Source organism: Siphateles boraxobius, unplaced genomic scaffold, assembly GCF_051911475.1.
Source record: "Siphateles boraxobius isolate OS27281-9 unplaced genomic scaffold, OSU_SipBor_1 5, whole genome shotgun sequence".
In the NCBI taxonomy this organism is placed as follows: Eukaryota; Metazoa; Chordata; class Actinopteri; order Cypriniformes; family Leuciscidae; genus Siphateles; species Siphateles boraxobius.
In genome coordinates this window covers 32079466-32223644 of record NW_027509141.1, presented here as the reverse complement: position 1 = coordinate 32223644, position 144179 = coordinate 32079466, and the positions used below count along the sequence as shown (strand labels likewise).

At 38.1% G+C, this 144179-nt stretch overlaps 9 protein-coding genes across 19 annotated transcripts in view; 2 read left to right on the top strand and 7 right to left on the bottom strand.

Moving 5' to 3' along the window:
• Positions 1-6972, bottom strand: part of LOC143711406 (inter-alpha-trypsin inhibitor heavy chain H3-like) — a 10639-nt gene extending 3667 nt beyond the window's left edge. Inside the window, exons 1-14 of the mRNA XM_077202851.1 lie at positions 6836-6972; positions 5949-6112; positions 5693-5797; positions 5448-5610; positions 5259-5369; positions 5029-5157; positions 4793-4909; positions 4349-4517; positions 4162-4272; positions 3684-3865; positions 3410-3589; positions 3051-3178; positions 2810-2982; positions 567-725 (exon numbers count right to left, since the gene is read on the bottom strand). Of these exons, the coding sequence (XP_077058966.1) occupies positions 567-725; positions 2810-2982; positions 3051-3178; positions 3410-3589; positions 3684-3865; positions 4162-4272; positions 4349-4517; positions 4793-4909; positions 5029-5157; positions 5259-5369; positions 5448-5610; positions 5693-5797; positions 5949-6112; positions 6836-6913 (1969 nt within the window). The 5' untranslated portion in view covers positions 6914-6972. The remainder of the gene's footprint in view (positions 1-566; positions 726-2809; positions 2983-3050; positions 3179-3409; positions 3590-3683; positions 3866-4161; positions 4273-4348; positions 4518-4792; positions 4910-5028; positions 5158-5258; positions 5370-5447; positions 5611-5692; positions 5798-5948; positions 6113-6835) is intronic.
• A 9988-nt stretch (positions 6973-16960) lies between these two features.
• Positions 16961-33756, bottom strand: LOC143711861 (inter-alpha-trypsin inhibitor heavy chain H3-like). Its single transcript, XM_077203948.1, has 21 exons — positions 33572-33756; positions 32681-32844; positions 32425-32529; positions 32181-32343; positions 31992-32102; positions 31762-31890; positions 31527-31643; positions 31086-31254; positions 30899-31009; positions 30426-30607; positions 30151-30330; positions 29792-29919; positions 29551-29723; positions 26883-27038; positions 23717-23839; positions 19371-19427; positions 19169-19282; positions 18887-19061; positions 18641-18789; positions 17380-17464; positions 16961-17297 (listed from the first exon to the last, which is right to left on the bottom strand). The coding sequence occupies exons 1-21, from the start codon at positions 33647-33649 to the stop codon at positions 17183-17185; spliced, it is 2784 nt and encodes a 927-aa protein (XP_077060063.1). The 5' UTR covers positions 33650-33756; the 3' UTR covers positions 16961-17182.
• Positions 33757-33881: 125 nt separating this feature from the next.
• Positions 33882-42772, bottom strand: itih3b.1 (inter-alpha-trypsin inhibitor heavy chain 3b, tandem duplicate 1). Its single transcript, XM_077203949.1, has 23 exons — positions 42676-42772; positions 42057-42220; positions 41742-41846; positions 41345-41507; positions 41142-41252; positions 40914-41042; positions 40677-40793; positions 40388-40556; positions 40022-40132; positions 39607-39788; positions 39260-39439; positions 38638-38765; positions 38322-38536; positions 38174-38212; positions 37367-37402; positions 37026-37070; positions 36901-36942; positions 36709-36795; positions 36499-36600; positions 36199-36376; positions 34707-34852; positions 34489-34567; positions 33882-34400 (listed from the first exon to the last, which is right to left on the bottom strand). Exons 1-23 carry the CDS (start codon positions 42748-42750, stop codon positions 34286-34288), a joined length of 2718 nt encoding a protein of 905 aa, XP_077060064.1. The 5' UTR covers positions 42751-42772; the 3' UTR covers positions 33882-34285.
• A 10178-nt stretch (positions 42773-52950) lies between these two features.
• On the bottom strand, positions 52951-78397 carry wnk2 (WNK lysine deficient protein kinase 2). Of its 7 annotated transcripts, none has more exons than XM_077203941.1 (30): positions 77935-78314; positions 72034-72704; positions 68981-69153; positions 68495-68715; positions 68214-68371; positions 67767-67855; positions 67186-67405; positions 66768-67050; positions 66016-66497; positions 63892-63996; positions 63729-63767; positions 63098-63265; positions 62473-62889; positions 61958-62179; positions 61822-61862; positions 61440-61599; positions 61243-61359; positions 60863-61033; positions 60699-60750; positions 60396-60602; positions 59076-59929; positions 58761-58818; positions 58582-58649; positions 57793-58376; positions 57444-57691; positions 57116-57328; positions 56061-56159; positions 55530-55574; positions 54540-54793; positions 52951-54298 (listed from the first exon to the last, which is right to left on the bottom strand). In XM_077203941.1, exons 2-30 carry the CDS (start codon positions 72643-72645, stop codon positions 53999-54001), a joined length of 6660 nt encoding a protein of 2219 aa, XP_077060056.1. In that variant the 5' UTR covers positions 72646-72704; positions 77935-78314; the 3' UTR covers positions 52951-53998. The 7 variants fall into 7 exon arrangements, with proteins under 7 accessions (XP_077060056.1, XP_077060057.1, XP_077060058.1 ...); XM_077203942.1 differs by having other exon boundaries at positions 56085-56159; positions 77935-78174; XM_077203943.1 differs by lacking the exon at positions 63729-63767 and having other exon boundaries at positions 77935-78397.
• A 4272-nt stretch (positions 78398-82669) lies between these two features.
• ninj1 (ninjurin 1) lies at positions 82670-94076 on the top strand. 2 transcript variants are annotated; one of them, XM_077203939.1, is made up of 4 exons: positions 82683-82836; positions 89693-89927; positions 91089-91263; positions 93739-94076. In XM_077203939.1, exons 1-3 carry the CDS (start codon positions 82780-82782, stop codon positions 91232-91234), a joined length of 438 nt encoding a protein of 145 aa, XP_077060054.1. In that variant the 5' UTR covers positions 82683-82779; the 3' UTR covers positions 91235-91263; positions 93739-94076. The 2 variants fall into 2 exon arrangements, with proteins under 2 accessions (XP_077060052.1, XP_077060054.1); XM_077203937.1 differs by lacking the exon at positions 93739-94076 and having other exon boundaries at positions 82670-82836; positions 91089-93657.
• On the bottom strand, positions 92795-96770 carry card19 (caspase recruitment domain family, member 19). Of its 2 annotated transcripts, XM_077203935.1 has the most exons (6): positions 96388-96770; positions 95070-95209; positions 94809-94965; positions 94063-94125; positions 93908-93973; positions 92795-93820 (listed from the first exon to the last, which is right to left on the bottom strand). In XM_077203935.1, the coding sequence occupies exons 1-6, from the start codon at positions 96392-96394 to the stop codon at positions 93714-93716; spliced, it is 540 nt and encodes a 179-aa protein (XP_077060050.1). In that variant the 5' UTR covers positions 96395-96770; the 3' UTR covers positions 92795-93713. The 2 variants fall into 2 exon arrangements, with proteins under 2 accessions (XP_077060050.1, XP_077060051.1); XM_077203936.1 differs by lacking the exon at positions 96388-96770 and having other exon boundaries at positions 95070-95216.
• A 32-nt stretch (positions 96771-96802) lies between these two features.
• bicd2b (BICD cargo adaptor 2b) lies at positions 96803-115236 on the bottom strand. Of its 2 annotated transcripts, XM_077203934.1 has the most exons (9): positions 114707-115236; positions 105436-105648; positions 105047-105199; positions 104381-104821; positions 103935-104264; positions 103193-103834; positions 102900-103051; positions 101267-101513; positions 96803-98381 (listed from the first exon to the last, which is right to left on the bottom strand). In XM_077203934.1, the coding sequence occupies exons 1-9, from the start codon at positions 114944-114946 to the stop codon at positions 98379-98381; spliced, it is 2421 nt and encodes an 806-aa protein (XP_077060049.1). In that variant the 5' UTR covers positions 114947-115236; the 3' UTR covers positions 96803-98378. The 2 variants fall into 2 exon arrangements, with proteins under 2 accessions (XP_077060049.1, XP_077060048.1); XM_077203933.1 differs by lacking the exon at positions 96803-98381 and having other exon boundaries at positions 100805-101513; positions 114707-114946.
• On the top strand, positions 114910-120683 carry LOC143711858 (uncharacterized). 2 transcript variants are annotated; one of them, XM_077203940.1, is made up of 10 exons: positions 114910-115040; positions 115170-115245; positions 116026-116115; positions 116196-116267; positions 118913-118981; positions 119127-119177; positions 119303-119365; positions 119962-120037; positions 120169-120216; positions 120305-120683. In XM_077203940.1, exons 4-9 carry the CDS (start codon positions 116231-116233, stop codon positions 120191-120193), a joined length of 321 nt encoding a protein of 106 aa, XP_077060055.1. In that variant the 5' UTR covers positions 114910-115040; positions 115170-115245; positions 116026-116115; positions 116196-116230; the 3' UTR covers positions 120194-120216; positions 120305-120683. The 2 variants fall into 2 exon arrangements, 1 of the variants encoding a protein (XP_077060055.1); XR_013194927.1 differs by lacking the exons at positions 116026-116115; positions 116196-116267 and having other exon boundaries at positions 115170-115240.
• Positions 120684-121564: 881 nt separating this feature from the next.
• On the bottom strand, positions 121565-137025 carry tkta (transketolase a). The gene is made up of 14 exons (XM_077203932.1): positions 136795-137025; positions 134850-134967; positions 133962-134075; positions 133625-133722; positions 132014-132205; positions 130692-130810; positions 129663-129859; positions 128870-129034; positions 127140-127296; positions 125761-125891; positions 125280-125363; positions 125078-125171; positions 124548-124670; positions 121565-123264 (listed from the first exon to the last, which is right to left on the bottom strand). The coding sequence occupies exons 1-14, from the start codon at positions 136899-136901 to the stop codon at positions 123077-123079; spliced, it is 1887 nt and encodes a 628-aa protein (XP_077060047.1). The 5' UTR covers positions 136902-137025; the 3' UTR covers positions 121565-123076.
• Between the last annotated feature and the right edge of the window lie 7154 nt (positions 137026-144179).

Sequence of the window (144179 nt, the reverse complement as noted above, 5' to 3'; positions counted from 1 at the left end):
TTCTGGGCGAGTTGGTGTCAACCGGGACGCACAAACGCGCAGTCAAGAGCAGAAGACCAACGGCCAAGGTCAGGATTTTTGTTAAATTATTACATTTCGTTTATTTTTCCTCAAACCCGATCGCCCCCAGAATACTTGGAATATACAACAAATGGGGTGAGATCATTTTATGATGCTTTTGCATCTTTTAAAAAAAGCTTGATGCTGGTTGCTATTCATTCCCATTATATGGATGAGTATAAGCAGGACTTTTTTTTTTAAATAATCCTTTTGTGGTCAATAAAAGAAAGGCAACATTAGAACAACATTAGGGTGAGAAAATAATGACTACATTTTTATTTTAGGGCGAACTATCCTTTTTTAAGAGACATTTCTGAATCGCACCTAATAGCTTTTTTTATTTATTTTAATTTCACTCTCTGCACTTTTTTTTATATGTATTTTGCTTTTAATAAAACAAATTTGTAGAAATTTTTTGTAAAAGCAAAGACAAAAGTAACCATTGATAAACACATTCTCGAGAAAGTATAGGAGTCTTTGTCAACTTTTAGGAAAAAAAGGCATACCATGATGAGGAGCAGGATGTGGACGAGGTCTACCGACCATCATGGGCAGACCGAGCCGACCATGCTTAAATGTCAGACGACGGTGACTGGGCGGACCGAGCACACCAGGCGGACCGAGCAGACCAGGCTGACTGAAATGGTACTGACTATATCCTGGTACTGAGATATAAAAGTGGGGAAAATATACATTTAAAGGCAGATGCTGTATATTGAATTTTGCATAAAATGAAAATTCACCCCATCTCTTTTCTAAATGCATGTTGTAAAACATTTGTTTATTGTGAATGATATTTTTATGTATACGTTTTTTGTTTTTGTTTTTACCTCATAGTTTTTAATCAAAATATCATAACTGGATCTTCTTGTGATAGCGACAGACTTCTTTCTGGTGACGTATGCATGACTTCAAGACTTTGTTCAAATAAAGTTTGTATAGATGGTAAAAAGGTGTTTCATCTCAAAATCTTATTTATTTTTTGATAAGCCATTTTACTCAGATGTGCATCACAATACAAAAGTTTCATGACAGAAAGATGACGGCGCACATTTCAGTCGCCGCTAAATCCTTCAGGCGATCGGTGAAACACCACCCCTGAGACGGGCAACCCGGAGATGGACGGAGCTGCTCTTCGCCCGGAGGAGAGCAGGGCGGAGAATCTTTTGAGCCAAATTTCTGTTCCGCCGCTGGCTGTGATACCCAAATTCTTAGTAAAAGAGCAGCTTTCTCTATCTCTGGGTCCCAGGAAGGTGCGGATGGAGTCTGTGATGCTTTACCTCGCCACTCTCATCCCTATCTCCTATCGCCAGCAGGCAGTGGTGTGCAGTTTGAGGATGCAATGCCTTCTCACGCACCCCTGTCGGGACCCTGTGCTCCACTACGCTGCACCACTGCGATACGTTGGTAGTCCCTCTGACCCCGCTTGTACGGTGTTTGGAAGACTGGATAGCACTTCCCAGCTCATGTCGCTGGCTCATTGGTCTACTCTATGCGATTCAGTTCGCCCGGCAGGCAGGAGCGTCTGGTGACCCTCAGTGGTGGACAAGGATGGTCCTGTCCTTCATGTGGATATTGCAGTCCTACTGGCAAAGGATACGATAGAGCCGGTCCCTCCAGCCGATATAAAGACAATCTTGGACCTGCATGTCTTCACATACTCCCATTCAAGAGGCTAACGCATAGTCGCATCTCTTAATGCATGTGTCCCCAAGATTGGTTTGCAGCGATCGACCTGAAGGACGCGTACTTTCATGTCTCGATTCTTCCAAAACACAGTTTCTACTCTTTGCGTTCAAGGAGCAGGTATGTGAGTACAAAATCCTTCCCTTTGGGCTGTCCCTGTCGCCTTGCGTCTTCACGAATATCAAAGAGGCGGCCCTTGCTCCTCTGAGGGAGCACTGTGTTCGCATTCTCAACTACCTCGATGACTGGCTCATCCTGGCCCACTCACAAGAGCAGTTGTGCGAACACAGGGACTTGGTGCTCAGGCCTTTGATCAACTGGGAAAAACGCAAAGTCTCCCCCATGCAGAGAATCTCGGACAAGTGTGTTCAGTCTGTGCTGAACTGCCTGAATTCATTCAAAGGCAGGATGGTGGTTCCACTGAAATAGTTTCAGTCGCTCATGGGTAATATGGCATCCGCAGCCGCAATCACGCCGCTCGGGGTTGCTTCATATAAGACCACTTCAGCACTGGCTAAATGGCAGAGTCTCGAGATGGGTATGGCAGCGCGGCACACATAGGGTGGCAATCACACTGGCCTGTCGCCAAACCTTTAGTACGTAGTCAGACCTTGCTTTTCTATGGGCAGGAGTTCCCCTAGAGCAAGAGTCCTGGCAGGGCCTCAACTGCAGTGGCACATCAATTGCCTCGAGTTGTTAACAGTGTATCTTGCCCTGCGCTGCATCAAATCGCGGCTAGAGGGTAAGCATGTGCTGGTCCGGACAAACAACACCGCGGCCTTTGTGTACATCAACCATCAGGTTGGTCAACCTCCCGTCGCATATCGCAACGCGCCTGCCATCTTCGCATCGCCGCACCTGAGATCGCTTTAACCTATTCACATCCCAGGCAAAATCAATCGTGCAGCCGACGAGCTCTCACGATAGCCCACGCTACCAGGAGAATGAAGACGCCACCCCCAGATGGTCCAGCTGATTTGAAGACATTTCAGAGCCACACTGGGAGACCCTAAACACTTTTATTTAAAAGGTTTGTAAGATACTAAAACGTCTCAGTTCTCACCTGGAGGTCTGGGTTCCTCTCCTCCCTCTTTGGGTTTGTCGGCAACTTCTACTTCATCATCCTGTGGCTTTGTGACGACCATAGAGGTGAGGGAGGTGACAAACTGGTATTTCAGGGACAATTTGAGAGCTTCTTTCTTTTCATCCTCTTTCTCTTGTCCTTTAAGAAGCACTCTGAGACAGAAATATGTCCTCAATGTCCAACATAAAATCCAGAATGTCGTATCACTCAATAAACTTACTGCCTTTCCAGAATTTGCTTCACCGTAAGGTAGGCCCACAGTCTCGGCATGAAATCTTCATTCTCAGCTGGGACATCACTGGGGTCTTTTGCCATTACAGTTTCCTGATACGTCACATTACTGCCTTTCTGCTCAGAAATAAAAATACTAGTGAACATTTTCATCAGGAACGCTGTCATTACCACTTTCATCAATAACTTTCTCTGAAAACAAAGTGACCATTATTCCAAACTCTTAAACATTTGATCATCAATTATCCAAATATCCAATATGATGACCTCGGTTGAAACTGCCGAGAAAAAACAGCCCACTCAATCCCTACCAATTTGATGAACTGTAAAGCACCATGATGATCTTACTGATACTGCAATCACTTCAGTGGTGAAACTCTCCACACTGTTGTCTGTGATTTGTCCCGATACCACAATCTCAGAGCCATTGAAGTACAGGCTAAAGCTGGTCTTGGTAAGGTTTGTCCCTCCTGTGTATTTAAGTTGAATATCAGTGAGGAGAGGGACGGCAACTTCGTCATAGAAGCCCTACAATACAAACCGAAAAAAGGATTTAAATGCATTCAAACACAGAACAGATAAGCACTGAGGATGAATTGACAGCTGATTCTCTGTCGTTCACCTGCAGCTGTAGATCAGCGTCCGAATCTTCATAAATCCTGCGAGCAACTCCACCATTTTCCAATGACATTTTTGTCAGGAAGTCAAAGTTAACATCATATCCAAAACCAAGACAATATAGGGGAAACTTTAGACCAATTGCCTCTTTCACATTGGCCATTATCATCTCTTTGTTAGTTTCACCTGTTAGAGAGGAAAATAAGTCAAAAAATAAGACTACCAACAATACAAGCTTGAAAATTAAGAAATTCTTTGAGTGATCAGAAAGCAATCGATGCATTGGACTGTTTCATATTTCTTATTCTTTTTTAACTTACTGACAAAGACAAGAATCAAATTGGTTATAATAATAATCTACTGGTCTACAAACGGCATTTTAATTAGGTCTTAAACCTTTTATAAACAGGTCTTCTAATTACACTGAGTGAACTAGTGCTAGGATAAAACACATTAGCTTGTGTTTGTCAGTGAATCTGTGCCTGAAGTGGGATCTCCATCAGTCAGCAGGATCAGGATGGAGGCGGTTCCTTCTCGTGGATGTCGATTGATCATGTCCACTCCTGCTAGAACTGCAGCGTTAATGTCTGTGGCTAAAGGAAGAACAAACGTAGTTGTGTCACATTGAGGTACAACTTTCTTACTCCCCATTTAGAGTTAGGAAATCACCTCCTCTATCTCTGATCTCCTTCACAAAAGATTTTGCAGTCTCCAGGTTTTCCTTGGTAGCTTTCAGGAGTTCATTCTTCCATGTGTCAACTTCACTGTCGAAAGTGATCAATCCAAAGTGGTCATCCTCATCAAGATCACTTAAAATCTTTAGCAGTGCCAAACGAGTCTAAAGAAAAACACTTCTGTCAGAACACCTGAAAGTTATTGTTTCTCCATTACGACTGCACTCTCATTTACCAGATATGTGCAGTTTTTTTTTTGTACTAATTTAAAGTAAGCAAATCCACAGTGATTTCAATGCATAAATCCCTGTTATTTTAACATATAAATGCACAATGCTGCAAGATCATAAAAAATCTCCTTGAAGGGTTTTGCCATAAATAATGTATTGCATGTTATATCCTTTTAATTGATTTGCCTGAACTTGACGTTAACATTTACCTGTTCCATTTTTCTTCCGTTCATAGAACCGCTCCGGTCAATGATAAAAACCACATTTTTGGGAATACGTGGAACATCAGAGGGTGCAAAGTAGTGGACAAAATAGCCATTTGATACCTTAGAGAAAACCAAAGTACATTCTGAATATCATTTTATGTTGTTTTAAATAGTCAGTCTCTCAAAATCTTTTGGCAAATTTATTTTACTGTCGTAAAGTACGTTATTGAAAAATGTACCATGACTTCTCCTACATGATTTGGCCTCTCGACATCGTATGTTATTAGCATGTCACCATTCAGTCCATTTTCTCCACAGCTTTTACACTTGGTCTGTTGATCTCGAGTGGGGTAGAAGGTCACCCATGCCTGAAATGATCAGTTTGGTTATCTGGTAACTTTGTTTGAAGTGTAGTAGCATAATGAGAACATTTAAGCTAAGTGTTTTACCCCTCATTTTAAGCTCTTACATCTTTGTCTGCTCTGGTGGTTTTGATGGCATCGGCCAGATCACCGGTGCTCAAATCTCCTTTCACCTCCAAGAAGGAAATTCCTGGTTTTTCTTGTATGTGAACATCCATCTAATGTGAGTAAAATAAATATGATCTTTCTATCCACCTTAATTGATGATCTATTTCCCTCTTTGTTTCTTCTCCTACCTTGAAGTCTGCCACCGGCTGCATTGGTTGGGCATTGATGAGTAGCTCATATTTGCCAAGGCGACGCTTTAGCAGTTCTTCGTAAGTCAACTCAAAAGTCACTTTACTGAGCGCAGCCACCGTCACTGAAGTTTTAAAGTCTTCTAAAGTCCTTCCAACAGATCTGAAATAGAAATGAATCCCATATTACTAAACATGCTATAAAAACACATTTCATGGACCTATTTATTTGCAATGTCCAGTACTTGATCAGTCCAGCACTTTCTCCTCGAGATACTGCTCGACTGTACTGTTGCTGAGCTTCCTGTTTTTCCTTCACAACACCATCATATATCTTCCCCTCTATGGTCCTATGGAGAAAATGACATCCTCTAAATATGTGTATCTCAGACATAAAAGAATTGATAAATCTAGCTGCATTAGCAGACATGACCTGAGACCAACATGCTGCTTCTTTACCACTTTATCTCTACTTATATATCACAACTCATGTTTCCCTACATTCTGAATTTGCTGATGAATGCATTCTTGGGTATCTTGACCTCAAACTGGATCTCTTGAGATTCATTCACAGTGTTCGCCACACGACTAGTGATGACAGTTGTGGCGTAGCGACTGGTGACTGTGGAGTTAATGTAGAAGCTGTATATATCCACCTTTTGTTTCTGTAGAGACATAAGCAGTACAATCAGACTGGATTATGCACATTTACTCCTCTTTTGATTGTTCAAATATTTACAGTTTGAAAATGGCATGGAGAAAGGGCCTTTGGACTACATCTCAGTGTAAACTATTGAGTAATAAATAGTTCTCTTTACTCAATTTAAATAATACACTGCTGTTCAAAAGTCAGTAAGGATTTTATTTTTGGAGGCTTTTATGCTCACCATGCATTTATTTGATCTAAAACACAACACACTAATATCAGTAATTTTGTGAAAGATATTTTCAATTTGAAATAAGTTTAATATCATATTACATTTTAAAATTAGCTAAACTTTCAGCATCATTACTATAGTGTTCAGTGTCAGATGATCCTTCAGAAATCATTCTAATATGCTGATTTTCTGCTTAAGAAACATTTGTTATTAGTGGTAAAAACAGCTAAATTTATTTTGTGGAAATACATTTCTTAAAGGATTTTTTGATGATGAAGTTTTAAACAACAGCTTTTATTTAAAATATAAATCTTTTGCAACATTACAAATGTCTAGAATGTCACTTTTTTTTATCAATTTAATGATAAAAGTATTGATTGACCTCAAATTTTTGAACATTGTATATTCAACATGTATGAAGTAAATCTAATTTGTCTGGACCTTCATCTCAAATACAAATAATTAATCTTTGACATATTTTTTTATCTTAAACTGAGCGTTAACCCTCACCTTCTTAACAGGTTGTGAACTGGCTGAGATGAGAAAGACGCCCAAGAGAATCAGTCTGAGAGCTGCTCGATCCATCATGACCTGTCTAGAAAACAGACCTCGAAACACACACTACCTTTAAACTCCTGTCCACATCATGCTATTGGCTATTATTGACCGGATGAAGAAACCTCCCCCTCTATTTGTAATCAGTGTAGCGACTGAGACTGATCAGACACAATTATTTGTTATATTTAACAAATAATCCATAATATCTCTCACCCAACAAGCAAACCATGGACTAGAGTTACCTGCAACTAACACTGGTTACAGCGTTTGTTTACAGGACACATGAAGACTGATAAGACTGTTTATGACCATAGGAATTTAGAGAGAGGTTTGACTGTCACTTAAAGGGGTGGTAAAACACGATTTCACTTTTCTAACTTTAGCTAGTGTGTAATGTTGCTGTTTGAGCATAAACAAAATCTGCAAAGTTACAGCGCTCAAAGTTCAAAGCAATTTCAATTTAGAATTTCAAATCAATATCTAAGGACTACAGCAAACAGTCAGCCGGCTTTCGACTACACGATAATACTCCGGGGTTGCTGACGTCAGCAACCCCAATCAACCCCTCCTCCGAGAATACAAAATAAGGTCGGCGAGGCCATTTTCTTTTTTGCGTGGGAGAAGAGTTATTGTGGTATAGGAGTGTTGTTGCCACCGCAATGTCGTCGAAACGCTGTTATTTTCATCAGTGCCCGGATTGAAGGTCCACTTTGATCAGCCTTCCTAGGGTCGCAGGAGTTAGGGATCAATGGTTAATTATTACCCAAATCTTGCTCTCTGTGCTGCACATTTTACAGTGGAAAGCTTTCACAATCTTGGCGAGTTCAATGCAGGATTCGCACAACGGCTTGGGCTGAAAGATGGACCAGTTCCAACTTTAGGAACAGAAGCTGTTGTTTACGGGCCACAATCTGTAAGTATGATTTATTTTTCGTCTATGTGTTTTCCTGTAATAGTTTGTATTGTTAATTATACGTTGTAGCAAGGAAGTAAACAAATGACAACGCTGTTTGGCTCTGCAAACCAGTTTGTTAAATGCTCACCTAACGTTACAAACTTTTTTTAAATCTCAACAGCAAACTTGGAATTAGAGTAAATTATTCTTTGATTAGAACTTTTATGTATTGTTGATCGCTTGTTTATCTACATGCATGCTAAACATGGTTCTGTGTTTGATTTGGCAGCCGATGTTTAGTGTTCGTTTTGGGTTAATAGTTCTGTCGACAGATATTTGGCTACCATCGTTCTAAAAATACAAAAGTAACCGTGCCATACAGTCAGTAACGATCACTATAGATCTGTAGTCTTTACTCAAAAAAATCCCTTTGAGGCCAGTAGTATAATTTGTTAGAACGATTATATGAAATTCTTGTTTCTGAAGCTTATTTTTTTGTAATACTATAATAATTAGTACAATTAAATAACAGCATATCTAAAAGGTAATGAGACAACAAAAAACAAACCTTTCTGAATCGTCGTTTAACAGCCGTTCTTGAACAGGGGCCGGTTTCAGAAAGGAGGTTAAGTGAAAACTCTGAGTAAGTTAACCCTGAAATTAGGCAAACTCTGGGTTTTCTGTTTCAGAATGGGAGGTCTGTCAAACCCGAGAAAGCAGAGTAAGTCAAGCCCGTTTCTGAAAGAGGGGTAACTTATACTCAGAGTCAGTTACCATGGTGACTTACTCTGTGAGTGTGAACCTAACCTGGTCGGGAGCAGGTTTTCTTAAATACACCCAAAGTTTTTCTTTTAGTAAATGCATTTTGATTTAATAATCTTTAGATATTTTGACTGGAAACAACAAGACAAAAATGCTAAGAAAGAAAAGCTATTTTTTGCAGTGCAGTACATTCATTCATTGCACATTTTCTATATATCATTGGAGAGAGCACATTAGTAAAGCTGCTGTATCAGAGCTGGAAGGATACTGTGCATCAATCTCTCATGCTCTTTCTGAGAGTTTTTGTGTTATTGGACACAAACTCATGAGATCCATCAAAGAGAAGTTTCACAGGATTGCAGGACAGTGGTGAAGAAACCGGTTTAAATGAGGATAATCTGATAAATGACATTCATTTGATAACATCTTGCTGTGACCTCTGAAAGTAACCTAATAATTAGATTTTCCTTTAGGATTTCCAATGTGGTCGGATGCATTGATGACATGCATATTCCCATCATCGCACCTTCCGAAAATGAAACAGATTCCTGTATGGAATGGAAGGATAGTCTGAGATATATGCTGTAACCACCACAGCTGTTGAATACACACAAATTATTCACAATTTGTTTGGTCATCTTTATTTCCTACAAATACAAAAGCAACAGTTATTCTTTCCTGTTGGATTTTAATATTCTTCCAGTATTGTGTGTCTCCTCTTCATCTATCAGTGACGGTGCAGGTCCAGCCTCTGTTGGCCCAGTAGAAGTCAAATGTTAATTTCATCAGCCTAATTTAAATGTAATGTAACAGGTTGGATTAGAGAACATTTAATTATGTGAAAAGAGCATTATACAATGTGGAAACAGCTGCTGCAAATTGAAATGGACTCTGAATTATATTTATTTAATATGTCAAATGTTTGTAAAGTCATGTAGCCTACAGCCATGAACCTTTTATGCTTAAAGATTTAACTGATTGAATTATAAATGTATTGTTCATTTTTAGTTGCTGAAACAGTTTTTTGTTTTTGTTTTGTTTTTTGTCTGTGGGATACCATGAAAATGAGTATTAGTTTAATAACTTACCTTTCTGTCAGTTTTCACCTGATAATATAACAGTGAATAAGAATTATACTGTGGACGTATTTTTGTCGTGCTGTTGCCATGGTGAATCGTAATTTAGCTCCATTGATCATGGCTTTTCATAGTCGTGGACCGTGGTGCGCGTGCTTAACTCAGAGTCAACCTACTCGGAGTTGATTGAACTATAGCTCATTTCAGCTGTTCTGAAACCGAAAACGTACTCGGTTACTAACGTAACCTCGGTTCTCTCTAGGGAGGGAACGCTATTGGGAAAACCTCTTTTCCATGAGATATTGAAGCTGTAAGACTGAAAAATCTGGAAGGACTTTAAGAGAGCGCCACTATCTGAGAAAACAGATGTGGCCAGTCCCTTGGAGCGTCCGCCAAACAAAACGAAGAGCTGCTCGGTCTGTCTGAAGACAGACGAGCGGAACACATAAGCTCTCAGTGCCCTGTCAGGGCAAAGGAGACCGCATCCTCCTCATCATCATGAATTGGGAGGGCGCACAAGGAAATAACCTGGGCCCTGAACGGTGTGTTGAGGGATTTGGGCATGTACCCCGTGCCTTGATTTGAGTATGACTTTTGAGTCATTAGGCCCAAACTCCATACATGATGCGCTTACTGAAAGGGCTTGTCAGTCCCCTATGCGCTTCACTGAGGCGAGAGCCATAAGAAACACTATTTTGAAAGACAGATGCTTCATGTCTGACAAATGGATTGGCTGGAATGGGGCACCTTTCATGGCTTCCAAAACCGTAGAAAGGTCCCACACCGGGACTGAAGGGGGTCTGGGAGGGTTCAGGGTTCCCCTGAGGAATCGCACGACTAGGTCCTTTTTCCCCAGTGACTGGCCAGACATAGGCTTTGTAAACGTTGCTATGGCCGCCACGTAGACTTTGAGCGTGGATGGGGTTCTGCCCTTATCCAGCAGCTCTTGAAGGAAGGAGAGTACTTCCGTGACCCCGCAGTCTAAGGGTGAAAAGCCCTGAGCTTGACACCAGGCAGAGAACACAGACCATTTCGAGGAATAGAGCCGTCTAGTAGTTGGGGCCCTCGCCTGCTTGGTCGTGTTTAACACTCCCTCCAGAAGGTTAGCGGGTACCCGTTGATGGCCCATGCATGTAGGGACCATAGTTCCGGCCAAGGATGCCAAATCGAGCCTTTGGCCTGAGAGAGGAGGTCTTTCCTCAACGGTATTGGCCACGGGGCAGTGCTGGTCAGCTGCATCAGGACTGGGAACCAAGTCTGGTTTGTCCAGAGCGGAGCCACAAGCAGCACTGGTCTGCGGGAGCAGCGACCATTCCCCTGCTGGGACATTGTTTCTGGACCGTCTGTCTGGTCCCAGATTCAGGGGACCAGGCACATGCGCCGCTCTCAGTAAAAGCAGGTTGTGCTGAGCCCAGACCACGAGGCGTTCCGTCAGCCTGTAAAGGTTTCGGGACATGATGCCGCCCTGGTGATTTATGTATGCCACCACTGACATGTTGTCCGACCGGACCAAGACGCGGTGACCCTTTATCTGGGGACAGAAGCGCCGTAGCATGTTGTCGACTGCCATCATTTCCAGACAGTTTATGTGTAAGAGCTTTTCCCGTTCTGACCACTGGCCAAAGAACGGTCTGCCTTCGAGCAGCGCTCCCCATCCCGAGGTGGAGGCGTCCGTGGACACCACCTTCACACTCGAGGGAGTCCCCAGAATCACACCTGACTGATACTAGTCGGTTACTTTCCAAGGTTCCAAAGCTGAGACGCATTTTAGATCGACCCTGAGGTTAAACCGACCAGCGGTCCATGCCCGGGGTGGAACTTGCGCTCTCAGCCACAGCTGCAGTAGGCGCATGCGAAGCAGACCCAGCTGGAGTACTGAAGCTGCTGAGGCCATGAGGCCCAGCTTTTTCTGAAACCTTTTGAGCTGGTGCCGCGGCGAAAGGATTTCGCGGCGCACTGAATGTCCAGTCCGCGCTCCGGCGACAGACGCGCTGTCATGAATAGCGAGTCCAGCACTGTTCCCAAGAAAAGAAATTTTCTGACTGGGAGACAGCGAACTCTTCACCCAATTGACTGTGAGACCCAGATTCTCGAGATGCTCGAGTAATGGGGTCCAGTGTTCTATGAGCTCTGAGTGTGATCGAGCTAGAATCAGCCAATCGTCCAAGTAGTTCAAAACTCGCATGCCCCGGAGTCTCAGGGGTGCGAGAGCCGCGTCCATGCACTTCAAAAATGTACGGGGTGCCAGGGACAGGCCGAACGGCGGGACTTTGTATTGGTATGTCTGGCCCTCGAAGGCGAATCTCAAGAATTGCCTGTGACGTGACGCTATTTGTATTTGGAAATAGGCGTCTTTCAGATCTATTGACATAAACCAGTCCTCCTGGCGAACTTGCACGAGGATTTTCCTGGTTGTAATCATTCTGAACTGGCGCTTTCGCGAGCGCTTTGTTCAGCTGTCACAGATCTAGAATGGGTTTGAGACCCCCGTCTTTTTTCGGTACCAGAAAATATCTGCTGTATAGCCCCACTTCGCTCTGAGCCTGAGATAAAGGTTCTATGGCCCCTTTGCTCAGTAGTTTCGCTATCTCGGCTCGAAGTAGATGAGATACTTCGTTTTTAACCGTCGTTTCGACTCGCGCCGTGCAACGGCGGGGACTTCGAGCGAACTGCAGCGAATAGCCTCTTTTTATAGTGTTCAGCACCCATTCTGATACCCCGGGAAGCTTCGCCCACGCATCTGCGTAAATAGCTAGAGGTAGAATGAAATCTGGACTCTGGCCGCGGCATAACGGCGGCCGGAGAGCTCCGGTGTGCTGAGAAATAAACACTGTGTTTGCAGTGTGCGAGGCGGGGGGCGCGCTGATCACAGCGGGCAGCCCGACCGCGCTCAGCTTCTCTATGACAGATTGTGGAGAGAGAGCGAGCGGGACAAACCCCGTGGGGTTGAGCGTGTCTGTGAGGGAATTTGGGCGCGGGACAGCGGGCACACTCACTGCACTGGGAACACCGTCGGCTTGTGCTGACTGAATTTGTGGGCACTGTGTCGTGGGCACATTCACTACCTTTTTTTTTTTTTTTTTGCACAATCGACATGAGTTGATTTTATTTGTGCTAGCCCTGAACTGTGGCGGGCTGTGTCTGTGTGTGGGAATGGGCACTGAGACGTGGGCATTTTTACAAAACTCATAACACCATCGGCTGTGGCTGGAATACCAGAAAATACACTATTTTTGGGATTTATCTGGGTCACCGTAAAAATGGCGTTTGTGTGCAGGCAAGTGGGCAGTGGTACTGGCTTGTTTACTGCGAAATACACTGGAACAGTCACATTGTTTGGAACTGAATGTGCGAGAAGTTTCGGTGGAGTCTGGCCGCGGCGAGACTTGAACACCGTGGGCCTTAGCTGACTGTATGTGTGTTGGTTTCGTTTTACAGAAAACGTGGCACATGCAGTGTGTAGTGTTTGTGGGCACTGAGTTGTGGGCACATTCACTACATTTAATGCACAATTGACATGAATCGATCTCATTTGTGCGAGCCCTGCACTGTGGCGGGCTGTGTTTGTGTGTAGAAATGAACACTGGGCTGTGGGCATTTTTATTACACTCATAACACCATCGGCTGTGGCCGGAATACCAGAAAATGCACGGGTTATATGATTTTTCTGGGTCGCCGTGGAAACGGCATTTGTGTGCAGGCAAGCGGGCCATGGTACCGGCTTGTTTACTGCAAAATACACTGGAACAGTCGCATTTTCTTGGAACTGAACGAGCGAAAAGTTTCGGTGTAAGTCTGGCCGTGGCGAGACTAAATTTTATCTGCTGCCAGAACTGGGATCGAACACGGGTCTCCCGAGCGAAGGCTTTGGGTTTCGCCACTAAGCCAAAGAGGGAAACAAAAAAAGCTTAAATTAGCTCGAGCAGATAAGAGAGCGTCATCACAGTTTTGTGTGTGTTGGCATTTGTTTGCAGGCGTGCGTGTTATACAACAGGCTCATTGGTGCAATATTGACATTTTCAGCCGCTCAAACTAAGAGGAACTGAGAAATGTTTGAGAAATGGAGATTGGTCCGGCCTCGGCGGAACTAAAACGCACTCTTTCCTCATTTCGCCGGTGACGCACGCCCACGGGGGGTGTCGAGCAGATAAGAGAGCGTCATCACAGTTTTGTGTGTGTCGCCGTTTGTTTGCAGGTGTGCGTGTTATACAACAGGCTCATTGCTGCAATATTGACATTTTCAGCCGCTCAAACTAAGAGGAGCTGAGAAATGTTTGAGAAATGGAGATTGGTCCGGCCTCGGCGGGACTAAAACACACTCTTTCCTCATTTCGCCGGTGACGCACGCCCACGAGGGGCGGGGTAGCTTTCTTATAACGTAAAGAAAGCTAGCCGCGGTTTTGATGCTGGCCCGTTTATTGAAGACTTGCGGGCAGAAGTGGGGAGGTCCACAGAGTTCACCCAATCCTCACTGTCCGACAGCAGGATAGAGCAGCTGGCCTTCTCTACAGAGGCAGCTATCTCGTCGTCATAATGGCGGAGGCGGCGGCACGACTCGATTGAAGCCGGTGAAGCTGGCGGGCGAACCGGCGAGCTTTCACGGGCTGGAGAAGGCTCGGGGACCCGCCAAGTACAGCGCTTTACGGCGCTGCACTACAGCGGGTGGGAGTGCAGACTCGGAGAAAAAATCACCATGGCAATAGCTCGCAATGATGGTAGCCGGCGTCGGCGAGCGCTGCATGATCCTAACCCAGGCGGGAAACGCAGAAGAAATGGCGGTCCCCGTCGCTGAATGCGGCTCGGCACGAGCCACAGGAACGAAGCATCTTAAAAAAGACGCTGCTCTTTTAGATAAAGAGAGAGAGAGAGTGTGAGTCGCAACGGCGAACACACACTCTCAGCAGAGTAAAAGTTTATTGATGCAGGAAAGCGTAGCAGGTACGGCGACTGAAGGCGGCAAGGTGAAGGCCAGCGGCTTCAGGTTCAAGGCCTCGTCCCGCAGAAGGCTTGTGTCAACGGCGCGGCTTCTCACTCTGGATCCAGCGATGCGTGAGCTTCACTGAAGAGATGAAAATCAGTTTGTATCAGCCCATCGAGCTATATTTATAGGATGAGGCCGCACCCTTTCTGGCGGGACGTGACGAAATGGGCGCAAAATGCCCCCATTGGATATGGTGTCACGCAGGGCCTCTCTCAATAGGCTGCTGCTGTTCCCGCAGGGCATCTGCATGCTGCCGCACAGCGTTTTACATTAATTCAAAATTAAGGATAATTTTTGGCTTCAATATCTCGTGGAAAAGAGGTTTTCCCCATAGCGTAAGATGTTACGCAGTACGAGAGATACTCTCGTAAGAGAACTCAGAGTTTCCCATCTCAGGGTAAGTCAACTCAGAGTTCAAGTTTTAATTCAGAGTTGGTTGAACCTCCTTATTGAAACAGGCCCCTAACATTCTCTGGGTCTGATTCGGGCTCAAGTTGGTATGGTTTTATTGACGCCGTCGTTTATAATACACCAAAGCACAAACTGGCTACCGGTAAAGGTACGGGGCGTGACGTTTCCGGAAAACGTGCACTAGTCGGTTGGCGAATCACAACACACTGGGCCAGCTAATCACCATGGCATGGCAATACTGAGCCCCGGAAGCCATCAGACCGTTTTTACAAGGAGGGACAGAGCAGTGTAGAATAAAGGAAAAATATATATGAAAAATAATGCAATTTTTTTTAAACGAAGCATGAACACGTTACAGTGCACCCCACAAACACAATCAAGCCTTTGAAAAAATGTGTTTTACCACCCCTTTAATTCTAATGGAAAAGGACAAATAAACCCTTTTAAACTATGTATTCTATATATAACAACTTAAGAAATGTATCAATATGTACTACATTTTTCCATCTCATGATTTTCCTTTTATAGGGTTTGTTCTATGTATTAATTCAAACTCTTTTGGATTAATGTTTCAGAATTGCATGGAACACAAAATAAACTAAAATGTGTAGCATGTTTGGTATCTAAGACTCAAATTTTCGTTCACAAACAGTTAATTTGCATCACATTTTGTTAACTCTTTGACACATTAGTATTAGAAGAATCTTGAAGGTTCTTCTCATAAAAATACCCAAACAAATTACATATGCAAAATCACAAGATCACCCGGTTCCCCCGATTCTGAGAAATTGTGATGTGAACATGATGCTGAGCTAGAAGTCTTCTAGGCCGTTTGTGCCAGGCCGTAGTCTTGTCTTTCTATCCACCAAAGATCCTCTGACTTCAACCGGTTCTCTCTCAAGAAAACATCAGCAAAGATCAACTGGAGCAAATTGCATCAGGACTGTTTTATTTTGAATATCAAACATAGTCTCATTATTTGATACATTAAGTATACCTAACCTACCCTTTAGGGTGTGTCAGATTTAAGAAACTGATTGTCACGGGTGTGGTACAGCCTGAAGGAGATGCTGAGTCAAAAGGCTCCAATTCAAACTCTTACTATTAACAAACAGGTACAGGCAGAGAGTACACACACAAAGTAACATTAAAGCAAGAACCAACCAGGCTAACTGAACAGAAGGAAACTAAATACAGATACAAATCAACAATAACGAGGTGAGCACAGGTGACACGGATGATGATGAAGATGAACAGGTGGGTAAATGAGGGAATGAGTTCAGGTGTGAGACACAAGGGATTCTGGGAAGTGTAGTGCAGATGAAGACTGTGACACTGATGGTTAGTTCAAGGCTTTTAATTTGCTGAATTTCAAACAATGCTTTCCTGTATTCTGCTTCAACTCACTATCCCTCGGTAAAGTGTGTGTGTGTGTGTGTGTGTGTGTGTGTGTGTGTGTGTGTGTGTGTGTGTGTGTGTGTGTGTGTGTGTGTGTGTGTGTGTGTGTGTGTGTGTGTGTGTGTGTGTGTGTTAGAGTAGTTTAAGTGTTTAGTAGTTAATAAAATATTGTTCGTGTCACATGTAAAGTTGTTTGTGCTCATTTACTGGAGTACCTAATCAAGCAAATTTTGGCTAAATGCTCCTAGTACTGCATAATAAGAAAGTTATTTCCCTTACCCCGGTAATTACAATTTCTTATAATAAATAAATTAATAAATACTGGGTGTTCACTGGACGAACAGTTTATTTGATTGTAGTATTCTGCTACATCAAGTTAATTCTATTACTGTAACTGTTCCAAATATTTATAATAAATTATAACAAGTTATGTTTTCTTATTTATACTTCCCTTGAGCTAATGTCCATCAGAGACTCTTCAACCCCTCAAAAGTCAATATTGAGCAATGTTTTTTAGAAAATAAATGATCTATATAACTTGTAAATACTTTACATTCTGTGTAAGTTTGTTGCTGTTTTTTATTTTACTATCAGACATGACCTCATAAGATACATTCTTAACAGAAAAAAATCACAATCACTACTTTGATTGAAAAGGCACCAATCAAAGGGTTGCTATACATACTATTTTAAGTGCTATTTCATCAGACAGACAGACAGAAGCAAGTGTTTTACATAGAAACATGTTTTGTCCCAGTTTATAATTTGCTTGAACTCTACAGCTGAGTGACAGTGAAATCAGAAATGTCTCCCGGCATCACAGCCTGGAACGGGACAAGCCAACATCTGATAACTGGAGTTGAAGGATGTGTGTAGTCTGTGACATCCTCCCTAAAGTTACATTCATAGATTAAAACGGATTTATAATAAAGGAAAATATCAGCTGTGTGTATGATCAGTTTTGATCACTTACAAGCTCGCCTTCACATCCTGGTCCATTATCTTTAGAGTTGGTGTTTGTGATCCTTGAACCTCCTCATATGAAGCCTCAGCTTTTCCTTCAATATATTCCACAGTTATTGAGATTTTATCCCATTTAATAATGCAAGATACAATTCAAAATGTACAATTTAATTGCACACCTAGGTAACAAAACAAAAATTTGTCTAAAGATGGTGTTGCTAACGTTCCTGTTCTGTTCTCTAAACATTCAGAACGTCCTTTTTTTATGTTCTGAAAACGTTCTTTTGTTTTCAATCATGACAACTCTCTGAATAGTTTTAGCATGTCCTTGAATATGGTAATGTTATTTGGTCTTGGCAGACAGGATCTGCTACACTGCTGCAGAGCAAGTATATGGACACAAGTATATGGACACAGGAATAATAGCTTGCCTCGTAGGCAGTTATAGCATTGTGAATTGCAGAATTTACTTGCACTAACGTAACTGGTAGTCCAGGCTGTTGTTGTGCGTTTTCTTCCATTGTATGACATCCAATCAGAGAGCCGAGCGTGAGCCTCTGCGTCATCGTTTCTAAAGTCCTCCGTTTTGACCAGTCTACGCTAAAACGCCCTCAGGAGATTCAAAACGCAAAACGGGGTCGGCAGCGTTTCTAAACTTCTCTGTTTTAGGTCTTCGTTTTTGCGCGTTTTAGTGTGGACGGGAGTTGCAAACGTAGCAAAAGGTCTGCGTTTCTAAACTAAAACTTAGTAGTGTGGATGGGGCCTTAGATATGCTCCGGCTGCATAAATAGACACATAAATCCAGTAGTAGATCTATGCAGCTGGAGCTGGGGGAGGCAGAGGTTTCAGAGGATCTTTGATAGTGCGCTACAGGACTAGCTTACAGCAAACAACAAACCAGACTATTCAAATGTTGAGCAAGCAATCTCATTGGCAGCAGGATCAGTAGAGGGAAATCAGCTTGTGCTCTGTGGAAATGATGTAATTGCTTGCAGATTGCATGTAAAGGACCAATCAGCCTATGACCTCTAGAGTTTCATGACTGAACTAAATATATAAATAACATTTTCATGGTAATGTTTTGAGAACATTAAATACCAGATAACTTTGAACAAACATTCCATTAATGTTACTGGAAGAACATGTTCATAACTTTGAGAAAGCCTTGCCAAAAACATTAGCTGAAATTCCGAGAAAGTTCCCTGTTAGCTGGGTCAATTGTTTAAAGTGTTAATACATGTTTAAATATTTAACCAGTAAAGTACTCTTACCTAAAATGCCCATCAAACTGACATCTTTTGGCTGTTGGCGAACAGCAGGCCACAGAAACACTTCACCATTTTTCTTGTGAAGAAGAATAACAACACTTATGTTTCCCATGGTAACGTTCATTTCATTGCACCGTAATATCAGGGACACGCTGTTGAAACAGAAAAATTATGAATAAATTCTACTTCACAGAAAGTAGCTATAACACAAATGTAGTAAAACACTTATATAGTTTGAGTAGTACATACCCCTCTGTATTGTGTTGAGTAGGTTCCTGGTCCCACAAAAACTCAACATGACTCTGGCCATCTTGGTATCTGATAGAGCTTGTGTTTATTGTCAGGTGATGGTTTGTTTTGTAATGAAAGGCAATTTTACTGAATCCCTGTCGTCTAGTCATGAATTGTCCATTTATAGACAACTCTAAGACACACAGAAAGTCACACAGTATGAGTAAATACAAAACATTCAATTAAAAAAAAGAAGACTTTCAAAAGGATGTGCATGAAGAGTAAATGTGTAATAGTTACCTGAAGCAGAATCCTGTAACAGTCTGAGTTTCTGAGGAACAGGAACCTCAAAACAAAGTGGCTTAGACTGACCAGCAGAAGGCAGCAGGAACCGATTCCTACCAACTCTTGGAACTAAGAGAAAACATAAGCAAATGCTGTATTAGAATCATTATAGAAAATTGTCCCACATAATAAGTACGTTTTAGAGATCTGAATGTACTTGACATAGTAGGGAGAACAGCGTCTGCACTCTCCCGTGGAATTGTGGGTATTTGACCTAAGCCCAAGAGAAGGTATAATTGATCAAATTAGATTTACTTGACACAAGGCAGAATCAAAGTTAGAGCATATTTATGCGTACCATATCTGGAGATCAGCATATCACTATCATCTAAAGTCAGTTTATCAGTAATTTATTGACCAAACCACTCAATAAATAATGAAAAAAGTTCAATGTACCAAAGCATTTTGAAGTAACTCAATAGAGAAATAATTAAATTAATTATTAATGTAATTAAGTATTATTAAAGTAATTAAAATGTACCGAATAATTTTTTCAAATATTTAGCAAATAATAAATAATATTTTTTTTAAAAACAATAAAAAAACAATTACACATTTCAAAATAATTACTTTCACAAAAAAATGCTACATTTGAATCATTTTCTTTTCATGATTAAAATGTATTTCCAAATGTTGCTTTTAATATTGAAGGGATAGTGAAACTAAAAATGAAGACATCATTTACTCACCCTGGTGTTGTTCTGATGCAGTATGCTGTTCTTTCTTTATGGACTACAAAATGAGTGTTTTTTTATAAAAAGTTCCTGCTTGCACTTGTCCATATATTGGCACTGAATAGCAACTAGAATAAATCTTTCTAATAAGATAAAAAAGTATGACAGAATGATCTCATGCTACATGTTGTATATTACAAGTGTTCTGGGGTATTCTATAGGCTTTGGTGAAAACAAAACAAAATTGTATTTAAGGGAAATCCTGACTTTGACCGTTAGTCTTCTTTGCTCGACTGTGTTTGTGAGACCATAAGCCCAGTGGCGCAGATAAGATTTTTTAACTGGGGGGGACCAAGCTGGCAGCAAATGATTTAAACTCAATTCGTTATTTTGCTTTCATTTGGGCTAATGATTTGCACTAAAAAGCCATTGGGGGATTCTTATTTGAAATCATGGATAAACAACAATGAACAAATGTAAACAAAGGCCTACTTGAGAAATTGCCTGCAGGCCAGGAGGACAACATTTTAAATCTTATAATGTCAGTTAACCCTCTATACCTCTATAGAATTTCACAACAATGTGAAATACAACATATTCCTGAGAATTAATGGCTAAAACTACTATTTCAAAAATGTCTAAGAATAACTCAAAATTTTAAATTTAAGTGTTAATTACAAGTTTGTTGCAATTTATAGATTAGAAATATCTTTCAAATGATGTATGACATATTAAGAAATGTTTTTCATAGCCCATAATTTAAGAATCTATATCCTCCGTTGCTCCAAACATGATTAGCTGCTATAAGCGGATGTCAAAAGTTTATGTAGGCCTTCATTTGTTGTTTGCATAAACCTAGCACCACACAAATTTACTTATTATAATTATTTTTATAGTGCCTTACACAACAGTGAACATACCTCAGTCAATTTATACAGTACAATGGGGTTAAATTTTAAGATAAAACATTATTTCCTGACGACGATAAATTGTTTGATTTATCCAACCATTCTTTTTGTGTTCATTCATTATTTGTCTCTGTCCACTCACCTAAATGCATAGTTATGATCTCCACATTTTGCTGTGTTTACTAAGTGCAAAAGCCTTCTTGCCATTATTCTCAGACTAGTTATTCCTCTTAACAAAACTAATCTGCCACATCTGGGAAAGTCAACAGGCATAGGATACTTACATTGTTTGTTTTATGAAAAAACGAGGTGATTGTTTTTTGTCTCTTCATTGCCTTTATGTGGCATTTATACAGTCGATTTTTTTCAGTTCAGCAAAATCACCGACTCTGCTCAGTCATAGATGGTATATGATCACTATGGTTACCGGTCCGCTCCTACAGGCACGATTGAGGCAGCTACCAGCTCTATGGCAAGCCATTTTAACATTTAACAGCTAGACTGGATATGTGTTGCAGATATCTGTAATCCAGTTTTGCCTAGTCAAAAAGAACATCTCAGATATCCGCAACTACATTCTTCCTATCCATAATTGTCATTTCAGATATCCACAAAGACATTCTTCCTAGGACAAATGACGTCACTTTTGCCATTCATTTGTATGGGGTTTATCATTACAGATATCTACAATTCAGTTGCAGATATCCACTATGTGAATTACAGATATCCGCAACTGAATTGTAGATATTTGTAATTCCATTTTGAGATATCTACAATTTGATTCTGACTAGTCATAACTCCAGTTCAAGATATCTTTAATTCACCTCAATTCAAGATATCTACATGTTCCTTTTCAGATATCTTGAATTAAGTTTTGACTAGGCAAAATTATGTTGTAGATATCTGTAACTGGAATTATGACTAGTCAAAATAACGTTGCAGATATCTCAAACTGGTGTTAGGGATAGTCATAATTTAATTGTAGATATCTATTATCAATTTATAGATATCTCTAAATGAATTTTGATTAGAGATATCAGAAATTTGAGATATCTGTAACTTTCATTCTGCCTAGTAAAAATGTAATTACAGATATCTTGAATTAGAGTTTTGACTAGCCGAAATGACGTTGCAGATATCTGTATGCAAATTAGACCTGCATCACATTTTAGGCGGGAGCAGAGCGTGTTGTTCAAATCATCAAATCACATAGCACCTGTTAACTGTTAACTTGTAATTAGCACTGATTAGCACATGGGAGCAGCCAAGGGGGCGGAGGAGTTTTTAATCGTCTTTTTAATGCTGTACTGTTTCAACCTGAAATCAAGACCTACAGGCTATCATGGCTTTTTACTGTGAAAAAAAAAACTAATCTGAACAAAGAACTGTTTTTTTCTCATCTAAGGAAGTTAATGTTATTGCACTTCCATGGCAAGAATAGCATGCATAAGCATCTTTATTAAAGTGAATTAGTGTGAATCTCTCTCGCATAAATCTTATGTTAACAATAACCTACGGTAATTTTAAGCATCATAAACATAGAAATGCATGGCAAACATTGCATGTTGCCAATATTTTTGAGAGACCCCCAAGCTAATACTAATGAATAGCCTACAATTTGTATCATGCTGGATAGGCTACATGGAAACATTTTCTGGTGGTTTTCTTCCGATTACAGCCAGCGCCATGACTGCTTCTTTCTTCTTCCATTCATAGAAATAAGGAAATTAACCTACTTCTTTTTTGATTATGGTGGGGAGAGGAAATTACATATTTATGGATATCTAAAATAGAGCAACGTCATGGAAAATAATTTGCACTAGTCATAATGACATTTGAGATATCTTTAACTTTCATTCTGCCTAGGCAAAACTGAATTACAGATATCTGCAATTGTCATTGAATGTCGTTTTTAATGACATCATTGCAGATATCTGTAATTCAATTTTGCCTATAGTCAAAACTGAATTACAGATATCTCTATCTGTCATTTCGACTAGTCACAATTACGTTACAGATATCTTGAATGACAATTCCAACTATCCAAAATGTAATTACGACTAGTCAGAAAGACGTTGTTGATATCTACAATGTTAATTCCGGATAGTCAAACTTAGCTTTTAAATGTTAAAACAGAGAGAGTTTAAACATCGGTGGCATGATGGCATTTTGTGTTTATTGACAACAGAACAGTGTGTAGTGACGTGTAGTGGCATTTTGTGTTTATTGACAACAGAACAGCGTTCTTGTCGTGACGAACAACAGATATATTCACCTAAAAAAAGAAGGTACATTAATTGTATTTAATGTTGCGTTTTTTATAAATCTAGATTTCTCACAACTTGGCTGTTTTTCGGGGCGATTGGGAGTCAAGTGGGGAGCTAATATAGTCGCACAAACGCGCAGAAGACCAACGGCCAAGGTCAGGATTTTCGTTAAATTATACATTACATTTCGTTTGTTTTTCATCAAACCGATCGTCCCCAGAATACTTGGAATATACAACAAATGGGGTGAGATCATTTTATGATGCTTTTGCATCTCTTTAAAAAAGCTTGATGCTGGTTGCTATTCATTGCCATTATATGGATGCGTGTAAGCAGGACTTTTTAAAAAAAAAATTATTTTTGGTCCATAAAAGAAAGAAGGCATTAGAACAACATTAGGGTGAGAAAATGATGACTTAATTTTTATTTCAGGGCGAACTATCCTTTTAAGATACTTCATTTCTGAATCGCTCCTAATGCCTTATTTTATTTATTTTAATTTCATTCTCTGCACTTTTTTATGTGGATTTTGCTTTTAATAAAGCAAATTTGCAGTAATATTTTGTAAAAGCAAAAATAAAATTAAGCATTGATAAACACATTCTCGAGAAAGTATAGGAGTCTTTGTAACTTTTAGGGAAAAAAAAGGCATACCATGGATCCCTGGATGAGCAGGAGGTGGACCAAGTCTCCTGGCCAGCATGGGCTGAGCCATGTCGGGCCCACCGGTCAGACGACGCTGGTTGTGACGGAAATGGTACTGACTATGTCCTGGTACTGGGATATAAAACAAGTGGGGAAAAAATACATTTAAATGCAGATGCAGTATATTGAATTTAGCATAAAATGAAAATTCACCCCCATCTCTTTTCTAGCATGTTGTTAAACTTATTGTGAATGATATTTTCATGTATACGTTTTTTTTTTCTTTACGTCATAGTTTTTAATCAAAATATCATAACTGGATCTTCCTGTGATAGCGACAGACTTCTCTCTGGTGACGTATGCATGACTTTAACACTTTGTTCAAATAAACTTTGTGTAGATGGTAGAAAGGTGTGTTTCATCTCAAAATCGTATTTATTTTTTGATAAGCTGCTTTACTCGGATGTGCATCACAATACAAAAGTTTCATCGCAGAAAGATGACGTCGTCCATCTCAGTCGCCGCTAAATCCTTCAGGCGATCGGTGAAACACCACCCCTGAGACGGGCAACCCGGAGATGGACGGAGCTGCTCTTCGCCCGGAGGAGAGCAGGGCGGAGAATCTTTTCAGCCCAATTTCTGTTCCGCCGCTGGCTGTGATACCCAAATTCTTAGTAAAAGAGCAGCTTTCTCTATCTCTGGGTCCCAGGAAGATGCGGATGGAGTGTGCAACACTTTACCTCACTACTCTCATCCCCATCCCATCGCCAGCAGGCAGTGGTGTGCAGTTTGAGGATGCAATGCCTTCTCACGTACCCCTGTCGGGACCCTGTGCTCCGCCACGCTGCACCACTGCGATACGTTGGTAGTCCCTCTGACCCAGCTTGTACGGTGTTTGGAAGACTGGATAGCACCTCCCAGCTCTTGTCGCTGGCTCATTGGTCTACTCTATGCGATTCAGTTCGCCCGGTGTTCAGGAGCGTCTGGTTCACCTCAGTGGCGGACAAGGATTGTCCTGTCCTGCATGTGGAGATTGCAGTCCTACTGGCGAAGGATACGATAGAGCCGGTCCCTCCAGCCGATATAAAGACAATCTCAGACCTGCATGCCTTCACATGCTACCATTCAAGATGCTAATGCAGAGTCGCATCTCTGAAAGCATTCGTCCCCAAGATTGGTTTGCAGCGATCGACCTGAAGGACGCGTACTTCCATGTCTCGATTCTCCCACAACACAGACCATTTCTACTCTTTACGTTCAAGGGACAGGTATGTCAGTACAAAATCCTCCCCTTTGGGCTGTCCCTGTCGCCTTGTGTCTTCACGAATATCAAAGATGCGGCCCTTGCTCCTCTGAGGGAGCACGGTGTTCGCATTCTCAACTACCTCGACGACTGGCTCATCCTGGCCCACTCACAAGAGCAGTTGTGCGAACACAGGGACTTGGTGCTCAGGCCTTTGATCAACTGGGAAAAGAGAAAACTCTCCCCCATGCAGAGAATCTCGGACAAGTGTGTTCAATGCATCTTATCACTTACATCTAAAAACAGGGGGTTTAGTCATTAAAAAGTCAGACTATTTATAATACAGCTTTTCATTCTCAAGTTCTTCAGTTTCAAGTCAGTTTATCAGTAATTTATTGACCAAAGCACTCAATAAGTAATGAAAAAAGTTCAATGTACCAAAGCATTTTGAAGTAACTCAATAGATAATTAAATTCATTATTAATGTAATTAAGTATTATTAAAGTAATTAAAATGTACCGAATAATTTTCTCAAATATTTAGCAAATAATAATAAATAATATTTTAAAAAAACAATTACACACTTCAAAATAATTACTTTCACAAAAAAATATGCTACATTAAAAATCATTTTCTTTTTATGATTAAAATGTATTTCCAAATGTTGCTTTTAAAATTGAAGGGATAGTAAAAATAAAAATGAAGACATCATTTACTCACCCTGGTGTTGTTCTGATGCAGTATGCTGTTCTTTCTTTATGGACTACAAAATGAATGTTTTTTATAAAAAGTTCCTGCTTGCACTTGTCCATATATTGGCACTGAATTGCAACCAGAATAAATCTTTCTAAATGAGATGCAAAAGTATGACAGAATGATCCCATGCTGCACATGTTGTATATTACAAGTGTTCTGGGGGTATTCGATAGGGTTTTGGTGAAAACGAAACAAAACTGTGTGAATTATTTAAGGGAAATCCTGACTTTGACCGTTGGTCTTCTGTGCTCGACTGTGTGTTTGTGAGACCATAAGCCCCGCAGTTCACTCCGACTCGCCAAGGAAAAGCATACAAGTTGTGAGAAATCATGATTCATAAAAAATGCAACAAACAGCTCAAACTGTATGACGTTGGTGCTTGCAAAACCAAGATTATGGGTTTGATTCCCAGGGAAAGCAAGAACTCATAAGAATGTAAATGTGTTCCTTGAAATGCAATGTAAGTTGCTTTGGATAAAAGCGTCTGCCAAATGCATAAGTAAATATTAATCTCAAAGAAAAAGGTACATTAATTGTATTTCATGTTGCGTTTTTTATTAATCTAGATTTCTCACAACTTTTTTCTGTTAGGGTTTGGTTAGTCGGTGTCAACTAGGATGCTAATAGAGTCGCACAAACGCGCAGTCAAGTGCAGAAGACCAACGGCCAAGGTCAGGATTTTCGTTAAATTATACCTACATTACATTTCGTTTGTTTTTCATCAAACCCGATCGCCCCCAGAATACTTAGAATATACAACAAATGGGGTGGAATCATTTTATGATGCGTTTGCATCTTTTAAAAAAAAGCTTGATGCTGGTTGCTATTCATTGCCATCATATGGATGAGTGTCAGCATGATTAAAAAAAAAAAAATCCTTTTGTGGTCCATAAAAGAAAGAAGGCATTAGAACAACATTAGGGTGAGAAAATAATGACTTCATTTTTATTTCAGGGCGAACTATCCTTTTAAGATACTTCATTTCTGAATCGCACCTAATGCCTTATTTTATTTATTTTCATTTCATTCTCTGCACTTTTTTATGTGGATTTTGCTTTTAATAAAGCAAATTTGCAGTAATTTTTTGTAAAAGCAAAAACAAAATTAACCATTGATAAACACATTCTCGAGAAAGTATAGGAGTCTTTGTAACTTTTAGAAAAATAAAATGCATACATTGGGCACTCTGGGAATAATCCGGCAGGATCCCTGGATGAGCAGGAGGTGGACCATATCCACTGACCATCATGGGCAGCATGGGACCGGGCACACCAGGCTGACCGCGCAGACCAGGCTGACTGGGACTGAAATGGTACTGACTATATCCTGGTACTGGGATATAAAACAAGTGGGAAAAATATACATTTAAAGGCAGTTTTCTTTTTACCTCATAGTTTTTAATCAAAATATAGATCTTCCTGTGATAGCGACAGACTTCTCTCTGGTGACGTATACATGACTTCAACACTTTGTTCAAATAAAGTTTGTGTAGATGGTAAAAAGGTGTGTTTCATCTCAAAATCGTATTTATTTTTTGATAAGCCATTTTACTCGGATGTGCATCACAATCCAAAGGTTCATCGCAGAAAGATGACGGCGCACATCTCAGTCGACGCTAAATCCTTCAGGCGATCGGTGAAACACCACCCCTGAGACGGGCAACCCGGAGATGGACGGAGCTGCTCTTCGCCCGGAGGAGACAAATTTCTGTTCTGCCGCTTTCTGTGATGCCCAAATTCTTAGTAAAAAAGCAGCTTTCTCTATCTCTGGGTCCCAGGAAGGTGTGGATGGAGTCTGTGACGCTTTACCTCGCCACTCTCATCCCAGTTTGAGGATGCAATGTCTTCTCACGCACCCCTGTCCGGGCCCTGTGCTCCACCACGCTGCACCACTGCGATACGTTGGTAGTCCCTCTGACCCCGCTTGTACGGTGTCTGGAAACCTGGATAGCACTTCCCAGCTCGTGTCGCTGGCTCATTGGTCTACTCTATGCGATTTAGTTCGCCCAGCGGTCAGGAGCGCCTGGTTCACCTCAGTGGTGGACAAGGATGGTCCTGTCCTGCATGTGGAGATTGCAGTCCTACTGGCGAAGGATACGATAGAGCCGGTGTTCTGCCGATTCATGCTACCCATCGAGATGTGCTACTTACTGGTTTTTCTAGTTTTTTTTAATTAATTAATAATTTTATAACTAATTTTTCTTCTGCTTACCACGCCCATAAATCTATGCATCCTTGCTGTGGAGACTTGTAGGAAACTTTGACAGGTCAAAGATTAATATTTGATGATAATTTTTACTTTTCACACCGTTTTAAAAATAAAAACAGTACAGTATACTGTACTCTTAACTTCGAATTTTATTATAATTGTATTTCATATAATAATGTCATTTTTACTTGTTATATCAAAAGTGATAATTGCTAGTTCATTTAAAAACATCAAAATATGCCTCCCATACACCTACCCTGATTTAAATGAAATAACGATGTCATAATATTGTGAGATTTACACAATTATGGAAACAATAGGGAATGAATCAACATTCTCTGTGATCGATTCGCGCTCGGGTAGCATTTTTTAGCTAAGGCAGCACAAATCGACAGACTCTACTATCGATTCGCGCTACGGTAGCATTTTTCGACAAGGCAGCACAAATCGTCAGAACACCGGTCCCTCCAGCCGATATAAAGACAATCTTGGACCTGCATGTCTTCACATACTCCCATTCAAGATGCAAACGCAGAGTCGCATCTCTGAAAGCATTCGTCCCCAAGATTGGTTTGCAGCGATCGACCTGAAGGACGCGTACTTCCATGTCTCGATTCTCCCACAACATAGACCATTTCTACTCTTTACTTTCAAGGGACAGGTATGTCAGTACAAAATCCTCCACTTTGGGCTGTCCCTGTCGCCTTGTGTCTTCACGAATATCAAAGATGCGGCCCTTGCTCCTCTGAGGAAGCACTGTGTTCGCATTCTCAACCACCTCGACAACTGGCTCATCCTGGCCCACTCACAAGAGCAGTTGTGCGAACACAAGGACTTGGTGCTCAGGCCTTTGATCAACTGGGAAAAGAGCAAACTCTCCCCCATGCAGAGAATCTCGGACAAGTGTGTTCAGTCTGTGCTGAACTGTCTGAATTCATTCAAAGGTAGGATGGCGGTTCCACTGAAATAGTTTCAGTCGCTCATGGGTCATATGGCATCCGCAATCATGCTGCTCGGGTTGCTTCATATAAGACCACTTCAGCACTGGCTAAATGGCAGAGTCTCGAGATGGGTATGGCAGCGCGGCACACATAGGGTGGCAATCACACTGGCCTGTCGCCATAACTTTAGTACGTAGTCAGACCTTGCTTTTCTATGGGCAGGAGTTCCCCTAGAGCAAGAGTCCTGGCAGGGCCTCAACTGCAGTGGCACATCAATTGCCTCGTGTTGTTGCAGTGTATCTTGCCCTGTGCTGCATCAAATCGCGGCTAGAGGTTAAGCATGTGCTGGTCCGGACATACAACACCGCGGCCTTTGTGTACATCAACCATCAGGTTGGTCAAACCTCCCGTCGCATATCGCAACTCGCCCGCCATTTCCTCCTCTAGAGTCAGAGGCACCTGAGATCGCTTTAACCTATTCACATCCCAGGCAAAATCAATCGTGCAGCCGACGAGCTCTCACGATAGCCCTCGCTACCAGGAGAATAAAGACGCCACCCCCAGATGGTCCAGCTGATTTGAAGACATTTCAGAGCCACACAGGTAGACCCTAGGTAGACTCTTTTGCTAAAGGTAAAATATTTACACACTTTATTTAAAAGGTTTGTAAGATACTAAAACGTCTCAGTTCTCACCTGGAGGTCTGTGTTCCTCTCCTCCCTCTTTGGGTTTGTCGGCAACTTCTACTTCATCTTCCTGTGGCTTTGTGACGACCATAGAGGTGAGGGAGGTGACAAACTGGTATTTCAGGGACAATTTGAGAGCTTCTTTCTTTTCATCCTCTTTCTCTTGTCCTTTAAGAAGCACTCTGAGACAGAAATATGTCCTCAATATCCAACATAAAATCCAGAATGTCATATCACTCAATAAACTTACTGCCTTTCCAGAATTTGCTTCACCGTTAGGTAGGCCCACAGTCTCGGCATGAAATCTTCATTCTCAGCTGGGACATCACTGGGGTCTTTTGCCATTACAGTTTCCCGATACGTCACATTACTGCCTTTCTGCTCAGAAATAAAAATACTAGTGAACATTTTCATCAGGAATGCTGTCATTACCACATTCATCAATAAATTTCTCTGAAAACAAAGTGACCATTATTCCAAACTCTTAAACAATTGATCATCAATTATCCAAATATCCAATGTAATGACCTCGGTTGAAACTGCAGAGAAAAAACAGCCCACTCAATCCCTACCAATATGATGAATTGTAAAGCACCATGATGATCTTACTGATACTGCAATGACTTCAGTGGTGAAACTCTCCACACTGTTGTCTGTGATTTGTCCCGATACCACAATCTCAGAGCCGTTGAAGTAGAGGCTAAAGCTGGTCTTGGTAAGGTTTGTCCCTCCTGTGTATTTAAGTTGAATATCAGTGAGGAGAGGGACGGCAACTTCTTCATAGAAGCCCTACAATACAAACCGAAATAAAGGATTTAAATCCATTCAAACACTGAACAGATAAGCACTGAGGATGAATTCACAGCTGATTCTCTGTCGTTCACCTGCAGCTGTAGATCAGCGTCCGAATCTTCATAAATCCTGCGAGCAACTCCACCATTTTCCAATGACATTTTTGTCAGGAAGTCGAAGTTAACATCATATCCAAAACCAAGACAATATAGGGGAAACTTTAAACCAATTGCCTCTTTCACATTGGCCATTATCATCTCTTTGTTAGTTTCACCTGTTAGAGAGGAAAATAAGTCGAAAAATAAGACTACAACAATACATGCTTGAAAATTTAGAAATTCTTTGAGTGATCAGAAAGCAATCGATGCATTGGACAATTTCATATTTCTTATTCTTTTCACTTACTGACAAAGACAAGAACCAAATTGGTTATGATAATAATCTACTGGTCCTAACGGCATTTAAATTAGTTCTTAAACCTTTTATAAACAGGTCTTCTAATTACACTGAGTGAACTAGTGCTAGGATAAAACACATTAGCTTGTGTTTGTCAGTGAATCTGTGCCTGAAGTGGGATCTCCATCAGTCAGCAGGATCAGGATGGAGGCGGTTCCTTCTCGTGGATGTCGATTGATCATGTCCACTCCTGCTAGAACTGCAGCGTTAATGTCTGTGGCTAAAGGAAGAACAAACATAGTTGTGTCACATTGAGGTACAACTTTCTTACTCCCCATTTAGAGTTAGGAAATCACCTCCTCTATCTCTGATCTCCTTCACAAAAGATTTTGCAGTCTCCAGGTTTTCCATGGTAGCTTTAAGGAGTTCATTCTTCCATGTTTTAACTTCTCTGTCGAAAGTGATCAATCCAAAGTGGTCATCCTCATCAAGATCACTTAAAATCTTTAGCAGTGCCAAACGAGTCTAAAGAAAAACACTTCTGTCAGAACACCTGAAAATTATTCTTTCTCCATTACGACTGCACTCTCATTTACCAGATATGTGCAGTTTTTTGTACTAATTTAAAGTAAGCAAATCCACAGTGATTTCAATGCATAAATCCCTGTTATTTTAACATATAAATGCACAATGCTGCAAGATCCTTAAAAAATCTCCTTCAAGGGTTTTCCCATAAAAAATGTATTGCATGTTATATCCTTTTAATTGATTTGCCTGAACTTGACGTTGACATTTACCTGTTCCATTTTTCTGCCGCTCATAGAACCGCTCCGGTCAATGATAAAAACCACATTTTTGGGAATACGTGGAACATCAGAGGGTGCAAAGTAGTGGACAAAATAGCCATTTGATACCTTAGAGAAAACAAAAGTACATTCTGAATATCATTTATGTTTTTTTAAATAGTCAGTCTTTGCAAATCTTTTGGGAAATTTATATAACTACCATTAAGTACGTTATTGAAAAATGTACCATGACTTCTCCTTCATGATTTGGTCTCTCGACATCATATGTTATTAGCATGTCACCATTCAGTCCATTTTCTCCACAGCTTTTACACTTGGTCTGTTGATCTCGAGTGGGGTAGAAGGTCACCCATGCCTGAAATGATCAGTTTGGTTATCTGGTAACTTTGTTTGAAGTGTAGTAGCATAATGAGAACATTTAAGCTAAGTGTTTTACCCCTCATTTTAAGCTCTTACATCTTTGTCTGCTCTGGTGGTTTTGATGGCATGGGCCAGATCACCGGTGCTCAAATCTCCTTTCACCTCCAAGAAGGAAATTCCTGGTTTTTCTTGTATGTGAACATCCATCTAATATGAGTAAAATAAATATGATCTTTCTATCCACCTTAATTGATGATCTATTTCCCTCTTTGTTTCTTCTCCTACCTTGAAGTCTGCCACCGGCTGCATTGGTTGGGCATTGATGAGTAGCTCATATTTGCCAAGGCGACGCTTTAGCAGTTCTTCGTAAGTCAACTCAAAAGTCACTTTACTGAGAGCAGCCACCGTCACTGAAGTTTTAAAGTCTTCTAAAGTCCTTCCAACAGATCTGAAATAGAAATGAATCCCAGCATATTACTAAACATACTATAAAAACACAATGGATCTATTTATTTGTAATGTCCAGTACTTGATCAGTCCAGCACTTTCTCCTCGAGATACTGCTCGACTGTACTGTTGCTGAGCTTCCTGTTTTTCCTTCACAACACCATCATATATCTTCCCCTCTATGGTCCTATGGATAAAATGACATCCTCTAAATATGTGTATCTCAGACATAAAATAATTGATAAATCTAGCTGCATTAGCAGAGATGACCTGAGACCAACATGCTGCTTCTTTACCACTTTATCTCTACTTATATATCACAACTCATGTTTCCCTACATTCTGAATTTGCTGATGAATGCATTCTTGGGTATCTTGACCTCAAACTGGATCTCTTGAGATTCATTCACAGTGTTCGCCACACGACTAGTGATGACAGTTGTGACGTAGCGACTGGTGACCGTGGAGTTAATGTAGAAGCTGTATATATCCACATTTTGTTTCTGTAGAGACATAAGCAGTACAATCAGACTGGATTATGCACATTTACTCCTCTTTTTTTTGCATGGGATTGTTCAAATATTTACAGTTTGAAAATGGCATGGAGAAAGGGCCTTTGGACTACATCTCAGTGTAAACTATTGAGTAATAAATAGTTCTCTTTACTCAATTTAAATAATACACTGCTGTTCAAAAGTCAGTAAGGATTTTATTTTTTTGAAAGAAGTCTTTTATGCTCACCAAGGCTGCATTTATTTGATCTAAAACAAGCAATTTTGTGAAAGATATTTTCACTTTAAAATAAGTTTTCCACATATTACATTTTAAAATGTAATTTAAATTAAAGCTGAACTTTCAGCATCATTATTCCAGTGTTCAGTGTCAGATGATCCTTCAGAAATCATTCTAATATGCTGATTTTCTGCTTAAGAAACATTTGTTATTAGTGGTAAAAACAGCTAAATTAATTTTGTGGAAATACATTTCTTAAAGGATTGTTTGATGTTTAAAACAAGAAGCTTTTATTTAAAATATAAATCTTTTGCAACATTACAAATGTCTAGAATGTCACTTTTTATCAATTTAATGATATAAGCATTGATTGACCTCAAATTTTTGAACATTGTATATTCAACATGTATGAAGTAAATCTAATTTTTCTGGACCTTCATCTCAAAAACAAAAAAATGAATCTTTAACATCTTTTTTATCTTAAGCGTTGACCCTCACCTTCTTAACAGGTTTTGAACTGGCTGAGATGAGAAAGACGCCCAAGAGAATCAGTCTGAGAGCTGCTCGATCCATCATGACCTGTCTAGAAAACAGACCTCGAAACACACACTACCTTTAAACTCCTGTCCACATCATGCTATTGGCTATTATTGACCGGATTCAGGAACCACCCCCTCTATTTGTAATCAGAGTCTCTTGAACCCCTCAAAAGTCAATATTGAGGCATGCTTTTAAAAAAATAGATTATCTATACAATTTGTAAAAACTTTACACTCTGTAGAATTTTGCTGCTGTGTTTTTATTTTATTATCAGAGACGACCTCAAAAAATACATACTTTAGGCCTGCAGAAATAATCACGATAAATACTTAGAAAGGCACCAATCAAAGGGTTGCTATGTATACAGTACATGCAATTTCTGCTTTTTCATTTTAATTGCTATTTCATCACAAGTTTTGCAGCTAAAGCACAATTGCATATTTGTGGGCGAAAAAAAATCATATTGATAAACATTCAAAGGCATAGCGCAACAAATATCGAAAATTAATGAAGTGGTGAGTAATTCCTGTACCTTAAAGCAGAGAGAAATGATGGCAAAGATGGCAATTACATCGCATTTTGTTCAACCATTTCCATTTAAATAAGAGGTAATATTATTCAGGTCAGCATGGTAACTCATAATATAAATTCTTAAGTAAATTTTTCTGGACTCTACAACTGAGTGACAGTGAAGTCAGAGAGCTCCCGCTGCGCAACAACCTGGAATGGTACGAGCCAACATCCAACAACAGGAGCAGAAGGAAGTCTGTAGTCCCTCACCATCACCCTGAAATTAACAAGATACATTTACTTGAAAATTCATATTCAAAATACAGGTTTATGGATTTTCAGCTGTATGTTTGTTTTTTGATTACCAAGATGTCTTCACTTCCTTGTCCTTTAACATTAAAGTTTGTGATCCTGGGATCTCCTCATATTTAATATAAGCTTCTCCTTTAAATATTATCCACAGACATTGTAATTATTTCCTTGTGTTGGTTTAATAACCACCATATCATCACTGACAGACCATTTTTAAGTAGAGATTAAGTGTCAATTCACAATGTAAATGATTGATTAGTGACACTCTTACCAAAAATTCCTTTCGAATCGACATCTTTTGGCTGCTGCCAAATGGCAGGCCACAGAAAAACGTCATCCTTTTTATGAACAAGAATGACAACACGTATGTTTCCCATGGTAACGTCCATTTCATTACTTCGTAGAATCAGAGACACGCTGTTGACACAGAGTAAAGGGCTGTTTGCACCAAGGACGATGACTATAACGTTAATGATAATGGTCAATTTTATATAATAAATCATTCTAATTCTATGAGAATAGAGAAGTCCACAACTATAATGATACCTGCACAGAGGAACGATAAATTTGCAATCAATTTCAGAAAGTTTGATTTTTTTTCCAACTGATGAACAATAAGAACATGCTAGGAACTAATAAATTGTACATTATCAGCAAGGCTGATTAGCTAGGACAGCTATCGGAGTTATCGGAAGTTGGAAATCAACTCCCTCTCAAATCGTATTTATACTGGAAGAGATCATTTTATGCTGCCATCACATGTTATCGGAATTATTGTAAATACGAGTTTCCTAAATCACCAGCTACATCACCTTGTATTGTCATTAAAGTAGTGCATTTTTACATATATGAATAATCATTTAACGCGGACTATGTTTTATATATGCAAGCTGACTATAGCGCAGTGAATGTTTATATGGTCAATGAATGGGATGCTAAATATCAGTTTGGCTTTAATAAGATTTTCCCAAAAAATAGGCAAGAATAAACCTGGTGTGCTCCATGATTCCTGTTCTTCCCTACAACATAGCGCTTGAATGCGACGAGCTCGTAATCATAACTTCAGATGTGGGAACTAGGAAATTTCTGATCGAATGTGAAAACAGCATTAATATTCGAGTTTCCGAAGTTGAGCGGGCCATACATTTTAAACATGGTGGCGGGGAGAACAATTGCTGCTGTGACTGGTATTCTATATTAACTTTTTCCGCAACAGATACATTGCCTTGTCTTGTCATTAAAGTAGTGCATATTTACATTTTGTATGATTTATACACTGTGAAAATAGTCTGTATTTGACCTAAATTCCAAAATCGTCAGCAAGCTATCTAGATGTGACATGGTGTGGTTTCCTCCATGATTCCCTTTTTTCCGACAACAAAGAACTTGAACACGAAGAGCTCGTAATGGTGACTTTAGAAGTGTGACGTGTTTGTTAGCACACAAAGGCAGCATTAAAAATGGTGGACGACAAAACTGCAGCGTGCTTATACAGAGTGATATCGTGCGTTGGTGTTGAAACTAAAATAGCAATCATTATAGTTAAAGTTCTTGGTGTGAATCATGGGCCTTAACTGATGAATACATTCTACCTCAATATCACAAAAACTGTGTTTAAAAAGAGCTATAAAATTAATACTTTGTAATAACAGTATGTAAATTCTCAGAATAACATTTGAACACAATATACGTTTTTATAGTTGTGTTAAAAAAGCTATTCTTGAAGATTTTTTTCAAAAAACTATACAGTTTAGGCATATTACTGTTCTCTCTCGTGGTGGGTAAGGTCTTGATCCCATGAAAACTTCACAGTGTCCTGTCCATCAAAGTAAGTAACCTCACTAGTGCTGAGCAGCAGACGGTGATTCGTTTTGTAATAAATTGCAATCTGACTGAAGCCTTTCCCTCCAAATGACTCAAGCTGCCCATTCATAGAAAACTCTGAAGAGTATAGACAAACATCACAATGAGATTTTGCTTAAATAGAGATGAAAAAAATAAAAATCAATGGAATAATATGGTTAATTTAACTAAACAGTACCATAACATGCTGGATATCTGACCTGATAGATCATTTTGTAGGAGTCTGACTTTCTGAGCAAGAGGAACATCGTAACAAATTGGCTTAGCATTACCAAAAGATTTCAAAATCCTAATGCTCTTCACTGAAGTACCAAAACAGAAGGAATTCAATTAGTGAAATGCATGTATGATGTCAGATGACAAGCAGATGCAATATACAAAATAAAAAATAATACATGAGACCCACGTACATGGAGGAGAGGTTGTCACAGGTTTCTGAGTTGTTCTTGGTAACCCTGCCATGGCTAAATACGGGGAGAAAGGCATGGAAATAAGATCTTGAAAGGAAATAAGGAAATATGATCAGGAAAAATCACTTGATATTGTAATAAAAAATATATTGCAAAATATCAGCATGGCAGGTTAATTGATTAAGGTTTTACCATCATCTTGGAAGTCATTCAAATCTGAAGTCATCAAAACGTCTAGAATCACAAACAGGTATAACAGCTATATTCATTCATTTAATGCTCATTTACATATTAGAACTCATACAGTTTTCTCATACTTATATCCCTTAGATAGTTTCTGGCTCTCAGTGGGCTATGGTTCCCTGTAATAAAAGTTAAGAGAATGAATTAAGAAAAGTCAAAGCTCTTAAACTAATGTTTCTTCTTGATACATACGAATTTATTTAAAAAGCCCCTTTAGATTTATTTTGCATTTTATTTTATTATTTGTTTGTTTTATTGTGATAGCTATGCTCAACCTAGTAAGGCTGAACAATTGCTGTTATATTCAGAGATGATATACCTTGTTTGTTTGTGTTGTGGAAGCAAATAAAACAAATTTAAGAGAAGTTGAGCTGGCATTTCAATGTCACACGAATAACAAGGGAAGATACAGTACGTTTTTGCCTTACTCTACTGACAGCCTGAAATGTATCTGCACTGAGGAAAAGACACATCAGACACTGCTTTCCAAATAATTGTAGCATAGCTTTACAAGTTACCAAGTATATTTTGTGTTGTTTTCCATAATATGGTCCTTTATTGCAATAGATGTACACAATCGTTTAAAAGGTTGGGGTCTGTAAGATTGTTTAATGTTTTTCTAAAAAGTATTTTGTGCTCATCAAAGCTGCATTTATTGGATCAAAAATACAGTAAAAACAGTAATATTGTGAAATAGTTATAAATAAAGTTTTCTGTTTTAATATATTTTAAAATGTAATTTATTCCTGTGATGCAAAGCTGAATTTTCAGCATCATTACTCCAGCCTTCAGTGTCACATGATCCTTCGGAAATCATTATGCTGATTTGCTGCTCAAGAAACATTTCTGATTATTATCTATGTTGGAAACAGCTTAATATAAAATATAAACTGCTTAATATTTTTGAGGAAACAATATGTTTTTTTTAAGATTCTTTGATGAATAGAAAGGTGATGAATAAAAAAGTGTCTTTACTGTCCCCTTTTCTCAATTTTATGTGACACTAAAGTTTTATAAAAAAAAAAAAGCCAGTGATAACTTGTGTGGCAAATGCATATTACTTAAAGTCACACTTTTCTCAAATTAAGTGATGCTCATATTTTTCTAGGTCTTTATACATTTTATGCTGTTTGTGTTATTTTTGGGTTTTTTTAAATAAGAAGACTGTTTTCATATGTGGGAAAAGGTTTGGAAATGTAGGACATAATACAAATCTGTGGACTTGAAGACATTGGGATTCTGGACATGGACTTCCGTTTTGCTGCGGTACACAGGAGAAACAATACTCATTAACAAAATATCATGGCGTGAAGATTTTTCTGATAAAACAAATACATGTCCAATAGCTCTTTTTCTTTATTTTATCTTACATTTCATAGGTCTTGAAGCTGCTACTATTTGGCCCTGATGCCTTGTATGCATATTTGGTTTCTCTCCCTCTTTGGGTTTGTGGGAAACCTGCATTTCCTCACCCTGGGGCTTGGTGACCACCATTGATGTAAGCGGTGTGACAAATTTGTACTGCAGAGAAAGCTCAAGGGCTTTTTTCTTTGTGTTGTCTTTTTCCAGGCCTTTTAGACGCACTCTGACATACAGAAAAATCCACAAATAAAGATTTAGTAATACTACGATTCATACATACAGAGATAGGCCACAGTAGAATCAGTGAGAAGAATGCATATTCACTCTTTCTCCAGTAGCTGCTTTACTGTAAGGAAGGCCCATAATCTTTTAATAAAGTTCTCATGTTCAGGTCCGTCAATGTTTAGGTCCTCTGTAGGTACACTGTTATGATATACCACCTTAGTATTTTTCTGGAACATAGAAAATAAAGGTCAGAAGCTTGAATTATGATGATCTAATGTGTTGACACAATGCACAAAAATGCCTGTCATTATTTACTCACCCTTAAGTCTTTCCAAACCTGTATTCTGATCTTTTTTCCATTGAACACAAAAGGCGAATTTTTCAAGAATATTCACATCATGATTATCAGTGAAAAACAGCCTAAATATTATAATCGTTTTCGAGTTGGAAAGACATGAGCGTGAGTAAAACATTATAGAATTTATGGACAAACTATTCCCTTTAAATGCTAGTCTGTAAGGCAGGAATGGGCAAAATTGGTCCTGGAGTGCCGCTATCCTGCAGAGTTTAGCTCCAACCCTGAAGAAAAAAAAACCTCACCTGCCTTCGTAATCCTGAAAACACTGATTAGCTTGTTCAGGAGTGATTGATTAGGGTTGGAGCTAAACTCTCCAGGAATGACGTTGCCCATCCCTGCTGCTAGTTGTAGTGGTTATCTTACCGATAAAGCAATGACCTCATTGGTGAGACTTTCCAAACTGTTATCAATGATATGACCAGCAACCACAATCTCAGAACCGTTGTAGTACTGGCTGAAAGTGGTTTGGGTTAAATTGGCAACCCCTTTGTAGCTAAGGTGGACATCAGTCAAGAGTGGAGTGGCCACTTCCTCGTAGAAGCCCTACCAGAATGAAATTATATAAATACAAGGATATACACAGAAACAATTTAAGTTAAGTGTATGTTTAGCACTGGCAACAGCAAATGGCATATTGGGAAATGACCCAAGCTGGACTCAAACCCAAGTCGCTATCCCCGAAAAAGTTCATTGTTTTGTCTATATCTGACCTGCAGTTGTAGATCGGCATCAGAATCCTCATAGATCCGGCGAGCAACACCGTTATTCTTCAATGACAACTTCTCCAAGAACTCAAAGCTGACATCAAACCCAAAACCCAAACTGTATAAAGGAAATTTTCCACGAATGGCCTTTTTCACATTTTCCTGAATCTTCACTGGGTTAGTCTCACCTTTTCACAAAAAAAGAATAGGGTTTTAGGCATGATGATGAAGAAAAGCTAACATCTTACTGATACATGCATACTCCAGAATGTTTTTGTGTACTGAATCATTGTAGGCATACATTACTTTTTTGTTTCAGAAAAGATTGTGCTGTGTTGGTGACTTCATACGCAATGAGGTATGTAACCCTAACCTATCAATATACAAGTGTGCATGCATGAGTGATTCAGTTATTTTGTGCCTGAAGTGGGATCTCCGTCAGTCAGCAGGATCAGGATGGAGGCGGATCCCTCTTGTGGGTCTGTGTTGATCATGTCCACAGCTTTTAGCACTGCAGCATTTATGTCTGTGGCTGAAAGGAAAGAAATGTTACAAATAAATGTCATTCAGTTAAACTAGGGTGGCCATCAGTCTAGGATGTCTAGGTGTAATATTTTTGATCAGTTTTAGTAAGTTTTAGTTTAGTTTTAATCTTTACACTCAAAGATTTAGCCATGCGACTACTGAGATCCTGTCATTTCATTTTGAGGGTATTTTTTTCTCATAATGACACCCATTTATTAATCTAAAATGCTTTTGTTCAGTTGGCTGATGGTGAACACTTTACATCCTCCACTCGTAATTCTCTTCACGAACGTCTTTGCTTCTTCCACATTTCCTTCAGTAGCTTTGAGAAGCTCAGGTTTCCAGGTTCGAATGTGATGGCTGAACGTGATCAATCCAAAGAGGTCATCCTCTTCAAGGTCACTCAAAATACTCAGCATTGCCAAACGAGTCTAAAACATAATGCATCCATTAGTAACCATTTATGGAACCATAACTATATGAAAAGGAATAATTTCTTAGAATTCAACAAGTAAAACATAAAAGTAGAAATGACTGAAAAAGAAATTCACCTGCTCTATTTTTTTGCCCAACATAGAGCCACTCCGGTCAATGATAAACACCACGTTTTTGGGAATGCGCTGAATATCTGTGGGTGCAAAGTAGTGGACAAAGTAGCCATTTGATGCCTGAAAAAGAGGACAGATGACAAGCCTGAGAGTGAGACTTATGTCAGTGTGAACACGTTCCGGTTGTGATCATGAACATGTGTCTCCATACCAGTTTAAATCCCTAAGTGCACAACATACCTTCAGATCTCCACTTTGTTTTAGTCTCTCAACATCATACATAATGATCAGGTTGCCATTCAGACCGTTTTTACTACAGTCAACACACTTTGTTTGCTGGTCAAGAGTGGGGTAGAACTTAACCCATGCCTAAGATTGCAAAACGGCAGACGTTTTCTCAACATATTTCATCATATAAACATTTTTAGGCAAGTTGCATTTTTAATCATTTCCATTTTTTTTCCTTACATCTTTGTCTGCTCTGATGGTTGTGACAGCATTGGTCAGATCTTTAGTGCTCAGACCACCTTTGACCTCCAAGAAGCAAATTCCTGGATTCTCATGGATGTGTACGTCAATCTAACCAAAATAATATTATTATGTAATATAACAAAAAATCCCATCATCAACAAATCTTCATAATAACAATCTTGATTTGTTTCTTCTCCTACCTTGAAGTCTGCCACCGGCTGCATTGGTTGGGCATTGATGAGTAGCTCATATTTGCCAAGGCGACGCTTTAGCAGTTCTTCGTAAGTCAACTCAAAAGTCACTTTACTGAGAGCAGCCACCGTCACTGAAGTTTTAAAGTCTTCTAAAGTCCTTCCAACAGCACTGATATAGAAATAGAATTAGAATGGAAAATATAGAAAATATTAATTAAAATAAATTGTATCGTTCTAAATTGAATTTTATTTAATGCTAAAGAAATTAATGATATCTTACATTTATATTTTAAATACATTTATGCATTTGTCAGATGTTTTCGAATCATGACCTTGGCATTGCTAGTGCCATGCTCTACCATTTGAGCTACAGGAATAATCTTCTTTTTAAAATACCAAGTACCTGACCAGTCCAGCACTTTCTCCTCGAGATACTGCTTCACTGTACTCCCGCTGAGCTTCCACTTTTTCCTTTACAACTCCATCATATGTCTTCCCCTCTATGGTCCTAATGCGAAAAGGACAGTAATCAGCAATTAAAATCAGGAACTGGGGTTATTAGATATATATATAACGGTATAGCTCAAATAAATGCACTAAATTGTTAATAGTTTGATTAGGTAAGTCTGGCTGTTCATATGTGAATAATATATAAGAGAAACTTTTATTATTGCTTGAACATTTTAATGCTTTGGATTTCTTTTGAGTATTTACTTACATTCTAAACTGGCTGATGAATGCATTCTTGGGTATCTTGACCTCAAAAAGGATCTCTTGAGATTCATTCAACAGGTTTGCCACACGGCTTGTGATGGCTGTGGTAGCATAGCGGCTGGTGATCGTAGAGTTAATGTGGAAGCTGTAAATATCTATATCTTGCTTCTGTATTAAAGTGAACAAGTATCAGTGCTCTTGTCCCAGGTTTTTTTATATTTTTGTTAATAGAACACAGCAAGAACACTCTCTTTCACAAAGAATGTCAAGTGTATTGGCATTAACCTTTCTCAGAAAACAAAACAACCCCAAACATACTCATCTGGACTTTCTCCTCAAACATGATCAGTTATTTACACTGTATTTTGAGCGTACCCTTGCGAAAGCGGTTCAATTCAATTCAATTCAATTGAGATATTGAATGTGGAATTAAAATTAAATTATCACCAAACTTTTTACACAGGTTTGTAATGTCCAAGGGTGTATTCATTTGGATCCTTTTTTTGCTTTATTCTCTCTCAAGTAACTATTTAGAGAATAACAGCTTGTAATGTCAAGAATTCAGAAAACTAAGAAATAATAAATTTCCCCCTAATACACTTGTTTGTAACCTGTTAATTTACCTTGTTTGTAGCAGCCAAGTTGACAAAGGTGAACAGAAAGCCAAACAAAGTTAGTCTGAGTGCAGCTTTGTCCATGGTGAACTGACAATAAATGCAAAAAGAACATCAAACAGACAACTTAATGAAGCCACTATTGGTTATCAATGGCAAGGCATAGACATTGCCCCTTTTAAAAATGCCCTTATATGGTAGAAACCAATATAGGTTCCTGGCTCAAATATGTAAAGCATAGGCCTACTAATAAGCAGCCCACTGAGAAATAAATATTAAATAGAGACAGAGTGATACAAATATATCTGTATTCCATGTTATATTTTATTCGAATTGTTTTTCATTATTATTAATATTAATCTTGAATATGTGTTATATGTTGTAAATTTGTAGGCTATAGCATTATTAATGCTTTGTTTGGCAATGTAAAGATAAACCAGCTGCCTTTGTGAATGAACAAAGTGAGGTCGATTTGAAGATAGGCCTAAGTGTTAAAAAACTGGTGCAACTGCACAAACGGAAAGATTATAACAAAGGGAGACTTTTATCCAATTTCTTTGCGACACTGGCTATTAACGGTCGCATGAAGAAAGAAAGGGCAATTATTATGTCTGACTTAAAAAAAAAAATCGTATTTATTTTTACTCAATTATTCCATAGTTTTTGTAGTGAATCACAGGCTGACACTTACATCATTTACAGATATTTGGTCGAAATATACTTAATTAAAAATGGATAGTAAGTGAGTTCAAAACTTACAATTACTTGTCTGTCTGTATGCCTTTAACAAGAAATAAATTCCTGCGATCCAGTAGACGTTTCTCACAGGAATGATCCTCGAGGATTCAGCACTCCGACGAAAGATAAAACGTGAGGTAAGATCTGCACACTCGGCACAGTGAAACTCCATCAGTGGCATACATAAAAGTACTGTAGTAGGCCTATGTATTAAAAATATAAGGTAAGTAATGAACATTAAGGTAGTCTACTGTAAGTAAAGGTAGATGTGCTCAGGGAGCACCATTTTGTATTTTAAAACCTTTGGAAAAAATCAAATGTAGGCTAATTTGTAGGCTACTTAAATACATTTAAGATGAGTTTGTTTGTATTTTCAAAATACATAAAATACTTTTTGCCAGTCAACCTCACATCAGGATACTGGTTTCGTACATCTACTAGATCAGACACCCCCCAAACCCCTCCCACATTCATGCATGTTTCAGATACCACATTCAATTTTTGCTGTGGTATCAAAACTGATATTGAGAATTGTAAAACCATGATATATATTGTTACTGTGAAGTAAAATTTTGGTCATATCACCCATCCATATTGTTGGATAGCAGAAAAGGTTCACAGTTTTACATACAGTATGAATTTTTTAATAGTGTTTACAAGTAATAGACTTCATTGTGACCTGGTCAGAAATAAGTATATAAATGGCTTCTATTTTGCACAAGTTTATTTCTAATTGCCAGCAAGGAAGGAAGGACGAAAGAATGAATGACAGACAGGGTTAGGTTATTATAGGTTACGAATTAAAAGTCAGTAGGCCTACATAGTTTCTTCATTTACTGTGACCTATACCTACACTGGAGGGCCTATTTTGCATGTATTTTGTGTATTTTCAAAATACTGTATTTGTATTTAAATTTTTTTTTTCACACAGTATTTTGTATTTATAAAAACATTTTTCCTCACAGTATTTTTATTTTAAATACATTTCCATGTATTTATGCATATCTCTGGATATGCTGTTGTTGTAGTCTAAAGTAGTTTCAAAAGTAACAATTTAAGCGTCATTGATTATGAAAAAAATAAATGAAAAAAATAAAGGAACCAGTTGCTGCAGATGCTGATTGTATGAATCTCCTGAATCTTCCAAGACAATGGTATGGCAAAGTTATACTGTAAAGTTCTGCGATACTTTTTGCCATGAAATGAATTGTTACGACGTCACATTGCCTATTATTTATTGGTTTGTTTGTACAAGGCTGACATTTTTGAAAATATGTAACAAAATGAAAATCCCATTTGAAATGAAGGGATAAAAAAACTGAAGATGAACATGGCTCAGATTTAAGATGTTTTTTCTATACTGTAGACTTTACAGAAAATAAACAAGCTATAAAGACTGATAGAAACATAAAAGGTCACTATCATACATTATAGCACCATTTACCATGACAAAATAACAATGACCTGCCTACACCTCTCAGGGCTCGCAAAATTTGAAAATCGCTGGTAGCCCTTCGGGCATGCACTCTTCAGATTTTGGTAGCCCGAAATGGATTTTACTAGCCCAAATAAAAAGACAATTTTTAATGTAGAAAATTGGTTAGGAGTCAAACATCAATCAAAAACTTTTTCAAAACACAAATATCAACAATTGGATATAAAATAATCAAATTAAAATCATCAATACAAATATGCATCTGGTTCTAACTGAACTGAAATTTGTGTGACCAGTATGGAAGATAAATCAGTCTGTGGCTCAGCCCCCAATGAGGTTATGACTAAAAAAGTTAACACTTTAGTTTTGTGTCTAATGCTCACTATTAACTAGTTTCATTAACATGCAGATGGCAGGGTTTTATAATTACTGAGGTCCCGGATGTGAGGTAGGCTAGTAAGGGGGGTTCGAGAAAATTTTTATTTCTCTGATCTACATATCCCAAAAAATTGGAATATTGAAATTGGTTTTTAAACAATAACTTTAAAAATATGTCATGCAGCTGATTATTTTCCTTATGTCAGTGAAGAAAGTAAACATAGGGTCAACTGATAGGTTGATTTATGAATAATTTTCTCAGAAGCGTTCATTTACTGAAAGCTACTAGGAAAGCTAGGTAGCCTAACTAAGTTTATTAAATTCATTCACAATATACACATTCATTATTGATCTTATTCCTAACACAGGGCCGTAGACAGAGCTTTATTATCAAAGAGGTCCTAAATTTAAGGTTGTCAGGGGGTTCAAATTTTTTATTTCTCTGATGTGTGCATTTCAAGACATTTGAAGGCCAACAAAGGATAAGAAATAGCTTTAAAACCATGTCAGTGGCAGTAGATTGTCAATACCTGCTCTCTCATCTCCATCACTTTCTTTTTCTCTCAGTCTCTTCCTTTTGCCCTGTCTCTTCCCCTCCGAAAAATGAACTTTTTTAATTTACTGAAGGCTACAAATTGTATTATATTAATTCTCAACATTCATTATTAATCTTGTACCCAACATGAGGCAAACGGCTTTATTAATGTTTCTTGTCACCTCATAATGACAGTAAACTAATTATTACTTTACATGAATCACGTAACATAAGCCTATTAGTTTGCCTGATTATTTTTGTCATTCGTTTAACATTTATGACCTAAAAAACTGTCAAATATGAAATGTTTAGTTTAGCTACTTACATCTTATCTCGCACTTGACCATATAAACTGAAGCGTCAGTCACTCAGCAGCTTCTGTGACATAAAGCCCGCCTATTTGATTGGTCATCTCAAATATTCTGACATTGACGAGCAGTGACAGACCAATGAAGCCTAACCCTAAGATGAACACACACACACACTCACACACACCCCTTTTTCTGACGTGCACTCTGCTGCTCGCCTCGCACTATTTCAGATAGCCGGTCGGGCAGATCGGTTATGCATTGTGGTAGCCCGACTTGAAAACACAATAGCCCCGGGACGTCCTGCCTCTGCTTAGTGCAAGATGAGATCTAACGTTACTTATATCTACTTCCAAATATATAACACCATTTGAAAAACTACAACCTGTTTCAATAATTTGTCGTACAAGTATAGAATAAGTGTATATGAGCAGATTTTGCCAGGTTTCAGTAGGCCTACTTCATCGTGTGACTTTCTACAGCACATTTTTAAGTTTAAGTATAGAGTTTGTTATATGATACATATAACTTGCCAGATCTTGTACAGATGTTTGTCTACTAGTAATGATTGAAATTACTCAAATTGAATTGTTAACAGTTAATAATTTAGGGTAGCCAAGGTCTTTTGCAAGGCATAAGTCAGTGTCTTCTCAAACACTCTAATCTAGAGAGGAAAATATTAGCATTATTAATAAAAAAAAGTGTAATTGAGATCAAAAAGATGGCATTATGCTATAAGATTGTGCAGTAACCACAAACGACTCCGCCAGCGGAGATCATTTAGCTCATCGTTTCATTCATTGTAAAATTAGATTCTTCGATTCAAAAGATCACTTGATGACATTACAGTATTGAAAACAGTTTTCCTCTCAACCAATATAATTGTTTTACTGTATCAGAAGATAAAGAAAACGACAAAAGAACAATATTCTCCAAATAATTAATGCAGACACCTTTGAAAAAAATTACACTCTTAAAGGTGCAGAGTGTGATTTTTAGCGACATCTAGCGGTTCGGCTGCGAGTTGCACTGAGGGCTCAGCCCACTGCTCACCCCTCCCTTTCGAAGAAGCTACGGTGTCTAACATGGGACAAACATATTGTCGTCTGAGACGGCAGAGAATAGCCTAGCCAGAGTAAGCCAAGAGTGTGTAACATTGTCACTGTTTCTGTACCACAGTCCATTATAAACCACACCATCGATAAAGTTTACAAAGCCATAGTCGGGTGTCTCCTCAAACATGATCAGTTATTTACACTGTATTTTGAGCGTACCCTTGCGAAAGCGGTTCAATTCAATTCAATTCAATTGAGATATTGAATGTGGAATTAAAATTAAATTATCACCAAACTTTTTACACAGGTTTGTAATGTCCAAGGGTGTATTCATTTGGATCCTTTTTTTGCTTTATTCTCTCTCAAGTAACTATTTAGAGAATAACAGCTTGTAATGTCAAGAATTCAGAAAACTAAGAAATAATAAATTTCCCCCTAATACACTTGTTTGTAACCTGTTAATTTACCTTGTTTGTAGCAGCCAAGTTGACAAAGGTGAACAGAAAGCCAAACAAAGTTAGTCTGAGTGCAGCTTTGTCCATGGTGAACTGACAATAAATGCAAAAAGAACATCAAACAGACAACTTAATGAAGCCACTATTGGTTATCAATGGCAAGGCATAGACATTGCCCCTTTTAAAAATGCCCTTATATGGTAGAAACCAATATAGGTTCCTGGCTCAAATATGTAAAGCATAGGCCTACTAATAAGCGGCCCACTGAGAAATAAATATTAAATAGAGACAGAGTGATACAAATATATCTGTATTCCATGTTATATTTTATTCGAATTGTTTTTCATTATTATTAATATTAATCTTGAATATGTGTTATATGTTGTAAATTTGTAGGCTATAGCATTATTAATGCTTTGTTTGGCAATGTAAAGATAAACCAGCTGCCTTTGTGAATGAACAAAGTGAGGTCGATTTGAAGATAGGCCTAAGTGTTAAAAAACTGGTGCAACTGCACAAACGGAAAGATTATAACAAAGGGAGACTTTTATCCAATTTCTTTGCGACACTGGCTATTAACGGTCGCATGAAGAAAGAAAGGGCAATTATTATGTCTGACTTAAAAAAAAATCGTATTTATTTTTACTCAATTATTCCATAGTTTTTGTAGTGAATCACAGGCTGACACTTATATCATTTACAGATATTTGGTCGAAATATACTTAATTAAAAATGGATAGTAAGTGAGTTCAAAACTTACAATTACTTGTCTGTCTGTATGCCTTTAACAAGAAATAAATTCCTGCGATCCAGTAGACGTTTCTCACAGGAATGATCCTCGAGGATTCAGCACTCCGACGAAAGATAAAACGTGAGGTAAGATCTGCACACTCGGCACAGTGAAACTCCATCAGTGGCATACATAAAAGTACTGTAGTAGGCCTATGTATGAAAAATATAAGGTAAGTAATGAACATTAAGGTAGTCTACTGTAAGTAAAGGTAGATGTGCTCAGGGAGCACCATTTTGTATTTTAAAACCTTTGGAAAAAATCAAATGTAGGCTAATTTGTAGGCTACTTAAATACATTTAAGATGAGTTTGTTTGTATTTTCAAAATACATAAAATACTTTTTGCCAGTCAACCTCACATCAGGATACTGGTTTCGTACATCTACTAGATCAGACACCCCCCAAATCCCTCCCACATTCATGCATGTTTCAGATACCACATTCAATTTTTGCTGTGGTATCAAAACTGATATTGAGAATTGTAAAACCATGATATATATTGGTATCAAAACTGATATTGAGAATTGTAAAACCATGATATATATTGTTACTGTGAAGTAAAATTTTGGTCATATCACCCATCCATATTGTTGGATAGCAGAAAAGGTTCACAGTTTTACATACAGTATGAATTTTTTAATAGTGTTTACAAGTAATAGACTTCATTGTGACCTGGTCAGAAATAAGTATATAAATGGCTTCTATTTTGCACAAGTTTATTTCTAATTGCCAGCAAGGAAGGAAGGACGAAAGAATGAATGACAGACAGGGTTAGGTTATTATAGGTTAGGAATTAAAAGTCAGTAGGCCTACATAGTTTCTTCATTTACTGTGACCTATACCTACACTGGAGGGCCTATTTTGCATGTATTTTGTGTATTTTCAAAATACTGTATTTGTATTTAAATATTTTTTTTCACACAGTATTTTGTATTTATAAAAACATTTTTCCTCACAGTATTTTTATTTTAAATACATTTCCATGTATTTATGCATATCTCTGGATATGCTGTTGTTGTAGTCTAAAGTAGTTTCAAAAGTAACAATTTAAGCGTCATTGATTATGAAAAAAATAAATGAAAAAAATAAAGGAACCAGTTGCTGCAGATGCTGATTGTATGAATCTCCTGAATCTTCCAAGACAATGGTATGGCAAAGTTATACTGTAAAGTTCTGCGATACTTTTTGCCATGAAATGAATTGTTACGACGTCACATTGCCTATTATTTATTGGTTTGTTTGTACAAGGCTGACATTTTTGAAAATATGTAACAAAATGAAAATCCCATTTGAAATGAAGGGATAAAAAAACTGAAGATGAACATGGCTCAGATTTAAGATATTTTTTCTATACTGTAGACTTTACAGAAAATAAACAAGCTATAAAGACTGATAGAAACATAAAAGGTCACTATCATACATTATAGCACCATTTACCATGACAAAATAACAATGGCCTGCCTACACCTCTCAGGGCTCGCAAAATTTGAAAATCGCTGGTAGCCCTTCGGGCATGCACTCTTCAGATTTTGGTAGCCCGAAATGGATTTTACTAGCCCAAATAAAGACAATTTTTAATGTAGAAAATTGGTTAGGAGTCAAACATCAATCAAAAACTTTTTCAAAACACAAATATCAACAATTGGATATAAAATAATCAAATTAAAATCATCAATACAAATATGCATCTGGTTCTAACTGAACTGAAATTTGTGTGACCAGTATGGAAGATGAATCAGTCTGTGGCTCAGCCCCCAATGAGGTTATGACTAAAAAAGTTAACACTTTAGTTTTGTGTCTAATGCTCACTATTAACTAGTTTCATTAACATGCAGATGGCAGGGTTTTATAATTACTGAGGTCCCGGATGTGAGGTAGGCTAGTAAGGGGGGTTCGAGAAAATTTTTATTTCTCTGATCTACATATCCCAAAAAATTGGAATATTGAAATTGGTTTTTAAACAATAACTTTAAAAACATGTCATGCAGCTGATTATTTTCCTTATGTCAGTGAAGAAAGTAAACATAGGGTCAACTGATAGGTTGATTTATGAATAATTTTCTCAGAAGCGTTCATTTACTGAAAGCTACTAGGAAAGCTAGGTAGCCTAACTAAGTTTATTAAATTCATTCACAATATACACATTCATTATTGATCTTATTCCTAACACAGGGCCGTAGACAGAGCTTTATTATCAAAGAGGTTATTATTTCAAGACATTTGAAGGCCAACAAAGGATAAGAAATAGCTTTAAAACCATGTCAGTGGCAGTAGATTGTCAATACCTGCTCTCTCATCTCCATCACTTTCTTTTTCTCTCAGTCTCTTCCTTTTGCCCAGTCTCTTCCCCTCCGAAAAATGAACTTTTTTAATTTACTGAAGGCTACAAATTGTATTATATTAATTCTCAACATTCATTATTAATCTTGTACCCAACATGATGCAAACGGCTTTATTAATGTTTCTTGTCACCTCATAATGACAGTAAACTAATTATTACTTTACATGAATCACGTAACATAAGCCTATTAGTTTGCCTGATTATTTTTGTCATTCGTTTAACATTTATGACCTAAAAAACTGTCAAATATGAAATGTTTAGTTTAGCTACTTACATCTTATCTCGCACTTGACCATATAAACTGAAGCGTCAGTCACTCAGCAGCTTCCGTGACATAAAGCCCGCCTATTTGATTGGTCATCTCAAATATTCTGACATTGACGAGCAGTGACAGACCATTGAAGCCTAACCCTAAGATGAACACACACACACACTCACACACACCCCTTTTTCTGACGTGCACTCTGCTGCTCGCCTCGCACTATTTCAGATAGCCGGTCGGGCAGATCGGTTATGCATTGTGGTAGCCCGACTTGAAAACACAATAGCCCCGGGACGTCCTGCCTCTGCTTAGTGCAAGATGAGATCTAACGTTACTTATATCTACTTCCAAATATATAACACCATTTAGAAAACTACAACCTGTTTCAATAATTTGTCGTACAAGTATAGAATAAGTGTATATGAGCAGATTTTGCCAGGTTTCAGTAGGCCTACTTCATCGTGTGACTTTCTACAGCACATTTTTAAGTTTAAGTATAGAGTTTGTTATATGATACATATAACTTGCCAGATCTTGTACAGATGTTTGTCTACTAGTAATGATTGAAATTACTCAAATTGAATTGTTAACAGTTAATAATTTAGGGTAGCCAAGGTCTTTTGCAAGGCATAAGTCAGTGTCTTCTCAAACACTCTAATCTAGAGAGGAAAATATTAGCATTATTAATAAAAAAAAGTGTAATTGAGATCAAAAAGATGGCATTATGCTATAAGATTGTGCAGTAACCACAAACGACTCCGCCAGCGGAGATCATTTAGCTCATCGTTTCATTCATTGTAAAATTAGATTCTTCGATTCAAAAGATCACTTGATGACATTACAGTATTGAAAACAGTTTTCCTCTCAACCAATATAATTGTTTTACTGTATCAGAAGATAAAGAAAACGACAAAAGAACAATATTCTCCAAATAATTAATGCAGACACCTTTGAAAAAAATTACACTCTTAAAGGTGCAGAGTGTGATTTTTAGCGACATCTAGCGGTTCGGCTGCGAGTTGCACTGAGGGCTCAGCCCACTGCTCACCCCTCCCTTTCGAAGAAGCTACGGTGTCTAACATGGGACAAACATATTGTCGTCTGAGACGGCAGAGAATAGCCTAGCCAGAGTAAGCCAAGAGTGTGTAACATTGTCACTGTTTCTGTACCACAGTCCATTATAAACCACACCATCGATAAAGTTTACAAAGCCATAGTCGGGTGAGGATCAAGGGTCTTAATATATAATATAATAATAGTAATCAGCTGATGGTCTCACAAACATAACCAGCACATTTCCCCCCACATAGCAAACCCATAATACAGTGAGGGAGAAGAACCACATGAAACTATGCAACTATATATTTTTTCTAACAGGGTAGTAAAAGTTTAGCTGTCTAATATGAGCTGTTACTGTGGCTGAGCTGATTAAAGCGTAAAGCCTTGTTTAAACTCGACGCGTCCGCATGAGCCCAAAGGTGCGCATGATTGTAACAGCGCGCGAGCCTCCGCATCCCCTAGACACCATTTACTACACACAATAGGCTTTTTTTCTCTGATTTTGAAAACTCTTTGCGATCGACTTAAAATGCTTCCAAGGTCGACTTGTCGACCGCGATCGACGGGTTGGTGATTTCTGTAACGTTGTTTTACGGTCAATGACAAGAGTACTAATCAGCTGTCTCACGAACGTAAGCAGCACATTATCCCCACATAGCAAAGCCATAACACAGCGAGGCAGAAGAACTAAGTAACATGAAACAATCCAACTACATATTTTACACCACTGACAAGGGAAAGGTCACTACTCACTGTGTTTATGGCTAGCTTCTAGCTTTCTGCTGCTTCTCTTTCAAGGTAGTGACGAAACACGCTCTGTAGCGCTGTTTGTTCGCTGTCGGCTACGGTAGAAACATGATGTCACAATATGTCGACCTTCATAGAAGGGGGTGCCCGCGGTTATGTAGATATAAATATCTCATTCTAAGGTAATAAAAACATTACGGTTTATTAAGTAAGTTCTTTATACACCACTGTAAAACATAGTTATGGATGTCATATTGCATTTCTGTTAATAGATACTCAAAATTTTTACACATTGCACCTTTAAATGAGTTATACCATCTAGTGTTGAAAAGCATTTTATAAACGCCCATAAAGGACATCATAAACTGCAGGTGGGGAAAACATTAATTTAGTTGGTATTATGCTTGGTAACAGAAGATTAATAGCAGTCACCTTTACCCTGGGTACATTGGCTGGTACGCTACGCAGCACAGTCTGCAGTTGCTGTTCAAGGCACTCTTGCAGGCTTGTTCACCTGAAATGTACAGTCTGTTAAAGTTGTCTCGTTTCTCAGTGCAGTTCGTGGACGTTAGTTTTCTTGTATACGATAATGTGTTTTGTTGAAGAGTGTATTGTGAAATTAGTGATCGCTGCAGGACGTGGTGAAAAATTCACAGTGATGTCATGATCACCGCTCCAAGCTCCAGTGTTTTCACCCAGCTGTGATGTGATACTATTCAACCCAAGCCACTGATTAACCTAAACCTCAACTTCATTCACTTGTCAGGTTTATGCACATATGCAGACAGAGCTTATATTTACAGAAGTATAAACAGTGTCTATACACATCTACCCGAATTTAAGAGCATATTACCTTACAGCATTTACATATGTGTACAGCTCAAACTGTTAAGGAAATTGATTCTGCACAAACACAAGCAAGCTAAACAAATGTTGATGAAAAATATACGTTCTGTACATATGCCTATGCTAAAATTCAGGTATGCTACATAGGTTATATGAATATATACAATAATACTCAATGTACATAACTTATTCATCACATATGTCTACATTGTTGGCCTGAATATTTACATGTTCAAGTGGGATTACTACATGCGCATTGTAAATGACTACATGCTAGCAACTGCAACAGATAGATTTGCACACTGAGGCATAACCAGCACTCTAAAGAAACTAAAGTATTTTCGGCGACAGAGTAAGAAGAATAGGTACAGTGATGGTAAAGCTACATGGTCCTATTTCTAGAACTAGGAACCCCGCTGGGGGAAGAAGGTGCTGTCCAAGAAGGAGAGTGCATAGCAGGGAAAGCAAAGACTTCTTGGTTAAGATTGCCAGTCATTGTTGGCCAGTAGTCCATGTCTAAGTGTTGGGCATTCAGCATCTTTCCGTAAGAGCTACCGGGCACCAAAAAACTGCGCTGGAGTACATGTGTAGTGTCAGTCGCCATCACAGGGGCATGAAAATCAATCTGCGGCCATGAAAGAGGCAGTTGGGAAGCATTCAATCTTTCTGTTGAAACCGGAACCTAAAGAAAAGACATCACAGAATATCTTTCTTAGTTGGCACCATCTTTTTTTAACCTGAGCATTAAAGAGGCATAAAATCATCATCACAATTTATAGATAGTGAAACTTCAGTCATCCTCTTGTCATTGCAAACCTGTATAAATTCATCAATTTTGCCATCACAAGGGTGAGTAAATAATGTCAGAATGTTCATTTTCATATCCTTTAATATTTGGTAAGGGAGTATTTTAATAATTTCACCTCTATAGCGCTCCAGATCCTGGATCGGGTCAGTTGCTGTGGTCTTAGACTGAGGGATTGTGAGCGAGAAGGATGCCTTAACCCTTCTGCCCAGTTATCCATGAGTCTCTGAAGCTGCTGTGTGAATGCATCATCTGTCTTGTTGTTGCTGTTATTAGTCTGTGCTTGGGCGAGACCAATTGGCTGGTGAGGAGGAGGAGTTGATCCAGGAGGCATTGGGGACTGATTAGAGGCAGCTGATGCTGCTCCAGATCCTATAAAACAAGTTGGTTTGAGATGTATGAATAGCACAAAAAGAGCTGAAATGCAATCCATACCTTCTTTGATTATATTAAATGGTTAGTTCACCCAAAAATGAAAATTCTGTCATCATTTAATCACGCTTGTGTTGTTCCAAACCCATTAGACTTTCCTTCATCTTCAGAACACAAATTACGATATTTTTTAATCAAATCTGAGCCAGTTCTGTACTCTCCATTGACAGTTATGTAACTACCACTTTGACGACAAACAACATGAGGGTGAGAAATGAATGACAGATTTTTAAATCTCTATTAGTAAACCTCTCAAATTAAGTTAAACTAGTCAACTGAGTTAAAAAACAAGATAAATACTCGCACTAGCAAATGTGTATCCAATTATACATAGCTGACAACTGCAGTAACAAGTACTCAAGGGGGTAATAGAGAGCTAAATCTGCCCTTTTGAGAACACAGAGAATGTGATATTCATATTTGAGCTGTTATAAACTGTGAGCTGACACTTTTTGAACTGCAACTCTCTAAGAAATTGAACTTGGATAGAAGCATTTGCGTTCATATACTTTATTAAATGTGTTTTAGGCCTATGCTATTATGGAGGTTGTAATATGTCCATAGAGTGAAATTTTGTTTGTTTTATATCCAAGATAACAGTTGGAGTAACAGTGTCATGGTTTCAGTTGTATTTTAAAAGTCTAAAGTGTTGAAATTAAGAAAAGACAATATTTACTGCTGCCACGTTCTTTACCCAGACACAGGCGTTTAAGGGTTGACCCTACAAAAAGAAAAGTTAAAATTAGTTTTCTGTAGAAAATCGCTGCACACAGAGACATATAAAGAGGTGGAACATATAATTTATTGTTCAAAAGATAGAAGTGAAATAAAAGGGTGAGCTATTACAAATCAAAGTAACACTGAAAATAGAAAGGAATTAACATTGTGAATAAGGTTTAAAGTCACAGTGTTGGTTGTAGGCTTGCAAAAGTTAAATTAAAGTGAGATTAATACTATCAAGCAGCGCAACTAGTTAAAATATCTAGAAGCATCATTGGCATAAAAAACAGAAAATTGAATAAAACAGAATTTTGTTGGGATAAACAAAGGATAGAATGAATCAGGAAAGAAAAAAAACAGGATGGAAAAACAGGATAATTAAAGATGAAGCATGAATACTGATAAATAATTGATAGGAGTGGGAGAGAGATAGCAGGGGCTCCCAAGATATGAAATGGAAAATGGTGGAAAGGAGAGAGATACAAACAGATGGACAGAGAAACAGGCCCACTGAGGAATCTAGCGCGTGGTTTACTGCTGGATTTATAGGTGACCTGTGCAGACGCCTGGGGAGAAGGAGGCCAGCCTGGGAACAGAAGTGCAGAGGTGAGAGAAAGAGTAAGAAAAAAACCACCTTTTTTTTAAATGGATTCATAAATCTGGCTGTAATTCAACTTGTTATTTTCAAAGCATCCATGTAAAAGCCCCATTGAATTTGCTTGACTTTAATTTTCGCCTTGAGGATTCTATTAACCTATTCTAATAAACAGTATTTCATAGAAAATTTTACATATGCATGTCTAAAATTTCATAATGTTATCAATGTAATCACCAGCAGCCATATCACCCAGTAGCCCATGACTGGTTGCCCACTGCAGCTAAGCAGGGTTGAGCCTGGTCAATATCTGGATGAGAGACCTCCTGGGAAAACTAGGTTATTGCTGGAAGAGGTGTTAGTGAGGCCAGCAGGTCTGTGCTCAGCTCACCCTGTGGTCTGTGTGGGACCTAACGCCCCAGTATAGTGATGGGGACACTATACTGTCAAAAAGCACAGTCCTTCGGATGAGACGTTAAACCGAGGTCCAGACTCTCTCTGGTCATTATAAATCTCAGGATGTCCTTCGAAAAAGAGAAGGGATGTAACCCTGGCATCCATGCCAAATTTGCCCATTGGCCTCTGTCTATCATGGCCTCCTAATCATCACCATATACTGATTGTCTCTATTACGGTACTCTGTCTCCTCTCCACCAATAAGCTGGTGTGTGGTGCAATATGGCCACCGTTGCATCATCCAGGTGGACGCTGCACTTCGGTGGTGGTTGAGGAGATTCCCTCCTATGTTAAGCACTGTGAGTACCCAGAAAAGCGCTATATAAACGTAACAAATTATTATTATTAATTTAATACCAATTTCACCTGATATTTTTCTCTCTATGCAGGTGGGTGATCAAATTATATTGACTAGATAATCTTCTAAAATCAATCAATCATGCAAGGTTTGCTACAAAGCCAGACTGCTGGGAAATCAGAGTTAAAGTCACCTTGGCCAGGCTGGCTGAGCGGCCCAAGTCCTTCTCCCTGTAGACCAGAGTAGATGTTGTCGGAGGAGAGAGATCCTTTGAGAGAGCAGGGCTGTTGGGTCTGAACCGGCTCAGACACAGAACAAGGCAGAGTCCCGGTCCCAGAATAAGCCCTGGTATCTGACAAGTTGGAAGCCCTGGCAGGAGACCCGTTCAAGCTCAGTGCAGCTTCAGCTGGAAGAGAAAATGACTTGTTATAATGCTTTTGGGTAGAATCCAAATTTAAGTTACTTTATTAATGTCTTAATTATGTATGGAGATATTTTTACACTCCAAGTCTCCAACTAACCTGATTTTGTTAAATCATTAGGTTTGCTGGAGTCGCTAGTTTTCGAGGCAACATTTCTCAGCTGTTGTACTAGAGGACTGAGCAGTTTGCCAGCTTTTAGTTTGTGCCTGCTGGTCCTGCGCTTGCGTCCAGGGGGTGCTGTGGGTGGGATGTAAAGACCTGGAGGGGGTGGTTTCCCTAATCTCATATAAAGAAGCTCAACCTCTTCTCTGTGATTGGCCTCTAATTCGGTTATCTCTTTCATGTGCCTGTACAAAGATGAAGCCATCAATTGTGAGTAAGACTTTTTATTTTTGCTCCGATTACTTTCTTTCCATCATGAATACACACAGACACTTGATAAACTCACTTTTCTCTTAGTCTTTGAAGCTCCCTCTTTATATCGGAATCCTCCATTTCGGAGTCATTGTCACTGCTGACATAGGATCCATACACCCCTCCCTTTTTACTTGGCGAATCAGAGCTTTGCACACTACTGCTGCGGCCGGAGCGCTTTAGAAAAGCCACCGCCCTTTTCATGAGGTCACTTCCTCTCCTTTCAGACCTCCCATGGCGGGACGGTGTTGTAGGTGCCATTTTGGCAGGGCTGCTCTCTGCCCCAGAGTCAGAAGACATGAAGCGAGTGTGAACTGTGACATCTGCTGAGACTGAGGTCTGTGCCGTTGGCAGAGAGCCTCGTTTGGTCAGGGGAGGTGGGGCGTCTAGATAAAAATCAGGTGGGGCAGAATATCTGCTGCTGAGCTTTCTGCGCGTGACCTCATCTTCTGTACTGACAACTGAGAACCTGCCGACAGTGGTGGCTGAAACAGTCGGCTCTTCGTACACGGCAATTTCTCCTAAAAAGCCACCAGGGTGCGCTGGAGATGCTGTGCTGCTCAGGCTGCGCTGCTTTCGACCTTGACCTGACAGGATGTCAGTGGAGCTAGGCATCATCTAATCCAGAGTAATCAAACAAAATAAAAAGACAAAATACTGATATGACAAAAAAAATCATATTTACAACCTTTATCTCATCATACAAATTAAATATTTTGGGGGAAAATGGACTAACTCGATGTGGGCACCTAGATTATTCAACTGTAAATAAACAATCTTTAAACCTATATTTTTCTGCAGAAATCAGCTGTACATAATGTACCTTATATCGACTTCTAGATCCAGAGCAAGAGGCAGAGTGTGGCATCACGTGTCTCCTTGACACAGTTACTGTGGATAAAGATGGCTTTATTCAAGGCGTTCTTATTGTTTGTAAATTATCATTTTTTCCTGAAGAACGTTTCTTTTGAGAAAAAAATAAAATAAAAAATATCATCTAACCTCCAACGGCAGAGTCACTGAGAGCACTTAAACTGTCCACACGCTCTGGAATCAGTGGCTAAAAGGCAAAAAGCAAATGTTTTTAGGTGGTGATCCATCAAACACAATCCTAAGTTCTAAATACCCTCAAACTACAAAAAAAAAAGTAAGACATGCTGAAAATTAGGGAATAGCTATTGGTAATAGCCATAGGTAAGATCATAAAAAAATTTAAATACTTACCCATGCCCCATACCTAAAAACCAGATTTTATTTAAAAATCTGTTTATAAAAAATAAAATAAAAATAAAAATGGCAGATGGAGCTTAAACTTACCAACTGCTCTCCTGCTCTGAATCGTCCCTCTCCCATAAGACTAGGTGTGCTGGTTCCTGACCCTCCTAACGCACACTCTGGTCCTGGTGGGGATTGTATATACTCTGTGCCAGATCCTGGAGTTTCAGCAGCACTTCCCGATGGGTACATGGGAGCGTACTCTTGATACAGTAAATTCCTCAGTTTCTCATCCAGTGTCTTGATAGTGCTGTCTACAAACCCTCCTCTGCCACGCCCCTCTCCATCTGATTCACTAGGAACAAAGTGGTGCTGGGAAGGAGCAGGGCTTTGGGGCAGGGAAGGTGTCTTAGTTCCACTCACAGTGGACACAGGCTGCTGCAACACCACAGGCTGCTGGGCACGTTCCACTCGACTAGATGTAATGGAGTGGAGTTGTTCGCGAGCAGACGTAGTGTCTTGTGATTGTGGTGGCATCACAGAGGATGATCTCTGAGCCCCACTGCTCACTTCTAGGGACAGTGGCATGACCAAGGGACAGCAGGGCACATCCTCCACCATGGAGACAGCACATGCAATTTCAGCCATCTGCTGAGCAGTGTGCATAGGGGAGACAGAGCCTAATCTGCCACTCTGGGTCTCGTCTACAAAAACAGAACTTTGAGGATCCATGCATGGCTGGGATTGCTGCACATTGACCTGGGCGGAGCCTAAATTTGGCATTTCCTCCGAATGGGAAGCAGACCGAGCTGGCATTACAGCGGCTTGCGGAGCAGGGGGGGCTTGGGAAAGAGCAACCAGAGCAAAGGGATCAGTAGTGGTCAAAGACAGGGGGCTCCAAACCCCATAGGGATCACTTCCTCCTGATGGAGGCGCTGTGGCACAGGCTTCTGAATCTGTGGAATGAAAGACAATAAACAAGACAGAAAATGTAACAAAACATATCCTAAAAAAATGAACAGACATTTATTTTACTCTTTTTGATAGGAGTAGGGCTGTGACAGTACAATAATGATTCTCACGAATCACAATATTGCAGAGACTATTGTTTGTCTTATAAGCACAAACTCTGAAATCGGCATTTCACAGCATGATTAGATACACTTTTATGAGACGTGAAGCAAACCACATAACTGAGAATGAAACTGATTGCACAGTTTCACACACTCTCATGAACATGCTGGGTCTCTCTTGCTCAATCCCAGTCTGATTATGATGTTGTGAAGCATCAAGATCATTTAAACAATCTTTTCGTGAGGTATTTTGCAATAATCAGCCCTATTTCGGGTAGTTCATTCCTTCTTCAAATATTTCCTTGTATCTGTATCAGTTACACTAAGTTTGGTCATAGCCTGACATTACCCATGGATGTTGAAGCAGATCCTGTGGTGGGTTCAGGAGGATGGGCTGAAGCACTCTCACTAGGCTGTGCAGTGGCTGTCCCATTAGTTATTGTGGTTGTGGATGGAGATTGTGTAGATGGACCTCCATCTGAGGATGCGTCCCGACTGGCGGCAGGAGCCTCTTCCACAGGGCAGATGATGAACCACCTCTTACCCGTGTGCAGAACTGAGCAAAGGAAAAGAACATTGACACATTCATACTTTAGCAAACATTTGGCGAACATGAATTAAATTCGCCAATTATAGGAGGAAAAAAGTTTACCATTTTGCTGATACACTGCCTGGGGAGCCCCAGGTTGCTGTCCATTTATTCCCTGGAAAATAATAAAAGGAGACAGTAAGTATAATTCAATTTAGGGATATTAGTGAATTAAATACAAATTTTAAGATGTCATTTTTTTAAAATGACTCGACTCCATGTATTACCTCTCCCCCTTCATCTCCAGGAGTTTGTCCTTGCAAATGATTTTTCCCAAAATCTGATATCTTCTCTCCATCCATGTCCTCGCTTAGAATGTCTTCTGCCTTGTCGACAATGTCTTTAAGTTGATCTATAAAAATCTCCTTTTCTATTGGTAGAATAAAGCCATTTTCCACCTGGTACACAAATAAGAGAAGAAAAAAAATGCAAGGTTGCACAGAAAAGGAATTATATGTGAACAGGTAATAGAATCAATAAAACAGCTTTATGCACAAGACAATCTGATGTTAAACTATACAAATTTGTATTTTAACTTAAATTTAAATCTTTAGCTACAATATTGTTTCGTAATACTGTGAATTTCCACGCAGAACATTAATCTTACCATATAAATGGCTATTTCTTCAGGTGCATCTCCGTCTAGGTCAAATTTGAAAGTCACCATTTTATGATTGTGTGTCTCCAGCTGGCATTCCACCATCTTGTCACCTGTATTACTAACCTGAATGTATAAGGATGTTTTAGGAGGCAATTGCAAAAAAAACTATTATATTTTAAAAAGAAGACCTGTTTAATCCTTACATTTAGCATGCTTAGCTTTGGTTTGTTAATTTTTTCCTGGCGTGAGCGTGTTCTGGCAGATTTGCGGTGATGCTTTCTGGGTTTGCCATCACCCTTTCCTCCACCAATGGGTCCTTCATAGCTGTCACTTATTTCTTTACCAGGTGCATCTTGGTTTAGGCTAGACAAACAAGACAGAATAACCTGAAGTTTAAAAAAAACATTCTAGTAGACTATTTGAGATGATCTCTACTGTTTTGATGCATTGTATTATATCTGCCCATATGAGCAGTCCAGATATACACATAGTAAATTATATAATTAAAGAACTACATAATGGCTGACTTAAGGACATTTAGGTATGCAATTCTCATTGTTTTAAGAGAAAAACAACTTATCCTACCTGTCACATACAAAACTATGGAGTGGAATAGATATAGGTGCCTGTAAGGAAACATAGTTATTTAAATGATCTATGTGGGACTTTGTTTGATGAATACATATTATAGATAAAGGATGTTGTTTATGCTTAATGGTACCTCGGTGTTAGATTGAAATGGGCTGGGCTCTAGCGCAGGAGGAATTGGCATTGAAGCAGTGTCTACTGTTTGCTGAGTTGTACTGGGCATGCCAGCACTCTCAGGAACAGCATATCCTGTGTGTATGCCAGAAGGCTGCAGAGGAGGCTCCACAGTCTCAGGTAGGGCTTGGACAGTGGTAAACTTTGTCTCTGACTGCCTGTCCTGTGGAGGAGACTGGATCTGCGACACAATGGTGTGAGATAGGGTCAGAATCTGCAATTCCTCATGGCGAGGGTACTCCAGTTGAAGACATTTTAGACCTCAATTGTAAGGCTCACTGAATAGCATTAATTATCCCGAAATTATTGATATGACAAGGTACTAATTCCAATTAATGTACTGCCATTCTGCTGTCCCTCCCAAAATAATTACTGAGCTTCGACAATTATGTGATCAAAGAAATTATTTTGATTTGCATTCCCAATACATAAATCAATCCTTGCTCAAAGCAGGAAAGAAACCACAGCATTTACCTCTGTAAAAGGTTCAGTAATAGATGGGTCTTGCTGAGGGAGGGGAAGGGAGGATTGTGTTGGTTGGGGTAGACATTGCAAAAGGGCACCTTCTGGTGGTGGAACTGGGTAGTACATCTGCTGCAGATGTTGCTCAGGAGGAAACATGTGTGGGGACAGGGCCATAGCCAAAAGAGGTATAGGGGTAGGAACATTCAGAGGGGTGGAGACAGGTGTGTCTGCTCCTAACATGCAGGATACATTCTGCATAGATAGTGAGGGAGGAGGAGCACTGATAGGGCTTAATGAGTAGTAGGGAGAGCAGACAGGTTGAGCATTTGTGGGGTAGGAAGAAGAGTAAGAGACTGAGGAGAAAGGTATTGGCTCTGTCCCTGCAGATGTGCCCCCTTCTGGCAAAAGAGGATATGCCGAAGGAAACTAAAGAATAAAGAGCAAGATAAAAATGTAAACAGCCAGAGGTAAACTAATAAGCTACATATTTGCAAGTGGAATTAAGAAAATACCTTGACTTTGTTTAACCATCTAGAGTTAAACAAATATCACCCTTGCTAAAGAATGTACTTGTTGCGATATCCGAGTAAAGGCGTTGTACACATAGGCATGGTTTAAGGTTTCATTAACTGACCTGTGTGGCGATTTGTAGAGGCTGGAGAAGGGGTGTCTGAACATTTAGCTGTGGTTGTGGAGGAAGTGTAGCGGTGCTGAGCATTGAAGATGCTGACTGTAATAGATGCTGTGGAATGAACTGAGCATCTGAAGATGGCAGCACTAGGGGCTGAAGAGATGATAAAGTCTGGAAAAGACAAAGAGAAAAAAGAAATAAAGAATGATGCTAAATGCTATACATAAGAGAATTGAACGCCTAAATGAATTCAGCCATCATGTAATTCTTTAATTATATAATTTCAATGGGTTTATCTCACCTGATTATAGTGGCAGATACAACACAATGCATTAAAAACGTAGCAATCGTCTCAGATTGTCTCCTAGCATAACAAGTCAAATTAATTTCGAGGAACACTTACTCAACAGTTCCCACAGATAACGCTGGCAAATATCTTTATCTCCAACCAAATAGGTGGTAAAAACTGAATTTATTTATTGTTGAGCAACCCCAGGGATTTAGTTTACAAACTAAAACAGTGGTAAAACTGATTTTATTAATTGTTTAGTAGACTTAATAATCCGATACATTTATGGCATGACTGAAACCAAAATCCTGTGACTGTGAGGACATTTATACAGATTGTGTCTACCTGAGGCGGGAAAGCTTCAGGATGGAAATAAAGATGAAACTGAGAGAAATACAAACACAAGGAAGAAAAAAATTCTAAATTAATCTGGTAAACTATCACTTAGCTAGCACACAGGCATGCATCCATCCTCATTTAAGGGAAGACGAACCAATAGCAGCCTTACCTCCTGTGCTACGAGGGCAGAGGCATGAATGCTCTGTGGACGAGCATTTGGTACAGGAGTAGCTGGAGCAGAGACGGTCTTAGAGGAAATCAATTGTGTGGAAGGCTGAAAAACACATGCACAAAAACAAATATTAATATAGGAACATTTGCCATTAAGGATTTAACAGCCAATGGCAGTTCTTCAAGATATTTGCAGGACAGTAAATCCAGCATACAGTTTGATGTGACAGGTAAATTAGCAGCTACTGACAGGGAACAAAAGGGGAAATGTGTGACATCAACTCTACACACGGGGGATGTTGCTTTAAAAGGGACCATGTACAGAGTGACAGGGATAATTGATGGTGTTGCAGTAGCAGTCATTTATAGTACAGTCAGCTTGCTGTGCCATCTTCTAGCAGTCTTTCAAGAGACTGTGCCCTTCAAAAGGACATAATAGTTCCTTGGAGATGGTCTCATTTCTTATTCTTTTTGAAATAGCAGTGATTAGAGAAAATTGATTCAGTTTATTTTCAGAAACAAAGTACGAAGTATGAAATCTACATACAAGTGAGCATAAAACTAGGAGGATTGGCATTAATGAGCCATACAACATATTCTGAAAGCATTATTTTTCAAAGAAGGTGAAGAAGCTTGGAAAGCATGGGTGAGGCAAAAGCGATTCTCTTGTTTCTAGATTTCTCTGCCAGGATCATAGCTAGTATATTTTATTTTTAACCTACCACAAGACCTGGTCCAACTTCACTGTCCTGCACAGAAAAAGCCCCTTGCTCCAGATGTGAAAGGGTTACACACAGAGAGCTTACGCTTTGGAATTGAGGTACATGGAACTTGTTAACACAAGCATCATTGTGGGCATCTCCAGGAGGTGCTCTGTCAGTCAAGACAGGGGAACTGGTACGCCGATTGATGATATGATGTAGACAGCGATCGAGGTGAGACAAATCTGAGCTGTCTCCCAAACTATGAGAATTGTGGGCATCTCCAGGAGGTGCTCTGTTAGTCAAGACAGGGGAACTGGTACGCCGATTGATGATATGTTGTAGACAGCGATCGAGGTGAGACAAATCTGAGCTGTCTCCCAAACTATGAGAATGTGGCCCGATCAAGGAGATAGGTGAAACTGGAGATGGTGACTTGAGTGGGGAAGTTGAATTAACTGGTGAAGATATAGACATACGTCTGGGAGACATGTGAACTGGTGACGGTATAGATATATAGACAGGGGGAAAGGCAACGCTATGGTTTAGTGGTGACATGTTAGGCACATGAGTTGTCACAGGAATCTGTGCAGGAGAATGGACTGGAGAGGGTGGGGTGACTTGAACTGGTATTGAACTTGATGTGTTATCAAGAACAGAAACTTGCTTTGCAGGCAGTGTAGATATATATGGAGACTTTGGGGTCATATAAATTGGTGAGCTGGAGTCTGAATGAGCCAAATCAGGTGAAAATGATGGGTTTAATGAGGAAACATATGGCATATGTTGGTGAATATGGGAGGAAGAGGGTGAAGAGGCATGACAGAGAGACCCTCGACCCCCTGACCTTAGAGGCAGCAACATTGCCCTACAAGCCTGGCAGTAATGTGGGTGGACATCAGAGTTCCTCCGACTGAATGACATTGTCTGGGACTGTGAATTAATTTTTTCCGGCTGTGAACTATATTCAGAGGTGTCTTTAGAAACATTATTTGGTGCCTGGTCATAATTTGTGATTGATGAATACACTTTAAAATTACTTGTAGACAGCGACTGATTTATTTCATCCCTAGAACTTGTTTCAGGTTTGGGACAGCAATAAGTCTGATGATGCTGCTGCTCTAACAAATCCTGTAGGTCAGTTCTCCTCTGTAATGTGTTAAGGATTGAAGTGCTGCTACGTCTGGTCCCCGCCAAGTTATCAGAGAACAGCAAAGGTCTTTGGAAGTCACCAGCAATACTGCCATGTCGCTGCTCATTCAGTCACAGTTTGAGAAAAATACACATTTTTTTAAATTCAGACAGTCGTAAAAAACAGTACTAAGGGAAGAAATGAATGGAAATTAAGATGGTGGCTTTAGAGTTTTTCTACAAATTAAAGCTCAACTGCAATGATGAGTCAAATTTAAGTGTAAACTTACAGGTGATGGCTGGTAAGAGCTCTGATGCAGGTGTACCGAAGACTGCTGAAAAGCCCCTTGATGTAGCTGATGAGCTGACTGCTGATATTGCTGGTGCAGCTGAATGGTGGGTTGTTGCTGGGGTGCTTGAGGCACCAAACCATGGGCCTGTGCTTGTGTTACCTGATGCAGGGGACCACTAGGCTGTTGTTGGGCTCCCTGGGTTTGCTGAGGACTAGGTTGTTGCTGGGCCCCGTGGAGTAACTGGCCTATGGTTTGTTGTGGGACACCTTGATGCATTTGTAGAGAAGGTTGTTGTTGAGTCCCCAGAGACGGGTGTGCAGTAGATGGCTGTTTGGTACACTGTGGCAATTGAGCCAGAAGCTGTGCTGGAGGGCTTAAGACCATTTGGCCAGTGGAAATGGACTCCGAAAGGGACTGCTGAGAGGTGCTGTCTTGGTTGCCTGAATGGCCTGTTATCAATGTTGAGCCTGAACTGCTGTCTGCAAACAACACAAAGTGCATACACAAGTTATTGAAGCAAGTACAATTTTGGCATATCTACATTATGTAAGTTATACAAAAGAAATTATTAAACTAAATAACTAACATAATATAATATAATCAAGTGAAATACTGCACATTGCATTTTATTGGTTAAGTGGATACTGCTAAAAGGCTAATTTACATAAAGAAGAATATAAAGTCATTGGGAAAAAAAAAAACTTTTATCATCTTTTGTGTGGATATCTCAACATCTAGTTGTCTCTCACGTGTAGCTGTAGTCGCACTAGTCGGGGCACTGCAGACCAGGCTGACTTCTTCAGTCTGTAGTTCCTCAGTTTCAGATGGAAGACTGGGGGGTCCACCCAATGGTGGCCCTGTGGAGGGCACCTGAAGGAGATGCTGTGCCTCAGTCTTAGTGATGATCTCTTCTGTTTTTCCATTACGGCCTAAGACAATCCGCTGCCGTCTCCACTTTATTAGAGACACACGGTCACGGATAGACTTACCCACAATCTTCACATCAATCTCTAAAAAGAAGCCAGATTCCACCTGCCAGAAAAGATCATTGAACAACTCTGAAGTAATGAATTTTACTTCTTGACATTCTGAATATGTATTCCAAACCACTAGTATGTTATGCATGTGTTTAAAAGTTTTGCATTTCTAAAAATCACATTTGTTTACCATTTCCTGGGCAACTGTTTCCGGGACTTCTGTCTCCAGGTCAAAGGTGAACTCGATAGCACCACTGTCTTTATACTTTCCCTTAAGTTTTTTCTGGTCTTCAACCCAAAGCCTCAGAGCAATGGAAGACTTCTTGCCGTCATCCTCTTCAGCCAGCTCTACTCTCACACCTGTGTCCTCCGCAAAGAATGCATGGTTTAGTAAGTCCTTTATGGAGTACCTTTAAGGAGAGAAAGATGTGATTTGTTTTGAAAAGAGATGAAAAACAAATCTGACATCTGAAGGACTATCAACAATTCTACGATGTTGCTGTAGTTATTGGTATGAGCTATTTAAGTGATTGACGATCCATGCAGGCAATTCACAATCAGACACATTTAATATCTTGGGGAGAATCAATGTCGTTAGCAGGGTTCAAATTACTGCAAAGGCAAATTACTGTAAAGTGTATCAGTTAAAATAAAGTCACAGCTATCCAAGAAAAGGTTGTCTGATCATGCAACATGTGCCACATCTGACAGGAACAGAGGCTTTTGATCTTATGGTTATGTGACAGGAGACTGTTCAGCTGATGGACTCACCTTTCCTCCCAGCGATGGCAGATACACTCTCCAATGATCTCTTTAATTTCAGGCACGGCCACCTTAATGAAACTGGCTGGCTTCACACCCTGTGCAGAAAATAAGGAACCCAGCACACACACAAAAACACATTGTTGTTTCATTGAAAAATCTTAGAGAGTGAAAGGAAATTTTACAGCTGGAAAATTTTGAGTTTCAAAGGAAACATTTTCCTTTGTTCCTGACTGCAATTACAGACCATGACATATACCACTGAATTATTATCTTCATAAATTGTAAGTAAAATCAGTTGTACGTACATTATGCCACTGAACTGAATGTGAAAATGTATCAATGTATTTATAAACATTTTCATGAATAAGTCCCTCTACAGCATTTTAAATTAAATAATATTCCATTCTGAAATATAATTGTTGGGTCGGTGAGTAGCAGTTTGCTCAAACTTACACTAGTGACTTTGCGATAGATTTGTGCTGCATTTTGGCACTCTGAGTATGGATACTCAGATGTGGCCATTTCTAGCATACACATCCCAAATGCATACACATCTACGGCTTCATCATAGTGCTCCTCGTACATCTCCGGGGCCATAAACTCTGGAGTGCCTAAAAGAGGAAGAAAAAATTAATTTCATTTAAAATTATACATAAGCTACAATCTACATCATCTAAACTTGCTGTTTAAATGTTGTATTCAATATAGCCTATTCTGTTAAATCTCATCATTACCTATTACACTTTTGGCAAAAGAAGCTCTCTTTAGTGTGGCCAGGCCAAGATCTCCGATCTTGACTGAGCCTGTAGGACCAGTGATGAAGATATTGTCACACTTCAGGTCTCGATGTATAATGGGAGGGGTCCTCGTATGGAGGAAGTGAAGACCTTTTAGGATCTGTCTGCACCAGCTTCTTAAGACTTTTGGTTTCATCACCTTGAATCGCTTCAGATACCTACATATTAACAGAAACTGGGTTAGAGATCATTGTGTCTGACTCTTCACCAATCTCAATATTATAAAATCTGCTACATTTTCAGGAGCACGTCATATTATTGGGCAAATTATCATCAGGGCAGATCTACTGTACATTACTCGGTGTCCCATAGCAAGCAACTCAAATCTTAACCAAGATGCTTTACTATAATGTATACCAACTAAGTTACTTCCCCAGGTGTGATGGCATCAGCTGTTGCATGTCTTTGATTTATGTGACTCACGTTTTTAGTGTTCCAGATGTCATCAGTTCGGTGACTAAAACAATGCACTTCTTGCCCTTAACAGGAGATTCCCAAAAGTCATAGAAGCGCACAATGTTTGGATGCTGAAGACCTTTTAGCATCTCTGCCTCCTCTTTAAACCTCTGACGTTCCGCTTTGGACAGCTTACGATCCTGGAAAGGCAAGGTGTTTAAGGTTTCAGGCATATGGCAGGAGAAAAGTAAGAGAGACAGATGAACAGGTGGGAAGAGAAATGGATTGATAAACAAACAATCCTCCTTATCCTCCTTTCAGTAAAAAGAGAGCTATATGAAATAACTCTTGACCAGTGAAAGATGTGTGTTCTGGAGACATTTAAGTCAATCTTTATTGATTTAAAACGCACATTCCCTGTAATAGCTAAGGATAGACTATATCTGTTGTATTGTAATTTTGAATTTGTGTGGTCGTGGGGGTGGGGACCATGTCTCTAAACATGATATGACTAAGAAAGTCAAGAAGAAGATCAAAGGCAGGAAAGTGATAAGAAAACAACAACTACACTACAGTTAAAGCATATTGATGCAACATAAAAGGCAAAATATGCAAGCTCCTCACAGTGAGAGATGAGTGATTAACATATTGTAGCCCTTTGATATGGAGTACAATGCTTAAAATATAATTAACACTAACAGCATAATTCAAAAAAACATTTTATATTGGGGTTTGTCAAATAAACTTAATAGAATTGAAATTGACCCAAAGTCTCTTTATTCAGTGTACAAAATAGAACTGTTAGAGAGGTACAGTTGGGCTTAAACTGGTGTGTGTACAGCAGTTATGCTAGGCTTGAAAATGCTACAGTTACAGCGTCATTGGTGGTTCACGTTCTGGTGTGCATCTATGGTCAAGAAGCTGACCAAATCAATACCTTTGCATCTGCCCTCTTCCTGCTTCTATATTTGCCAAATGCTGACAGGGAGTATCTGTAACATCTCTGTCCCTCACAATCAGGCAATGTGCAAGCCCATAAAACCTCTTGAGACCCACCCCCACACTGCACCATCTAACACCTCACATGAACTCAGGGACACACAGAGACTCGTATATGTTATTCAACCTCCCCCTATTCTTCATTTTCCATCTAATTTACTCTATAGTCTACAGTCAGTACAGACCAAACATGATTCCTAGGTTGTTTCTATCAAACTGACAAACAAATAAGAAAAAGCATATGATAGCCGTGATAGGGAATTTTATAGTTAAATATGTTACTAGGTCGTAACATTATCCCAATCTTTCATTAAATTTCTAATTAAATTTAAACACAGTGATTACTTTCAGAGGTGTGCTACATCAAAAGCTCTCACAAAAGGAAATGAGCTTTTTGCTTTATGCATGACCAGGGAGTGGCACTAAGATCTTTTCCTGAGATGTGTCTTGGATGAAGACTCCATCACACACAGATAGCAGTTTTGTTCATACACACTGTCAGCTCCTGATGCATCCCTGTCGGATAAATGAGGGATACATCAGGTTGGGCGTTCAGCTGTACATAAAATGGTCCATTAGGAATATATTTATGTTGTCTTGAGAACGCTACTGCTTAATGTGAGGGAAGCCATGTTTCTTAGTACACAGCCATCTTCACCTCATCTGACCTGTTCCTCTGTCTCTCCCTTGCTCGCTCGCTCTCCTCCCTCCTTGCAGATTTGGTAGCCTCAGCAATTTTTGTCTTTCTGAGACTGCTATGCTGTCTGGGAACTATATGTTTCCATAACTCTATCCATGTGATTTTAAAATTCATAAAGCAGGATGAATCCTCCAAACCAAAACTGACGGCATGCTCCAAACAAAAGCTGTAGTACATACAGTAACACAGTAGCAAACATCGCCCACACATTGAAACAAAAACCAGAGCATCCTCATGTATAACATCAGATGTCCAGAGATCTGCCTAGTCATCCTTCCATGGACAGTGAATGCGCAATTTATCTTTTGTTCCCAAAATAAAAATAAGCTTAGCAAGTAGTCCATGAAGTATTGCTTATTATTATAAAGGGGAAATGTGTATTATTTATGTAAGAAATTATGCATCTAAAAAATTGTTGTCTGTTTTATGTGTTGTTTATGGTTTAGACCAGAAAAATATGTGTGTGCATATATATATATATATACTGTATAAGATATATATATATATATATATATATATATATATATATATATATATATATATACACACTGTATAAGAGAGAGAGAATACTAGAGAAACTGTCTGATGATGACACTGCACTGTTGCATCATTTCAGCAGGTAAGTGCACATGACCAGAGCTTGTCACATGACCCGTGTGCAGAGGGACTGATCCTCCAGGGATGTGCATTGCTGCTCTCCAGACTTTGTTTGTGTCCCCTCCCTTAAGCATTTCTACTGTAAATGTCTACTGGGATATTTTAGTGAGCACTGATTTATATTAAAAGCTTTGGCACAGGCTAGAAGCAGCACAAAGCTGTTTGCAAGAGGAATTACAGCGCAGTCAAAATAACTCTCTCACTCAACATAATCGGGCATTTCAGAAACATTTTAACACTAAGCATTCTCAGTTTAACTCAGCTGAACCTCAAATGATTCTAGACATTGACAACACACGAAAACACTATTAAACAAAGGGAATCTGATATAGAATTGGTCATGGTGTGATTCAATCTCTCCATTTTACAATCAATAGTGCTGATAAAAGGATATCATATCAGATGACCCGGCAAACATGTGCAAGGAGAAAGCATTTTGAATGGCAACAGGATCAATCAGAAAAATATAGTCTTTGTTTTTATTAACAAATTTAAACAAACTACCTTTTAGTTTTTACTTCTAGATCATTGATATCCTACACATCTAGAGCTTAGCCAAGTCATTACACCCAACAAATTAAGCGGGTCTGTTGGTTATCTGACACTTTTTTTCTACATTGACAAGAAAGAAAAAGCCTTTACAGGAGTCCTACAATGCAAACATTGCAAGAACGGAAATGCCAGTGGTTAAATTTCAGAATGTGTACAGTATCTGTTTTCTTACCTGAAGTTCACACCAGGCCACCTCCACCCACGTCTCAGTGTCCAGGCCCTTATAGACTGTTTTGAAGGACCCTCTGCCAAGCTCAATATCAAACTTAAGAAAGCGTCCACCCGGAGAGGTGGATACTGCCTTCATTCCGGCATCTTCCTCATTCTCGTCACTCCCAGCTTTGTCCCCGCTGTTGGAGGTTTCAGGTGGTTCCTCATCATGCTTCTCCTCAGCCTCACTTGTCTCTGGCTCTTTGCTGAAGCTCTCCTTTACGCAGTCTCCCTGTCCCACCAGACTCTTCGCATTAAAACTCCTCTGGACCACAATACGTGCACTTTTAACGGGACTGCTGGTGGTGTCGCACTCTGAAACCTCGAGTTCTTGATCCTCTGACTCGGAGAACCACAAACTTCTGCGTATAAATCTCTGCCGGACCAGACCTCGGTAATCTAATAGAGGGTATGCGGTTGGATCGCTGGCCCCTCTGTGTGTTGGAGCTGTGGGGTCCATATGAGTGGGATGCTCGTGACCATTTTCATAAATTGCTGTCTTTTTTGAGGGGACAGAAGAAACTGTGAGGCCCACAGGCTGCGGCTCAGAGTTGGATCCAGTCAGGTTTTCCATCGCCGGACATTCATCTGTGACTCTCAGCCGTTTATGTGGTCCTCCTTTAATGAATGCACCTGCAATATGGCAAGTAGTTTATTCCTTTAACTAGAATCTATTTTGCATTCCTAGCATGTCCCTACTTGTAAATAATTCAATAATGACTAGTATCCGTTTCTTTTTTTTTTTTTTTTTTTTTTTTTTTTTTTTTTTTTATTTAACAATCAGGCATACATACAAACAAACCAACATAGTGCAGTAGTGAGCAATCTTGTAAATCCATACTTCCAGCAGTGACAAGAGTGATTTAAGTGTTTAAGTGTGTATGTGTGCGGGTGTGAGTGTGGTTATGTGTATGTGTGTGTATGCGTAAACAAAGTAACCGTTTATTATGTATTACCATTGTTATTACCATCACCATCCCACTTCCCACTACCACCATATTGCCAATATTGTGTTGGTAGATTTTTTACTTCCATCCTTCCTCCTATGTAATAATTGCCATTGTCAATCCTGCATAAAATACGACATAATAAGATAATATAATATAAGATAATATAATATAACCTTCCCCCTCATCTCATCAGTCCATATCTTTTCCTATTTTTTTTTTAATTTTTAATTATTTTTTTTTTGTGTTATGTGTGTTATGTGCAATGTCTAAGGTGCATTAAAATAGGGAGTACAGTGCGAGAGTGTCTCAAATTGGGACAGAGATGCTGTCCCGTTGAAACCACTTCTCGCCTGTCTAGCCTGCCTTGGTGTTTGTGAGGTTTTTCCATATATCCTTAATCCTTCTTTTTTTTTTTTATTTTTTTTTTTTTTATTCTATGTTGTGGTGCATTAAAAACCCATGAAGAGATAAGGGGGAAGTTATTGCACTAGTGATGACAATGATATCTAATTCTAAAACAGCATTGACAATGGCAATATTGATGATGATAATAATAATAATAATATTAATAATAATAATAAACGACAATGATGATGGCAGTGGTGATCATAACGGTAAGAGCAAAAAACAGCAACAACAGTAGTTACAACAATGAAAAAAAAAAAAAAAAAAAAAAAAAAAAAAATGAAAATAGTAATCATAACAGTAACAGTAAAGATAGCAATAACAATGATGACAGAAACAAGTTTAAACAACTAATATGAATATTCGTGGGTTGAGTAAGAAGGTGAGAGAAGTCAGAGTTGAAAACAGAGAAAGGATTCATAGCTGTAAGAGGTCAGAAAGTGTTGGACGGCAGGGATCAGTTTCAGATGTGTTATTATGAAGGGGAGATGCGAGTTCCATTGCCATGAAGTCTGTTATAAGATTTTTCCAGATGTTAATGTGTAATTTATTTCTGGTTTTCCAGTTCATGAGGATAGTTTTCTTGGCGATGGCTAGAGCTGTGAGGAGTATTTTAGAGTTTATGGTTTTATCAGTTATTATTGTGAGGTCCCCCAGCAAGCAAAGGGAAGGCGACATTGGGATGTGGCAGCCAACTATAGTTGATAGTGCCTGTGTGACCTCTTCCCAAAAGTGTTTGATTGGAGTGCAGTGCCAGGTTGCATGAATGTATGTATCTGTAGAATTTTGATTGCAATGTGTGCAAATTTCTGATGTGAATCCCATTTTAGCTAATCTATTGCCCGTGTAATGCGTTCTGTGAAGTATTTTGTATTGTATTAACTGAAGATTCGAATTTTTGGACATGTGATAGATGTTTTTACAGATTTGGGTCCAGAAGTTGGCATCAGGGGCTATTGATAGATCGTTTTCCCATTTTATTGTTGGTAAGTATATGGTCTGAAGTTGATTTGAGATCATTTTGTATATTTTAGAGAGAAGTTTCTTTGGAGAGGAAATGTTGACCAAGTCTGATATTGCCGGTGGAAGTTCTAAATTTGTGTCTCTGATGTTTATTTTTGTCAGAACAGAAGATTTGAGTTGTAGGTATTTTAAAAATTCGTTGTTCCCGATGCCATACTCCTGGGCCAGTTCCGGAAATGGTCTAAATGTGTTAGATTTGAAAATATGCTTAATGTGGGTGATACCCTTTTCCGCCCATGTGTGAAAGTTCAATGTTTTTTTATTGCTTATAAAGTCACGGTTGTTCCACAGTGGGGTGAGGTTAGATGGAGCTAATGTAGAATTAGTGATTTGGTGAAATTTCCACCAGGCTGTCAGAGTGGTGGCTATAGTTACTGCCTTAAAACATGTGTGTTGTTTAATTGATTTGGTGAGGAATGGTATGTCAGCTATATTTAATTCTTTGCATAATGATTGTTCTATATCTAGCCATACAATATCAGATTGGGTGGGGCGAATCCATTTGTATATGTATTGCAGTTGGTTAGCCATTGAGTAATATTGGAAATTTGGTGCTTCTAGTCCTCCTTGAACCTTACTTTTTTGAAGTGTAGTGAGTTTTATCCTTGGCGTTTTATTTTTCCAGTAGAAGCGAGTTATAATGGAGTCTAGTGATTTAAACCAGGTGAGTGTGGGGTGGGTTGGAATCATTGAGAATAGGTAATTAATTTTCGGTAAAATCGTCATTTTTATTGCTGCTATCCTGCCGATTATGGAGATTGGGAGATTGAGCCATCTGAGCAAGTCGTCTTCTATTTTTTTTAGCAATGGTGTGAAGTTGAGTGTTACCAACTCTGACAGTCTGGAGGAAATCTTAATGCCTAAGTAAGTGATGTGATCTTGACAAATAGGTATTGGTGATTGCTGGGGAGCCACATCCCATTTGGTTTTATGTAAAGGGAGGGTGGAAGATTTATTCCAGTTTATTGCATAATCGGATATTTTTGAGAAGGACTGAATTGTTTTAATTATTTCTTGAGTAGATGTTAGGGGTTCTTGTATATATAGTAGGATATCATCTGCATAGAGTGAGATTTTATGTGTTTGTTGTGGTGTTTCAATACCTTTGATTGCTGGGTTTTGACGGATAGCTGCTGCTAAAGGTTCAATAAAAATGGTGAATAGGGATGGAGAGAGTGGACATCCCTGCCTCGTTCCCCTGTGCAGTGTGAAGCTTTGTGATGTTAGTCCGTTCGTTGTTACTGTGGCCGATGGTGATGTGTATAAAATCTTGATCCAGTTAATAAACGACTCTCCAAAGCCGAATTTTTGTAACGTGGTGAATAAAAATTTCCAGTTGACCCTATCGAAAGCTTTTTCGGCGTCTAATGTGGTAATGAGAGTATCTTTCTGTTGTACTGATGAGTAGTGCATTAAGTTGTATAATCTGCGGGTATTATTAGATGCATGTCTACCTTTTATGAAGCCGGTCTGATCAGGATGGATTATATACGGTATAATTTGTTCAATTCTATGGGCTAGTGCTTTGCTAATAATTTTTATGTCGACATTCATAAGTGAGATAGGACGATAGTTGGATGTGAAGGTGTGGTCTTTGTTAGGTTTAGGGATGAGTGATATAAGTGCTGTATTCATGTGGGAAGGGAATTTTGCGTTATGTTTTATGTCTGTTATTGTTCTGCTAAATAGTGGGTATAAAGTTGACCAAAAATGTTCATAGAACTCAGCAGGGAAGCCATCCGGACCTGGTGCTTTATTATTTTGCATGCTTTTCAATGCGGAATGAAGTTCTTTTTCAGTGATTGGTGATTCTAGTGTGTTTATTTGTTCCATGTTGAGTTTTGGTAGAATGGTGTTATCGAGGAATTGGGTTATGTCTTCTTGGTTTGGATCAAGATCAGATGAGTATAATTTTGTATAGTAATCTTGAAACTAGTATCCGTTTCTATAGAGTGGTGCAAGTATGACATCAGAACCTGGAAGACTAATTCGCCGCTGTTTCCTTCGAGATTTTCTTATGGGGTTTTATAATGGGGGTTTTCGATTTATGTGTAAAGCCTGTGGTAAACATAGCTTGACTATGTTTTTACGTTTTGTTGTACAATGTAAATTACACACCCATATCGAAAACGCGAATTTTGAAGCAGTTATGTTCATTTTTGAAAACGTACGTTTTTAATAAGTAACTAGATAAGACAGTTTGGGGTGTGCAGTGTACATTGTAGAACAAAACATCAGAGTATTGTCAAGATATGTTTACCACAGGCTTTATTTTACTCATAAATTGAAAAAAACCCATAGGAAAATCTCAAAGCGACTAATTAGACTTCTGGGTTCTGACGTCATACATGTACCACTTTATTTCACAAACTATTCATTAGAAACTAACACTTATCCCAGAAATCACAAGTATCTATTTAATTAGCACTTTTTCATTACATACTAGCACTTATTCTTTTTCTAGCTGCAGGAACACTATCACATAATGTGTATGTTACTAGTATCTATTACATATTTACTAGTAGGCTATATAATTATTATCCGGCAACCAATCGGAATATAGAAGTGCTCCGTTTGAGAGGAGTCCAGAGAACGCAGTCCAGTAAACTTTGGTTCCGACCACATTAGTTCCCAAGCAAAATTGAGGAGGTTGATCATTTGAATTTGATAAGGCGCGCAACACTAGTATTTATAGGCAATATTTTCACGCTAGAACGCTTGTTTTTCAGCGGGAATGCAAATTATAAATAGCACTTAACCATGAACACAAAAGCCACACCACACAAATGGCTTTTAATTTGTTTATTTCATTAGCAAACATGTCACTATAATTGTTAAGTTTTTTCCATCGATCAATTTTCTGCAAAAATAACGATCGACATGCTTGTTTGCTTTGTGGCCACTTTAAATACAGTTGTAAAAAAGACCACGCGTTCGATCTACGTCAGAGCATCAGAGCGTACAGGAATCTTTCCACGGCGTCGCTGGCAGGGCGGCGAGAGCGAATTTTGCCGCTCTCGCCGGCGGCGGTGTGAACGTACACAAGTAAGATTTGAAATGGTTCTACTAACAACTAGAATACTGGCAATCTGTCACCAGGAACATAGTTATGGCAATAACGACTGGCAGCAAAGAGTATAATAATATAAACATAAACACTATTAGTTTCTAAAGGAATTAATGTTAAAACGGTTTGCCATACCTGCAATGCTAGTCTGTAACTTAGGCTACTGACGCAGTTCGGCATCATTTGATGACCGGCTGCCAGACTCCTCGTTTACATATAATAGCTAATATTAATTATGATCAAATATTTATGCAATTAGTTAAAAGAGCAACACAAAATAGCCTATATACTTACTAATGGCATTAACTTGTGTTTCAAGTAGCCTACGAGGCAAACTCCCTTAGACTGCATCATATATTCATGCCACAAAATTAAAACAATTTGAAAAGTCAGAAACTAATATTAGTATCTAACTCACCATGCTGGGTAGCGGACAGCGGTTGTCATGTTGTTTTATCCGCCACAAAACTATAAAGTGCGCAGCTGTCCCTTGAAATAAGATTTTAATCTCAGACATCGACTTTCACCAAGCAACCACATAGCCGCTTCAAACCCGAGCACTCTTGGTTCTTATAAATGTCAGCGTCTGTAGGGGACATGAAATCCACAGCCCGCTGATGAGATTATTTGCTCACTGCGGCAATGCTCTCCTCATCTCGGATAATACGGCACCGACACCTCCCTAAAGATTCTTCCCTCGTTGTAATAGCGTTCAGAGTTAGCTTCTGTTACAGCGCTGCTGACTGATGCTCTGTTACGGACATCCTGCAGCGCCTAGCAACACACCGTGTGTCCAATAAAAGCGTGTTTTTAGGCGGTACCCTTATCCTCCTCTGCACGGGTCGTCATGGACCACACGGGACTCTGGGTCCGCCCAAACCTCCGTGACGTGACCATGAGCTCGACTGAAGGACGGAACAGGACACGTCACTGTCCTGCAGACGCAAAACTAATCTTCAGATATTTTGAACTAATATTCATATAACTAAGTCTGAAGTAGTTCAACTTCACATACAGCATCTCTTTACTGTGCTCAATATATCCCATGTTCTCGCCACGTGACTTGGTTAAGACTGCTGAATATTTCATGTGAATGAATGTTATATGACGATGCTTTTTTTATTCTCTCCCCCCTCCCCTTCCCTCCTTCTCTCCCTCTCCTGCTGAAAGAGAATTTTCCACCTACTGGAGAAAGTTTATTTATTCCCTCTGCAATATCATTTACAGTAGGCTGGCAACTGCGTTCTTCTAATGGAGACCAAAGGGTGAGTTACAACATCGTTTAACCAGTAAGAATTGGGTTACACTTTAACGTGTCTGTGTTACAGTGCAATTATACATTTAAGCACTGAGTAATAATAATTAACTAGCCTACATGTACTTCCTATAGGGTTACGAATATGGGTTTGGTTGCATGCAATTATGTAGTAACTATGTAGTAAATATGTAGTAAAAAATAAAATATGCATAGTTACTTGCAACTATACAGTTAGCTAACTATACAGTAACTACATGTAACAAGGACTCAAATGTTTCGAAATTAGTTACAGGGGTGGACTAAACATACTCAACACTTTCCTGATTTTATTGTAAAAGTTGCACAAGTAGAATGACAGTTTGCTACAAGATGTGAGAAAATGCGTTAGTGTAACAACACACTCCAGTACTGGGGTAAGTTGTAACAACAGCACTTTTGTGCTTGACATTAAAATGCAATTATATATATATATATATATATATATATATATATATATATATATATATATATTACTCAAAGCGAGTCACATAAATTAAGACTGAACAATTTGTTACAACACTTTGTGGTCTCCTCTATCAGACAAAATCACTTATAGTGCTCTGTTCAATAATGGAAAGTGTATGGACAATTTATTATACCGTAAAAGGATAATCTTTATCACTTAGAGATTTAAAGGACAAATGTGCAGTGAGGGTCAGAAATATCTTATCATTGCCTGAGGTATGTTTAGAAACTGCACTTCTGTAGTAGGCAACTGCAATTAATTAGTCTGTGATGGGTCTGTACTTTAAGAACTTGACACACTGAACTGTTGTCAGTGTTCTCTCTTAAACTACAATTAAAGTATCCTGCTCTGTCCCAAGATAGTAGGCACTTTCCATGAATAGGACATGAATAAATAAAAAGAAAAAATTAAAAAAGAACAACTGTCTTAAAATAAAATTAAGACAAATACATTTGTTTAATTAAGGAATATTCCTATTCAAAAGATATATAGGGTGATATCAGGTAAAATGGGCCATTTAAGGTTTGGGGGTCCCAGCTCCTCTGGAATTTAGAGCCAATGACTGCAAATGATTTCAAACTGTTGTCATAACTGTGCTTGACAAGTAACAGGTGATTTGATTAGTTTATGGTTGATATGGTGGGCGGGGGAATCATTCAAATCAAGACTACACCAGAAGGCTGCATGGTAAGTAGCCTGGCATGCCAAATCTAACTTAACTATTATAAGGATGATAAATCTATAAAAAACAACAACATGCACATAAATAAAAATATGCATAATATCTGTCTTGATGGCATCAATCAGAAATAATGTTGTTAGTTTGGTATATGAGCATATTTTTTGAAAAAGTGATGTTTTTCTTGGTGGCCCGATTTACCTTAACCCACTAAGGTAAAATGGGCCACATGGTTTCAGCTAAAATGGGCCCTCATCTGTGTGTGTGTGTGTGTGTGTGTGTGTGTGTGTGTGTGTGTGTGTGTGTGTGTGTGTGTGTGTGTGTGTGTGTGTGTGTCTGCCTCTGTTTATATTACTTGAGATCACCTACATTGTGTGGAGCAGCCAGCAGTCCCCACAAGGGAAATGGTTTAATAAATATACTTTGAATTTTGAAAATGTAAAAATGCATAAAGTTTTCTGTGATGGGCAGGTTTAGGGGTAGGATTAGTGTAAGGGGACAGAATATACAGTTTGTACAGTGTAAAAACCATTATGCCGGAGAGTCCCCACAAAGATAGCAAACCAGACATCTCTGTGTGTGTGTGTGTGTGTGTGTGTGTGTGTGTGTGTGTGTGTGTGTGTGTGTGTGTGTGTGTGTGTGTGTGTGTGTGTGTGTGTGTACATGTGTTAGTGTACGTGTGTGTGTATGTGTGTGTGTGTGTGTGTGTGTGTGTGAGGGTGTGTGCACACACACACACACACACACACACACACACACACACACACACACACACACACACACACACACACACACACACACACACACACCAGTTTACTGATGCTGTTCCAATATGGACTTTTTTAATTGCACATTTGAATATGTGGGTTTGCACCCAAAATGTTTTTTTTAATGGCGCATATGAATATGTTTGTTTAATGCAGTTTAAATGTCATGTGGCTGTATAAGCAATTGTGTTTTACAATTAAAATTGAGGATAAATTAGCCTATACTATTTCCCTTTGCAGTTTGACTGGCCCATTTTACCTGAAACTGCTCATGCAAAAAAACGTTGGCACAGCTGATGTTTCAAGAAATGTAGGGCCTAAATAATTATATTTTATTACATAATTTCAACACAAAATTATCAAAAACAGTCATTATTAATCATAAAAACACTTGGAAAAGGCATATATGGTATTGTATGATTGTCCCAAACGATTTACCAAAAAGTGGCCCAATTTAGCTGATATCATCCTAGGTATTACATTTTCAGGACAGAAAAGATAAAAGACACAGAAGAAAAGATGCAAGATAGAGAGCCAATTTAAAATCATCTATTTGAATATGTGCAAAAGCACTTGTACAGGTGTTGTTGAATTCAGTATCTAAAGTAACTAACTTTGCTTGCACAAAAGCTGTGAAGTTATCAGAGTGAACTTGTAAAGTCGTAGACTTATAGTTCACCCAAAAATGAAAACGTTTTCATTATTTGCTCACCCTCACCCAAACCTGTATGATTTTCTTTCTTCTGTTGAACACAAAAGACGATATTCTGAAGAATGTCGGTAACCAAACAGTTGAGGGGAACCATTGACTTCCATGCAAATGCTATGGACGTCAATGGTGCCCCACAACTGTTTGGTTACAAACATAGGCCTACTTCAAAATATCTTCTTCAAAGAAATTCATACAGGTTTAGTTCAAGTTGAGGGTGAGTAAATGATGACAGCATTTTAATTTTTAGGTAAACTAGGGCCTTTAATTCAGAAGGAGAGATTTCAATAATATGCTTTACTTACACCATGTGGCTATAATACACGTGAGTTGTGTTTCAATCACCACTAGATGGCAGCACAAACATTGATGTCCGGTTCCCGGATACATGGACAAAATCTCTCCCCCCTCCCCCACGATTTTAGGCTCACAGTCATGTCTAACCGACACATCTCTAAATGAAATATTAGGACGTCTTCACCCATTCAAAATGTTGCAAACCGTTAGGAGTGACCTTACGGGCCTATTACAGTAATAATAATTTCTACACTGATAAGAGCACGAACTTTGGTATTAGATTATGAGGGTTTGGCGGCTACGTTTGTTGACAAAAGTAGTATCGAGCCAGGACTGTGATGATTTGAAGTCCAACTCATTTCGGAGAATCGGTTCTTTCGAACAATTCATTTAAAAGAACCGTATGAAACAGCCATTCTTTTACATGAAGACTGGACCCTATATCCAGACCAAAAATTCCATTTTATGTAGTCTAAACATTTCTGATATATAGCACATATCACTGTGTATTACGTTGTTTCTATTAAAAATTGAGTTTATTGAAATATTACGCTGTATGATTTGTTGCAGCCATGATTCTGTGTCTGTGTGTTATTTTGTCAGAAACGACCAGAAGTACGCTTATGTAACTTACAGCTGCTATAGAATCCAGCTCCACCAAGCTGAGAAACCAGCTTCAAACCCAAAAAAGAAAATCAAAAAAACATCTGTCAGCTTGACCACCTTGTGCTGGTCCAGCTGGTTTTCCCAGTAGGGCCTGCGGTTGTAAAAAACACAAGAACATATAGAAACTAGCTAACATAATTTGCATCTACATTTAACGCTGGACATCTTACAGCTGAAAACGTTTTTGTACGTTTAGTAAAATGCTGTTCCTACGAAATGACTAAAAAGATCCGACTCAGAAGAATGAATCGGACAGCTCTACTGCAGTGATTGGCAGTCGTTTGTCCAGCCTCCATGAGATCATAATGGAAATGCACCACAAGCACTCTGAAATCCAGCTATTTACGGACTGTTAGATACGGATACAACCAAAGGAAGGATTATGGCTTCAGAAGAGATGGAGTTAAATGGAGATGCTAACAGAGGTGATTCGGGAGAGGTGAGTGAATCTAAACTGAACGTACAAACGCATCCGCAAATTGGATGTTAGTATAAAAGTTCAACCTGTTATAGAATACTGGTGTCCATGAAAACCACTGGGGTTAGACAAAAATACATTGACCGAATAACACTTATGTCTAAGAGTTTGATTTGAGGAGTCTGGACGCGTTTCTTTCTTTCTTCTCGACTGTCCGGGATGTTTGTTTTCTAGTAATGGGAAGTTGTGAGTGGCAAGCAGCGATTCGCCTACGCGACACAATAGCGGGTTAAAGGTGAGAAACAAACCTCTTATTCATTACTCGGGTGTTGCTACGCTCCACTGCGTCCAGACTGATGATGAGATCACCGGGCCGTGTAACCCTCAACAAATGTAGAAAGACACTGACTAATACACTCTGTCAGTTGAGGCGACATTACTCGCATTTAAAACGCGGTACTGCATTGGAATGTACAGCGTTTTCTACACAACACACACCATAACTTGTTGCACATGACACGAAAATAAGTAACTTTTATAAATATTAACAAAATAACAAAAATATTTAATATAAGTCACTTCATAGATAACTGACTTTATATATATATATAGTATATAGTAGCTCCTACTAGAACTAGAACTTCCTACTTGCTATTACTAGACTTGGGTAGGCTATATTTTAGGGTAAAATATATATTAATAAGGGAAAGTGTGTATTTTATGTGCTGTGACAGATCACCATTTCTCAGTAGAAGCCTCTTTCTAATGTTACCATTAATTATTGCTTTTTGTCACTGAATTAAACTTTGAATTTTAATGTGTGTTGTTTTTTCACTTACATTAATGTTTGCATTGAAAAGAAATGTGGGAAATCTGAGGTGGAGTGGTTAAAACGACTAAAACAACATCTTACTACCAGTGTTTTTTCCGTCCAGCAAACATCCTGAGACACAAAATCAAACATATCATCATTCCTGTGGGCAACACCAATTAATGTTTAAGAAATTGTGAGTTTAGGCAGACTGAAAGGGCAGTGATTTCTATGTGGCTATAATTTCTATGCCAAGTGGAAAAGATATCTCCACCTGCTTTGGTATGAAGTAACATTTGAATAATATATGCACACTGGTTTTTAACACCTCAGCTGTTCATTTATTTTCAACAATAATTACAGAATATATATATATATATATATATATATATATATATATATATATATATATATACATATATATATATATATATACATATTAGGGATGTAACGATTCACTCAAATCACGATGCGATACGATTCACGATACTGGTTTCACGATGCGATTTTCTCACGATTTTTTTAACAAGTGATTAATTTAAGAAATTATAAATGAAAAAGTGTCCCTTTTATTAATTCTCAGACAAAATGCTGCACATTTCTTTTTCATTTTGAAATATATTTGTCAAATAAAAAAGGTGCATTGAAATTTAAAAAAAAAATCCCTTCAAGGTTGTTTCAACTCAGTCTTTCTGTCTGTCTGGTCAAGAGGGTGGACGGTACCTTCCCACACTAAGTAAAAGACTATGTAAAATTAGTACCACATTTAGAGGGGTTTTAATTTTGTTATAATTTGTATCATTACACTAGCAAGAGTAAAAAAAACACACATTTAGAAAAATGTGCCATAACCATCAATAAATTATATATATAAAAAAATATATATCCAAGTAGGCCTACACATTTAGAGAAAGAGATCGTAAAATAAATACAACACCTGGTTGCCACGGAAACACTGGTGCACCTTGTGATCTCCGTGGCTCTCGCACTTGTATTAATGCCTTTTACATGAAAACGGAGGTGACTTGTGCTTCTCACGGTGGTGATTATTATTAGTCTACGGAAAGTCAAAATGACTCCACACCTCCGATTTGATGAGTCAATATCTACGCTTGCCGTCGCCATGTGTTTGACGGCGCGTGCACACCAGTGAGGCACACACTGGCGCGGCGCGAGCGGAGCAAACCGAGCGTTTTCAGTCCATTCCTATAGAAGTTGAGCTTGGCTCACACAAGCTCAAGTTCCATGAATGAAGTGAAAACACTCGCTAGCTTCGCGCCAGTGTGTGCTTGCTGCTATTGTGCCTGTAAAGCGAGGTTCACAACTTCACAGTAGGCTAAAGTTATAGTAAACGCCCCTGCTTAAAACGTGTATCGCGATTCGTTTAACATTTCAACCGACTTGAATCGTCACACATTTTTTATCGATTTTCAACCGGTTGCAAGTGTATCGTTACATACCTAATATATATAGCCTAAACATATTAACTTTATGAACAGGGCTTTGAAAAGTGCTGAACTGTCCAGCCCATGCAAGTCATTATATAATCTGCCGGAGTTGCCATGTCTATGTTTATGCTAGCTTTATTTATGCAATTGTTTAATTTAAGTGTAGCGTGTAGAATTTTTCTGCCATCTCCGGCAGCTTACATAACATTTTGTTTTTTAAATAGAGCTGCAAGATCCATAGCAGGACAGAGAAAGAGGAAGAGACCCTAGGCTGTTACATTTAGATTACTGGTTCAGTTTTCTCTGGAAGGGTGTTGTACGTGTCAGCAGGGCTTGACATTCACAACCGCCAAATGCGCTGGATTTCAGTAGTGGAGTGTAGCGAAGTCACTGCACACTTTAATTGTAGTCTTTTAAAAAGGTATCTGAAATAATAAACTAAGTGCAATGTAGTGTTGTCAAAAATATAAATATAATGAGATACATATCGATACTGAAATATCTGAAACAAAGTGCGACATAAAGTCGCCTCTTAGTACTAAATTTAGTTCTTTTTCGCTGCTTATTGCGCTTAAACAGTCAAATACACTCAAAATAATGTCAAAATGGCGGTCCTGATGAGTATTCATGTAAACACGGTCAGTTATGTTTTAAGTGAACATTAACAGTTAAGAAAGAAAACACCTGTAAGGGAATAAAGGATCCGTGCATCAGGTCTTAAAGTGACAGCAGCCTAATATACCTGCTGTCAAATTATGAGATAATATCAAAAATATCTATATGGCAGTTTTTCCCCATGGTATCAATGTCAAAATTGTGGCCAGTGAAAATGCTGAGTAGCTAAAAACTTTGGAAAACCACTAGCCACAGTGGCTGGTGAGCAAAAAAAAAAAGTTAATGTCAAGCCCTATGTCAGCATCTGAGTGATAAGTGGTTGATGGAAAGAGAGAGTTTTTCTACTTTCTTTGCGCTCCCAGTGCAGTCACAAGAGTCCTTCTGACCCCATTTACACCTGGTATTAAAATGCGATCTGTATCCAGATAAGTTATCCGGATAATAAAAAACGCATGTTAATGCAAGGTGTAAATACGTTGTGATCGGATCTGCCTGACCACATCTGGAGGTAGTCTGCCTCGCATTGTGTTCGGATCTTTACTAGGTGTAAACGCAATCCGTACGACGTGATGGCATTCGTACCTGCCAAACGTCATCCTCTGCCCGCGAAAACAACAGCCCTCAGAAGTAACGTTAAGCTAAACGGACGACAAAAGTAAGACAATACGTTCCCACCACTCATTACTCCCTTCTCTCATCCACAGAGACCGGTTCACTGTCGTAGCATTCACAGTAGCCGCAAAAACAACAGCTGCAAACAGGGCCTGTCGTCTTTTCTTGTTTGCTCCTAATTGAAAAACGTTGAAAATGACCCCTACCGCGACAGAGAAAAAGTAGAAACAGGCGGTACAGTAATAGCATCTCTAACGATCCTACACCTGCCATGTTGACAAACTACAGCTGATTTCCCGCCACCTCAGTGCTCACGCGCAGGTGTCACTCTGGAGGACAGAGATCCGAACTCAATGTGGATAACGTGAACGCATTAAAAATACAAGGTGTAAACGCAAAGGTAAGATCAGAACACTTATTATCCGGATAAATTATCTGGATACAGATCGCATTTTAATACCAGGTGTAAATGGGGTGTCTATTGGGCAGCTGGACTGAACCACTCCCAAAGTCAACACCGGTCCAGCACTCCACCCGAGCCTGGACAACATTTGGATATGAGGCCAGTTTAACCAATGTTGAGACATTTTTTAAAAACATTTTATAAACTTAGTAGTCTGGGGGAGTTCATACATTTATGTTGACACTGAAGACGCAAGTCTGCTTACCAGCTGGTGAGAGTCAAGTAACACAAAGCAGATGTAAAGATGCGACACCAAAAGCACATAAGAGCAGGCTCACAGCTGCGGCCTGACCTCTCCTTCACCATAATAGAGAAGAATAGGCATACAGAGCTCTTACTCTTAGTGTTCCCAGAAAAGTATATCTCACGGATCACATGACCAGTTTTATATTATCTTGTTTAAAATGAGCCCAATTTTGGCCAAGCTTTAGCTGTCGGACAGATGGCCACACATTTGACTCTAGGTCCTGTGTCTGCAAAACAAGCCCAAATCCTCAGGCCTCCACCACAGTGCTGGACCGTTGGTTTGAGGTGTTTGTGCTGATATGCTGTGTTTGGGTTTCTCCTAATGTGGCGCTGTGCATTATGGCCAAACATCTCCACTTTGGTCTCGTCTGTCCAAAGAATGTTGTTCAATAAGTCTTGTGGTTTGTTCAGATGCAACTTTGCAAACCTAAGCTGTGCTGCAATGTTCTTTTTAGAGAAGAGGCTTTCTCTTAGCAACCCTTCTAAACATGCCATAGGCCTACTTGTCCATCACTTTTTAATTGAACTATCATGAACTTTAAACATTTAATATGTTAACTGAGGCCTGTAGAGTAAACAAGATGTAATTCTTGTTTGTTTGTTTGTTTTTTTTGCAATTTCCCGGATTATTGCACGGTCTGACCTTATGGTGAATTTGCTGGAACAACCACTCCTGGGAAGATTGGCATTAGTCTTGAATGTCTTCCTCTTGTGAATTATCTTCTCACTGTAGTGTATAATGATGGACTTCAAATAGTTTGGAAATGGCCGTATAACGCTTCCTAGATTGATGGGCTGCAACAATTTCTTCTCTAATATCATTGCTGATCTCCTTGGCATTGTGTTAACACACACCTGAAGGCTCCAGACCAGAAAACGGACAAAACTCCTGCTTTACTAGAGTTGATCACACTTGCTGATGATCAGTTAATCAAAGTCATTTGATTAGAAGTGCCTGACTGCTACTTACACTCTTAATTCCTATGGAAGCAGTAAGGCTGTACTTAGTTTGTCACCCATGGCTTCTCCATTTTAGCCTAGTTTTTGTTAAATAAATAATGACATGATGTCATGTGTCTTGTGTTGTTGTTCATCTAAGGTTGTATTTACCTCATTTTAAGACATGCCAAGGACCAGATCATTTTTTATTATGTCCTAATATGTAAAACCATAGAATTCAATAGGGTGTCCTTTCATTTTCACACGACTATACAGTATAAAATGGATTAATCGTTCCCAATAAAATCTATAACATGCATTTACAAAATAGATTGGGTTTACTGCCAACTTAAAGTTAGTTTTAGATACTTTTTGCCTTTGTGTTGTTTCTAAGAACGACCCTTACATGGTAAAATAACTGTTGCAAGGCCTCTCATGTCTTATTGCTTAATAAAAGGACGTTTGCAACTCTTGTTATTTTTATCTTGTTAATGTGCCCAGTTAGTCCATTGACTCTAATGCTTAGTGCTGTTCTGAACATCACAGAGATGAATTCTAATCTACCAAAAAGCAGCTTTAACGGAAAAAGAATTCTTACACTTTCATTTAAAGAAACAATCAGTAATAAATAGAAAATTCGACCGGAATGAAAGCTTTACAGAATTAATTTGATATTAATTAATCTTGAAAAGTTTCTGTGGTACAGAGGTTTCTGTGACCCTATCAGTGGTTCTCAATATCCCATACACTTGTGTTTAAAACAGAAGGAAGGAAATCATGTCAGGGTCACATAACTGCTTACCCCTTCCTTACACACATGCCACAAACTTCTCATATCTTAAAGAGAAAAAAACAACTGACTTTCAGTTCCTTCTAAAACTGAGAAATGTGAACATAGATGACGCAGAAACACAAATTAGTCTGATGAATAGATGAGGAGGTGAAGGGCAAAAAAATTAAAAATAAATCCATTGCGCATTAGTAAAATTTTATGCAAATTATAAGTCTCCAACAACCATAATCGATTTAAGTGATCTACCCAAGTAGGGGCCTGTTGTTTTAATCTAAATCATGGCCCTCATACAATATTTATATGAAACTGTCAAAGCCTACACCCTTAACCTAACCCTTGAATCAGAGAGCAATATAACAATAATATATATTGACAATAATGTTTACTAACTTAAACCCTAAAATATGTTTTTTGTTCCAAAAAAGGATCCTTTCCCTACTAGGGTAAATCATATTGAACTGTTTGCAAACAAACAGGGTTATCATTGTTAACTAAAATTTTTTATTATAAAATAAAAAAAGCTGAAAAAAAATTATAAATATTAGATGAAAAACCTTAAGTAAATTAAAATGAGAAATGTTGTCTTGCATGCCAGAGAACTGAAATAAGTTTAAGTTGAAGCAATAAAATTACTGTAAATAAACTGGAAAATGGAAACAAATAAAAACTAAAACTGAACAAAAACTGAAATAAAAATGAATAATTTATTATTAATATTAAAAAATGAATACAAATGTAACTAACTTAGTTAATGAAAACTGAATATATAAAAATATAAGCCAATTGAAAATAGTAGCAAATCTATACTAGTATAAAAATGATTCTAAAATAACAGTTTGCACAGATTATTTTCCCCATCTACCTCTGTAAACATTGCATGATGCTCATGTACTCATTACCTTGTCTGTTTATAAGTAACATCACGTGTGGGTTTTCATGGTTGTGTTCAGCGTCCTCAGCAGAGCCGCTGGTCAAGGAACACCCCTATTAACATGAACCATTACGCCAATAAGAAGAGTGCAGCGGAGAGCATGCTGGATGTAGCCCTGCTGATGGCCAACGCATCCCAGCTGAAGACCGTCGTGGAGCTAGGACCCTCGTTCTCCTTCTACACCCCTCTCATCAGCCTCATCAGCATCTCCCTCATCCTGCAGATCGTAGTGGGGGTCTTGCTCATCTTCATAGGTGAGAGAAGCTCATCCAAACAGAGAACCCAAAATATAGAGACAAGAGTGAATTAAAACACGAGTAGATATCCACCTGTATATATACACAAACGTTTAAGACCATAAGAAATCATTTAAATGAGACCTTTCTAAACAGGTTGTGTAGTATGTAAAAAAGTATGCACATTTTTTGGAATAAATTTACTCGCTCTCATGTTTTTACAAACCCACATGACTTTGTATGAACACACAAGAGACTTTCTGAGGAATGTTCATGCTCTCCTCCATAGATTGAAAGTGTTACGCTCTAAAAAAAGGATAAAAAGAAACATGAAAACATGATAAAAGTACTCAGTACAATGTAGACACTATATTCCAAGTGTTTTGAGATCATTTGATAACTTTGCGTGAGGAAAATATTGAAATTTAAGCCATTGTTCAATGAAAATCTTGCTAAAAATAACTATTTCATGGCCATTTGAACAAATAATAACGTCTAAAAGGAGATTACAGTCAGTTAGTTTCATTGAATACATAGCATGTCATGTGCACACTATACATGCAGTACTGCATAATAAAATATAATAAACCCGATAAAATAGTACTAGTATAGGTAGCAGAAAGGTTGTAATACATTTAGTATTTCATGATGCTTGTATCAGGTGGTAAAAGTTTAGTTCATTTTGGTGTTTCCCATTAGGAATGCTTTTACTTTCATTTTTGACCACATCGTGAGTAAGAGCAGATGAATCATTCTGATTATCATTCGGAGAAAGAGGTTCAGAAATAATTTGAGAAATATTCCTTCCTCTCTTTTGAACTTAAACAGCACCCAACCTCCTGTTTCTAGCAATCATTAACTGTCTGGTATTTCCTTAAACGCAACTCTGTGCTTTACACTGGAATCCATTGTTAGCACACAATCATCTTGTAATTGGGGTAAAATAGGCTTCATTTTTAATATTGAAGGTTTTACAGTAATCATGATGGTTCTTTTTAACTTGAGAAATGAGTAAAGTGTGTGATGTAGATTTTGACACCATATAATTATCATTTTCTAATCCCGACTTTGCCCTTTCATTTTAATTTAAGAAGCTTTTAAATCAGTTCAATAACCTTTTCTTTTATGTAAAAGTTCTGAATTACATAATGAGCTTCTGTTATTGCTTTTGTTCTGCAGTGAAGTGGAATCTGAATGACTCAAGTAAACACTTCATACTGAATCTTCTGGAGAACATCGTCACAGCTCTCGTGTTTATCATCGTTGTAGTAAATGTTTTCATCACAGCATTTGGCGTCCAAAGACCAGAAGAGAAAAAATCTTAACAGGCAATGCTGGTCAGGGTTTCTTACATGTATATATAGATGGACATTTATTATCAAAAATGAAATATAGTCATGAAATACTCAAATGTGCCTCCATGTAAATATGCCTTATGTTTTACATGAAGAAACTTTGTTTTTAGTCCCGTAAATGAGGCGATAACAGGTTAGATAATTTAACTTGTGGATCATAAATTCTTATGAAAACAAATGTAATTAAAAAAATTGCAATTACATATAGTTGTAATATGGGTAATTGTTTAATTACATAATGCACAGTAATTATAAAATTGGAACAAAGATATCATTACTTTCTGACTAAAACATGTTAAGTAACAGCCAAACAATGGTCCATGTGATACCTTCAAGCCTGAAATGAACAGTAACACCTCACCTCACATGTGACCTTCATACTGCCTACCTGAAGTAGTCACCAGTCACTGTATTAGCTGCCTATAGGGAGGAAATGTATAGATTCATTGGTAACACTTTACAATAAGGTTCATTAGTTAACTACCTTAGTAAACATGAACTAAGAATAAACAATACTTGTCCAGCATTAATTAATCTTAGTTATTATTAATTTCAACATTTACTAATGCATTATTAAAATCAAAGGTTGTATTTGTTATCATTAGTTAATGCACCGTGAACTAACATGAACAAACAATGAACAGCTGGATTTTGATTAACTAGCATTTCCAAAGACTAATAAATACTGTAACAAATGTATTGTTCATTGTTAGTTCATGTTAGTTAATACATTAATTAATGAACCTTATTGTAAAGTGTTACCGATTCATTTATGTATGGTTCAACACATTGCAACTCACGTTTGCGCAGCACGTTTGGGTTTATTTTTACTTTAGAGGCTTTGCTGCATGAATAAGTAAGGACAAATTGCTTAAGAGGTCAGAAAAGTTTGAAAACAAAGTACCTGCCGTTCAAGCTGATTATTAATCTATGGATGTAGTTTGGCCAGAGAGGATCTTTTCTTTTCTCACAAACCTCAGTACCTTTACTACACATGAATATAAATTATCTTAAATATAGCACATTTTCTTTTATTAGTCACCCAGAAAAATCTAACTGTAGCTTTGTTGTTGTTCAATTTGTAGCCTAATGCATGTTGTCTGTTTGCATTGACTATATATCAGAGCGCCCTCTACTGACTAGGATCTACAATGTCCTTTTCTTTCAAAAATGTAATGTTGTTTAGTGTTTTCATATTTGTTGTGATTATTCACGATCCAATGTTTATATATTTCTTGTTTATAACTTTTTGTACATTTTATATGGATATCATTTGAATAAATTATGATATTTTTCATTTTTAGATAACAGGATTGTGTCATGAAAGAAAACCAAATCATTAATCAGAAGTGCATTTAGACATTATTACAGTTTATAGATCAATTGTAGAGCTACTTACAGTTGCCGCTATCTTCATATTGCATTTCATATTGGGGTTGGGGGGGGGGGGGGGTAGGGGTTGTTTTGGTATATCAAGACGTAAAAATCATATTAATCCCCAAATACATTAGTAACACATCCAAAGCATTGTTTCATTTAGCCTAATAAAAGTTTTATTAAACCCTGACAAAATGTACAGTTTCTCAGTTAACTATTGTGAATGTTTCAAAGCTGAAAATATCAGTTTCAAATAAGATTTACAGTTGTTGTACAATTGCACTGCAGTAACAAGGCCACAAGTTGATATCAATTATTAGTACACAAGCCAGTGCAAACATGCTGCCAGTATAAAAGCTATATAAACATGCTCACATAAAATATATCCGTTTAAACCTTAGCCCGAAAAATGTTTTATTACAAAGTAACAAGCTCCCAATACTCAGAGGATCAGATTTACCTGTAGTCTTTAGTGTCTTACGTGTCAAAATATTCAGATTTTTCATGTTTATCCAGTTTTGTAGTATTCCAGTATGTACTAAATAGTGTAGTGAATTTGGAAATGTGGACCCCTTTGTGTCCACACTTTACAAATATAATTTTAGACAGTCTGTGATAATTGAAAGGTATTGACTATAAATAATATAGAAATGAGTTTGAGGTCCATTTTAACAACAAATGCACAAACAAAATAAGGGTTGCATCATTAACAGCAGCTCTGCATGTTAACTTCAACCGAATACTTTAGTGTAAGAGAGTTTGCTTAATAGTAATGAGTTCCTGCTCTTCTTATGGCATGTAAATGGCTATTATTTCAAAAGCATAACTGTATGTAGTTATAGAAATCACTATTATTGCTATATTTAAAATTGTAACGAGATTGCATATTTAGGCACGCAACCTTAAAGTTTAATCTTTGGAATTTTGCCTCATGGCAATGATTTCTGTATATATACATAGTATGTAAAAAATTTTTTTTTTTTAACCCGAATTAAAATACTTGTTTTGATATGTTAGACATGGATATTTGAGTATTTTTTAATCTACTTTTTTAAAAGCAGCAAAAAATCCATTATTTTCCATCTTCTGTGTACCAGATGAGAACGTCTCGCACTTTTCTACTGAGACCCATCGCAGCCAGACCCAGAGCGCTGCTGGAGCCTGACACCTGCTTGGACTCTGCAGATAAAAACATTGAGCGCTTTCAGTCTAGGGGATGGATTTGTTGATGTGCGTATGAAGATATTAACAATTTTGTGCACTTACCACCATAGTAATACAGCAGAGCTGCTCCTACAGCCACACTGAAACAACTGAGGAAGAAAAATGGACCTGTGCAATGACAAAAAAGCATAATGGAACATCACTTATGTAAATTGAGTGCGTTTACTAATGTGTGGTCACATAAAAAGCTCACTTACTGTGGTCATTTAATACATGTCTTTCTATGGGAATCGGGATTGGGCTGACTGGATCACCAGACTCTACAAAAAGGAATACAACCTGGTAGTCAGACCAAAAATAAGCGACAAATCAAGTTTAACCCTCTAGTGCTGTTTAGTGCTAAGTTTAGATTTTTTACTTCTTTGGAATGGTAAGGCACTTGGTGACTATTATGGCACTTGCTATGTGAAAATGCACACACACAAATTGTGGACATGATTGGAAAATGTTAAATGGTCCTTAATAAAAAAGTGACACTTATACTACCCATGGTTAAAAAATGACCACCAAAGAAATTAATGGGAAATTTATTAATATATGAAAATACAGAAAAATCAGCCACATTCCTGAAAAATAAAAAAGAAATGTAGGGGTTAGTTGAAAAAAAAAAATGTTAGATTAGTTGTATTGTAAAAAATTGTAGAAACAAATGGATCATAATTATTTCATTAATAATACTTACCATAAAACTCCCTCAAAATATCAAATAAAAATTATTATTGAACAAAAATATATTACATTAATTTTACTCAAAGTTACATTTGAGGTGTTTAGCCACTTTTGACCGAGAGGAGTGTGAGTTTGTAGCACCCGAGGCTTAATAACAGGTTTAAATACATTTCCACAACCACTGCGAATAAGAAATTATATGCGTGGCAAAACCAAATGAATATCCTCAAAAGAATGACGTGGTTATGAGTGGAAAATGATGATTCTGCCAAACCTCTGAGCCGGAGGCGCGTGGGTAAGCTGAAGTAAACGTCTTCCACGTGGAGGTGAAGTGCGCGGTAAAACTCTCGACATGCCTCTTCTCCTTTCTCCTGTAGAGAAGACAGCAGCTCCGCCAGCCTGATACAGGTGGGAACATCCAAATCCCTGAACTAATGTTTGGGAAAATCATTATTGGAAAATTAAGTTATGAAAGAGATATTCCCTAAAAGACAACTGGACAGTTTCTCTGTATTACTGAAGGTGGAGCTCTTACTTTGGAGGCCTCCTTGTCAGTCAGGATCTGTGGGTAGATTCGGTTCAGCTGCAGGATGAGTTTATCCACCAGTTCTGTGTCAAGACGTCGGTCCGATTTCAGGAACCAGCTGTCTTTTCGCAGCTGTTCATGGAAGCTCTCTGTCATTTACAAAGAATAAAGTCATACAGGCTTAGAACAACATGAGCAAAAAAATGTTGCTGGATGATCTAATCCTTTGAAGGCCTACTGACGTGCCTTGAAAGGCGCAGTATTATTCAGTGTGTTGACGTAATTTCTACTGAAAAGGAAGATAGTGTGGGACATGTTGAAAGGCTCCTGCCTTCTTATAAAACAGCCAATAGTGTTGTTTGTATTACAGCTCGGCCAGAGCAGTTGGCTCGGTAAAGCCGCAGTTTCTTCTAACCGTTTCTCCTAATCTCCTCCATATCGCTTTAAAATACAGCATTCTGTGAAGAATTCAAATTGGTCTTGTGGTATGCGATGCACTCTGTACCATCATGTCTCTGGACCGGAGCTGCAGTGGTTCGTGTGAGACTAACGTGAAACCAGACTTCATTTGCCCCAATGGAAAGCTTGCACTAGTGCACGATGTGCCATTCACCACGTAGAAAAAGAGTAGGCTAAATGTGTGAAGTGACTGATTTTAGCGCAGCTTCAGCGTATATTTATAATGTAGGGGGCGGGATGCTTTAGATTCCAGAGAGCATTTGATTGGAAAGAAAGCTTGAGACGCTGAAGTGCAGAGTAATATCATTAAAATCATTGAGAGACTGCAAGTATTTAATGCTTATATCTTATAAATGTGAATTTTGTTATTGTTTTTGGAGCACACTAGCTTATAGATAACATTAAGGCTCAAATATTCATACTAAAAGCCAAAAAACTTCTATCTTGATTTCATGGGGACTTTAAATAATCAATTCTATTAAAATGAATGCAGTGCACATTTCGGCCAGAAGATGTCGCAACCTCATGAAAATTACATTGAGCAAAGACACGGGGAATGAAAGACTGTCAAACATACTTAGACGGTTATTTTGTATGACTTTTAGCCAACAAACCAACTTATAAGTTCAGAAGTACAATATCAGCTGGTTATAGAGCTTTTGAAATGCAACCTATTAAGCAGAGTAGACTTAAAGACACCGCAAACGAGCAACGACAACTGTCGAAGCAAAACTAGTCGAACCAGTTCAAGTTTGTGAGCAGCGTGTATGGATCCTTTAAAGCACACTTTACAAAGTAAAATGACTATCCTTCGTTCATATTTATACTTCACATCAAACAAAACTGCAGTAACAAAAGTTTGACTGACCTCCCATTCTGAAGTGCCCTCTGTTGTCTTTTGTTTGGAAACGCCCATGGCGTTGTAGGGGCGGAAACCATGGTGAAAAAATTACCGGAAGTTCCGATCAAAATGGGAAACATTTTACATAATGAAACTTTACGCAAATACAGATTATTGTAAAAAAACAACAACATTCGAATCCCTTTGTATAAAAGATGAAACACTTTCAACTGCATATTAGTTGTTGATAACCGGCAAGCAGTGAGCGCTCCATATAAAACGATTTTGATATTAATAAACAGTCTATTACGTGTATAATTTATACATAAATAATAATGTATAACGTACAATAATATATTTATACATAGGCCATTCATACATATACATGTATAAACACACGTTATCTATCTATACACACATTCAGTTAAACACAAATGCATTATTTTAAATTAGTTTATTTATTTTCCTAGTTTTTTTGTCAAATGAGAAATGTTAAGACAGACATGGGCCTATAATGTGTTCCTCATGATAAACTACAGGGAATCTCAAATGTTTAAAAAAATAGCACAACATTGAAATCAGTACTGTAAAAAAAACAAAAAAAACAACAAACAAACAGGTGATGCAGTATAGCTTACACTGTTCCTGTAAGATTTCAAGTAGAAATGCAAAGAGAGGCAGCGCATGTGCCAGTTAAAATGCATATAAACCTAGTTATTAATACTGAACGATACGTTATGAATAAATATGAAAAAGCAAGTGAGGTCATTCCATACAAATGTGTAAAAAATAAACTCAAAATGTCACAATAAGCTGTGACATGGCTGATGAAGCGGTCTTCAGCAAATAGAAAACTATTGCATACACTCCAGAAACAGCACAAAATTGCACTTAATTTGTGGTCAAAAGAAGAAAAAGAAAGGAAAAGGGTCATTTAAAACTTATGTCTTAAATTTGAAATGGCACAAATGTTCTGAGGCAAATTTTTCTGCTTGCTGAAATACAAACAAAATATTATCAAGGTTACACATTGGAAAATAATGACTAACAATGTCAACAGACAGCCAACAAGACTACCATCAGAAATCATTTCTTCCTCAAAGGAATGTATGATTTTAACACATCTAATCCTTCCTAGCATTTAAAATCTCCTAAACAAGCAATCTGAGTTGAATTTCAAAAGGAGTGTTTAATAACTATCCAAATTCGATGTTCACATTGGGCCAAATGGTTAAGACCTGTAGCGAGACTGACCGAAAAACTGTTAATGAAAACAAAAAACAATAAAAAGGCACAGGAGGTCTTAGGAGAGGATTATATAAAAAAACAAATTATGTATTGATTGTAAAATACAAAAGGCAGACCTTAATGCAGTATTTGGCAAAATATGTAGAAAGTATTCCAATTTGTAATCGATTTTTTTTTTTTTAAATAAAAGTCTTAAATTTAACATTTCCTTTACCCTCTATGAAAATTTGATGACTCCAAACTTTTCCGGTCAAAGTTATTGTTCTTTTAGTGGAGTTACACTACATGACTAGCAAGATAATGTTCTGTTAGAATGTTTGACTATTAAACAGAACAAGAAACATAGGCCTATTTAACATAATTGTCCTCCCTGGAGTATGCTTAGAACCTGGCAGTTAAGCATTTAAAATACTTTAAACAAACAAATAGTTCTTATATTATTATTTTTTTCAGTTAAATACGTAAAATTTGCAAGAGAAAAATAAATGTGCTAAGTATACTGAAATGTGCTTCTCTTACATAATAATAACTAATGCACTAAAAGTGCACAGTAAAAAAAAAAAGCAGACAAAATAAAATACCACAGTAACAGTCAGAATAATGATTATTACATAGACCGACCGGCCTTACATGCGAGTCTGTGTTTCCTTGCAGCCACATCCAGGGACAAATTTCTTGTTTCCAAAATAGAACCAGGCATGTGTATTCTGGACGTATAGTGTAGAGTGAAGGAAGGGCGAAATAGCCATTTGCAGCCAGAGCTAATAAAATTACTGCAAAATTGAGAAACAAAACAATCATCAGAATGATCACATCATAAATGATCCAAATTTAACTTTAAGGGATAGTTCACCCAAAAAAATAAAATTCTGTCATTAATAACTCACCCTTATGTCGCTACAAACCCGGAAGGCTTTTGTTAATGTTCGGAACCAAATAATTTTTTTTAATGAAATCTGAGAGCTTTCTGTCCCTTCATTGACAACTACACAATTACCACTTTCAAGCCCCAGAAATGTAAAAACATAAAAGTAATCCATGTGACTCTAGTGGTTTAACCTCAATTTTATGAAGCAATGCAAGTGCGTTGCATTCCGAAGATGAACAAATGTTTTACGGGTTTGTAACGACATGAAGGTAAGTAATTAATGACAGAATTTAGATTTTTAGGTGAGCTATCCCTTTAAATAATATATCCTAATAAGTAAAGTTCACATGGAAGTAGACAAAGTGAATGTTACCGTCATCAATGAGACCAGTTAGACCCATTAGTAAACAGCAAAACAGAAGACTCACTCTTCCTGATGCAATGGACAGCAGGAAACAGAGGACTCACATGCACCAGACAACATGCAATCTAATACAAAGGTTTGAGACTGAGAGCAGATCATGCATGCTACAGTGGTTCAGAGTCACCACTGTGAAGACAACATGGACAATGTATGTTATGCTGGCTTAATGGCTAGATGAAATAGGATGAACAAAATCAACAAAGACATGAAACGACATAAAATCACAGTTGAAACTAAATTCATCTTGGAGGATAGTCTAAAATTTCTTAATGCATTTTTCTGTGCACGCAAACACGGACATCATCTTTATGAAATCTTTTCACAAATATAGGCATCATATTTAACAAAAGACCTTTCATTTTTGTAATATTTTTAGTAAAAAATCTGCAGCATCAATTATGTCCTGTAGGGTTGCAGGTTGCAACCTGGATTGCAAATCTCCCAGCAGGCTCAGTAAGGTGCGTCTCTGTTGGGATTACACAGATTTATTCCCACTGACACAGAGATTAACAGACTAGCTTTGTGAAACTGGGTTTAACTCAATGACATTCAGTATTCTCAGTGCTGGCTAAATTCGAGTAGAAACATTGGGTTCAAACGTTCAGACAGAAAAGCCAAATTTAGATATTGACATAGATATATATCAACATGGTTAGACATTGTCTTCAATCATTTCCTTCATCCTTGTTCAGATATTTACATCCCTGTAGTTTAGTTGCAACACAATATATTTTCTTGTACAAAGACACCGGAAATGAAACTAATTCATTGCATTATACATTACAGTGTGTTCTGGTCATATACTAGCCTGACTACGTCAGACTTCCTACTTCCGCTAATTTCATTTCGCTCCTGTAGTCAGTCTGAGATAGCAGCCTATCTTTCTGTTTTCCACCGGCCTGAAAACAGCCTGGCCAATCAACGAACAGAGGGCGGGCTGAAAGCCGTGACGTAGTCGGTAAGCGCCGTGTTTAAGATTAGGTCAGGGAAATCGAAAACGACCGCTGATATGGAGACGCGGATGCAATTCGCTCTGTTGTGGAGAATATTCCCGGCATTAGCAAACTGAAGCCCGAACACGAAGAGTGTGTATTAAACATTTTGAATGGAGGTGATGTTGTGGCCCTACTCCCTTTGGGAAAAGTTTAATTTATCAACTATTACCGATCGTCAGCGAGAGACTGGGGAGCCTTTTGACAGGTCAGTGTCTCTTTTCTTTTCCAGGTCTTAAATACCGTAAAACTTCAAATAATAGCCCGGGCTTTTATTTGCCCAAATCGTCGAACTGCACCGGCTTGTACTTGAGATAGGCGTCTAACTTATATGAGACAGGCCTTTATAGTTGAGATGTTGTTCATTGAGTTGTTGTTCCTAGAGTCTATAATCTCTAAAAATCTCCAAATGCTCCACGTGAAACCGCGGTCTTCCGACCTCTTACTATCTTGTCGATTGATTTTTATGAATATGCGCGAGGGAGAGAGAGCAAGACAGCGCTCGTGTTGTTTGTAGACGTGGGAGTGCGCGCGCGCGGCCGGGGCTCTCTCTCTCTCTGCTCGTTTGTGCCCTGTCAAGCGCAGCAGTCATTCTATTACATCACTCACAGATCAAAAAAGTCGTTTACAGCCATGTTCACTCGGGTATTTCGCTCGCATCATCAAGTGTTTACAGTGGAAGTTCGATCATAGATTTGAGTTCGATGCATGATGTCTGTGGTTCGATGCGGCTGTGTTGGCGCATAACATGCGTCATAAACAAACTTATCTGATTGGCTTACGGGTAACCAATGATTTTAAACTTCAGTACGCGCCCCCTAGCGAGAGAGAAAACACTTCTCTATTATGCTATCCCAGACTCTGTGTACGAAGCAAAGTGAAGTAGCAGAGTCTGGTATTACCAGGCTAGTCATATACTGCATAATTTGCCAAATACGGTATATACCAACACTCGTCAATACTAAAAGTTGCAAAAAATACCCAAATATTGGAGTTCATCTATTATGATTTTTTTTGGAAAACTCCAAGAACAATGATAATTTTTTTCAGTGAACTAGCAAGTGTAGTGATTGTTATAACCCTAGTAGGTAGGATGGCATTATCAACACATCTATTCTCTCCAGGTAGAACAGAACAAAAGTCAACACATCAGAACTGTTAGTACAAACATGTTAGTGTTGTTTTGTCCCAGGCACACATACAGTAAAAGGTGTGTTAGTTAGTATGAGGATGCTGATGAGTGACAGTTACACACAGATGTTAATCGGATCCAGCATCACACAGAATTTTATACTTCTCACTGCAGAAAACCGCAGGACTTCCAATGAGGCCGTGTGGTTGTGGTCGGTTCTTACAGGGAAGTCTAGGACTTACATGGGGGCTGGAAAAAGACATGGGTCCTCTGCCACGCCCAGATGGAGCCTTCCCACGTCCACCTGGCCCAGCACCGGATCCTCTTCGGGATTGCTCGTGGTCAAACTCCAGATCCTCCAGTCGCTGAGTGAGGGCCAGTTTTTGCTGGATGGCCATACGCAGGAGGGAGTTCAGAGTCTTCTTCTCATCTTCCGCTGCAGCCAGCTGCCTCTGCATGTCATCCAATTGTGTTACATACTCATCACACCTAAAGAAGAAAAAGTGAAAGAGGGATAGAGATGTAATAAACCAGATTTTGTTCCTGAATGCACCTGGGGCCTATAACATGAAGCCGGTTTAGGTGACTAGCCTGATATGTTTCAGTTTAGTTTGAGCCAACCCTGGATTTTAGGCACCATGAAAGTGGTTTGGCTTTTTGCAGTGTTTATCGCCATAGTAACTTACGCTCCATGGCTAACCTGGTACTATAAATGCGCTTCAGAATCAATAGATAAAGCTATAAAATGACTACATGTGTGCTCTAATGTTACATTTTCTCTACCTTTATCAAATGTATAAACTAACTTGACAACTTTTACTTGCACTGATATAGCAAGACTTTTTCTTTTAGTTGTCCTCTTTCATAGACAGCTATTTTCTTCTTGCTGTGTAAATTTGTTTAAATTCTTTATATTTTTAAATCTTGTAATATTCTGCAGAAGAGAGAAGTTAATCGCGCTGCGTCTCTCGCGAGAAATTAATCTCAGTTTCACTCTTTCTTAGCATGTGATTGGTTGTTCGCTTCTGATGTCACACCTAAACTCAGGTTCAAAGCCTGAGTTGACAGAGAAAGTTGATGATCAGCATCATGGTACCAACAAAGCCTGGTTAGATTGGTTTGGTTTTCTCAACTCAAAACTAATCCTGTAAGTTTTTTCAACTACCATCATGGTACAGGGCCCTGGTATTAAGATGCGTTTTGGTCGATTGGATCACAAGTGGACGATTCCAAATACAGGTGTAAATGGGGTCTACAATGTTTTGAGCTTGTCCACTTCCAGTGGTAGTCGAAAACACACTCAACCGGATTGCTTTTGTGGTGTAGATATGGTCGAATGTGTTCGTACAGCTATAAAAGACCAACTACTGACTTAATTAGTAAACATTATGGGAAGCGCACTAGACAGATGGGATTTAAACTTTGTTGGCTGAGACCAAAGTTTTGTTTGAAGAAAAAAAATGTACCAAGCACAATGTTCTCTCACTATTCCTGAAATTCTAACAGTCACAGCATTCAGCATGGTTTTGCGGCTGTCAGAGCAGAAACAAAAGCTCCTGCTCTCCACGTCGTCTCCAGACGTTTATATGTAAATTTCGCAAACTAATTTTCTCCATTAGACCGAAAGATCTGAAAAAACACTCCCCTCAAAGAAATAAGGAAAGAAGTGGTTGAAAGTGGACAAAAGAGACGAATTAAAATACCAGGTGTAAACAAGTATGTGTCTCTTTGATCTACTTGTGATCCGATGCTATAAACAGGGCCTAAGTAACCCTACTGTTTTCTGGACAGTATAATGGAGGAGTTACTTGATTAGGGCGAGCCAGACACTGAAAGCTGGAAGAGAAACAACTCTCAGATATGTTTTTGTTTTACCTGGTAGCGAACATTGCCCTGAGAGAGGAGAAAGTGGCAGCATCTTCTTTAAGAGCCTTCAGCTCGTTCCTCAACTTCATTATGGTTTCAGTGACCATGGCCTTTTCAGTCTCATATTTGCTCTTCAAGTTTGCCAGGGCAACCTCAGCTGTCTAAAGAGGGACAGAACCACACCACAGTTCAGAGCTCTTAATATACGAAGAAGATCTCAGTCAATCTATTTGAATGATCAACAACAAGCTCCATATTCTGACGTCATGCATTCATGCCAAGCTAATCTTTTTTATTCTCACCTGTTTGTTGGCCTTGAGCACAGTCCTCAGCGTGGCAATCTGTTCTCGCTTAGTGCTCAGCAGGGACTTGAGCTTCAAAATCTCCTCCATGCAAGCAGCTTGATCTTTATCTGCCACTGCGGCCAACTCTAGGGAAGCAACTCTTTGCCTGGAGAGTTCTGTGGTACGGTCCACCGCCTTCTGCAAGTAGCGGATCTGATCCCGAATTATTGCTACCAGGTTGTAGATGTCCATAGGTTCAGGACGGGGATCAACAGTGGTGGAGTTGGAACTGTGTGCCTGGGCTGTGCTGTCGCTGGTTTGCGTCAATGTAGACTGCCGATCTTTACGTTCAGTCTTGTTTCCTTTACCCTCTTTGTAGAAATCAAGCATGACACGATTCGGGGTTTCATTGTTGCACATGCAGACATGGTGGTAGAGGTTTGCAAGCTCTTCGCTAAAGGCAACAAGTTCATCCTGGGCCACGCTGAGACTGCCCTCTGTCTCGCCCGCGACTGCACTCACTTCCTTTAGCTCCTTTTCCAACCGAACGACTTGATCACGGTCTGTACGGCTGCTGCTCTCCAACTGAGACACTTGAACACTGAGGTCACGCACCTGTCCCTCTAGTCGTGCCCGTACCTCCTCATGCTCAGCCTTCATCTAGAATCATACATAAATGTTGCCACACAATGTTCCATTAACCCATTAATGAAATATAAATAATATTGAACAAAACTCGACTTTTCTCATTCCCACTCACCTCATCATGCTCCGACTTTAGTCCCTTAAGCTCCTCCCTCAGTTCACCTGCCTCTCCTATGGCTACCTCATACTTGCAGCGAAGTATCTCTGGCCCGTTGATATCCAGCTCATAATAGTCCACATCATTGTCCTCTCGACTGTCACGCTCTCGCTCACTGTCCAGTGCCGACTGCCGCTCCTTGCCTGCCTGCAGTCTTCTCATTGCGCCCAAATCATCGGTAAGTCTCGTCATGGCTTCCTGCTGTTCGGCCAATGTGCCTCGAACATGCTCTAACTGCTTCTGAGAGTCCTGTAAAGTGGTGAGAAGAGCTACCTTCTCTCGCTCTACCTGCAAGGTGAAATAAAGGGGGAAAAAATGCTACTATTTCAATGAATTTACCAAACAGTCGAAAGCCAATCAAGTGCAAAGTATAGCATTTGCAGCATACTCAAATATGGCTATACCTGTAAGAGCTGTTGCTTGAGTTTCTGGATCTCTGAGATGTTCAGCTCGGTCAACAAGTCATCCACCAGACTTGGTGCGGGACGGAAATTTTCGCCTCTCTTGGGTGAAGACAATCTGTTATCTTCATCGTTACCCTCACCGACTTTAGCAAATCCATTTTCAAATGTCAGAATGGCATCGTCGTTATTAGGTTCGTCTGGATTCAGTTTAAGCCCGTCCAATGAGCTGGCAAGGAGGGAGTCTCCCAAGGTCATGTGATGTGTCAATTCTTTTCGAAGAGCTGCTTTCTGCTCACGCTCGGTTTTTACGGTTTCAAGAGCCTCCGTTAGCTGACGGTCAGCTATTTCGCGTAACCGAACAGCATCCTCTAGCTGGCTGTTTAGGTACTGTACTTCCTCTTCCAAACGCCGATTCTCATGCTTGAGTCCCTCAAACTCCACCTTTGGAAGAGGTCAGAGATTAAAAGATTGTAACATAAGTAAGCCAAAAACACATGCAACTTTGTGGAAGTAGTAGTCATTATTGTTAAGCAGACACTTTCATCCAAAGTACATGGTGATTGTGCATGTTTTGCTCCTTGTGGGACTGGAACCATCAACCTTTCGATTATTAATCGTGAGCTTTGGTTACTCTTCCACACCCCCCCAAATGTCAATACTACTAACCTGACCCTGTTTAAGGGTGGAGACTTGTTTCTGCAGGCTGATGTTCTCCTCCTCCAGTTCAGTGTAGTCTTGCAGCAGACGAGACTCTCGGAACTTGTACTCTCGAATGTCGTCACGCAGACGACTGCGCTGCAGCTCCACAATCTCATTATTCTTAAAAATGGAACAAATGTTTATGGAAAAATCAATGAATCTATATGCACATATAGAGCATAACTGGGGGCATAAGTCACTGGGTTTGTTAGTATGACCACATAGATATAAGTTGACAGTATAATATTAGCCTATTTATCCTTGCAACCTTTGCTTTTGAGTACATTATTATCTGAACAACATTAATAAATTAATTTAAGTTGCAAATACTTAACAAAACACTCTACTGCACCAACCTCTCTCAGCTCGAGGGCGTGGGTGGCCAGACGTTCGTTCTCAGCCTGGGTGCTGGTGAGAGTGTTTTTTGTTTGTCGCAGGTCAGCCTGCAGTTCTTGTACTCTCTGCTCATAGTACGCCTCTTTAGATGCCGACTCCAGGATGAGGGACTCCTCCCTGCTTTCCCCGTCTGCAGCCACCTTTTTATGGGTGGAGTGAACCTGGCCATATGCCTGTGTGAAAATGATCAGGTAGAGATCAGAGTTGAAATTATATGGTTTATAATTATAAAGGTCTAGCGCTATGCTTCAAATTACAAATTACTTGTATTGTAATTAATGGTTCATATTAATCTTAACTGTACTAAATAAACACTATGGAATATAATGGCTAGAAGTTAAATGCTTTAATGTAATTGACCCAAGGACTGTAAATGTTTTGACTGTTGAGGGAAATCAATAAGATTTATGTTAATTTAAAGACATGCTAACAATAACATGTCTTATCTCATGCAACTTCTATGTGTAGTTTATATTGGTTGACAGCTATCTTCACTATTTATCAGCCAAATTTTTTTCTTTAACATACATCTACAAATAAGAGTCTGGTTCTCTCAGCTCTGCTTAACACATTTTACCATTTTTAAATCCGTTCTGCAGATTTGCCCCAAATCTCAGGTTTCCACAGACAGTTTAGTTTTGATGTTGGTCATTTTGTAAGACTCAAAGATGCATTTCCTGGAAACTGATGATGTAACTGGCTAGAGACAAAACTAGTTGAATTCTATCCAAGAGCTCTTTTTTATCTCTTTTTCTCCCTTCTAAATCTGTGTGCCAGTCTGAATGATGTCATTGGCATGCTATAGCCTGACTGAGTTGCCACACACACACACACACACACACACACACACACACACACACACACACACACACACACACACACACACACACACACACACACACACACACACACACACACACACACACACACACACACACACACACACACCATAAATGTTAACAGCTTCATTAGTGCTGCTGGACTGACATTTTTGAAAATAAAACCTCTCAAAAAAAACTTTTCACACTTTAAATGGTTTAATTTATGTATTATGTATTAACATAATTATGTATTCATTTATGACAATATGTACATTTATGAAAGTCGTGAGTATTGCCACCAGTGTCTTTTCCAACACACCTCAAATTATATATAATTAGCATTCTGTGATGGAAATGATTGTGGTGGAAATAACATTTTCAAAATTAAGGGAATAAAATAGCAAACTCTTTTGTCTCGTCAAGTCTAGTTTCATAGCTAGTATTTTATGCATCATAAATATGCACAATTAAATGTAACTAAGTTTGTTCATTAGTGTAACTGTCCGCTTGGAGTCATTTAAAAGGTCTTGATTTAATGAGTGTAAATGTATATTTGTGTATTTATAAAAGACGTTTTATTGGGATTGTTTGACATATCCCTAATTTGACATAATTTAATACCAAGCAAAATTGTTGTGTTGGAAATGATGCCACAACTTTAGGTTAATTATAATTTCTGTAAAAAAGATTTCAATTATTTTCACACAATGATCATCATAGTTTTAAATGTAATAATGCATATTTAAAATAAATATCATCTGAGTCTGGGACAAGCTCAAAACAATAACATTGAAAGATAAAGGGCATTTGAATAAAATAAAGTAGTAAAAATAAATCAAGGCACAGAAAAAAGCTGATGCCAGTTTTAATTCAAATCAAGTGCCTGTAAGTTGAAGAAACATTCATTAGCGACACTGGACGGCAGAAAGAGAAGTGGAAATGGTGTCAGTACTAAGTCCTCCTGCCACAGCAGCTGCTGCTAAGATCTGGCAACGGTCCACCTGTCACTCTGGGTTGCCGACATTTCTTTAGAAGTTTATTCTGATACCAGAACAGAGATTCCGGATAAAGGCCATGCTAACATACAGACCTCCACTGTTTGTTTCTCTCTATTCCCTAACTAATGATTTGCAAAGATCTATTTTTATGATATTATCCTTTTTTTTTTTTTTTTACATAGACAACACAATATTTCTGTTTAATATTTCAGCATAAACTAATTCCTATCGGAGAATACTTAAAATTCTTAGTATTTCTCTGCTTAAACCCACCTAGAGATGCATTAAGAGTGTACTCTATTTAACCAGTACCAAGAAAAGGCCATGTTAAATTTATTTATGCAGTGCTGTAGTAAAATAAGGCTGCCGTTGAGACTTCAGCAACAAGATTAAGCTTTGATGTTAGGCTGCAAGACTTCTCACCTGCGCAGAACAAATCCTCAACACAGCTGTTCAGTTCATGGTCCTACAACCTAGAAGAGAATTAGCATTCGAGCGCCTACTATTCATTCATTGTTTTCAATTTCTAACAAGATCTTAGCACCGCAGTTTTCAGTTTATGAGTAATAAAAGGTCTGTACTTGAAGAGAATAAAGAGAAAAAGAAAAATGTTTGTTTTGCAAGTACTTGACTGTTGGAGTCCTTAGTAACAATTTATATTGTACAACAAAACAAGTAGTAGTAGACTTTAAGTAAATGTTAACCACATCTTATTTTATTCATAAATCTGGTAATCTAAAAGTCCATTTGAAATTCCTTTGGGAATCGATGGTGAATTATCCTTCCGGGTTGGAATACGAATTGACGTCATGACTGATCTTCTCTAACAACAACAACAACAAAAAACGCTTGCCAAGGACAGCTGATTCAGAAACCAGACAAGCTTTGCTCTGTGTGAGAGTTGAAAGAGGCTTGGTTTGCAGAGTATTAAGCGATATCATCTGACTTTACTCTAGTGATAACTCAGATTTCAGTCATATCCGCATTCATATCACATGAAAATAGTTTAACATTGACAGTCTAAAAATAAAATCTACTTAAGGTTTACATATCTTGTTTTAAAATGGCAAATGCATTAAAAATGACGGATGAGCAATCTATCAGTCTATGGGCAGATTAAAAATATCTCCTACTTCCTAAAAGTTTACATGAGCAAGACTTCATTTTTCAAATACGTTTCTCACAAGTTACTGAAAAGAGGAAATGATGGATAGGCAAAAAGAACTAGCTTCACATAACCAACTAGATGCATCTGAACCAAAAGTTAGTTCTGTTTTTATGTGCCGTTTAGTGATGTTTATCTAAAATAGAATATAATGTAAGTCACACTTTTTTATTATCTGAAATCTGCAGCAACTTATATAATGCAATAATGTCAAGCACGCTAAACATGTGCAAAGCACACACAGTGTCCGTCTACAACCAGCTGTATAGAAAATACTTACAAAACAGCAGAAATGTAGACTTTGTATTCAGAATTATTCATCTTACAGTAATCACTTGGCAAACGCAGAGACTAGGGAGTGTTAAGCTGGACTCAAACCTCTGTCAAACTCTTTTACACTACAGCTCCATGAGTTGGTGTAAATACACTCATTATCGCTAGATCTTATCATCAGGTAAAAATGTGCATTTACACTCTAGAACCCTACATCATGCATGTAAAATCAGATAAATCTTGATCAAAAAGGACATTCCACTTAGAAAACTGCAGTTTTTCCATCGCTAGGCTTAAGAAACCTCAAACATTTACTCTTCCGCTTCTTTAAATAGTCACAAACCCTATAAACCACAGCAGCCTGTAGATAGGCTGTGTCAGCTCTACGGTGAGGGAGTCCCACCCCTGCTCAGCTGTGGACCCATCACACTGATGCAGACTCTATTACCATTCTTTCACACTTTAAACCCTTTCTGATCGACTGCACAGCTGACAAAGTGTTTCATTCTGGTTAGGACACAAATTCAAACTGAACAGTTGTGTAAATACTTTTGCCACTGTTTATTTGACATATGGCTGTGGTGGGTTTAGACTTCCTTCAGCACAACGAACAAGCACAGAAAATGCCCACCAAATTCAACATTATCAACATACACTTCTTTTTATTTTCAGAAATAGAGATTAACAACATATTGGTGATGTTAGGTACTGGCCATTCATAGCATTATTTTCATTGATTATTATATTAAGGGCCCGATATACTACGGAATTGAAGAACAAACTGGTGTGAAGTCATTTCGAACATAATCTGGCCAAAATGAAGTTCGAAACAGCTTTCCAGAAAAGTTTGCTCTGGCTGGTAAACACCTTGGAAACAAGGGCTGCACAATATATTGAAATTATCGAAATATCGCAAATGTATATATCGCGATATGCATATCGCAACAGCTTGCAATAACTTGGCTCATGAACAAAAGACAAAGAGAAAATCTCTCACTGCTCTTGGCTGAATAACTTTTGTAGATTTAATAAGAATCAGTATATATTTCATTAATACAGTGAAAACTAAGCAGTGCTTTATTTTTCCATTTGATTATTCAGTTTCTTTTGTTAAATAAACCTAGTGTAGGATAACCTGAAACCCTAAACCTCGAGGTTTACACTGATGTTAAAATAACACTTCTTATGCTACAGTAAAACACTGATTTTCACTTTCAGAAGTTGTAGGGATGTTTTCTTGTCACAAAAAGAATGTGAAACATGTATGTAGGTTATATAATTTTAAATAAATTTTAAAGATAATTTAAGTTTATTTTACACACTTTAAGCATTATCGTATCACATATCGAATATTATTGAGTTAACGCAAATCACATTTTTCTTCAATATCGTGCAGCCCTATTCGAAACCCCATTGGTCTTTGGCTATTACTTAATAGGTGGGTGTGTTCTGAGGCTCCGCCTTCTTTGACATGGAAATTGAGGTCAGATGTCCGCAAGTAAAAACATGCACACAATGGAGAAAATGAAGTTGTAATTCTAATTGAAAGATATACTGACACTGCTTTTTCATGTTTAATACTGTAAAGCTGATTGCTTTTAAGCAATCTATTGTATAAAGTGATATATAAATAAACGTGTAAACTTTACCAGAGTGCCGGATTGCAGAGCTCGAGCAGACATCCACATCGCTTTGATCAGACGCTTTCTCAAATCTCCACAAAAATATTTAAATTTCTGTTACCATTGATAATAATAAGAAATTTTCTATGAGCAGCAAATCATCATATTAGAATGATTTCTGAAGGATCATGTGACACTGAAGACTGTAATGATCACAATCAATGATCACAGGAATAAATTACATTTTAAAATATATTCAAATAGAAAACAGTTATTTTAAATCTAACTTTTTTTACTCTGTTTTTGAATATTAGGGTTGGTAAGTATAAGAGACTTCCTCTAAAAACATTTGATAAAAAAACGTACCAAACCCAAACTTTGGAATTATAGTGTGTATATATAAGAAAAAAGTATAATAAAATACATATCTATAACTCTGCATCCCTGCTAGCTGTGTGTTTGGTCATACTGACTTAACCTAGAAACAGATCTTATGGTCATCTTGCATAAAGATGCTAAGTCTTGACCAGACTGCATCTTACTATGTTTAGAGAGTGTGTTAAGAATGAGTTAATGTACGTTTGTGTGTGTGTGTTGAAGTTCAACAGGTGAGAGAGATCGCTACACCCATCTTTGGCCACGTTCACAGTCACACAGCAGCAGAATTTAAATGTCAATCCTGAATTTGAGTCCATAATATGGTTAAATTCACAGGGTTCAGTTATTTATGAGAGTGACTACTGCATTCTATAACTGAACTCACAAACATACATTTGCAGAACTTAAAACTGCATTCTTGGAAAACCTGCACTGTCTGAAAGGAACCGGACTGCACAACTAGCTGTCCATCACTTCATATAGTGCGAGAGATCCGCTCTGCGCTGTGGTTTCGGTAACTTACAGCAATGGAGATATGGGCTGTGTGTAATCTGAAGGTTTTAGATCCAGTCACTGTTCTCCAACGGTCAGTTTGGTGTTCTACACACGACTCAAAAGCTCCGCTCTCCACCCAGATATAAAAGCTGCTGAAGGTTAGTGATTTGACTGATCAACTTGTGGCTCAATTGGACTCTTGTCATGTCAAAGGTGATGACTTTTCGTTTTATGGACATTGCCATCTTTGATGTTACTTTAGTCACTGTTGCTATGTTTACTAATAAGAGAATACGGGCTTGACTCCCGTTGCAAGTTCATTTACAGGCAGTATTTGAGCCTCAGACCTGTAAGTTGACTGGTTGTCAATCCCAAAAACCAACAGTGTGAACAAAGCTTTTAACACATTAAAGGCTACGTTCACTCTCTCATGGGCCCTGTTTACACCTGGTATTGAGATGCTTTTTGGTCAATCGGATCAGACAAGTTTACACCTAGTGTTTTAACCTAGTTTCTTTTGTCCACTTTCACCCACTTCTGTCGTGATTTCTTCGAGGGTCTATGGGCTGTTAAACGTGTGGGCTTTTTTAGATCTTTCGATCTAATGGACGAAATAAGCTCACGCAGTTTACACATGAATATGAAAGGAGATGACGGAAAAACACCTGGAGAGTAGCAGCAAGACTATTAGCTGCAAGACCACACCGAATGCTGTGAGTGTGTGTTAGAAATTAAAAATGGCGAGAGAACCAAACTTGGGTCTTCAGCCAACAAAGGCTTTTTCTTTAAATCCTGTCTGGCTGGCACGCTTCCCATAATGTGTAGCCTACGTTTTAGGTCAGTAGGTGGAGAGTAGGCAGTCTTTTGTGGATGTTCGAACACATTCGACCCATAGAATGTAAAAAAGATGGACGTGGCGTCTCTAATTCCTTCCACTGTAGAAACATGAAGCCAAAATATCCCTGTAATGATCGTTGTCGATTACATCGTTCAGAGCTCCAGTTTGCGCAGAAGTGGAGCTGCAGGATCAAGGTCCCGCCCCTACTCCCACTCTGTTTTAATAGTATCAAATAGCCAACTAAAACCAAACTTATTGGGAAAACAAACACTTGAACATACGTCTGCCTGATGACAGAAACCATCTTTGGAAAAAAATTATTTGACATGTTATTGGATTTTTCTAGTTTGGCTCACGTCCCAATCGCAATTACATGGAGAGGACGGGGTTTAAGACTTATACTGCAGCAAGCCACCAGGGGCGATCAAAATGCTTTGGCTTCACTTTTCAGGACTTGTGCGGCACACTTGATATGACCATAGGAGCGCCTACACTACTGAAGCAATCCGGTCGACTGCGTTTTCGACTACCTTTGCAAGTGGTTGAAAGTGGAAAAGCTCAAAACATTTTGTTTAGATTACTTGAGAGACATGGAGTATTTGTACTTTTAAAAAAAATATTTTGCCACAACGCAGTACCATTTAAAATGAATTAGCGATGATTTTTTTTTTAAATAAACAAATAGACTACTAACAGGACATACTAGTATGTAAATGTTAACCTAAAATCTAAAATAAATATTACATTTAAAATAAATAAATAGTTAGTAATAATAACACATAAAATGCAAATGTTAACCTAAAACCTTAATGTGGAACAAAGGAAAAATGTTCATGGATACAATTTATAACCATAAAAATTGGCAATGTACTGTATTAATATTCAAATTTGCATTGCTTTCGTTAATTAAATGACTCCTGCAAAATAATCTGCCTACTAATCTGATTTCATGCACTGACCTACAGAAGTATTTTAGTAGCTTGGAATGATACACAAAAGCATTTATAAACAAAAAGAGTTGCATAGCTCTCAGGTGAAGCCCTCAATGACACCCCTGTGAGTAGGACGATGGACATGAGTAAAGCCTAAGGTGCTTTTTTTAGCCAGATTTCTTTCCAGATCTTCTTACTAGATGACGAAGACTGCGTCCTTTATTTAGAGCCACGCAGAAAAGATTACAGCGGAAGGAAGTATACACAGAACCGTGAAAAGCTCTAAATAAACTAAACACACACACACACACACACACACACACAAAACTGACTTCTTGTCTCACATCAATATCTCACTTCTAATCATTGTTTCATTTATCGGTCTCTAATCAACATCACATGACTAATCTATTTACACTAGTTTAGAATGCTGAATGTACAATATATAATGTATAAAAGGATTTAGTGATTTTATTCATGAGCAAAATTTATATCCTGCTTTTCCATAGATAAAAGGCAGGATTTCCTGTGGTCTTTTTTAGGTTACTGTGATGAAAACAAACAAGGATTGCTTTAAATTCTAAAATAAATGTAATTTTATTGAAAGTAGCCTATAGTAGCCTTTGTTTACAGCAATAAATACTGTCTGTATAAATCACTTGTGTTGACATTGAAATGATTGGTAATGGTATTGTCAGAAAATATCTGATTTATTGAGGTCTACCAATAAGTTTATTATTATTATTATCAACTGATGCCAATAATACAAGCTGGAATTCTGATAGAATGCTTTGACATTATATAAATGAGTTTGAATGGTAGTAATTTTTTTACTGCCAGTACCAACGTTGATTTTTTTTAAAAAAATCTCTAATAAAGCAATAAAAAGAAAACCGTAAACTAATATTTGTCCTTTCCAATACAATAACAAACAGTCTAATCACTGATTAGTCTACAACATACATTATAAGCATTATTTAAGAAAAATAACAATACATTTGCAATAAATTAATTTTCAAAAGCAGACCTACAAATTTTCCATGAAGTCCCTCAATTCCTTTGAGACTTACATGCACAATCATTTTAATATAAAACGAGTTTAGCAGATCACACCACATTACAGTTTAAACAGAATGCCAGTTTTATATTTTTTTATTACAGCAAACAAATAACATTTGACCGCTGACGTCATTTGTATCATCTATCTTATATCAAATTCAACAAGTTAAATTTTAAATGAAGTGTCATTTGTACAATACACTTCAATAGAAGGGACATTATCACAATTGCATGATCAAATTGAGATTTTAAATTGAGATGACTACCTATAAATAATTAAATTAACACTTAGGCCTACTTTACATAATATTTACGCAACAAAAAATATCAGTAAATAATTTCTGCATCAACAATTAACAAGGCTGTCAAAGGACTGATACCCGATAATATCAAATGGCAAGATATATCGGCAGCTTTATCGAAATTTCTTACTTCACACGCCCTGTTATTTATGGCACTTTTCATATTTTGTTAAGTACACTGTTAAGAACAATGAATGGACATAAAAAGACTGAACAATATAACAATTGGTGGAGACACAGACCGATACACTTTCCTTTAGTGCGCCGCTGCTCGCAACAAAAAACCGTTACTTTTTAAAAAAAACAAGTAGCAACATTTGAATCGGTTATTATATGAGTTGGTTTCACCTCTTTGAGCTGATCCAGCTCTTGTCTGACGGTCTCATATTCGCTCTCCAGATCTTCAAAGCGTTGTTTCATCTGCTGGTTCTCCTCCAGCACCACGAGCCCGTACTCCGCAGCCTGGATCTTCTCCCGGCTCGTCTCGCTCAGTTCCCGCGTCAGGCGCTCGATCTCCGCGCGGAGCCAGTTAGGCCCGGCCTCCGTGACCAGCTGCGCCTCGGGACACCCGTCCTCATCCCCGGACATGTCTGCCTTCACCCGGCACAGTCTAATACAGGCGATAACGGACCGAGCCCGTTAATTTCTCCTTCTCAACCATGAAGTTGATCCCTAATCTGAGGTGCATTAAGTTTATTAGATGCCATATTCTTCAAGTTAAGTTTAAAATTAAATCTTATAAACTTATTCCCCATGTTTCAACGTATAACTCCATGATTTCCTCTTGTTCTGATGTCATTCCTGAGATTAGGAGGGGAACTCGGTTTGCTGTGAGATCATCCAGCAGGAATACGAAGTGATTTTGTCACTTCTGTTTTGTGGGTAATGTAGTTCCATTCACACATGCATAAGCCGTATTAGGGCTGGTGCTTGACTACAACACCCACAATGCTTTGTGTTCTGTACACGAAGGCAACACAGGACGCGCAGATGGTTCACTGACTAAATGCCAAACTCAACCAGTTTGTTGCTCAATGCTTCCATCTGCTGATCATGGTTTAGGTTGTGTTGTATGTATAACGACCTATTTGTACTTTGAGTGAAAAAGTCATTAAAATCTTTAAAAAAGTTCAATTTAAAAAAATATATAAAAATAAAAAAATAATAAGCATGATATTATAAACAGACCACATTGTTTCTAAAATTAAACAGGCTTTTATATTATATAAGCCTATCAGAACTAATTGGATTTTTTTTTAGAGAATATTTATTTTGTATTATTAATTATTGAGTTTTGCTTTCTTCAACCACAAAATATATATATTTTTAAATTCCTCTTAATCTTTCTGCTTTCCTCAAGGTTTGAATCCCTGCTGAACCCCTGAAATTTGCTGTAGGCTAATTGTCTGCCATTGTGTTTTAGATATGCTAACCTATATTCAGCTTTCTTTCATGTTGCCACTACAATTGCATGTGATTATAGAACAGAAAGCATTATTACAAAAGGAAATACAAACCTCAAAATGGGGTTTGCCCATCAATCTGAAAGTGAAAATATACTTCATGCCAAGTGTCTGCCATTAATTCACACTTGAGTGAGTGAGATTAAAAAGGTGATCTATCAACCCAATGGTAAGCTCCTGTTTTGTTCTTTCTTAAAGGGTAAGCCTACATAAAAAAAGAATAATTCAATACTACAGACTCAGTTAAGATTGTACAATTATGTCTTTAGGGTGCTTTGGATGTTTACAACCACTGTAAGTTTGCTATCAGAACTATTTTAAATCAAAACTGAAAGTTTATAAATATTTATTATTGTTATTGACTTTCCCCGCAGATAAATATTACCACTTTTTCTCTATCTGCTTTGGCATGGGCTGTGGACTATTACTGTACAGGCCATTCTACTGTAAGAAGTATTTTTTTTTTGTTCCAGTATGCATAGTACTATGAACAGTAGGTGTGTCAACCTGTTTTAGTGTGCACTAGTTCTTCAGACTTCAGTGAAGTGAAGTCAAGTGAAGGGTGTGATTTACTGAAACTATCATCATTTACAATGTTTTTTTCAGAATGAAAAGCCCGTTCACACCAAGAAAAATATAAGATAACCATAACAATATAGCGCCCACACCAACGAACGATAGCACTGTTTATTCTATGCGCCACTGCAGTTCTGTCATCCGCCGCTTTAAATGCTCGAGCTCGTTAAAGCAGGATGGATTCTGATTGGCTGTCACTGGCTGCGTCCAAAATCGCATACTCTCTTGAGTATGAACTCATTTTGAATAAGTAATTACTTCACGACCGCTAAAAAGAGTATTTTCTATATAGTATGATGTGTATGATATAGTAATAATAATAATAATATTAATGTAATCTGGACGTACTACATTCGCCATGTTGTCTTTATCATGTGACCTACCAAGATATACAGGTCCTTCTCAAAAAATTAGCATATTGTGATAAAGTTCATTATTTTCCATAATGTAATGATAAAAATTAAACTTTCATATATTTTAGATTCATTGCACACCAACTGAAATATTTCAGGTCTTTTATTGTTTTAATACTGATGATTTTGGCATACAGCTCATGAAAACCCAAAATTCCTGTCTCAAAAAATTAGCATATCATGAAAAGGGTCTCTAAACAAGCTATTAACCTAATCATCTGAATCAACTAATTAACTCTAAACACCTCCAAAAGATTCCTGAGGCTTTTAAAAACTCCCAGCTTGTTTCATTACTCAAAACCGCAATCATGGGTAAGACTGCCGACCTGACTGCTGTCCAGAAGGCCATCATTGACACCCTCAAGCAAGAGGGTAAGACAGAAAGAAATTTCTGAACAAATAGGCTGTTCCCAGAGTGCTGTATCAAGGCACCTCAGTGGGAAGTCTGTGGGAAGGAAAAAGTGTGGCAAAAAACGCTGCACAACGAGAAGAGGTGACCGGACCCTGAGGAAGATTGTGGAGAAGGACCGATTCCAGACCTTGGGGGACCTGCGGAAGCAGTGGACTGAGTCTGGAGTAGAAACATCCAGAGCCACCGTGCACAGGTGTGTGCAGGAAATGGGCTACAGGTGCCGCATTCCCCAGGTCAAGCCACTTTTGAACCAGAAACAGCGGCAGAAGCGCCTGACCTGGGCTACAGAGAAGCAGCACTGGACTGTTGCTCAGTTTTGCATGTCATTCGGAAATCAAGGTGCCAGAGTCTGGAGGAAGACTGGGGAGAAGGAAATGCCAAAATGCCTGAAGTCCAGTGTCAAGTACCCACAGTCAGTGATGGTCTGGGGTGCCATGTCAGCTGCTGGTGTTGGTCCACTGTGTTTTATCAAGGGCAGGGTCAATGCAGCTAGCTATCAGGAGATTTTGGAGGACTTCATGCTTCCATCTGCTGAAAAGCTTTATGGAGATGAAGATTTATTTTTTCAGCACGACCTGGCACCTGCTCACAGTGCCAAAACCACTGGTAAATGGTTTACTGACCATGGTATTACTGTGCTCAATTGGCCTGCCAACTCTCCTGACCTGAACCCCATAGAGAATCTGTGGGATATTGTGAAGAGAAAGTTGAGAGACGCAAGACCCAACACTCTGGATGAGCTTAAAGCCGCTATCGAAGCATCCTGGGCCTCCATAACACCTCAGCAGTGCCACAGGCTGATTGCCTCCATGCCACGCCGCATTGAAGCAGTCATTTCTGCAAAAGGATTCCCGACCAAGTATTGAGTGCATAACTGAACATAATTATTTGAAGGTTGACTTTTTTGTATTAAAAACACTTCTTTTATTGGTCGGATGAAATATGCTAATTTTTTGAGATAGGAATTTTGGGTTTTCATGAGCTGTATGCCAAAATCATCAGTATTAAAACAATAAAAGACCTGAAATATTTCAGTTGGTGTGCAATGAATCTAAAATATATGAAAGTTTAATTTTTATCATTACATTATGGAAAATAATGAACTTTATCACAAAATAAGCTAATTTTTTGAGAAGGACCTGTATATCTATGGCCTAGCAGCATCAGTTGTGTCGCTTCACTGCAATTGATTAATTCTCTCCCGTGTCCCAATGGGATAGTAAAGTGTCCTTATATATGCACACTTCAGAATCTCGACGGAAGAAGTACTGTAGGTCATTCGGGTAATTTTTGACTACTCTTTTATGAGAATTCGGACAGACTTCTTTTGTCACATACTGCTTTTCGCCTACTATATAGTAGGGAAGTGTGCGATTTCGGACGCAGGCACTGTTTTTATCGTTCATCAGCGGGAAAACATCCTTTTGAAAGTTATTTAAACGATATCGTTTCTCTGTGCAATTCTTTTATATTTAATGATTATATTTAGAACTATAACTTTATCGTTATCGTGATGGTGTGAACATGACTTATATTTATTTTATCCACAAAGTCCTATACACGAGTAAAACACACTTTCAAAAGGTTTGTTTTAAGTGTTTTTAATGACAAAAAAAGTGTTTAAAATGTTTTTTTTAATTGTCATCATATACTATATTTAAGTCAATATCAAAATGTTCATCTTTTCCAGCCATTGTGGTGCCTTCAGTTCTTGGTGTGTTCTTCACAGTAGTGTTTGAATGTGTGGGTGCCAGCATTGGTAAGATGTGTTATTAAAACGTATAAAATGAATGAGAGTGGAAAGTGGAAGATGTGAAATGTATCTAATAAAAATATACACATGCACAACATGGATTAAAATGCCATTTACCTATGTTGAAAATTTGATTGAACTTTTTTAACAGGTTTGCCAGCACATACCAGAAGATGTAAGGGTAGACCTTACCACTGGAAAGGTAACTTTACTTTAAGTTTACTTTAAGGTACTACTTAACTTTTTTATCAGGCCATTTGACAAATATAAAAACTGTTTTTTATTTATTTATTTATTTATTTTTCTAAAATATATTCTCTTCTACAGATGTCATCTGGGGTTATTGTATGGCTCTCTTTGTGACCATCCTCCATCTCAGGTCTTATCATGGTATGTTAACCACACATCTTCCTAACAGAGATATCAAAAGGTTTGTTGTAGTGCCCTGAACCCACACTGCACCTCTTCCTTTCAGCTCAGTTTCAGATGCACATCTTCTAGATGGTGCCTCTGCTACATTTTTGAATTACTGTATATTTCATGAATTCAGTTAGTACATACTGTTCAAAAGTTCGGGGTCAGTAAGATTTTTTAAAAATAAATTAATACTTTTATTTAGCAAGGATGCATTAAATTGAACATACTCTATACAGCCTATCCGTGTTTCTAATGCTGTCCTTATGAACTTCTATTTATAAAAAATATCACAGTTTCCTCAAAATGAAGTCTGGAGTAATGAAACTGAAAATTAAACTTTGCCATCATAGGAATAAATTGCATTTTAAGATACATTAAATAGAAAACAGCTATTTAAAATTGTAATAATATTTCACAATATTACTGTTTTTACTGTACTTTTGATTAAATAAATGCAGCCTTGGTGAGCATAAGAGACTTCTTTCAAAAAGATCAAATAATCTTACCAACCCTTAACTTTTAAACGGTACTGTATTTAATGCAATAAGTTCTTCATTTTTTTTCTCCAGTTTATACTCTGGCTTGTGGCTCGGGCCTCACTGTGTTTGCCTTGAGAGGAGCAATACGCAAATATAATGCTCTATGGTGAGAACTTTTTCTTGATTATGTATTGGACCTTTCATATATACTGCCGGGATTCATCATGTGTGGCATTGGAGTAGCTCTTTTCTGAGTTCACCCAAGAGAGATTTTATTTGTTCCTATTTTTTAAACAGGAAGAGATGGCGTTACTATGACTGAAATGAAGTTAGTGTTCACTAAGGGTAAGAAAGGAACATATTAATTGGTTTGATTTTATCATTATTAGTATAGTACGTGTATTTCCAGAAATATGATTATTGTCAATTTCAGTTGCAGGTGTCCATTTGTGCATTCATCCACTTTATATCAAAGCAAATGTGAATTAATGTTGTACTAATTTCAATATCTGCCTCCAAAACAATGGTTTAATATTTTTTCATTATTTATGTTACCTTTTACATTTTGCTGTTTCGTGTTTGTGTTTAAAGGTGCACTATGTAACTTTTGTCCCTCTAGTGGTTAAAAACAAAACTGCATGTATTTTGGGGAAGAACATTGTTTTGTTTGTGCTTTGGCTCTGTGTGACTGTGCAGATGAATATGAGCCATCACAATAGATAATGCTTCACAATGAACTGTTAAGAGAGCTATGGCAAAATTGATCTCTTCAATAAAATACTTTACTAATCTGTTGACTAATTAAAACGCCATATCCGCGTCACTTTCACAACACTTCAAATCCCTCAATTCTCACCATCTCTTAAAAGGTAAGTCCATGTTGATTCTTTATTACGAGCTCGGTCGGGATCTTTTTTTGCCAGCAGACTCTCCTCTGTTCGGCTTTTTTTTTTTCAAGGTGATTTTGAGATTTAGCAGCTCCATGTCAACCTTTCTCGCTCTGCGTGACAACTAACCTGTCACTCCCACACCATAAACGCATCAAAGTAGACGGAGCAACTTTTCTCTATTTATGGATATGAGTGACATTTCTTCCTGTGAAAAATATCCCGCCTGGTCTAAAATATAAATACTTATAATAGGCTCACTATACTGAATCAGGGTAAGATAAACACACGTTTTAGAAGAATAATTGATGATGTATTGACTGGTTTAAATTGTATTCATTTTGAACAAGACATATTCGTACATATTGTACCTCCAAGCACTTTGCTCCTGCTGGTAGATGGAGGAACTGCTGTATTTATGGCACTTTTCTCCTGAAAACCTATTAATACATTCTACACAAATAATGTGTAAAAATAAATAATGTTAAGATGCTTTTTTTTACTATTAAACTACATTCTACATAAATGTTGTGGAAGATGCCTTTTTTACTTGATATAAAAGTATAATTCAGAATAGCAAGTATTTTATATTGCAAATAAATGCATTCTTCTCATTTGTTTAAATATTACAGCCCGTACCCACTGAGACAACTTACCCCAAAGAGTGTGACAACATGCCCCAATAGTGGCTTATGTGTTCTTAAATGACCTGTCCCATGGAAATGCATACTCAAAAACCTGACTTTCAAGTTTGTGACAACTAGCTGTCTCTCGTATGAGTGTGAATAAAAGAGGCAACACATTCATGAATTCTCAAACTCAAATGTAGAGGGCTTTAATCAATGACTTGTTGAGATACATAGAAAAATAACAGAGAAAGTGTTAGTTGTATATAGGTTCAAAGTTCCGATGTAACAGCACGTTCCAGTGACGCTGATGGTTCCATTCATCTTTTATCTTCTCAAGTTTAATGCTCATAACAACACAAAATGCTAATCCATCTTTTTAAACACAGAGACCAAACTACAAACGGTTTCATAGAAGAGAACCATTAACTGAACACTTTGAAGTGAATCACCCTTCAGACATTATCATTTGATAATCTTTTTCTTTTTTCTTAAGACTACACTCTATTAATCTAACATCAAATCTTTTTTTCCAAACACTTATCTGTTCCCATGAAATCCAGCCCCGCCCCGTCGTCATAGCTACACCATAACAATATAAAAAGTATTAAAATATGGAAACAGCTTTATTGATGGATCTTATCAAATGACAGTTAAAAACACAGTTAAAGTGTCACATTGTACAGCATATTGACGTTTTCTGAGGTGGTGTAAAATACGTCTTAGCATCGCTAACCTTTGTTTCAAATCAGGACAAAATCGAAATGTTTGTCTTTCAACAGTTAATTCCAGATGGACAAAATCAAATCCTCACTACAATTTTTTCCTCATTTAAAAACCTGTTTTGCTTGAAATACATCACATTACGTGAGTAAAAATGGTTGCAATGTTAATTTTATAATGTCAGTGACTGTGAGTACAGGAGAACAGTTAGAAAAGGACTCCTGTATGTGAATTTATATGTTAACTAAAATTCAAAAGTTTGAGGTTGATAAGATTTTGTAATGTTTTTAAAAGAAGTCTCTTAAGCTCACCAAGGCTGCATTTATTTGATAAAAAAATACAGTATAAAAAATTGTAGTATTGTGAAATATTATTACAATTTTAAATAACTCTTTTATATTTTATTATATTTTAAAATGTAATTTATTCATGTGATCAAAGATGTTCTTCAGTGTCACGTGATTCTTCGGAAATTATTCTAATATGCTGATTTGCTGCTCAAGAAACATTTATTATTATTACCAATGTTAAAAACAATTTTGTTGCTTTATATTTTTGTGGAATCTGTGATCATTTTTTACATGATTCTTTGATTAATAGAAAATTCAAAAGAACAGCATTTATTTGAAATAGATTTTTTTGTAACACTATAAATGTATTTTACTGTCAATTTTGATCATTTTAATGCATCCTTGCTGAATAAAAACATTGATTACTTTTTAAAAAATATCGTACCCCGAACTTTTAAACAGTAGTGTATTTGTAAGAAAGAAAAAAAAATCAAATGTGACCATTAGTTCAAAATGTACAGCACGTATCTCACATTACTATTATACTCACATTAGGGTCATTCATAGTGAAAGAGGTGGAGGGAAGGGTCACAATCTGAAGAAGAGTCATGTGACCGTGATTGTGGAGCTGTTTTTTTCGATTGATTTGGATGGAGTGGGCGGGGCAAAGCGAACAGGTTCACTTGGCATTGGCCGAGCTGCTGAGCATCTTCCTGACCATCTGTGCGATGGAGTCGCGGTCAATGCCGTAGATTTTGAGCAGGTCGGACATTTTGCCGCTGCGGGGAACGTGAGCGACACCCAGACGCTGGAAAGTGAAACCAGGCTCATTCACGATAGCGGAGCACACCGCCTCGCCCAGGCCACCTGTGCAATTACAGCATGTACAGATGAGAAGCCATTTTTAAGGAATACCACACAAAATTACCCTACTTTCTGACAGAAAATGACATCATTGGTGTCTTGGGAAATGATGTTTTGTCTTTGTGATGTCAGAATTGTATAAGTATATACGAATATTATACAATATAATTTCTTGTATCAGGAAAAAAAAAAAAAAAAAATCCTCATCTCATATATACCTCATATATCATTCGAAAATGCTGATTTGGTGCTCAAGAAACTTATATTATCAATGTTAAAAATATGTTTGTGGAAATCATGATATTCTACAGGATTCTTTGATGAATAGAAAGTTCAAAAGAACAAATCATAAATCATTATAAATCTCTTCGCTGTCACTTGCGGTCAATTTAATGTATCCCTGCTGAATATACAGTAAGTATAATTTATTTATTTTTTTTAATAAAAAGAGCCTATGGCGGTTATCTGGTTTATGCTGGTTTGAAACTGGTTTTACTGGCTGCCAGCTGACAATTAACCTAAATTACTTTTTAAATAAGCATTCACCTGCGCATAAAGGTCGCAGACTGACCTTCTGCACCATGTTTTGCTTTAAAAATTCAGATTTTATGTTCAGATATCAGGCATCATGCCTTAATAGAGTATCCAAATCTCTTCATCCTTGCATGCCCCTGCTTTCAACCTTGCTGCAATCACATTTTCTCTCTGTCCATCTCTATCCTCTTTCTCGTCCGCGGGGCAGAGGGGATGTTTGCTTTCAGAATGATTTTGGATATTAAACTCTCTCTCTCTCTCTCTCTCTCTCTCTCTCTCTCTCTCTCTCTCTCTCTCTCTCTCTCTCTCTCTCTCTCTCTCTCTCTCTCTCTCTCTCTCTCAGCCTCACTCCTCCTCTGGCACGCAGGCAGTAATGCCAGGTCCAGGGCCGTGTGTGTTATCTAGGTCACAACATGCCCTGCAGGCGTACGTTTGCTTAAGGAGACCTGACAGCCCTCCGCTTCTCTGAGTCTTTTTTCCCCCTGAATAAACAGAATGAGACACGGATAAAATAAAAAAATCAACCGATTATGACAACGCAATGCCTCTCGCTCCCCAATCCAATAACAATTGGCCAACACATCACGTTTCTTCCAGCCAGCCAATTGCTGACTGCCACAACCTCACTCAAGGCCTCACAGAGCGACTCGACACTCCTCGACTGGAGGTGCTGTTGATGCCGCTTGGATGTGTAGCCATGCTGAAATGTGTGCTTGAGACAAGGGATAATGTGCTCTAAGCTTGAAACCCACCTTCATAATAATGGTCCTCAACCGTGATGACACGACCCCTGGTGACGCGCACATGGTCGATGATGGTTTTGGCATCCAGGGGTTTAATTGTAAATGGATCGATCACTCTGATGTAAATTTTCTCTGGGGGATGGCACACACACACAGCACACATCAGGTGAAGAGTCTATATTAAGATCGTATAGCAACATCACAATAAAAGTCTACGGAGCCCCACACATGGCGTGGGAAAACAATTAAGAATTTGTTCCCTCGTTTTACTAAATCATGGAAAAATTTTAATAATTTGTTCCCTTGTTTCAGTTAAATCTAAAAGAGGGAATTAATTAGTACAATGTTGCCATGATTCACTAACACAACGGAACAGAATAATAAGTCACGGGAGTGAATTATTAGCTCGGGGCCACGATTTAACTAAAACAAGGAAGCATTCTTATTCATGGCGAAGATATACTGTACTGGCCAAATCTATCTATCTATCTATATTATTTTTTATTACTATTTTATTTTAAATTTTTGCAGGATTTTACCTTTTTTGAGGAGCTCAGCTGCAGCTAGAGCTTCATGGAGGGTCATTCCAGCTCCGATCACTGTAACCTGATCTTCCTTACTCTGGCACACCACCTGGTCAGGTAATTTATACATTTATGGCACATTATCATATATTAGTGGTAAAATCTTCCAAAACAACATATTTTAAATATCAATTGTTGATAAAGGGAGAGGCATTACCTTGGCTTGGCCAACGTGGAAATCCTCATTGCTGTTGTAAATGATTGCAGTCTCTGGACGAGTGGTCCTGATGTAGCAAACACCCTAAAGGAAGAAATAAACTCAATATAAATACTTTTTTTTTTTTTTTTACAGTTTTCAATACGATTATAATAAGAATTGTCTCCCTTTATATTTATGAGTTAAAATCTATCTATCTTTCTATTCATGAGCTGAAATCTATCTATCTATTTAAGTTTATTTCACTCTTAGACTGCATTAAATTCTACCTCAAATCAAATTGAATAGAAATTCCTACATTAAATTGGAATTTAAAAAGCGTTTTCAATTAAATTCGAAATTTACCAACATCCTTATCAATAGATAATGTACTGTACATTTTATGTGTTCAAATATTTTGTTTGAATTTTAAGTATTGTGTACCAGCATCAGTTATAAACAATTGTTCGACCACTCATAATAGCAGATATAACATGCCAACCTTAGTGTTGGCTGCAAGCTCCACAGCCTTTTCAGTGGACATGGCATCACTGGGGTAGAAAATGGTGGCAGTGGGGATGGCTCTAAAAATAGCCATGTCCTCCAGCCCCATGTGGGCCGGTCCGTCCTGTCCTGAAGCACACACACACACACACACATCAGCCACATACTTGCACTGTTAATTTACACTTGCCAGCATTTGTACATCAGATATGTGAGACAGGTGCACACACATGTGACAGTCGAGCAGACAGACAGGCAGTCAGGCAGGTGTACAGGCGGACGGAGTGGCATGCAGTGTACCTGTGCTAACGGAGGGGATGTCTGGTCACCCGGAGACAGCCTCCGAGATACACAGGGGGAGGGAGAGAGGGAGAAGGGGTTGTGCTAAGAGTCGCACCACCTCCAGACGACCAGGAGAACAAAACACACATTAGAAAGACAGCTTCAGGAAAATGAGGGGTGAATTGCTCACAAATCTATTAAAAAACATCTTAGTAGAGTCACAGCTGCAGTGTGTGAGAGGAGAATAGAGTGCGACAGTCAGGTTCCGGAGGTAAAAATTCAACAATATTTTTAACAATAACTTACATACCTTTAAAGACAGTGAGTTCACAGTCCACAGCGAGGCTCTGAGTTCTTAAATTATGTTTTGAACGATGAAATATGCTTGTTTGCATTCAGCCTGTGTTATTTTAGCTTATTTCTTTTAAATAATCGTGTTTAACAGCTGAATGTGTGGTGGAAAACTACATTACCCATGATGCTGTCCACACAAAATTCCATCAATCAGAGAGTCAGAGTAAGCAAATCGTGCCAAAAGAGCTTGCAGGGAACGCCCTCTCGCATGAAGTACAAAAAATGATGTAATCGAGCTCAAAATACTTAAATATTTGTATATATGTAATTTTGTATTACACTTAAAATATATTGTTTATATAGATATAATCAACAATTTTAAATAAACAGTTTTATATTTCTCCATCGTTTTTAATTTTATTTAGTCATTCCCAGTGCTTCATGGGATTGAAGTTCTTTCTCTCATTAAAGCCATTAAGTAGATACTGTAGTCTTGTCTTTTTGTCACATTTTCAAATAATGTCTTGCTTTAAATAAAAGTTTGCAATGTTGTGATTCACGTTACAGCTGGTTATTTTGGTTCACGGCTTATAACTCTTTAACAAAAACTTAAAAAAAAATCCCTATGGGTCAAATTAATGGAAGGAATACTTCCGGAACCAAGGCCACTGAAAAAATGGGCGGGTACTAATGCACTCCATGGGTGGTGCTGGAAATGGGCATTGCTTAAAAGGAAGAATTTTGATTGGAGAGTGAACCTGTCTGTTAGAAGGGGGTGGGGCTTTGATTGTCACTTCTTACCAACAGAGAGGCCACAGTGGGAGCCGCAGAGGTTTATGTTGCTGTCTGAGATGGCGGCCATGCGGAGCTGGTCATAGGCGCGGGTGAAGAAAGTGGCCAGGCTGCTGGCGAACACGATGTTTCGCTCACGGGCGGCACAGCCCGTGGCAACACTGACCTGTGAGAGATGGATAATGGAATGAAGACATTTTGATCATGATCTCGCAACATTCCGAACTGATCGGACTTTTGGCTCTTTTAACATGGGCCAGTATAAGAGCAACCTAGCAACACCCTAGAAACCACCCAGAAAACCCTAGCAAACCCCACTTACAACATCTTAGCAAGTGCATATAGCCATATAAAAACCCAAGCACAGCAAAAATCGACTGTATACTAGAACCACTTAATTTTGAAATTCTTCGAAAGAAATGACACACAAAAGCATATCCAAACCAAAAGGCATGACATTTGGTAGTATACAGGCAGATGCATCAGACATAAATAGTTTAATAGCCAATACCCCCTCAATATTTTGTAGGTTGTAATATACTAGAGAAGAGACACATGGAATCTGCTAAACAGGAACTCAATTTTATCCTTCATATAAGAGGAATTACCAACATGCAGCTCACACACACTCGCTATCATTTCCTGTTTCCTGTCTCAAATCCACTCCATGCGAGCCTAAGGCACAATAAGGCTATATATATATATATATATATATATATATATATATATATATATAAATATAAATTAAAAAATAATCATTATTAAATAATAATAAAAATGACGTGTTCTTCTCATTTTTAGAGTTGTGCTTGAAACATACTTGCTTGATTTGTCTTTAAAACAAGTATATTTTCTTTCCTAATGCAATGTCATTTATACCTTTAAAATGTGTCTTAAGTGTCCAAATACTTTTTGAAGCCACTCTACTATGACATTTTCATTTAGCTATCAAAATCAATTCATATTTCCTTTTTGACAGACAGTAGTGCATACGACTCCCTCATTAGTATGCACGCTAAGATCTAGTAATATATGTCCTCTAATTAGTGTCAGTATTGCCTCTGATTGGTTAACTGTGTGGAACAAATATGAACTCTGACCATTTAATTAGTATTCAGATTTTTATCACGTCCATTATGATCGCTTCCCAAAACTAGAAATCACGAATGAGTGACCTACATTTTACCTACCACATGTACCAAGGGAACAATGACTGTAGAGACAAAGCAGAAATATTTTGGCTTACAGCACAGATCCTAAAGAATGTGCTTATGAGATGAAGGTGGTGCAGGTTTTCTGCATGGCTTCTCAGGGAAAGGCACTGCAGCAGGGCGCGTGCAAAATGGAGCGTAAGTGGGTCACATCTTCACTGCTGCATTATGGATAGAGCGCATGTATTATTCAACAAACCAGCAACTTTGGTGCTTTGAGGGGCATTTTACATGGCCAATCCCACAGCTCTACTTTATCCAGAACAATCTAGGGAGTGTTTACGGGTGTTTCATTCACTAAGCTCTTCCAAATGTGCAGGCTTTTGATTTGGCTTTAAAAACTGTCAAGGGTGCTAAAATCTAGCACTTAAAGGGGTACTACACAGCTGGCAAAATGGGCTTTCAATCAAACTTGGCTGTCTATGCAGTAGAAAGGTGAAAAAAGTAAGAATTGAAATCGGTGCTACCTGACTATAGAATTTTTGGATCTTTCAGATATTTGAATGATAATACTTCATCGTTTCCTACCATGTTCTGCTCTGCGCTGTAGCACTCAATAAAGCGGTTGGGATGCTCATTTTTAAAGATTTCAGAGTAGGTGAAATTTTTGGTGTCGACATCCATAGCCACCACTCGCTCGTTGTAACGTCCCAGTTTGGCCAAGGCCATCCCATATGCCTTGCAGGTGGCAATCTGTTGGGAAAAAACATGGTGAAGAGAGCTAGACCATGATAATTATGCCTACAGTGCCTGCATAATTATTATTCAAGTCGATGTGATGAAGTCACATTCTTTCTAAGCACATTTGAACAATTCCAAACCCCATCAATCTTAATAACTACTATTAATTTAGTATATATAATTAAATAAGTGATATATAATTAATGACGTAGACTGGAAGTGAAAAATGCCTTTTATGCCAATAAAATTGCATAATTAATATGCAATTATTGGGCCAAAACATAGATTTAACTCACACTGGAAAGTCAAAAATTATTAAATGACCATGAGAAGGATGCAATACTGTAGAAATTGCGAGTGTCACTTAAATATACTTTTTGGCCCATTTTTTCTGTAAAAGAAAACCTGCACATCTGAATATAAGGCGTTTTTCACTTCCAGCCCTTGTTAATGATCACTTATAAATTATTATACAAAATTTATAAATATTAAGTTTTATGTGGTTTGGAATTGGTAAAATGTGTTAAAGAAGAGAAAAAAAGATCAGAATATTGACTTGCATAATAATTATACACGCACTGTATATATCATCCATCTAACCATCAGTCCATCTTTTTTTTTTCTTGCCTTGACCTCTCACCTTCTCTCCAGCCTTGTAGTTGGGAGCGCTGGGCATGCGGACATTGCGCAGGCTCACGGGTGGAGCATCTTCAATGGGTGAGGTCGGGTACATGCGCTTGTTACTGTTTAGGATGCGGCTCTGGATGTCTCTCATGACGCTTTCTGCCATGTCCTTTGACAGCACCTTGCCATGCCATCCCATCTTATCTTCTGCCACTGAAGACAACAAAGTGTCGTTGTTGTTTTTAAAAAAAAATCAAATACAGGGTTTTTGTGACGATACCAGCTGTTCTGCAGTACCGTTACCCGCTGAAAATGCTTCCGTGAGAGCAAGCACTCTGTGAAGAGCGCCAAATGTGTCTGTTTACAATCTGTTTTTGCAGCATTGAGCAATGTAACCAATAACAGACATAAGTCTGTTGAGCGTGTGAATGCAATGGACAATCAGATGTGTTTAAGTTAGTCAGAATCCGCTCAACATCGCTCAAAACACCAGAGTTTCTGTTCAGCGCGAGTTCTGCATGCTCGCCAATCCTTTCATTATAACCAACTAAGTATAAACATGATGCTAATATGAGATTCATTGCACAGCTTATTGATTATAACAAGAGTTTTCACTAGTGAGGCTTTGTGTACCTCGCGTTGTGATTGACAGCTTCATTTATTATAATGGCAGCGATCTTTGCTCACTTTCTGCATATAATAAATAATTTTTTGAGCTACTAAGTACACATTACAAAGTTTCTGGCTTGACAACTGTATTTAAACTGATTGACAGTGATAACCATAGCAATGGACGGAACAAAAACGATCTGATACTGTAACTCAAATGATCTGTGCATTAAGTCTTGGAGTGTAAATGCAAATTATAGATTTGCCACTTTTTCTATGTTATGAGAAATGTATTACTTTGTTGTTCATTTTATTATTAACTTTTAAACTACAGTATTTTACAGTATTTATTTACACTGTGTGTGTGTGGATGACCCAGGAAAAAACCCAGGAATATCAGTCTTTACAGATTAGGATATTATAGGTATAAATATACCAGGAATGCCTTTGCCCTTGATGGTCTTGGCGATGATGGCAGTGGGCTGGTGGCGTGGTTGGCTCATGGCTTTACACAGCTCCTCCACACTGTGGCCATCCACAATGATGGCATGCCACCTGAAAACACACCAAAAAAACAAATTGATTGATGGCTATATACTACACACACACACACACACACACACACACACACACACACACACACACACACACACACACACACACACACACATATAAAAATATGTATATACCAGTTATTGTTATTTTTAACTGGAAATAAAACTATTAAAATAATTCTTAGTAATTGAAAAAGCTAAAAAATAACGTGTTTTTGTTGAATATTGATTTCTCACAACTTGTGTGCTTTTTCTGGGTGAGTCGGTGTGAGCAGAAGTCTAACGGCCAAGGTCAGGATCTTCATTAAATAATACATACAATTTTGGGGTTTTTTTCACCAAACCCGTGCCATCACATATTCACTTTAAGGTATTACTTCTAACGTTTAAGGCATTAAATGGTCTTGCACCTCCATAGATCACCTGAACTTGGCTTATTGTCCATCCCCGGTTTCCGGTTGTCTACTTTAAGTGGAAGGTCATTTACTGTTAATGCTCCTGAATTATGAATTCACTACCCCTTACACTTCGTAATATCTCATCTGTGGCTACTTTCAAGTCTCAGCTCAAAAACATATGTATTTAACATGTATTATGGATAATGGGACTATATGTGTTCTTATGTGGTTTTAATGTGTGTGTAAATGTATTGTAACTTACAATGTTAAGCGACCTTGAGCTACGGAAAGGGGCTATACAAATAAAACGTATTTTTCTTCTTTATCGTATTCCCCGAGAACACTTGCAATATTCAACACATTTCGTATGGGATCATTCTGTGATACTTTTGCATCTTTTTTTAAAAAGCTTGATGCTGGTCGCTTTTCACTGCCATTATATTGGACGAATGCGAGCGGGATATTTTTATAAAAAATGCTCCTTTTGTAGTCCATAAAAGAAAGAAGGGAGTACGGCATTAGAACAACACCAGGGTGAGTAAATGATGACTTAAATGATGACCCTTTGAATAATAATAAATAATTATAATAATGTTTTATTTGGAATTGAAATATGACATATTCTTGACTTGTTTTTCAAAATGTACCCACACAGTATGTCATTTAACAGACACTTTTATCCAAACCCTCCTGGAGCAACTTGAGGTACCTGCTTGATACAGATTCATGGATCGTCCTTTCTGGGGTTTGAATCTACAAAGTTTTAGCTCCCAGCCCATGCCTTTAACAATCTCCATCCAACCTACCCAAAGGCCTCACAGCGTCTCTGGTACTTCTCCACATGGTGCTGAAGTGGTGCCGGGTCACTCTGGCCCAGACGGTTGATGTCCAGTATGGCCAACAGATTATCCAGCTGGTAGTAGGAAGCGAAGGACATGGCCTCCCACACAGCCCCTTCAGACATTTCTCCATCCCCCAGCAGACAGTACACGTGATAACTGCAAAGGAGTCAAAAGACAATAACATTTTTTGCACTTAGTACAGACAATGCAATAATAAGAAGAAATGTTACTTGAGCATCATATCAGCATATTAGAATGATTTCTAAATAATCATTTGACACTGCAGACTGGAGTAATGATGCTGAAAATTCAGCTTTGATCACGGGAATAAGTTACATTTTAAAATATCTTCAGTTCTTTTAAATTGTAATAATATTTCAAAATATTACTGTTTTTACTGTATTTTGACCAGATAAATGCAGCCTTGGTGAGCATAATAGAAGCATTAAAAAGTCTTTCCAACTATTACACCTCATCACCGCCGCCCTTCTTAATACCACCTGACACATTGTCACGCCAGATCTTTCATGAATGAGAAGAGATAGGTTCAATAGATTATAAATCAGCTGGGACTTGAGTAAAATTGCTCTTGCACAACACAGCAAGCATGATTCCTCTTTCTCTGCACAGCAACACTCGCACAGATACAGATTATTTATTCATTGGCTTTTACAATGCATTATAAATAGAGAGTTAGCTAAAGAAAGGACTGCACAAAAATTTGGTTTCAATTTTGAAATAATTTGTGTGCTTATGCCTATATTGAATTCTATCCAAGATATAAAAATAACCGGGTGATGGCTGCTGGGGCTTTGATTATTAGAGCAGAAGAATCGTGAAAGCACAGCTCGCCGGGAAAACTCCACACCCTTCAAATCTGCAGCACACTCCCACACAGACATACAAACATGAGATTATAGTGAGCATTCTGGCAAATACATTTTCTGCATCTTTGCATATTATATTCATGGTTTAAGCATCAGAGCAATAGGGTATTTTTTGAATCTGTTTTGCTTTTTTCAACATTCTTTGGTGTGTAAAATTGCTGTTTGAGCAAGGAAAAGGTCTGCAAAGTAACAAAGCACAAATTCACTCCAAAAGGAGGTATTCTCTATATCAGTGTTTCTGAACTTCCCGAAACGCCTCGATTGTAGTCTTGAATTTTCTTCTCAATAGGTTGAGTTGCATTCGTAGTATGTCCTACTCGCAGTTATGATAAGGGGCGTGGCATTTCTGATAGGCGCCCGAAGCAGTTGGCAAATCACAACACACTGATCCAGCCGACCAATCAGAGCACATTGCTTCATAGAGACATGAACTAAACGTAGCGTTACTGACAGACTGGGAAGAGAGGTGCTGCAAAATAATGTTTTTTTTAAACATGCAATGAAAACCCCAAAAACTAAATCAAGACTTTGAAAAAGGGCCCCCTTTAAAATAGATAAAGTCATTTTGAGTTTGCATGAATCACAAGCTATAAAGCTGTTTGTTTTACTGTAGAGCTAAAATATGCAGTCATCACTAACGTGTGGGTTTATGGGTACTAACGTGTGGGTTTATGGGTAACATCCTTACCTGGATTTGTCAAAGTATTTAGCTGAATAGGCCATTCCACAGGCTACACCCAGCCCCTGTCCCAGAGAGCCTGTGGCCACATCCACAAACTGCTGCTTCTGTCAAACACACACTCACACTCATTTTGATGTTACAAAAAATAACAACTAATTGGTTAATCATGCGTTTGGAGCCAGTTTAACCTGAACAATCATTTATGACCTAATGAACTACAATATTTCTCACGGTGCTCCTAAATATTTTCTGCTCTGATAGCAAGCAACTTTCATATCATTTTGATTGAATATGTTAAAGAAGAGCATCTGATCTTAGATGAGTGTGTGTGTGTGTTACTCACGGGTGTGGGGTGTCCCTCCAGAGTTGAGTCGACCTGACACATGCTCATGAGCTCAGGCTCTTTCAGGAAGCCGATCTCCACCCACACAGAGTAGAGGATAGGAGCCGCATGACCCTGTGGGCGACAAAAAAAGAAAGAAAAAATCAAATCTATGGATTAACCACAATACCAATATCATGCAATTATCAAACAATTACTTAACAATTTAAAAAAAAAACTGTTTAAGAACTGATAAACATATTCAGCATGGGCCTGTATTATTATATTGTATTATGTTACATTATTTTGGGGGATTTTATTATTTATGTTAAATTATTTATATTACCACCATTATGCAACTATCCAACAATTACTAACCAACTTTAAAAAAAAACTTATTTAGCATAGCCCTGTATTATTATATTATATATTTTTTTATATATTATATTATATTTATTCATCATTTTATTATATATTATATAATAATTATATTATATTATATAATATGCTTATTATATCTACTTTTTCACTGATTTTCATGGAACTCATAGAACAATTAGTTATATTTATTATAGTTTAATTTTGGTAAGTCATGGCTAATAAGATCAATGTGTATTTTTGTCATTTAATTATAATACCATGGTATTCATCAATGTACCTTGGAGTATTATGTAAAATTCCATTTGTATATAGATAAATGGTAAATAGATGAATTCAGTAGCACTATTTCAAAGTGCAATGGTTTCACCATCACTGTACCATAATACTGGCACAGTACTTTTTATAAGGAGATTTAGCACCAAATAATGTAATTCTCCTGACTTACTGTCATCTTGGTTTAAACTTGAAATATCAAACCTGCCACTTGAATAATCCCAGTTAGCTGAGTCTCTTCTCATATAACCTCACCTTGGACAGGATAAAGCGGTCATTGTTGGGGTTCTTCGGGTCATCTGGCCTGTACTTCATAGTATGGAAGAAAAGCACGGACATGATCTCTGCCACACTGCAGCATGATGTTGGATGCCTGGCCAATAAAATGGGAAAGACTTTGAAGGTTAGGATATGGTGAAGAGGAGGAAGTTTCATATTTAACTAATCATTTAGACATTTTTATGGTTTATTATGTAACATTCACTTAAAAGAATGATCACACACACACATACCCATACACACAAAAATAATAATTGTAATAAAAATAATAATAATTGAGCTTGTTGGGTTTGAATAAGACAATTAGTGACTTTCTATCCGAAAGGATGTCAAAGGTGATGTTTAATCCAGGATACCCCACCGGCACCACACTTATGGCATAATCTAAAGCTTTGAGCAATCATACCACCCACTAACACCAATCTGCTTCAAGATTAGGTCCAAGACAGCAGTAAAAACCACATACTGTGAAACAGACTCGGCATCAGATCAAATCTTCACCTGTCAAAGCAGTGTTTTAAAATGCAATTTAATGTTTATGCTCCGAGATCAGATATGAATTACTGCGCCGGTTGGATTCATGCGGCAATTTACATAACAGCAGCAGTACCATTAGAAAACATACTTTGCCTAGAGGAAAGAACATGCAATTTCACATGTGTATGAAACAATGGTCATGAAAAACAATAATCATCTTCATGCCCCCGTCTTATAAATTTGTAAATTAATGAAGTTTTTGTTTCCATTTCAAAACCAAAGAGTGAAAAAGAGTGAAAGAGTGAAAAAGTTCTTAAGAGTGAAAAAACAGATGCTAATGTTTTCCTTATAAATAGAATGGAATGCAGAAAACGAGCCAAACTAATGTGCAAAAAAGATTTTTCAATGAAGCATTACATATTCTTAACAAAATAAATTAAAAAAGAAGACTTCATTATATAGCGACGTAAAATATAATTACTATTATTAGATTCAATATTTAGTATTGTTCTCAAACATCGCAAAAGTTGATTACAGGTGTATTCCATAAAACAACCCTTTTAATTGTCCCAAATTGAAAAGAACTAGCAATTGCATTGCTGTAAAAAAATATTATTATTAATAATAATAAAATGTACCCCATAGTTGCTGTTAAAAACTGGTAAAATAAAGTAAAATGGTCACTCACTCTAAATACACCGCAATGCACATATTAATACGAAAAAACTAAATAAACAGAAAAAACAAAAAAAATCCAGCATAAATTTTAATTTGACCTTTTTTAGCAGCATCATGTCACCATCTGGCTAGGTTTTGAGAACAAAGATTATGTCTTGCATAAGGGTGTGCATGCAAGAGTGTGTTTGCTTACACTCAAACAGCTATCTATCTATCTATCTATCTATCTATCTATCTATCTATCTATCTATCTATCTATCTATCTATCTATCTATCTATCTATCTATCTATCTATCTATCTATCTATCTATCCATCCATCCATCTTTCTGTCTATCTATCCATCCATCCGTCTGTCTGTCTGTCTGTCTGTCTATCTATCCATCCATCCGTCTGTCTGTCTGTCTGTCTGTCTGTCTGTCTATCCATCCATCCATCCGTCTGTCTGTCAATCTATCCGTCCGTCCGTCCATCCATCTATCCGTCCGTCCGTCAGTCCATCTATCCATCCATCCGTCTGTCTGTCTGTCTGTCTGTCTATCTAACTATCTGTCTATCTATCCATCCGTCTGTCTGTCTATCCATCCATCCGTCTGTCAATCTATCCGTCCGTCCGTCCATCCGTCCGTCCGTCCGTCCATCTATCCGTCCGTCAGTCTGTCTGTCTGTCTGTCCGTCTGTCTATCTATCTATCTATCTGTCTGTCTGTTCAAATAAGTCACATTAAAAAAACATGCAGGTATTTGCAGAAACTGTGCGAACCCTTACCCGTTGCCGACTGCGGTGGTGGCTTTGATCGAGTTGATTCGGAGGCGGTTGGCTATGTTTCTCAGCGCCTGCACGGTCTGCTGGTCTGGTTTGTGGTAGTCCTCCATGGGTTCAGCCTAATAGCACCACAGAATGAAAGGAGAGAATGAGGTTGAAGAGAGCACTGGTTGCGTGTCTGTGAGAGATAGAAAAAGGAGGAGGAGAGGAGAGGGAGGCTGCTTTATGCCAGCGCACATACACACACTTTATAGTGTGCAACAGGTCGAGAGGCAATGGGCATTGGCTGTGACAGAGAAAGTGGGTGTGTGCCGAGAAGAGAGAGATTGAGAGAGAGCGTGAGTAAAGAGGCGGAATCCTTCATTATGACCTTTGACTGCTCGTTTTAAACTCATTACCAGATTACGTAAAGATACGCCTCAGTCCATTGGATTTTAAAGGATTTTTAAAGTGTGTGTGTGTGTGTGTGTGTGTGTGTGTGTGTGTGTGTGTGTGTGTGTGTGTGTGTGTGTGTGTGTGTGTGTGTGTGTGTGTGTTTGGGTTTAATTAGCATTGGTTTAGGGATAAAATTGTGCCCATAACTTAGTAAAATGTGACAAAACTTAAATAAATATATATTTAAAATAATTTCATTCCAAGAAAGTTTTTCTTTATGGGATTTTTTTTTAAAGGGATTAGTTACTGTAATGGTAAATGTATTTTTATATATAAATATGCTATATATAAACAATAGAAGGCTATGGTATATCCTCAATTAGGATTATTAAAATACATGCAAATTGATTTTGCAGACTAAGAATTTATGGATTTTTTATTTATGTTTTTTTTAAAGATTTATCGCTAACAATTTACAGTAAGGTCTCATTTGTTAATGTTAGTTACAGTAAATGCATTAGCTAATATGAGCTATCAATTATCAATCCATTTACAGTATTTATTAATCGTTGGTTAGTGCTAGTTAAAAATACAATTCTTTGTTGTTTTTTCATGTTAGTTCAAAATGCATTAACGAATATTAACAACAAATGCAAATTTTGATTTTAACAAAAAATATTATGTTGAAATTTACATTATCCAAGATGATTGTTCGTTCATGTTAACAAATGTAGTTAACTAAATAGTTAACAAATGAAACCTGTTCGTATCTGAAGTGTGAGTTATGATATTATATACATTTATAATGTCTACTGTTTCTGTTAAAGGGGCTATATGTAAAAATATTCATGTTTTGAGCGTATTTATTGCCAATGTGTGAACAGCTTGCAAAGAAACGTAAAAAACGAGACCAATATAAAGCCAGTAGATTGATTTTTAAGGACTCGTGACGTTTTTGTCGGGAAAATCAAAAGGATTTGACATTTAAGCTCGCTCCCGAGAGCCATTTTGACCATAGACTGTAAAAAAAAAGGTTTTGACACATAAAGCGAATACAATGTAGAATGCCGAAAGAGTAATTCTGTACTGTAATCCAAATGTGACGTGGTTATACGTGTTAATTCATATATTCACACACAGATCTAGGCCTATAGGCTGGTCTCAAATATAGACTACTTTATCATCAAAATGTAATAACAGTATAATTTTATCGACTAATCTGTCGCCAAGATAGCGGTGAATTGCAGAGCTGGTGCAAACATATAACGTTACACATCTCTATAATCAGATGCTTTCTCAAATAACTGCTGCTTTCTCACCGCTGTCAGTTTTGTCGTGTGTTAATTTTGTTACTGAGAGGAAAGCTCTCGCTCTCAGCGTGCAGGGCGTCAGGATGTTCGTCAACAGTATTGCGGCAAACCGTGCAAAGGTATTTCCAACTTCTTTTAACTTCCAAGCAAAGAACACACAAAAAAGAGACTCCGCCGTGAGTAGATAGTCTATAGGCTAGGCTACGTTACGCGTGCAGGAGTGCGAGCCGAGCACAATCAATAATTTCTTCTGGCTAGTTCACTTAACACACTTAATTCTACATATACGCCTTTAATTTATTCTATCTCTTTTTTTACTATTGCAAGCAGTAAAATAATTGTAATGATGAAGTTACAGTAAGTTTTTTTTTAACATATAACTCTAAAATCATGTGAAATAAAAAGTGTGCACTCAATTAAACTTTAAACATTTGGTTTTCCAAAGGTTTAATTATTTTTATCTCTATAAATTGCTGGCAGCTAAAAGGATGCATAATATAGCCTATCATCACTGTAAATGTCTCCCTGATGTGCAGAGGCAGCTATTGCATGGACAGATGCCGTTATCTGTTCTCTTAAAGGGTAAGTTCGGCGTTTTACAAGTAAAGCCCTGTTTTAAGTTCGTTTCTGATGAAATCGAACGGTTAAGATTAAAATTTGGACAAATGCTGCTGTCCCGAGAATTTTAGGTTTTTGTTGGAAAGCATCTTTTGCAGCGACTATGCGTGATTATATCAGTGAACACCCCAGACCACTCGGTGAGTTTCACGTCTTTGTAAACTAAAGTTGAATGCGTTTATATGAATGATTGTTCCAATGCACCTATGAAACCATTGTATAGGAGGTGGGGGGTGCTAACACAGAAACCTAAAATTCTCGGACAGCAGCATTTGTCCAAATTTTAATCTTAACCGTTCGATTTCATCAGAAACGATCCTAAACAGGGCTTTACTTGTAAAACGCCGAACTTACCCTTTAAGTTGGCGATAGAGAAACATGTGTAGTTGTTAATATGTTGGTAAATGTATTGTTCAATGCTGATTATTGCTAAATAATATTCATATCTATTCATTTAAAAATGAAATGTTGAAGAATTGTATTGCCATCTGGAGGAATTTGTAGAAATTGCAATGGGAAAAAGACTGGGAGGGGTGGTGTGTGTGTGTGTGTGTGTGTGTGTGTGTGGGGGGGGGGGGGGGGGATCCACTACTCTGTCTGTGTGTGTGATACAGGATGTCAAATGGCTGTTGCAGCTCTGCTCAGGGATTAGAGACCTTTCCATCTGCATTTGTTACATGGTACAGATCTACAATCTTACATGGTTACAATCTAGAATAATCCACTGACTCATATTAGACGGGGAGGAGAAAACGTTCATCATTTCTGTTGGGGAACATTTTTTATATGTTTTGAGGAAAAGAGTTTTTGTACAAACACAAATATAATTGCAATCTAAGAGTCCAGAATTAGAAATAAATGCAAAAAAACTCAAATTTTTCTATAGGCCTCTACGTATGAATCAAGGTACATAAAATGAAAAGAAATAGTGTATTCTGCAAAAATTAAATAATAATAATAATAATAATTAATCTGAACAACATCCTATAGATCAGGGGGTTTAATTTTTTTATGCTACTGACCTCTAAATATGATGTTGCCATGAGACCCCTTTCTTAAATATTTTGTTCAGTCATGAAACGTATCTATTAGCAGTAGAGAGTTCATATACTTGCTCTGCAGCAGCAGCAGTGTAGCAGATCTTGTCTGCCAAGACCAAATACATTAACACATTAAATAACATGCTAAAACTACAACTAGTTATAATTAGTTATAACTATAATTATATTATAATTAGTTATAATTTATTTTAAATTGTGTGTGTGTGTGTGTGTGTGTGTGTGTGTGTGTGTGTGTGTGTGTGTGTGTGTGTGTGTGTGTGTGTGTGTAAGTAAATTATGCAAATTATAATTAAAAAATAAACACAAACACTGGACTTTTGGTAATGATGTAAATATGAATTTATTTTAATTTAATTTAGTTTAAAAAAATGATAACACCATGGTAAAATGATTGTATCACTTGCATGGTGTATATATACTTTAAATGGTACGCAATAATTACCATATTCGTAAATCATGTCCTTACAATGTCCTTTTTATTTAAGGCGATACTGTCATGGCGCAAAAACCTAATTTATTTAGTTCATTCTCTGTATAGTCTAGTAGTGTCCATCTGTCAGAGAACACTACAGATCATATTCACAGCAGTCCCATCTTTGATTTTTAATGCAAGGGATAAACATACATCAGTGGGTTGTTGTTATTTAATGTGTTTTCGGATTGTTCTGCTGACGAAACTGCAAAAATATTTTTCCAAGAAATTTCAGTAGCCAATAAAACTCCAGACAACATAGACTCTAGAAAACACAAGTGATCTAGACGCTTTATACCCCATTTTTACAGCAATGCCCCCTCTGAATAATGTCTTACTTGCAACAAACGCATATTATTTCTTAATATAACCACTAGAGGACGCCAATGCACCATAAACTCAAACTGGAACATAAACCTCTACATATGGAACTTTTTATAACAAAACTCAGATTCTTTTGAAACAAAACACTATGATCAATAAATCAATAAATAAATAATATTTTTGGGTAGTTCTTGACATGTAAAAATGCACATGCTTATTCTGCATTTTAAACATTTTTCTAATTCTTTTAAAATTAGAGAAAAAAATGCATAAAAAATGCATTTTTTAATGTATAGAAAAGATTTTCTGTATTTAAAAGAAGAAGAAGAAAAGAAATTAATGTCACACCACCACAGGGCAATCTTAACTGCAAATAAGTGATTTAAAAATGTTGTTTTATGCACTTTATAAAAATACATGATTTTATATATAAATATACATTTTAACTAAAAAAATTTATGTTTGAATCTTGAAAAAAAGTTATTTATCACACTGTTATGACTATGATGAAGACATTCATGCAAAAGCACAGATGATTCCCCTGTTTTGGAGAACTTTCCCTTACTATTGCATGTTTAGAGTAATACAATTATAGCCGTATATAGTAGTACAATAAAAAAAAGTGGTTCTGAAATTAGCTGTAGATATCATGTGGTGTCTGTCTAGCGCACACATTTGGCATGAATCAACACAGCTGGCAGTGTTTGCACAATGAGCACGACTCATCCGCCTCTCTGCAATGTCATGCTTAGGTTGACCAGTTATGTCACGTGTCGGATTCTGCCATCTGATTACACGTGTTGGATTTTGAATGCTGTGATGTCATTTTACTGCATCGCTGTCACTCACAATTACACAAGGACTAGAATGTCTTGAGGGAAGGTACGGAAGAATGAAATCCAGTGTTAGCATCCATACTGTAATGATCATAGACTATTTCATCTCAGAACCATCTCAGTATTTGTTAATTAATATAATTAATTATAATGGGGACCGGAGTTTTCAAGTAAAGGATGGGAGAAAACAATTATTAAAAAGTCCATACAACTCATATGATAAACTCCAAGACTGATATGGTGAACAGAACAACATTTAAAGTGCTCCTATTCTATTATTTTAAAAGTTCCTAATTTTGTCTCCTACAATTTGTTTGCATCCTTTTCCGAGAGCCTATACTCTGCTCTGATTGGTCAGATGGGCCAGTCTGTCGTGATTGGTCTACTGCTTACAGCGCGTGTCGAAGCAAACGCCTATACCATATCCTCATCCTTTGGAATTTCAGCAAAGTGAATTTGCATCTACATGAAGCGCAGAAAACAGCGTCTCCTCGACAACACAAACCAGACTCTTCCAGTCTCAGCTACAACTGCAGTGTTTGAGGGTCAAAGTAGACGTTGTTCGCTGGCAGCCAATGAAGACCAGGCTGGCATTATGCAAATTTGTTTCAAACCTACCAGGAAGTAAGTCTGAAATTACTTGTTTCAGGCGGTTCAAAATCAGTTCTTTCTTTTGGGAAACAATAACTCCATTTATCTTGCACTTTGATCTTTGGGACTTTGCAGACCTCTTACATTCACAAACAGCTACAGTATATTACACACCACATGAAAGGTAATATCTGAACATGAATAATAGGGGCACTTTAAAGAGTTCATCCAAAATGATGTCATCATTTACTCACCCTCAAGTTGTTTTAAACCTGTCTGAGTTTCTTTCTTCTGTTGAGCACAAAAGAGGATATTTTGAAGAATGTTGGTAACTGGACAGTTGACATGGTAGCTTTCTTCCTATGGAAGTCAATAGCTACCGTGTCAACTGTTACCAACATTCTTCAAAATATCTTCTTTTGTGTTCAACAGAAGAAAGAAACTCATATAGGTTTGGAACAACTCTAGAGTGAGTAAATGATGACAGGATGTTCATTTCTGGGTGAACTATCCATATGAAGTCATCATTGACTGATCCCATTTTCAAATATGATTTTTTCCACTGTGCATCATTTTTATTAAATTTTGCAAGAGTAAGAGGCATAGCCATGTTTAACTACATTAGCTGCCAGAATTAAACATTCCATACAAGTTTTCAGCACTTTTTTGTTTTTATTTTGTTCCACAAGGTTTATGTATAGTTTAATCCCATTTATAAAATGTTTTGCCTTTGAGCAAAGAGCTCTTTTTTCTATATTTGGTATTTTAGTAATAAAAGAAAATATATATTTTGTTATTTTAACGTCATTAATTATTGTTATCCAAAACGTCCTTCTGGAAATAAAAAAGCACTATAAGTAATACACAGCAGTTTTCAGCTAATATAGATTTCTAAATCACATAATAACGATTTAATACAATCATAAAACAATAGCAAAATTGTTTCTGTTTTCCGGTCCACAATATTGACAGGTATATGAAATGCTCAGCTTAAATCTTGGAGTGTGCAATATCAATTCTCAGAAAGCTGTTATGATGTCATAACGCTAGTCTCCGCCCACTCCGCTGTCCCTTTTTCCTCTCTCTCTCTCTCTCTCTCTCTCTCTCTCTCTCTCTCTCTCTCTCTCTCTCTCTCTCTCTCTCTCTCTCTCTCTCTGTATCTCTGAGTAAGCAGTATCTCCTCTGGGCTTTCCATCCCAGTCAGAAGCACTTGTCATCAAACCGCTCCAAAATGTGTGACCCAATCCTAGCCTGAGAACCCATGCCCATGTGACACAGTTCAGCCAATCAGGGAAGCCTGTGGTCCCTCACCTCCTGAAGGGAATGTACATTCAGGGTGCATGACTGTTTCTATTTTTACTTTCTTTGGCAGGAAACGGCACAGACTACAACAACAGTTAAAATTATAACTGAACACACAATGCGCTCTGGGAGACCGAGGTGTTAGCTGCCCTGAATCAACGCCAGCAAAATCCTTGGGATATATTAAATAACACCACCCTGCTGACATAGATGCTAATATTCACATGCTCCAACACATACCAATGTGACTGTAAGCTTTATAGAGTCAAACAGACTGAAAGCATGTATACAATCTTGTATGAATGTTTTTACGTGACTAGACACACATTGGAAAATCCCACAAGAACAAGTCTGCATTTTATCCCTGAAATCAAATTAATAACATATTATATATATATATATGCATTTATAATTTTATATTTGCATTATATTTTATAATACAATATTTATTATTATTATTAATTATTGTTTACATCAACTTAAATTATATATATGTATA

Coding starts and splice junctions, on each gene's coding strand:
- itih3b.1 (XM_077203949.1), bottom strand. CDS start 42,750: ATGGACAAAGCTGCACTCAGACTAACTTTGTTTGGCTTTCTGTTCACC. Junction 41,847..42,056: donor TTCATCAGCCAGTTTAGAAT/GTAAGTAAATAC, acceptor TTTTCGCATTAG/GACCATAGAGGGGAAGACAT. Junction 41,253..41,344: donor AGCCGGTGGCAGACTTCAAG/GTAGGAGAAGAA, acceptor TATTTTGGTTAG/ATTGACGTACACATCCATGA.
- wnk2 (XM_077203941.1), bottom strand. CDS start 72,645: ATGGAAAACCTGACTGGATCCAACTCTGAGCCGCAGCCTGTGGGCCTC. Junction 61,863..61,957: donor CATTTCAATCTAACACCGAG/GTACCATTAAGC, acceptor GTTTCCTTACAG/GCACCTATATCTATTCCACT. Junction 57,692..57,792: donor CTTCAAAGACTAAGAGAAAA/GTGAGTTTATCA, acceptor ATCTTTGTACAG/GCACATGAAAGAGATAACCG.
- bicd2b (XM_077203933.1), bottom strand. CDS start 114,946: ATGTCCGGGGATGAGGACGGGTGTCCCGAGGCGCAGCTGGTCACGGAG. Junction 104,265..104,380: donor TCAAGCAACAGCTCTTACAG/GTATAGCCATAT, acceptor TTCACCTTGCAG/GTAGAGCGAGAGAAGGTAGC. Junction 101,514..102,899: donor AGGGCAATGTTCGCTACCAG/GTAAAACAAAAA, acceptor TTTCTTCTTTAG/GTGTGATGAGTATGTAACAC.
- tkta (XM_077203932.1), bottom strand. CDS start 136,901: ATGGAGGACTACCACAAACCAGACCAGCAGACCGTGCAGGCGCTGAGA. Junction 133,723..133,961: donor TGGAGGGACACCCCACACCC/GTGAGTAACACA, acceptor TGTGTTTGACAG/AAGCAGCAGTTTGTGGATGT. Junction 125,364..125,760: donor AGCTTGCAGCCAACACTAAG/GTTGGCATGTTA, acceptor TTCTTCCTTTAG/GGTGTTTGCTACATCAGGAC.
- ninj1 (XM_077203939.1), top strand. CDS start 82,780: ATGGCTTCAGAAGAGATGGAGTTAAATGGAGATGCTAACAGAGGTGAT. Junction 82,837..89,692: donor ACAGAGGTGATTCGGGAGAG/GTGAGTGAATCT, acceptor GGTTGTGTTCAG/CGTCCTCAGCAGAGCCGCTG. Junction 89,928..91,088: donor GGTCTTGCTCATCTTCATAG/GTGAGAGAAGCT, acceptor TTTGTTCTGCAG/TGAAGTGGAATCTGAATGAC.
- LOC143711858 (XM_077203940.1), top strand. CDS start 116,231: ATGGGCTGTGGACTATTACTGTACAGGCCATTCTACT. Junction 119,178..119,302: donor TAGACCTTACCACTGGAAAG/GTAACTTTACTT, acceptor TCTCTTCTACAG/ATGTCATCTGGGGTTATTGT. Junction 120,038..120,168: donor CGCAAATATAATGCTCTATG/GTGAGAACTTTT, acceptor TTTTTTAAACAG/GAAGAGATGGCGTTACTATG.
- LOC143711861 (XM_077203948.1), bottom strand. CDS start 33,649: ATGATGGATCGAGCAGCTCTCAGACTGATTCTCTTGGGCGTCTTTCTC. Junction 31,255..31,526: donor GCGGCAGAAAAATGGAACAG/GTAAATGTCAAC, acceptor GTTTTTCTTTAG/ACTCGTTTGGCACTGCTAAA. Junction 31,010..31,085: donor GGAGATCAGAGATAGAGGAG/GTGATTTCCTAA, acceptor TTCTTCCTTTAG/CCACAGACATTAACGCTGCA.
- card19 (XM_077203935.1), bottom strand. Junction 94,126..94,808: donor CACGCGCCTCCGGCTCAGAG/GTTTGGCAGAAT, acceptor TCCTTTTTGTAG/AGTCTGGTGATCCAGTCAGC. Junction 93,974..94,062: donor ACATGTATTAAATGACCACA/GTAAGTGAGCTT, acceptor GTCATTGCACAG/GTCCATTTTTCTTCCTCAGT.